Raw genomic sequence first — 144,179 nt, 5'->3', positions numbered from 1 at the left:
TAGACTTAGAGAAAAAGTTTTCAAAAACTGTGTGCTTAGTAACAAAGGAAGAAAATTCCTGGCTATGGCACAGGAGACTTGGTCATGTAAGCATGGACCTCCTGGCCAAACTAGCAAGAAAGCAATTGGTTGAGGGACTGCCTGAACTTAAATTCCAAAAAGATCAATTATGCCACGCTTGCCAAGCTGGAAAACAAACCAAACAATCTTTTCACAGTAAAAACATTGTCTCAACTAAACGTCCGTTAGAATTACTACACTTGGATCTCTTTGGTCCAGTCCAGCCGCTGAGTCTGGGTGGAAGAAGATTTTCCTTGGTCATTGTAGATGATTTCTCTCGGTATACGTGGGTTATCTTGCTGACCAGCAAGGATGAGACCTTTGAGATATTTTCAAATTTGGTTAGAAAAATTGAAAATGAAAAAGACCTAAAATTAGCTCATATCCGTAGTGATAACGGTGGAGAATTCAAAAACCAAAAGTTTGTTGAATTCTGTGAAGCCAGCGGCATTGACCACAATTTTTCTGCTCCTAGAACACCTCAGCAAAATGGGGTTGTAGAAAGGAAGAACAGAACTCTGGTTGAAATAGCTAGGACAATGCTGGATGAGCATAGGCTTCCAAAGTATTTTTGGGGAGAGGCTGTTAACACAGCATGCTACATTCTTAATAGGGCTCTAGTTAGACCTATACTCAAGAAAACCCCCTATGAACTTTGGAAAGGACGAAATCCCAATATTGGATACTTTCGTGCCTTTGGCTGTAGATGTTTTATTTTAAATACCAAAGATAGCTTAGCAAAATTTGATTCAAAAGCTGATGAAGCTATCTTTCTGGGCTACTCAACAAACAGCAAAGCATACAGAATTTTTAATAAGCGAACTCAAGTTTTAGAAGAGTCAATACATGTAGAGTTTGATGAAACTGACCCTGCAGGTAGATACCAGCCGCTGACCGAAGATGATCCAAACTCAGTAACCATCGCTGAGTCAGAACCAGCTACTGAGTCATTCACGAAAAGGCTGACCAAGAGTAAGAGTGAACCTAAGATTACTTTTACTGACCCATCTACTTCTGCAGAGATTGTTGAAACAGGAACAGCACAAGACATGAATCTACCCAAAGAAATAAGGATTCCTAGAGGGCACTCCGAAAGTGCAATCCTTGATTCTGCTGGGAATACCCTGATGACGAGGAATCAACTCAGGAAGTACCTCAGCAATGTTGCTTTCGGCTCAGTACAAGAACCGAAGAATTTCGCTGAAGCTGAGTACGATGAATTCTGGATGAACGCAATGCAAGAGGAGCTTGATCAATTTCGAAGAAATGATGTATGGGAGTTAGTGCCTCATCCAAAGAGTCAAAAGACCATCGGAACAAGATGGGTCTTCAGGAACAAGATGGACGAACAAGGAAACGTAGTCAGGAACAAAGCAAGGCTTGTAGCTCAGGGCTACAGTCAGCAAGAAGGTATAGACTACGGTGAGACCTTTGCCCCAGTGGCAAGGCTGGAGGCAATTAGAATATTATGTGCATATGCATCTTACATGAATTTTAAATTATTCCAAATGGATGTCAAAAGTGCATTTCTTAATGGAGTTATAAACGAGGAGGTTTATGTAAATCAACCTCCAGGTTTTGAGGACCCTAAGTTCCCAAACCATGTTTACAAACTCAAAAAGGCTCTGTACGGGCTCAAGCAAGCACCACGTGCTTGGTACGAGAGGCTGACCAGTTTCCTGCTGACTAGAAATTACGTCAGGGGCAAAGCTGATACAACCTTATTCATTAAGAAAAAGGGTAAAGATACCCTGCTGGCCCAAATTTATGTTGATGATATAATATTTGGTGCAACTAACGAATCAATGTGCAAGGAGTTTAGCAAACAAATGCAGACTGAGTTTGAAATGTCTATGATGGGAGAACTCAACTTCTTCCTCGGTCTTCAAATTAAACAAGGAAACAATGGCATCTTCATCAGTCAAGCAAAATATGCCAAGGAGATCTTAAAGAAATATGACTTGGAAAATTGCAAGCCAATATCCACTCCTATGGGCACTGACACTGTCCTCTGCGCTGATGAGAATGGTAAGTCAGTAGACATCAAGTTATATCGAGGTATGATAGGCTCTCTACTTTACTTAACAGCCAGTAGACCGGACATTCAGTTTTCAGTATGCTACTATGCTAGATATCAATCTAACCCTAAGGAATCTCATTACATTGCTGTAAAAATAATCCTTAGATATTTGCAAAGCTCAGTGAACGCAGGTTTGTGGTATCCAAATACTCATGATTTTACACTTATCGGATACACTGATGCTGACTATGGACGAGATAAGCTGGAACGTAAAAGCACCTCTGGAGGATGCCACTTTTTAGGAAGCTGTCTTGTATCCTGGTTCAGCAAAATGCAGGCGTCAGTAGCCTTGTCCACCACTGAAGCTGAGTACATTGCTGTTGGTCACTGTGTTGCTCAAGTCCTATGGATCAAGCAACAACTTGAAGATTATGGTGTTCAAACAAAGACAATTGAGGTCAAATGTGACAACAAAAGTGCAATTGATCTGTCCAAAAACCCAATACAACACAGCAGAATGAAGCATGTCAGCATCCGACATCACTTCATTAGAGACCATGTACTCAAGGGTGAGATTAAGCTGACCTTTGTCCCAACAGACGAACAGCTTGCGGAAATCTTCACGAAGCCACTGGCACGTGAGCAGTTCAGCATACTGAGAGAAGCAATTGGTATGTTTAATCCTCTTCAGTAAATTCCTGTGCTAAATGAATATTGAATGCTGAGTGAATTACATGCTGAATGATTTATTGTTTGCTGAGTATCTCATTGAAACTGACTGAATATACAATACTGAGTAAACTTGCACACTGAGTAAATTAGTTTAGAACTTGAACTTAAAATCATCATTAAATAATGCACTAACCACTCAGAATATCAAACGCTTGACATTCTAAATACTGAGTGATTAATCCGTTAGCATAAATGCCAAGCACGCGTATAACCTAGGATGACGTATTCGCCGTAATGTGTCATAAATGCCAGGATCCTTATTGGTACATGATCCCAAGGCAAAACTGACACATGGATTTGGTTAAGATCCACACCGTTCAACTTGTCTATAAATTATGGGCATTTCCCCATTTTTTTACTCTTTACGCTTAACAAATTCTTAAGGCTAAGAAATTACTCAAATTTCTCTCTCTCAAATACCTCTATTCTCTCCATCTTAAAAGAATGACTAAGCTATCCTTCAACGTCTTCGGTGCCGGCCACCAAAACTCCAGCTCCGATGAACCTTCACGAAACCCTTCTACACCGAGCAAGGGTAAAACTGGCCAAACCTCTGGCCAAGGGAAAGCTGTTAAGATCAGGACCTACTCAAAGGTCTTCGACAATGTACGAGAATGGAAGGTAGACCCCTCCAGATGGGTTTCGGAGCACTTTGTACAGAACGAACAGCCATTTGCTGAGTGGATTTCCAAGAATGAATGGACTGGGCTGTTCTCGGTCAGGGATGAGACATATCCTGACCTAGTGAGGGAATTTTACCACAACCTCAAGGTTGCCAGTGACTCCGCCGACTACCTGAGCACTGAAGTAAAAGGGAAAACCATCTTCATCAACCCTCTGTACATAGAAAATCTCCTCCAGCTCAAAACTGAGGGAGTAAGGCTGAGAAAGTCAGGAGATCAGGACAAGACCGACTACGTCCATACCTTCTACAAACCTGAGGGTCACTCAGGAGAGATCTCAGCATCTTCGATGGGACAGCATCAGAAGATGGCTCACTACCTGCTGAGCTATTTCATTTACCCAAAGATCAACTGCACTACATCAGCAACCAACTTTGAACAATGCTTCATATGGCACATGCTGACGTACACCCCCATCAACATGCCAGTTTTCTTAGTTGCTGGGTTCCTGCGCAGCACGGGTACAATGAGGTTGGGATCAATCATCACCAGGATCCTCATCGACCACAAGATTGACCTCGAAGGTGAGGAATCTTTCAGAGGAACCGAAATCACAGCTGCCTCGCTAAGGGCACTTAAATTTGGACAGCCCTTGAAGAAAGGAAAAGCTGCTGCTGCTGGCCAAGCTGATCAGATTGAGGAGACTATTGCTGAGCCTAAGAAAGGGCGAAGAACTAAGGCCCCAGTTTCTCGCAAGAGAAAACCTGCTGAGGCACCTAATGCTGTGTCTCCAGCAAAGAGGCAGAGGTCAGCTGGAAAGTCAGCTGAGAAGAGAAGCAGGCAAGATGAGCCTGACACTGAGGAAGCTGCTGGGCTACCTCAGAAGAAGCAGAAGTCTTCAACACTGGCACCTCTCGACGTCATGCCGACAGATTTTATTGTACCGGGTGATTCTCATTTCACTCAATGCCAAGGTACTGATGCTGAGGAACCTGAGGTCCAGTTAGATGACCACTTCATCTCCCAAGTTGAGGAAGAACTTGATGGAGATAATACTGAGGAAGAAGAAGAAGACGATGAAACCAGCGGTCAGGATGACGCTGAGGAGTCTGAAGAGTATGACAGCGAAATTGAAGCTGAGGACGCTAACACTGGGTTAGCTGGTGGAGCTGTGCAGACTGACACTGAGTTAGCTGCTGGAGTTGAGCAAGTGGATCAAGCTGACCAGACCCATACTGAGGAAAAAGAACCTACTCACTCAGAAGAACCTGCTCATCATACCTCTCCACCACGTAGAAGGCGAAAGCTGGTTAAGACCAGTGAGAAAATGGTCAGTGAACCCCCTTTGCAATCACCATCTATTCCTGAACTTGTCCTCTCCAAGCCAACAAAGGATCCTTCTACCGTCCAATTAAAATTTTTCAAACGGCCCTCAACTTCCTCTACTACAACGCCGTTGGAAAAACAAGCCTCTGTTTCTTCTCAACAGGAACATGCCGAGCATCATACTTCCACTACTTCAACCAGTCAGGTTGAACCGACCACTGCTCATGCTGTCGCCTCAAGCATGGTGCTGACTCCCCATCCTTCTGCCGTCAGCACAGACAGTGTTCGAGTTAACACCTCTACAACCAATCTCTCTGTCGATCACACAACAATTCCTCCATCTCAAGTGCAGATTGAGCAAACTCATCCTGTCGCTGACCAGGGTACTCCCTTCACACCCTTCTCTTCTGGTCATATGGATGTACATAGGGATGCCACTGAGTCCGGCAAGAAGCTCATCGACTCAGTGCAAGCTCTCATCCAAGATCTTCAACAGTCTGCTTCACCTGCTGCTGGATCCTCATTCCCAGAGACAACTCAGCTCTCCCAAGTCACTCTACTTCTCAACGAAGTCAAGGGACTCAAGGACCTGCTGAATGTCGTCTTATCATTTCAAGCCCAGCAAGCAAAGCAAGACTCACTTGCCAAGTTGGCAGAGATTCAACTGTCCACAATTCAACATCTGAACTCGCTACATCAGCAAGTCCAGAAGTTATCTGCTGTGAACACTGACTACGCCACTTCCTCAGAACTGAAGATGCTTTTTTGCTCAGCTGCATACTGAGCAACTCAAGACAAATGAGCAAATGGTGTCCTATAGTCAGTGCTCAGTTGAGCAAATCAGTGAGGCTGTCAGGCTACTTAACCTGAACAAGCAAGAAATGGATACTGACGCGTTGAAGCAGAATGAATTGCTGTCCCTCGCACAACAATCCTTCAACCATATCCGTCATAATAATATTCAACGACATCACTATGACTCAGCACTTCTGAAGACATTCCACCAAGTCTCCGCTGGCCTCACTGAAGCTCTCATTTGGCAAGCCAAAGCACAAGCTTTCAGTGTAAATATGCTCAGTGCTGCTGATCTTCATATACCAGTCGAAGTATCAGCTGATGGAGTTGCCATTTTTGATGGCGTCAATGAAAGTGCTGAAAAACTAAAAGAGCTTTCACAAGAACTGACTCGCGTTGTCTTAACCGATGCGTTTAAGCTCCCTGAGGTTGACAAAACGGGGAGAAAGCGCAAGCTGCTAGAGCTCAGCATGAGCAACGTCAGTACGAGAGAAGTTAGTCACAGGGCAAGAAAAAGAAATAGATAGGCTAGGTCTTAACTTTTGTAATATGTGCTATGTTTATTTCTTTTTGCTGTGTAATTGCTGACTTCTATCAATATATCATACTTACTTCTCTTATTCAAATCTTGAGTTATGATATATGCTTTTATGTACTGAGTCCTTATGTATCTTCAATTAAATCAGCTATGTTTAAAACTTGTAATATTAACTAAATTATATGCTGATAACATGTTTGACATGAACCCATATACTTATGAAATATTCTGATAAGAACTCATTGAACAACAAATTACTCAGCACACTCTATATGACTAAACCTTCCGCTTTATACTGAGTAAATAGAATATGTTGAAATAGCTGACCTATATCTGAAAACTGACCTTAGACTTACTCATTTAAATCCTTAAATGTCTTAAGTAAAACTAAGTCAGTAGCTCAACCCTTACGGGGGAGTTTGCTAAATTATACTAGGTTAACTATCATAGGGGAGCTCATACTGAGTTCCTTGCTGAATAGTTTTGCCAACATCAAAATGGGGGAGTTTGTTGAAACATCTTTCCACATAATTTTGATTTGACAAAATTGTTTAAGTATAACTTAAAATACATATTCTAAACACACTAAGTTTAAATGCTTTGATTTATTCTACTAATGTGTTTGTTCAATGTTGAGTTAAAACTGTTATAAGATATAAGGATAAAAAGGCCCAAGCCCAATACGGAAGCCAAGGCCCAAGTCAAACAACTCAGTACACTCGGCTCGCGTATGTCAAGACGTTGCCGTTTTGAACAAAACGCAACTCAGCAAACGGAAGGATCTAGAAGACCTTCGGGAACAACTTCAAGATGAAGCTGCTGAGTAGTCTCGACAAAGCGTACAAGACAGCAGCTGGCAAAGGAAAACTTCCAGACAAAGTGTTTCCTCTTTTGGCAAAGTTCAGACGACACAGTATGTTGTCTAGTTGACTTTACCATAAAAGGAGAGACCATCTGCTGTGCTGACCGAGGACAGAAGATACACGATTATGATTGGCCGAGAGCTCTATGCAAGTCAGGATGACAACGACATATAGCCGTTTCCTTCCAACGGTTATTTCGAAATTCGAAATGACCGAATGACCAGACGTCTCTATAAATAGTGCCATCACAAGCTTCACAACACACAGAACTTGATCAAGCCATTACGCTGACCAAATCTCTACAAGTTCTGCAAGCAAGAAGCAAAGCAAATTTCTTACACTACATTTTCATATTTGTGTAAAAGTCTAGAGTGATTGTAAATCGTCTAAAGTGTCTTAGCACATCTTTGTATTAGGACAAAAACACTTATCATTTCTAGAAATAGAAAGGAGAGGCTGAGTACTCGGGTTTAAGTACTCAGCGGAGAGATTAGGATTGAGTAGAAGTATAGAGGAAGGTACTCTTGTCATACTCAATTGCTGATATTGTAAAAGGTTTGAGGCTCTACCTTTAAAGAGCTCAGTAGAGGATTCGAAATCTCGGAAGTGTTCCGGGGACAGGACGTAGGCTTAGAAGAAGCCGAACCTGGATAAATCTGCTGAGTGAAGTATTTCTAAACCTTAACTCCTAATTTATATTGCTTGCTTTAAATAATCAAAACTGACCAAGTAAAGAGGTCAAGTTGAGTTGTGCGCGTTGAACGTCTGAGTTCAGGAATAGACTCCAAGTGCTATCACCTGACTCAAGCTGAGGAACTGACCTAGTCACCTGTTGACTAAGCCAGTATCTTGCTGTTTACTCAGCGCCGCTGTTCAAACCTTTTTCTTTAGAGAAAGAAGTCTGCCTAAATTGCAAAAAAAGTTTAAATAGTTCCTAACCCCCCCTTGGAACTATACTTGCAACTAAACAAGGGACCAACACTACCTTCATCGTGATTGAAGATAGGAAAAGGCGCCCCATATCGCTTGGATAAGTCTGGGCGTTTATTGCTTGAGGCAGCCTTGTGCCTTGAAGTTTTGTATTTGGTAGGCATGGTGTTGGTTTGAAGGAAACAAAGTTTCTGGTACTAAATAGAAAATGGTGTTTTGAAGAAAGCAGAGGTCTGATAAAGATGAAAAGAATTGTAACAGAACTTGCATCCTCTAGGACTAATTTATAAGAGTTTTAGATGAAAAGAGGTGTTGTTTTAATCATGAAAAGATATAAAATGACACCTTTCGGGAATGAAGAAACTTAAGGTTTCAGTTGTCAAGAGGTTTGTCGAAAGGTTTAGGTTGATTCAGTCCTGAGTGTACAGGAATTTCGCGTGTTGCGACCGAGAATTCTGAATTCACGGTCGTGACACGCTGATTTCCTTGCGGAAATCAGGCGTCGTAAGCCATGTCCTGATTCACGGTAGAGAATTTATGATTCTCGGTAAGTTCAGAGAAAATCTAACCTTTTGGACAAATCTGAAAAATAGAATTCTCGGCAGAGAATTCCAAATTCTCGGCAGAGAATTGCCTGAAACTTCAATTTCACTCTAATTTCCTAAAATTAATTCTAAAATCATGAAATAAACAAATTTTATGCATATAAATCATAACATAAAGGCATCTAATCACAAAAATGGCATGTGGAAAAAAAAATAAAATTAAAAATAAAAATAAAAATAAAATAAAATGAACAAAAATATAAAAAGAAAACAAAATAAACTGTGATCGAAAAACTGAGTGATTTATACGTCAGAAAATCTTGTTACGAACGGAATTTCTATTTGTAAAATATTTTCGTAATAGATTTTAGATCGATTACCATTAACTTTGAAACGAATTCCGTTAGGACCTTCCAGTTCTAGAGAACCATAATCGAATGTTTTGACGACTAAATATGGTCCTATCCATCTGGACTTAAGTTTTCCTGGAAATAAACGAAGTCGTGAATTAAATAACAGCACTTTATCCCCAACATTAAAGTGTTTGACTTTAATTTTTGGCATCGTGCCATTTTTTCACTTTTTCTTTATAAATCTTTGCATTTTCCTAAGATAGATGGCGTAACTCATCTAACTCATTTAAGTCGAGCAAACGTTTCTTACCTGCTTGTCGTAAATCAAAGTTAAGTTCCCTAATAGCCCAATAGGCTTTATGTTCTAATTCGACAGGCAAATGACATGCCTTTCCATACACTAAGCGGTATGGAGTCATTCCTATTGGTGTTTTAAATGCAGTACGGTATGCCCATAACGCATTATTTAGTTTACAAGACCAATCTTTTCTTGAGGATGAAACTGTTTTCTCTAGAATCCATTTGAGTTCTCTATTTGATATCTCCGCCTGACCATTTGACTGAGGATGGTATGGCGTTGATACGCGGTGGCGTACTCCATATTTTTTCATAAGCGTTTCAAAACTTCGGTTTATAAAATGAGCACCACCATCACTAACGATGACTCTTGGACAACCAAATCTACAAAATATATCGTCAAGAAAATTAACGACAACTTTAGAATCGCTCGTCGGGGTTGCAATTGCTTCAACCCACTTTGAAACATAATCAACGGCAACTAATATGTAAGTTTTACCAAAAGAAGGGGGAAAAGGTCCCATGAAATCTATTCCCCACATATCGAAGACTTTAACTTCTAATATGGTTGTGAGGGGCATCTCATATTTCCTTCCTAGATTTCTTGTTCTTTGGCACTTATCACAACGAGTAATAAATGAACAGACGTCTTTAAACATCGTAGGCCAAAAGAAACCACATTCAAATATTCTAGCTGCTGTTTTGGTAGCTCCATTATGTCCTCCATAAGAGCTAGAATGGCATTCCGACATTATGGATTCATATTCATTTTCACCAACGCATCTCCTAATTATCCCGTCACCACAAGTTTTGAACAAAAAAGGATCTTCCCAAAAGTACTGTTTAATGTCGAAGAAAAATTTCTTCTTTTGTTGGAAATTTAATCCTTCCGGAACAATATTGGCTGCAAGATAATTAGCAATATCTGCATACCAGGGTGACATGACGCTTTTCATTTGATAGAGATGTTCATCAGGGAAATCATCTCGTATACCGTTAGTTTCACCTATAGGACCGTTCTCATCTTCAAGTCTCGATAGATGATCGGCGACAAGGTTTTCTACTCCCTTGTTGTCTTTTATTTTTATATCAAATTCTTGTAACAATAAAACCCATCTAATTAGACGTGGTTTTGCATCCTTTTTAGCAAATAAATATCTTAATGCTGCATGATCAGTGTAAATAATAACTTTCGAACCTAACAAGTATGACCTAAACTTATCACATGCAAAAACTACAGCTAACATTTCTTTCTCAGTTGTAGTGTAGTTTAATTGTGCACCGGAAAGTGTGTGACTTGCATAATAAATGACATGAAGTTTCTTATCCTTCCTTTGACCTAAAACACATCCGACAGCTAAATCACTTGCATCACACATAATTTCAAATGGTAAATCCCAATCGGGTTTAGCAATAACAGGTGCACTGACTAAAGCTGTTTTTAATGTTTCGAAAGCTTTAACGCAATCTTCATTAAAATCAAAGGTAGAATCTTTCATGAGTAGATTAGTGAATGGTTTGGAAATCACAGAAAAATTCTTAATAAATCTTCTGTAAAAACCGGCATGTCCTAAAAATGATCTTACTCCCTTAATAGTAGTTGGAGGGGGTAGTTTCTCTATTACTGAGGTTTTTGCTCTATCTACTTCTAATCCTTTTTCAGATATTTTGTGACCTAAAACAATTCCTTCGTCAACCATGAAATGACATTTTTCCCAGTTTAATACTAAATTTGTTTCTTCACACCTAGACAAAACTTTATCCAAGTTTTCTAGGCACGAATCAAAAGAATCTCCATAAACTGAAAAATCGTCCATAAAAACTTCCATGATATCTTCAATGAAATCATTAAAAATTGCAGTCATACAACGTTGAAATGTTGCAGGTGCGTTACATAGACCAAATGGCATTCTCCTATATGCAAATGTTCCGTAAGGACATGTGAAGGTTGTTTTATCTTGGTCATCCGGGTAAATGTATATTTGAAAGAATCCGGAGTAACCATTTAGAAAACAGTAGAAAGCGTGACCAGCTATCCTTTCGATCATTTGATCAATGAAAGGAAGAGGAAAATGATCTTTCCTAGTTGCTTTATTTAAATTTCTATAATCTATACAAACCCTCCAACCAGTGGTGGTTCGTGTAGGTATTAATTCACCTTCTTCATTCCTTACAACTGTTATGCCTCCCTTTTTAGGGACACAATGGATTGGACTAACCCATTCACTATCCGAGATAGGGTAGATGATTCCATTGTCCAGAAGTTTAGTAATCTCATTTTTTACTACTTCCTTCATATTCGGATTTAGGCATCTTTGCCTATCCGCTTTAGGTGGCTTATCTTCTTCTAAGTGAATTCTGTGCATTACAATGCTCGGATTAATACCTTTTAAGTCTGAAATTTTCCAACCCATACTTCCTATCCTATTTCTAACAACTTCTTTCAATTTCTCTTCTTGGACTTGTGTTAATTTGTTAGAGATAATTATAGGTAGAGAATCGCCTTCGCCTAAGAAAGTGTACCTCAAATGACTTGGTAATTCTTTAAGTTCTAATTTAGGTGGAACTATAAGTGAAGGCGGAACTGGTCCATCTTCTCGAATCAAAGGTTCTGGGTCCTTATCTTCTAGTTCCTCACTCATTATAGGTTCTATTATTTCTTCTTTTTGAACAATGTCATTTACACATTCTTCAATTAAATCAAGCTTCATACAAGCGAAATCCTCCATAGGATATTTCATTGCTTGATTCATATCAAACTCAATCTTATCATCGCCTATTCTTAAAACTACTTTCCCTTCCGACACATCAACTAGAGCACGTCCCGTGTTCATGAACGGTCTACCAAAGATTAACGGACAATTTACGTCATAAGCAAAATCTAAAATAACGAAATCGGTAGGAAAAATAAATTTGTCAACTTTAACTAAAACATCCTCAATTATACCGTATGGTCTTTTAGTGGTTTGATCCGCTAATTGCAAAACCATATTGGTACGTTTGATGTCTTCTTCTAAGCCTAACTTATTAAAAATAGATAATGGCATCAAGTTAATGCTTGCTCCTAAATCACAGAGACAACTGGGAAATTCAATATCTCCCAATTTACATGGAATGGTAAAACATCCGGGATCCTTGAGTTTCGTGGGCAAATTACTTGACACAATTGAACTACAATCTTCAGTTAGTGAAATGGATGAAATTCCTTCCCAACTGATTTTCTTTGAAATTAAATCTTTGAGGAATTTACCATAATTGGGAATTTGTGTAATCGCATCCATAAACGTTAAATTAATATGCAAATTCTTAAGTTTGTCTAAAAATGTTAAAAGTTGTTTGTCATAGTCCTTATTACGGACTTTGTGTGGAAAATGTGGTTTGGGTACAAAAGTTTTTGTACTAGAGTCAATTGGTGCATCTTTTTGTTTTAATGTATCTTCTTCTTTGGGCGTCGGTAAATCAGTTCCAGGTAAAGTCGAATTTCCGGAAATTTCCGGGCCTAAGTAATTTTTCCCTGAACGAAGAGTGATAGCCTTAACATGCTCTTTCGGATTTTCTTCCGTATGGCTTGGAAGACTTCCCTCTTTGCAGGATGGAATTGATTTAGCGAGTTGTCCAATTTGAATCTCCAAATTATGGATGCTAGATGATTGGTTTTTAATAAGCTGATCGAATTTATTCTCGATCCGTTTAAAACCATCGTCGTGATTACTTATTTTTCCGCTCATAGCATCAATAAATTTGTCGATTTTAGAAGATAAAGTGCTAATCGTATCTCTTGATTGATTTTGATAATTGGTAGTACGATTTTGATTAGCATTAGCATTATTATTATCTCTCCAGTTAAAGTTATGATGATTTCTCCATCCAGGATTATATGTATTAGAGTAAGGGTTATTATTTTGGTTTTGCCCTTGGACAAAATTTACCTGTTCGATTTCACTCATACCTTCATAATCCACATCTGTTTGGATTGGCTTACCATTAGAATCACACGGTGCCATAAACCTATCAATTTTGTGCGATAAGGCAGAAAATTGGGCTTGCAACATCGCTACTGGATCAAGATTCACTATACCTTTAACTGATGATGTTGTTGAGGATGATGGTTTCGCTAATGGTACGTGTCCACATTCCGCGGGCCACATATAGTTGTTGATTGCCATTTCCTCCAAAAGTTCTCTTGCTTGGGCAGATGTTTTCTTCATGAATAACCCTCCAGACATAGCGTCCAATGAACCTCTAGTCGTAGGATTTAATCCATTATAAAATGTTTGCATTAAAAGTTCAGCGGGCAATTGGTGGTGTGGGCATAAACGTTGAAGTTCTTTAAAACGTTCCCAAGCCTCACAAAGAGTTTCATTATCATTTTGAGAAAAAGATGTTAACTCTTTAATGACTCTTGCGGTTTTTGCTAAAGGAAAAATTTTTGATAAAAATGTTTGGGCTAATTGCTCCCAAGTCTCAATTGATGCGGCTGGCATAGAAGTTAACCATTCTTTGGCTCGATCCTTCAAAGTAAAAGGAAAAAGGCGAAGATTGATTGCTTCTGCAGTCACATTTGGTATTTTAAAAGTGTCACAAATTTCTAAGAAATTTGTCAAATGGGTATTAGGATTTTCGTTAGGTAACCCGTAAAATGTTACGTTATTTTGTAACATATTAAGCAACGCAGGCTTAATTTCAAATTGATTTGCATTAATTTGGGGTCTAACTATACTGTTTGTTACACCGGCCACTCCTGGCCTAGCGTAATCCATAAGTGTGGCCATAACTTCTGGCTCGGTAGTTCTAGTTTTTATTGGAGTTTTGTTTTTCTTTTTCTTTTCTTTCTTGTTCTTTTTAAGAGTTCTTTCAATTTCTGGGTCAATAGGATCTGGTGACGTGCCTGAACTTCGAGAACTGCGCATGAACTTGAAATTTCGCACGAACCGAAACTACCTACAAAACAGAATTTGAAAAATAAATATGTTAGTAATTGAAAATAAATAAAATATAAAAGTTTGAATAAGTATGAATAAACCTAGATTCGTAATAAAACACGAAAAATTTAAAATTTTGTCAAAAATTTTGGCGTTCCCCGGCAACGGCGCCAAAAACTTGTTGAGTGATTTCCGCAAGTGCACGGTATACGCTTGTAGTAATAAAAGATATTGATCCCACATGGAACGTTTTTTAACAAAACTTATTTACAATCGGTTAAATTTACTTTTAGGTTTATGATATGGACAAATCGTTTAATCGGTTTTGGTTTTGAAATTGCTAGAATGAGAATTAGATTAGATTATGAAAACGTTAGAAAATACTCTGATTTAAGAATGAATTTGCAAGATAGGAACTTTTAGTACTTTTTAGAAAAGTAAACAGATGTATTTGTTTGCATTAAGCAAAGAAAACAATTTTAAACTTTGTACGAATTATAAAGATGAAATAAATGACGGAACCTCTAATTAATTAGCTTTGAACATGACAAAACCCTTTCGGGATAGTTGCCCTTAATCAAATTAAAACTCTTTCGAGATAATAATTTGCCTAAGTGTTCAACAAAGTTTCCTTGTAAAGATTTTTGAATTAAATACGTTTTAATGAAAACACCAGCAGTCACTTTAGTGGATTGGTTACCATAAGTGCTGCATAAAAATCTATCGAATAGAACGGACTTTATTAGATGAAATATAAATTGATACAAGTTTACAGAGAACATGGAGCATGGAAACATTCGACGACTTGCAAGTGAACGGGTTGTCAATCCTTTCCTTGGGTTTCGTTAGAGTTTGTCTGGCTCAGGGGCGGATCCTCTACTCAATCTTCTCGTTGAATCTTCGTAATAGAGACTGGGTCGGTCTACTACCAAAATGAAAACTAAACTGGAACAATGTCTAAACGCTACTAAACTTGTTATTATTGAATAAACAATGTGTGTACAGCATATTGCTTTTGAACAAAATAAAACTTCTAACTTCTGAATCACTTGATTCGGAATTTCTGCATAAATTCTATACTAATCTCTTTTTCTACACATCTTTAACTCTCCATCAACTCTTTATTTATAGATGTTGAAGAGCCTTGATTGAAGTTTCGTGTCCGTTGCGAAAGGATGTCTTTATCCACCCGAATGATCACGTTTCGTCGAAAACGAAAGTGTGTAACTATGCCTCTAAAAACTCCTGCTCGTACCGAGAATATTAAATTCTCTACCGAGAATGGGGGAGCATCAATTGGTCTTCAAACGAAGGAAGGAAAAGTTGGGGAACGCGTGTCGCGACCGTGAATTTGGGGGCCGCGGTCGCGACACGGAACGTTTTTTGGTTCTTTTGCTTTTGTTCGCGTCCTCGATTTGGCGTTATTAATTTCTGTCGTCTTCGACTCCTTTTGTAGGGTTTTTCTTCTGTTTTTGAGCTCTTTTCGTTCCTATTTGGATTTTATCAAATATTTATGTACCTTACAAGAAAGAAACATATTCGAGAGTAAAAGCTTCCTAAACAGTTATAAATAGCACAAGTTCGTAGCAATATTGATGTAATTAACGATGATATTTTAGGTATATTTTGGGCTTAACACACACGACGACTCAGCAAAGTCAGCTACAACAAATGCATCCTTATCCTGGCAATGATACGGTCCAGTTTGGAAATGGGCAAGGTTTGAAAATCTCTCATCTTGGTCAATCTCATATCAACCATCTTAAAATTTATGATATTTTATTGGTACCCAAGCTCACTAAATCCTTATTGTCTGTTCAGAATTTCACTCGTGATAATGCTTGTTTCTTTGAATTTTGGCCTAACCATTTTCTTGTGAAGGATCAAACTACTAGGGAAATCCTGTTACGCGGTCCGAGTAAGGATGGGCTCTATGTGCTTCCACCCAACTTGAAAGAGGCGCTAGTCGAAGAGAAGGTTTCCTTTGAGCGGTGGCATGCACGGCTTGGTCATTGTCAGAATCAGACAGTTAGTAGAATTTTAAAAGATAATGATTTATTATCTTCAGCACCTACCAGTAGTTGTTCCTTTTGTCCTTTAGGAAAATTATCTCAGACTTCTTTACCTTCAATTGTTCGTTCTAGTACTTTTTCAATTTGAAAATTTGCATTTGGATGTTTGGGGTCCTGCCCCTATTCCTCCTATCAATGGACATCGCTATTTTTTTATTATCATTGATGAATTTACTCGCTTCAGCTTGTTTTTTTGTCTAAAGAATAAAAGTGAAGTAGCTTTAACATTCCAAAATTTTCTTGCAATGATTAGAAATCAGTATGATGCTAAAGTAAAAAATTTCTACTCCGATTTTGGGGGTGAATTTCAAAAACTTCAGCCTTTTCTCCATGAAAATGGAATTGTGCACAAGATTGCTTGTCCACACACTCATGCTCAGAATGGCATTGCTGAACGGAAAATTCGGCATGTAGTAGACACCTGTCTGACCATGTTAGCTAATGCTAATTTACCTCTAAAATTCTGGAATTATGCCATGATTCATAGCATACGCATGATCAATATCCTTCCTACCAAAACACTTAGGAATCGCTCTCCCTTTTTTATGCTTTATCGCAAGCAACCTGCTTACTCGTTTCTTCGAATATTTGGTAGTGGAATCTATCCGTTACTACGACCTTATAACAAAAACAAGTTTGATTTTCGTTCCAAACTCTGTGTTTATCTTGGACCTTCGTCCAATCATTCGGGCGAGTTATGCTTAGACATATCCACAGGAAGAATTTACATCTGTAAATTTGTCAAGCACGATGACGTAGTCTTCCCGGTAGCTCAACCGGTCATCACGCCTCTCTCTACTAGCGCAGGGTTGGAAGCGACGACACTAGGACTACCTTCAATTCTCGGACCGTATCCAGGTACTCCTCGATCCTCTATCCCTGTTTCTCACTCATTGCCTTCTCATATCCCTGTGGAACCCGTGGCTATTCATGCAAATTCCATTGTTGAGAATGACAGTACAAATCTGGCCTCGTCATTCGCTAATACGCCTATCGCAAATCAGCGATATACGGCGTTGGAGCTGTGAGCCATAAACGGCGTTGCTGCTACAGCAGCCATCCCGGCAACTGCTAGTGAGGATGCACATTATCGAGACGGCACGCTGCGGGTCTCGCTCGTTGACCAAAACAATGGCAGCCAACCCGTCCAGTTGTCTGGCGCAGCGACAGCGGAAGAGTGTCATGGTGCGACACAAGAGTCGTGCTCTGCTGCGGCAGCGCTAAATGCCCCGGTTGTTAACGCGACAATCAACATGACGACGGACAGCAGATCACGTGCAAACAAAAACTCAGATAGCCTCGCAATTGCACCAATGGTGTCTGTGCAAGCTCCCTCCATGCATGAACCTACAGCGGAAATTGAACCCGATACAGCAAGACGTCATGCAATGCAACTTCGGCACACAACATTGCATTCACGTGGTAGATTCGAAGCACTACTAGTGTCGCATGAAAATGGGGTGATTGATCCTACGTGTTTTATCAAAGCACACAAATTACCTGAATGGCGACAAGCTATGTCAGAAGAAATCAAAGCCCTTCTTGATAACGGAACTTGGAGACTAGTTCCACGACCTCAAGGAAGACATGTCATTACCTCTCGCTGGCTCTTTCGCACAAAACAGAAGTCGGATGGATCCATTGACCAATATAAAGCACGGCTTGTGGCACGTGGATTTACTCAAAAATCTGGGATTGATTACAAAGAAACATTCAGTCCTGTGGTAAAGGCAACCACTATACGAACAGTTCTGGCCATTGCTGCGTCCAACCGGTGGTTCATTAATCAGCTTGACGTGTCGAATGCGTTTCTCCATGGAAACCTCACTGAAACAATCTATATGGAACAACCACAAGGGTTCCGTGATCCCGATAAAGCTGATCATGTGTGCTTACTCCAGAAGAGTTTATATGGGTTAAAGCAGGCCCCGCGAGAATGGTTCACTCGCCTACGAAACTTTATTGTCTCCCTTGGATTCAAAATGTCATTGGCTGACAACTCCCTATTTGTTCACACAAACGGAAAACTTCAGACATACATATTATGTTATGTGGATGACATCCTTATCACAGGTAACTCACCGGCTCACATTATTAGTGTAATCTCTTCAATTGAAACTGAATTTCCTATTCGCAATCTGGGACGTGCAGAATATTTCTTGGGCATTGAGATTCAGTATTCAAAAGATGGTATTCACTTGTGTCAAGCAAAATATGTAGCCGACATCCTTGACCGTGTAAACATGGCGGATGCCAAACCAATCACGACACCTATGAGTACCACTCCCACGTTGTCAAAAAATCTTGGCAGTCCGCTTGCATCAGGAGATGAGTATCAGAGTATTGTCGGTGCTCTTCAATATCTTCTTCTCACTCGCCCTGACATTGCCTTCTCGGTCAACAAGCTATGTCAGTTTCTTCACTGTCCCACGGATGAACACTGGAAGAGTGTAAAGAGGGTGCTTCGGTATCTTAAAGGAACTCTCGAGTTTGGCATCCTTATGTCCCCAAAACACATTTCGTATATGCATTGCTACTCGGACAGTGATTTGGGGGGATGCCCGGATGACAGACGATCAACTGGAGCTTTCTGTGTCTACATCGGGAATAGCATTGTTTCCTGGCAAACGCGAAAACAACCCACCATTGCAAGATCGTCCACGAAAAGTGAGTACAAAGCAGTTGCAAATGCAGCAGCGGAATTACTCTGGCTCAAATCATTGTTGAAAGATTTGGGATTTCACATACCACCCCCCGTACAATTATGGTGTGACAATGTAGGTGTGATTTATCTCACTTCAAATCCTGTGTTTCATGCTCGAACAAAACACATTGAGCTGGATTATCACTTTGTCCGTGAACAAGTCACAAATGGTTTTCTCAATGTCAGATTCATTCCCACTGATGATCAAGTAGCAGACATTTTAACCAAGCCGCTACCCAGTCTTCGCTTCACGCAGTTACGCTCTCGACTGTTGGTTTCTCCGCGGCATCGGCTTGAAGGGAGGTGTTAGAGATAATATCAGTATTATCTCTACAGATAATTATCCTCACTCTAAATAGAATTGTAGTCTATACACAAGTCTATTTAGTGTGCAGAGATAAGATTCCATCATATCTAGGATTAAGTCTTAGAGTTGTATCTAAACTATACAACTAATTAGGGTTCAGAAAACCTAATTAGAATAGATTCATATGTCTGTCATATATATACCTGTGATCAATACGAACCCTAATTAAGGGAATTATTATTCGTTCATTATCTCTCTCTCTCTATCTACGTAATTCGGCCTCTCTCTCTCTCTTGAACACCGAATTACTTCAACATATATATCTTCCCTCTTCTTTACTTGAACTAGCCTCATTCGTTCTACAACTCGTGCTATCTTGGACCTCACTCACACCTAACCCGAACAGCCATCCACAGAGATCGTTATTGCCAATATAAATATGGATTTGCATGCACCATTTATGCAGAGAATAGTTTTCGCAAACTAACAATTTTTTATATCAGACAAATCACGCAAAATTGAAGAAAATAAACTCTGATAATTAAGGAATTTTTATTGGTGTAAGTTTACATAAGATCAATTAGTTGATCCTGAAATGAAATCTATCTACCCCTCAATTAACTAATGAAGTTGAAATGAAACCTATAGCTAGAGTACAAATTAAAAAGCAGTGAAGCTAAGCCTAATTATTAATGAATTGAAATCAGATGTTGTCGAGACCACAGGTAGGAGCCTTAAAATCAGGGATGACCGCATATACAACGGAATAAGGAGCAACAGAAATGGGCGACCATGGATCAACGAGCTGTGGATTCATTGTCGGAATCTCAAGTGATTCGGTAAGTTTCAATATTCTGCCGTTGAGTAGCATCACATCGCTCTGAATATTCCCTCCCAATGGTGTCAAATGGTACTCTTCCCTTGGTTTGGTCCCGGCAGTGCTGTACCCAAAACTGAAGCTGCCTGTGTTTGGATTATCATCCTCTGCTACTGTTACAGTGAAGCTGGTCTGGTTGGACATGTTTATTAGAAGCACTGCAATTCCAGGCTGCATTCAAATAAATTTAGCATTATCAGAAAGCCATATATACAATGCAATGTAATTTAATGAATTAGACAGACAGACCTTGTTCTTAGAGCAATGGGAATATGCTCTTAGATAGGGAGAAGTATTGTGAGTAGTTGCTAACACCTCTTTCCCCATTACCCGATGCCATAAAAGTGCACTGTTACATTCATTACATAGATACGCCCAATTTTATCAATTAATCAATACTTATTTACTACGTAAAATTAAACATGGATTAGTATTAGATTTTACCTGTAATAGTCAGGATTAGGTAGGAATGTAGTGGTATTAAGGAGGCCATAGTTTCCACCAATAAGAGTTTGTCTGCAATAAACCTTATGGTTGAATGCTGCTGTCATCCCCAATTGGTCCAAGTACCTATATTTTAACCCATCAAAATTGATGTAAAAATCATTAATTTTTCCAAATAGCTTGTTTAATTAAGAAGAAGGAAAAAGAAATACCAAAAACCATCAGCGAAGGTATGAGAAACATCTTTGCCACCACTGTTATAAGCACCACCAGATTCCCCAACCCAAGGAGAAGCCCAGGCTGCAAACTTAGTTACACTGTCTGACACATCTTTGAATGTTTGTGCTACTTGATCCAGTATATATGGGTCCTGAATCTTCTTTATCAGGTTCTTATCCCTACCTGCCCCAAGATTGTAAATATGGTGGGTGACCCCAGAAAGAACATTTGGTCCAGTGGCCTCAAGGAAAGCATCGAACCATATTTTGTTGTAAAACCCAGCCGGACCCAATACTCCTGGTGTTGAATTCGAATTTCCATACAAATCTGAGACCAATTTCTTTAGTTCCATTATGTCTTTAGCATAATCAATCGCCTCTATTTTTGCGGATACTCCAGTTCCACATAACTCATTCCCTATAGTATTACAGTATTCACATTAATATACATGCATGTGTAACTGAAATTAACTCTATATATGCAGAAAAGTTAATAAATTACCTAGTTCATAGGAATCAATGTTATATCCCTTCGAAATAGTATATCGCATGAGGTCACGAGCATTACTTGGGTTCCATCTGCCTACCCACAACATTGAATCATCTTTCGACTTTCTCTTCCCGTACAGAGCATTCAAGCTGAAAGTAATTTTAGCTCTGCATTCCATATGCCATAAACAACAAAGTATTATTATTATTACTATTGAAATTTCGTATTAAAAAAAGAATAGCTCCGTCTGACAAACATATGCATGCATACATACCCTGTTTGGTTAAAGAATTGATTAAGTTGATCCCATCTATCCATAGTAAGAGTTCCTCTGGTAAACCCAAACAAAAAGCCATTTGTATCTCTTCTTTTAAATTGAGGGAATTTCTTGATGGTATTATTCCCTACTTTATACACCACTTGATCTTGCAACGACCCTCCAATTCTCAGTCTCAATGGATTAAATGCTGCAAAACCCAACAACTTGTTAAGTAAATTATAGAACTTCCATCTAATTAAATTCCAATAACTCTTACTATGTACATACCCTTTATAGCACTGGCCAAGATCTTGTTTTGCAAATCCAAATTAAGAATGCCAGAAAGACCCCATGGACACTGTCCGTAATCACACTTGGTAGGTGGCCACCAATCCAAAGTAGCACATATGAAATTGTCATCTGTGTTTGAGATTGAAGTCAGTCCTCTTACTGTAACTATCGCATCTTCTGCACCTGTTTTATATACACAATAAGAACACAATATTAAAACCATCAAAACAAAGCTCTCTTGTAACCTCAGCTGATTCGCCATCGCTATGAATCTGATTTGATTTCTATTCGATTTTACATTGATCAGATAGATACTCCTCTATATATACAGCGCGGGTTGATTCTAATCTATCCCTAACTCAACTAGGATGCAACAATCCTAAATCTACTGTAATTATATCTTCTGTTTTACTACTACTACTAGGATGTATACTTGACTAAATCTAAACTAATTAAGAATATCTTACCTCCATGTCGTCGATATTTAGTAGTAAGTACAATCCATGTTCAAATCAAAGTTAATCCAGTAAATATCTAGTATATATGTTTCACTAGTAAATAGAAAATATTCTAATAACAATATTTTTTGTTTACTGAGAACTTGTGTAGTATCAAATCTAAGTTATTCTCTACCTGTTGTGCCCTAGAGTGCAACTAGGGTTTTCTTTGCCGTTTTTCGGGTTTCTTCCGGGGACGTTTGTTGCCGGTAAGGGTGCGATGGATGAAGGTCTCGAAGAGTTAGGCTCCAGCATTGAATTGAAACAGACAGAGAATTCGCAGAAACAGAGGAGATAGGAGGTTCAATTGGGTTTATTGAAAGCATGACCAGCTTCTTTGAATGCGAAAAGAAGGAAAATGGAGTTGCCCAAAACTTGTGGAGGCAGAGTGTGGGGGGAGGGAGCTCGGAAAAACTATTTTGGCTGGGTTTTTAATTATTTAATTTTTGGGCCTGGCGGGAGTGGGTTTTTTTTTTTTTTTGAAAGTTTAAATAAAAATTCAGATTTAAAAAATTATTTACAAGAATTAGTTTTTAATATGTTTTGATAACTAGGTTTTATGAATGGGATAAGATATTAAAATAGGTTTAAGATTTTTAAGAAAATATCAATTTAGGTTCAACGTTCAAAATAGCACCAATATAGATTTAATGTTTACAATATAACATCAATTTAGGTTTAACGTTTACAACATAGAATCAATTTAGGAATTACTAACAGCACGTGTCACGTCATCCGTTAAGACTGCCAACTCAGTGTCACGTCATATAAGATATCAAAATAGGTCTAAGTTTTATAGAAAGTATCAATTTAGGCCCACGTACAAAATAGCACCAATATAGGCTTAACATTTATAAATAATACGAATTTAAGTTTCATGTTTACAAAATATATCCAATTTAAGCTGTGTCAAAAAGATAATTTTATTTTTCTAGCATGGTACAAATTAAGGAACTGATATTAGGCACTTTGGATTTTATATGGCTGTATGGTAACATTTTGGATATATTTTGGATAAGTTGTGAGTTGACAATTGATACTTTGTGTGCCAATATGGTCATATCAATATCATTTCAACTAGTGTTAATTTTGTGAATATTTGATTACTTTTAGTTTGCATTTATTACATGAGCCCATGGAATTTAGGAGTCATGGAATCATTGATGAAAAAACAAATATAAGATTTTAATGGACAAGAATAATAATTAATTGTATTATAATAAATAAGAAAATAGAACTAAATAAAAAAATAACATATAAAGTTAATTGGGAAAAAATCTAATATGCTTAATTGTGACGTTTTGTAAACGTTAAGCTTAAATTCATATTATTTTGTAAACGTTAAACCTATATTTGTGCTATTTTGTACGTGAGGCTTAAATTGATACTTTCTACAAATCTTATGCCTATTTTGGTACCTTATGTGACGTGACGCTGAGTTGACATACTTAATGGATGACGTGTCACGTTCTGTTAGTAATTCCTAAATTGATGCTATGTTGTAAACGTTAAGCCTAAATTGATGTTATGTTGTAAACGTTAAGCCTATATTGGTGCTATTTTGAACGTAGAGGCTAAATTAGTACTTTCCTAAAAACCTTAGGTCTATTTTGGTATTCTATTGGGATAGGGACAAGGATAAAGGTTGGGATAAGGATAAAGATAAATGATTGAGATAAGGATAAAAATATGATAGTTAAGAATTATTATTCAATGTTTGGTATGTGGGATAAGGATGGGGATAAAATAGTACATTTTACTATTTTAACCTTATTTAAACTGCATAACATTAATTTGAGGGATAAGATGGACTTTTCCATCCTATTAAAATTGCAGGAGCTTATCTCATCTCCTTATACCACCCCCTCTTGGGTATAGGATTTGAGGGATAAGAGGCTTATTGATGACTTGTGGAGAATTTCCGATTAGCTTCCGTCCCTGTGGGGGCGTCGTTGGGTTCGACGGGGGGAAGCTCTGATGCCAAAGTCAGTATAAGGTATGAAAGAGTAAACTGAATTGACAAAGTAAGGTTTCTAGGATTGTGTGAATGTGTACCTTGATAGCTTGAGATGCAAGCTATATATAGTCATGAAGTTGTAACCTTTGGTAACTAGAAAGTCTCCATTAATGCTTCATTAATGGCGGTTACTGGTTTCCTTTAAGTATGCCCGTTAGCTTATTAATAGCTTTATTAATGATCTTTATTGCGGGATCGGCTCAGCTGTTCCGCTGGCTGATTGAGAGGTTATGGCGGATCGCCACATAGGTTTGACCGCGGATCTCTTGTGGCGAATTCTTGGTGATCCGCCTATCGGATCTCCTTGCTTGATACGCCGTAACATTCCGATATCAGGTGATCAATACGCGGCGGTTCTAGGCGAATATCTCATTTGATCCTTTGGATAATATCCCAATGTTATCAGAAGCCCCCCCTAAAGTTCCTTTAAAGTCCTTTAGGGCTTTTGAGCTTCTTCGCGCGCCATCATGATGACTTGCATTGATGGTCCCAATCGACGGGCAACATGTGTCATGGGCGCGCCGCTCGAGGGGAGAGAAATCGTCTTCTTCCTTCCTCTCTTTCTCTTTCTATTGCATTTGCATTCTTCTCCCATTTTCGTCGAGTTCTTTTGCCCAGAGTTCTTCCAGAGTTCGGAATCTTTCAAAGCTTTTAACTCTCATGTAAGTGAATTTTTGCTTTGATTGCTGAATGTTTAGGAGTTCTTCTTCATCTTCTGGGTCTACTTTTGAGCTTTTTAATTTGACCACTTCTTCCGAAACCGTAGTTAGTTGGACTTCTTCCTCTTTGGAGAATTCTAATTCTTCCGAAGGTACTGTTAGTTGCGATTTAGCTGAGTTGCGTAACTCGGCGTATAATAGCGGTCGAACTCGTTCAGGTAGGATTCGGAACCTCCCCATCATCGTTGCTCATCTTGCTCCGGCAATAGATTCTAGGTGGTTTTCGGGAATGGAGGCATCTTCTTTAGCCCCGCTTAGGAAAAAGGCGTCTCGTGTGGAGTCCACTTCCTCTCGTATGAGCACCGCGGATCTAGCGAATCTGGCGGATCGCTTCCCTTGGATAAAAGAATACGAGACTATGTTGGTGGAAGCTCATCAGCGACCCGTCTGTCCGCCAACGGGTTATTTATCTGTATACAGTTGTCACGTAGAAAGAGGGTTCCGGGTTCCTCTTCCTAAGATGATGGCGGACATCTTAGCTTACTTTGACATCACTGTCAGCCAGCTGCATCCAAATGGCTGGTTAGATGTAGCTCTGGATTGTTATTTAGCTTCCAATTTAGGAGTAGTTTGTAACCCTCGAGTCTTCCGAACTCTTCACAAACCGACGAAACGAAAAGCCGAGTCCTTTTACACCTTTGCTAAGTTTGGAACCTATTCGCCGTTTAGTGGCAAGATGTCCAATGTTCATCTTTGGGATGAAAAATTCTTCTATGTAAAGATAAGGGAGGGCGAGTCTCTAGGCTTTCCGTCGGTTTGGAGTGCCAGACCTTTGCATATGGCTGAAGACATGCGTATATTGACAGACAGTGACGAGGAAGTGGCGAATATCATGAAAAGTGTCAAGGCGGAGGCTTGGACATACGCCGACGCCTTGGACTTCATGATGAATGATATCCCCTTGATCCGCCAGGAAGGGGACGAGATCACTTATGTGAAGTTTACACAACTTGATGAAGGTAACTTTGTTTTTCTTTGAACCTTGATTATTTTATGGTTCTTTTGTCAGGGGTTTGTCTAAGGCCAGTCACGCTCTTGTAGAGATACGCAAGAAACTGAAGGAGGATGAGGCTCGAAAGAAGGGGCAGGCAGTGGATCCCCAGAAGGGTGCAGGAAAGCGTCCCGCTGATACAATGGCTGATCTTCCTCTGCAGAAGAAGAAGAAGCCTACAACTTCCGGTGGATGAAAGTTTATGGCGGATGCCATGAGAGCCGTGATGCCCACTGTGGAGAAAGAACAGGTAAGCTGCTTTGATGTTTCTTTTTTCCGCATTGTGAATCTAAGTTTTGACCTTCCAATCTTTGTGCAGATGGTGAAGCCTGATCTAGGCGGTTACTAGTCCGCCAAATATGGTGACGAGGGATCTTTGAGGAATGAATCCGTCATCAATAACATAGACGAAGCTCTTGGTCAATTAGGCGAGGTGCGGAAGAGTCAAAACCAGATCCCGGGATCAGCCTATGTTCAGATGGGAAAAACGGAGCTTCTCACGGTAAGTTCTTTCTATCCTTTTGCATTTTTGGATGAAAGAATGATCTCCTTTGGGGAGAGTTTTGCTGTTGTTCTTTCGCTTGAATGGGCTTTTGCTTTGATAGGTATACACCCGTATGCATGCTATGGAAGCGGATCTCCTTCAAGGAGTGGCGGATAAGGCAACTATAGAAAGGTTGGAGAAGGAGGTCGCCATCGCCAATGCTAACGCTGCGTCCGCTATTGCCCTAAAGGATGCTGAGATCCTTAAGTTGAAGGCGCAAATTGATGCGGATGCTAAAGAACATGAAGCTGCCTTAGAGGAAACGGAGATCTTGGCAGGGGAGCGAGCTTACTATTATGGCGAGTGGATCATGGCGTATGTTCAACTGGCGCATCCCGAGATTGATTTTACAGATCCTGAGTTCGTGGTTCCTGACGTGGATGTCATCCTTAAGTATCGTAAAATTCCAGAAGTCAAGGACTACATCCGTGATCACATTCGCAAGGTGATGAACGGATCCGCCAAAGAAAGCAAGCCCCTTGTCGACCTTGATCCAGAGGACCCCGATAAAGTGCCTCCGAAGGCGGGTGATCAGAATGAGGAGCTGATAACCGATGGTACCATTCCTCAAGGAGAAATTATTTCGGTAGAGAAGGAAACCCCACTGGAGGGCGCATCTGGTGTGAAGGATGCTAAGGAGGATGCTCCTATAGATGTTGTTTAGTTTTCATTGTAAAACTAAGTACAATTTTTAATCCTTATGATAACCATTTACTTTACTTTATGCCTTATATTATTTCAGCAAGTAAATTTATAGGCTTTAGGATTAATTTGAAGTAGGTGGCTAGCCATACCTCATGGTGTGAACCTTTGTGAAGGTTTGAAGCTTTTATTCCCTTAGAGGAAGTTAAGCTGCCTTGGGTGATCGATTTGCTTCCTATCTTTGAGGTGAATCGATCCGCCCTTAGGACTTTGAACCCTTCTTTGGAAAGGGTGTAAGAGAGTGTAAAGATCTCGCGTCCGAGAAATGTTTTAACTCTATCTCTAATGGTGATCATTTAAGGATTGATCTGCCCAGAAGATTGTTCTCCTATCTTTGAGGAGAAAAAGTAGCTATGTCGTGATAGCATTACTTTTTTTGTGTGGGAAGCGTTGGTGCCCCCCTTCTTTTTTAGGCTGGAATATTTATATTGCTACAAGAAAATACTTAAAAAAGAATTTGACAAGACAAGAATTGCTTTTTATTGAATGGCGATATGCCTTATTACAGCAAGCGGGTCTTATATGTGAGCCTCATTAAAACCTTTAATGAGAAAAACCTCATGGGAAAAAAGCTTACTAAAGGAAAAAGAGTACTCAAGACCTTGATTACATTCTATTTTCTGGCGAAATATTTGCGGAGGTTTTGGAGATTCCATGTACGCGGCAGCGTATTTCCCTCCATGTCTTGAATTTTAAATGTGGCGAATCCAATCTTGTTGATTGTTTTGTATGGACTTGTCCAGGTGAGTCCCAGCTTTCCTTTCCCTTCCTTAGATTGGATTTTGTCCGCTTTGCGGAGCACGAGGTCTCCCACATTCAAGTTTACAAGCTTGACATTTTTATCATGATAAGCTGCGATCCGATGCTTGTAAGCTGCCATGCGTACATATGCCTTTTCTCGCTTTCCCTCCACTTGATCAAGACTTTCTTTCAATCTTTGGCTGTTTTCATCCTTGCAATAGAATGCAACTCTGTCACTTGGGACCTGTATTTCAACTGGGATTACAGCTTCCACACTGTGAGAAAGGGCGAATGGCGTCTCGCCCGTGGCTGTTTTGGGAGTAGTGCGATACGCCCATAGGACGCTCATTAACTGATCCGCCCACTTCTTGTCATGCTCCCCCAACCTCTTCTTTATTCCTTTAACGATCATCCGATTTGTAACTTCGGTCATACCGTTAGATTGAGGATAATAAACTGAGGCGAATCTATTCTGAATGCCCAATTTTTCACAGAAACTTTTGAACTCTTCACAGTTGAATTGCGTTCCATTGTCAGTGATAATCGTGTGGGAAACTCCATACCTTCCTACGATGTTATCCTTAATGAACTCCACCATTCGTTTAGCATTGATAGAGGAGACAGTCTCAGCCTCTACCCATTTGGTGAAATGATCCACAGCCACTACCACATACTTCCTCTGTCTTCGGGTAGGAGGAAATAGTCCAACGATGTCAATTCCCCAGACTGCAAAAGGTCGACCTTCGATGATGGGCCTTTGAAGGTGTTTAGCTGTGTGTGATTCATTTGCATGAATCTGACAATTATGGCAAGCCTCTACTAACTTTTGAGCATCAAGTTCCGTTGTTGGCCAATAAAATCCTGCTAACCTGGATTTCTTCAAAATGGAGGCAGATGCCTCATGGGCTCCACATGTGCCTTCGTGCAACTCTTTGAGGATTTGTTGTCCCTCTTCCGGTACGATGCATTTTAACTAGGGGTGGCTAAAAGACTTTCTGTATAGGCAATCATTTATCACGGAGAAATAGGCCGCCTTTCTTACGATCCGTCGAGCTTCTTCCTTGTCCAAAGGCAATGTTCCATCTATTAGATACTGGCGGATTGGTGATCTCCAATCACTCTCCATAGACATGAGTAAGGATACCATCTCCGAGGCGAATGCCGGCGCTGTCTTGACCTCAAACGGGCATTGCAGATCCGCCCAATGCTCCTTACTTGAAGCCATTTTGGCTAGGTGATCGGCCTCTGTGTTGGATCCTCGGGGCACATGGATCAATTCCCACTTGGTGTCCTTGGCTTCGAGGTGATTTAGCAGTTTCTTAACCTCATCGACATATTTGGCAAGAATGTCATCTTTTACCTCGAAATTTTTGATCACCTGGTTGACCATTAATTTGGAATCGCTGTAGATTACGATCCGCTCGGGAGTGATTTCCTTTAGCAGGCGTAGTCCCAATATTAAGGCCTCATACTCCGCTGCATTGTTGGTTGCGAGGAAATCCAATTTTGCCGCGTAGTGTAGCTTTATATATTGGGGACCTTTGATCACGATGCCAATACTTGCACCTTCTGCCGAAGAAGCCCCATCTGTGTACATCGTCCATTCCTCAACTTTAGATTTGGGGAGATTCATTCCCTCTTCAGTGAATTCATTCACAAAGTCTGCCAAGACTTGACTTTTCAGGGCTGATCGGCTTTCATAACGAACATCGAATTCCCCTAGGCGGATTTCCCATTCCATCAATCTCCCCGAGGTTTCTGGCTTTTGCAACACTTTCCTCATGGGTATGCTTGTGCGAACTATGACTGTATGAGCCTAAAAGTAGGGCCTGAGGCGAATTGACGTGGTGACGACGGCCAGCGCCATCTTATCCAGCTTGGAATATCGGGTTTCAGCATCTTTTAATACTTTGCTCACGTAATAAATCGGATACTGTTGGCCATCTTCTTCCCTTATCATTGTTGAAACACCTTTCCACATGATTTTGATTTGACAAAATTATTTAAGTAATGATAAAAAAATATTCTAACACATTAAATTTAAAATGCTTTTATTTATTACACTAATGTGTTTGTTCAATGTTGAGTTGAATTGTGTATAAGACATTGAGATTAAAAAGCCCAAAGGCCCATAAAGTGGAAGTCAAGCCCAAGTCAACACATCAATACCATTCGGCCCAAGAGTTCAAAACGAAGCCGTATCAACTAAAATGATGACTCAGCAAGAGAAGGATCGAGAAGCCTTCGTGGCAAAAGCTTCAAGTAGAAGCTGCTGAGTTAGACGACAAAGCAGTCTGGACAGCGGCAGGCAATGTTCAACTTCTAGACAAAGTATTTCTACTTTTGGAAAAGTTCAGAAGGCGCAGAAAGCTGTCTCGTGGACTTTTCCTTAAATGTCGAAACATTCTGTCAAAGACGGATGAAGACAGAAGATGCGTGAATCCTATTGGCCAACGACGCTGAGCACGCCCAGAGTGACAACGACAGGAAGCCGTTTCCCTCCAACGGTTATTTCGAAATTCGAAATGACCAGGTGCCTCAAGTGTCACTATATAAAGGCCATCCATTTGCTTCAATCGATACAGAACGTCAAGCAGTCAAAACGCTGACCAAATTCATACTCGAAGATTCTGTGAGAAAAGCAAAGCAAATACCTTACACCAATTTCCATATTATTGTGTAAAAGTCTAGAGTGATTTCCAATCATCTAAAGTGTCTTAACAATCGTTGTTTAGGACAAACACTTTATCATTTCTAGAAGAATAGAAAGGAGAGGTTGAGTACTCGGTTATAGTACTCAGCATAGATATAGGAGTGAGTAGAGGTATAAAGGAAGGTACTTTTGTTATACTCAGCTTCTATTTGTAAAAGGTTTCGTGCTCTACCTTTAAAGAGCTCAGTAGAGAATTCAAAAAGCTCGGAACGAGTTCCGGGGACTAGACGTAGGCGGAGAGGCCGAACCAGGATAAGTCTGCTGAGTAATATCTTTCCAACCCTTAAACTCCTTTAATATATATTGCTTGTTGTGAAAACTGACTAAGTAAAGAGCTCACGCTGAGTTAAGTTTACTAAGAAGCTGAGTTCAGGAATAGACTCTAAGTGCTATTTCCTGACTCAAGTAAAGGAGCAGACTTAGTCACAAGTTGACTAAGCTTGTGTCTTGAATCTACTTAGTGACGCTGTGTAAACCTTTTCATAAGAAAAGAAGTCAGCCTTAATGGACAAAATTTTAAATAGTTCCTATCCCCCCTTGGAACTAACTTGTCACGTTATAAGGGACCAACAAGTGGTATCAGAGCTTAAAAGCTCACTGTGCAAGGTTTAACTACCTTGAGCTGATCCCCACTATGGCTGAGAACAACACTCGGTTTCTCCCAGGAAATCTGACAACTCAGATTCTGCCTGAGGGTCTGTCTATAACTCGGCCTCCTCTATTCTTCGGGTCTAACTATGCATTTTGGAAGAATAGAATGAAAAATTTCATCCAGGCAACAAACATGAGCGCATGGCTATTTATAGTCCAATGCCCATTTGTTCCTGTTGAAACTATTGATAGCCAAACGGTTGTCAAAGCTGAGACTAGATGGACAGAGGATGATCTCAAGAAGCTACAAAATCATGCTTCGGCTATAAACATGCTTCACTGTGCGTTAGATGCTGTAGAATACAACAAGATTTCAGGTTATGGGTCAGCGCAGGAGATCTGGAAGAAGCTTGAGGTTACCTATGAAGGAACCAACAAGGTGAAGGAATCCAAAGTCAACCAGCACATGAGGTTGTACGAGCTGTTCAAAATGAATGATGATGAATGAATCTCTGACATGAACGCAAGGTTCACAAACATCATCAACGAGCTCAAGAGACTTGGAAAGATCTTTACTGAGGAAGAGCAAGTCAATAAGATTCTTAGGAGTCTTCCTAAAAGCTGGCAAGCAAAGAAAACTGTTGTTGAGGAAGCTCAAGACTTAACCACCTACAAGTATGATGAACTCATTGGCTCACTGCTGACCCATGAGATCTCAATGAAGAATTTCGAGGTGAAGGAAAAGTCTGAAGACAAGAAGCAAAAGTCTCTTGTCATGAAAGCTGACTCCACTGATGGGAGCTCAACAGACGATGAAGAAATGGCTATGTTCACTAGAAAGATGAAAAGGCTGTTCAAAAAGAATGACAAATATTCTAAGAAGCCTTACAAGAAGTTTGATAAGTACAAAGCTGACTCTAGCGACAGCAAGTACAAGAAGGACAGCTCAAAGACCATTACATGCTTTGAATGTCATCAAACTGGCCATATCAAGTCAAGCTGTCCCTCACTGAGGAAAGAAAGGAAGAACGGAAAGAATGTAATGGTGGAAACCTGGAGTGATAGTGATGATTCATCATCATCAGAAGCTGATGCCACTGAGTTAGCAAAGATTTGTTTCATGGATGATGAACTTGCTGAGCCATGTGTTTCTGAGCATGCTGACCCCTCCATTGCATCGGACGATGAGGAACATTCAACTGAGGTAATGTCACTACCCTTGCTCAGAAATGAAATGGTTAATGCCCTAAGTGACCTCTACACACTTGTCAAAAAGTGTAATAAAAAGGTTAGAGCACTCAGCAGGCGATGTGACGAGGTTGAGGAGGTCAAACTGAGTGACCTTCGATATATTCTCCAGGACACTTCGATTTTGCATAGTAATGTAGAAATCATGCAAAAGTTTGTCACTAAGGTCCAATCAGATTCTAAGAAACTGAGAAAGGACGTCACATCAATTCAAAACCAACTTAAGGTTCCGAATAAAAGAAACAATCCTCTGAACACTGAGTACCGAAGTACTAGTCAGCAGAGATGGAACCTCAGCAGAATGTCCAGTGTGACTTCTGTGGGAAGAAAGGACACACCATAAAGGTGTGCTGGCACGCTCAGCACTAGGGTGCTGACCAGTCAGTGAGACATCCTAAACAGAAGGTCAGCTGTGACTTCTGTGGAAAGAATGGACACACTGTCCAAGTGTGTCGTCATAAAATGAAATATGATGCTTTACATGTTGAACCTAACAAGCAAGGACCCAAAAAGCAACTAGCTATATTGCAGGTAAGCTTGAGGTGTGCTGAGAAGTCAAAGATGTGGTACATTGACAGCGCATGCTCGAGGCATATGACTGGTGATGAAACTCAGTTCATCACGTTTGTGCGTAAACGAGGAGGAAGTGTAAGTTTTGGAGACAACAAGAAGGGTAAGATAGTAGAGTCAGGAACTATTGGTGGCAATCCTACTATTGAGTCAGTCTCCCTAGTCAGTGGACTCAAATATAACTTACTCAGCGTAGCTCAGCTATGTGACAATGGGAGAAAAGTTATATTTGATGACACTGGATGTAAAATATTTGAGGGTAAAACAAATGAGTTAATTTTAATTGCCCCTCGTATTGATAATGTCTTTATGCTGAACTTGGAAAAGAAGTTTTCAAAAACTGTATGCTTAGTGTCAAAGGAAGAAAATTCCTGGCTATGGCACAGGAGACTTGGTCATGTAAGCATGGACCTCCTGGCCAAATTAGCAAGAAAGCAATTGGTTGAGGGTCTGCCAGAACTTAAATTTGAAAAAAAATCAATTATGCCACGCTTGCCAAGCTAGAAAACAAACCAAACAATCTTTTCATAGTAAAAACATTGTCTCAACTAAGCGTCCATTAGAGTTACTACACTTGGATCTCTTCGGTCCAGTCCAGCCGCTGAGCTTGGGTGGAAGAAGATTTTCCTTGGTCATTGTAGATGACTTTTCTCGGTACACTTGGATCATCTTGCTGAGTAGCAATGATGAAACCTTTGAGACGTTCTCAAATTTAGTAAGAAAACTTGAAAATGATAAAGACCTTAAGTTATCTCACATCCGAAGTGATAATGGTGGAGAATTCAAGAACCAAAAGTTTGTTGAATTCTGTGAAACCAACGACATTGACCATAATTTCTCTGCTCCTAGAACGCCTCAACAAAATGGGGTTGTTGAAAGGAAAAACAGAACCTTGGTTGAAATAGTCAGGACAATGCTGAGTGAGCATAGGCTTCCAAAGTACTTTTGGGGAGAAGCTGTTAACACAGCGTGTTACATTCTTAATAGGGCTCTAGTTAGACCTATATTAAAGAAAACCCCCTATGAACTTTGGAAAGGACGAAAGCCCAACATTGGATACTTTCGTGCCTTTGGTTGTAAATGCTTTATCTTGAACACTAAAAACAGCCTAGATAAATTTGACTCAAAAGCTGATGAGGCTATCTTTTTAGGCTACTAAACAAACAGCAAAGCATACAGAGTTTTCAATAAACGAACTCAAGTCTTAGAAGAGTCAGTACATGTTGAGTTCGATGAAACTAACCCTGCAGGAAGATACCAGCCGCTGACCGAGCATGATCCACACTCAACACCATCACCCGCTGACCAAGAAACTGCCGCTGAGTCATTTTCTCAAGGGCTGACCAAAGGTAAAGGTGAAACTAAAATTACTTTCACTGACCAAACTACACCTGCAGAGATTGTTGAAACACAACCAGCGCAAGACATCAATCTACCAAAGGAGATTAGGATACTAAGAGGTCACTCAGAGAGTGCCATTCTTGATGCCGCTGAGAATACCCTGATGATGAGGAATCAACTCAGGAGATACCTCAGCAACGTAGCGTTCGTCTCTATCCAGGAGCCAAAGAATTTCGCTGAAGTTGAGTATGATCAATTCTGGATGAATGCAATGCAAGAAGAACTTGATCTGTTCAGACGAAATGAAGTATGGGATCTAGTGCCAAAACCAAGAAGTCAGAAGACCATAGGAACAAGATGGGTCTTCCGTAACAAGCTGGATGAACAAGGGAACGTGGTCAGAAACAAAGCAAGATTTGTAGCTCAGGGCTACATTCAGGAATAAGGTAGTGACTACGGTGAGACCTTTGCCCCAGTGGCAAGGCTAGAGGCTATTAGAATTTTATGTGCATATGCAAGCTATATGAACTTTAAACTGTTTCAAATGGATGTTAAAAGTGCATTCCTTAATGGAGTTATAAACGAGGAAGTTTATGTTAATCAGCCTCCAGGGTTTGAGGATCCTAAATTTCCAAACCACGTTTATAAGCTCAAAAAGGCTCTGTATGGCCTCAAGCAAGCACCACGTGCTTGGTATCAGAGGCTGACCAGTTTCCTGCTGACTAGAAATTATGTCAGAGGTAAAGCTGATACAACCTTATTCATTAAGAGAAAGGGTAAAGATACCCTGCTGGCTCAAATATATGTTGATGACATTGTTTTTGGTGCCACTAACGAGTCAATGTGCAAGGAATTTAGTAAGCAGATGCAGACTGAGTTTGAAATGTCAATGATGGGAGAACTCAACTTCTTCCTTGGACTTCAAATCAAACAAGGGAAAAATGACATCTTCATCAGTCAAACTAAGTATGCCAAGGAGATATTGAAGAAGTATGAACTTGAAAACTGTAAGTCAATATCTACACCAATGGGCACTGACAGTGTCCTCTGCGCTGATGAGAATGGTAAGTCAGTAGACAACAGACTGTACCGAGGTATGATTGGTTCTCTACTTTACTTAACTGCTAGTAGGCCGGACATTCAGTTCTCAGTATGTTATTATGCTAGATATCAATCTAACCCTAAGGAATCTCATTACATAGCTGTAAAAAAATCCTTAGATATTTGCAAGGCTCAGTGAATGCAGGTTTGTGGTATCCCAATACTCATGACTTCACACTCATTGGATACACTAACACTGACTACGGACGAGACAAGCTTGAACGAAAAAGCACCTCAGGAGGATGCCACTTCCTTGGGAGCTGTCTTGTGTCCTGGTTCAGCAAGAAGCAGGCGTCGGTAGCCCTGTCAACCACTGAAGCTGAGTACATTGCTGCTAGAAGCTGTGTTGCTCAAGTCCTATGGATTAAGCAACAACTTGAAGATTATGGTGTTCAAACTAAGACAATTGAAGTCAAATGTGACAACAAAAGTGCAATTGATCTATCAAAAAACCCAATCCAGCACAGCAGGATGAAGCATGTCAGCATCAGACATCACTTCATTAGAGACCATGTACTCAAGGGCGAGATCAAGCTGACCTATGTCCCAACGGATGAACAGCTTGCTGATATCTTCACAAAGCCACTGGATCATGAGCAATTCAACATACTTAGAGAAGCCATTGGTATGTTTAATCCTCTTCAATAAATTTCAAGTATAGTATGCATGCTGAGTAAATTACCATGCTGAATGATTTGTGCTATTACATGCTGATTAGATAAATATATATATGCTGAGTATCTATCTCAAGTTGAGTTACTACGCATAAGATCGATTCCTCTGCATAACACTGACTACTCAGAATTTTAAACGCCTGAAATTCTTAACACTGAGTGAAGAGCCGTTGCAAACTTTAATGCAAAGCACGCGAATTAAATAGCCACATAGGATGACGTATAGGCTATAATTAGAAAACACACGCGCCGTATGTGTCATAAATGCCAGAATCTTTATCGATTGAGAATCTCGAGGCAAAACGGACTACTCAACGCCTTGGATTAACTCAACATCTCTATAAATAGTGGATGAATTCCCACTTCTATTTCTTTACGCTTAGAAATCGTTGGCATTCATACTCTCTCCCTCAAAGTTCCCAAACCTCCTAAAAACTTATCTGAGAAAATGACTAAAATTTCTCTGAACATCTCCGATGCCGGTCTCTCCCATAACCGCTCCGATGACAATCCCACTTCTCCTACTCAGCGTAATCACGCTGGAGCTACTACGCCGAGCAAGAAAGCTCAAGCTGTCCAAGCCACCTCTTCCAAACGAAAACAACAGCAAAAGGACAAGGGTAAGAAAGTAGTAGAACGCACCTACACTCAGGTCTTCGAGAGTGTGAGGGGGTGGAAGATTGACCACTCGCGGTGGTTCTCACAAGTATTCGTGGATGCCGAGCAGCCTTTCTGTGAGTGGATCAAGAACAATGGTTGGACCGAGCTGTTCTCAGTTCGGGATCCTACTTACCCTGAGTTGGTACGAGAATTCTACGCAAACCTGAAAGTCGCCAATGATAACAGGAACTACCTAGCGACTCATGTTTGAGGAAAGAACATCTCCATCAACCCAGCATATCTAGCCTCATTGTTCAAACTGAAAAACGAAGGAGCTATACTTCGTAAATCCGGTGACCATGAGAAAACCGACTACGTTCAGACCTTCTGCAAACCTGAGGGTCATGTAGGTGAAATTTCAAGCACTTCCATGGGTCAGCATCAAAAGATGGCCCATTACATACTGACAAATTTCCTCTACCCTAAAATCAACTGCACCAACTCAGCAACCAACTTCGAGCAGTGTTTTATATGGCACATGCTGAACTACACGCCGATAAATATGCCTGTCTTCATAATCGATGGGTTTCTACGAAGTACAGGAACCCTTAGGCTGGGCTCCTTCATCACTCGAATCCTCCAGGATCACAAGGTGGACACGGTTGCGGAAATCCAAGTTCGGGGAACCGAAATTACAGCTGCTGACCTATTTGGTTTGGCATATGACCTACCAATTATGGCGAAAAAAGGAAAAGGAGAAGCTGTCTAGAATGCTGAGGGGGCAAACACTGAGGGGGTTGTGACTCGAAAGGGCAGAGCGCAAAGAAAGAGGAAAACTGTGCAAAGCACCTCTAAAGGAGTTGCTTCTGCTCCAAAGAAGATGAAATTTTTCTGTGGAGGAACTAAGCCTCAGATTCAACCCGGTCAGGGTGGATCTAGGTCAGCTGAGAAAAGACCTAGGCAAGTTGAGCCTGAGACAGAAGAAAGAGAGGTTGCTGACTAACCATTAAGGAAGAGGAAGAAGCTCAACTTTGAGTTAAGACCTATTGAGGCCATGCCAACAGATGTCGTCGTTCCTCCTAACTCACATTATGCACAGAGTCAAGGGATTGACGCTGAGCAACAGGTTGAGGAAGAACAAGACCAAGACCAAGACCAATTAGGTGGTCAGTTTGTTGAAGAAGAGTTGGATGACCAGTTAGAAGAAGAAGAACTGGATGATGAGTCTGAAGAAGAAGAAGAAAGTGGTCAGGATGACACTGAGGAACCAGCAGATGATGAGCATCTTGAACCAATCAACACTGAGTTGGTTGATGAAGAAGAAACTGAGCACATAGTAGATGCTCCTGCTGTTCAAAGGGAAGCCTCACCCACTGACTCCATTGAGTCTATTCCCTGTGACCCTACTCCTCCGAAGCTTAGGAGACTGAGAAAGAAGAAAGCTTTTAGAACACCTGTTATTGATCTCATGGGTGATTCACCGCTGAGAGATGAGATCTCTGACCTTACCGAGGTCCATCTTAAATACTTCTCCAACCTTCCTGAGTCTCAGCCAGAGCAACAAGAAAATCAAGCCTCTGTTTCTCCGAAGGAACATGCCGACTTAAATGCTTCCGCCAACCAAAATAATGCCGAGCAAGTACTCGAAGATTCTGCTCCTCAAACTGTTGAGCAAGCTAAGGAATTTCCTGCTCAGGTGGACACTGAACTTCCTAACATTCCATCACCTAGTCAGCTTCAACCTGACACTGAGCAAGCAACTCTTTCTGCTGATCCTCCACTTCCCCAACTCAATGAGCAGAATCAGATTCAGTCAGTTTCCACTGACAATACTAATTCCAGGCCAGCCGCTGATAATGTTGGGCCTTCCAATGACGAGTAGAACCAAACACTGCCCTTATTCGGTTCTACTCCTCTTCCGGCATTTGGGCCAACACAAGATGGATCCTTTAGCTACCTCATTGCCTCTGAGTCTGGTCGAAGAATTGTTGACTCAGCTCAAGCTCTCATCCAGGACCTCCATCAATCAAGTACCAATGCCGCTGAATCTAACACTGTTGAGACAACTCCATTTTCGTCTGTCACTCAGCTTCTCACTGAGATCAAAGGTATGAAGGATCTTTTGAGTGTCATGACTACGCTACAATCTCAACAGCCCAGGCAGGACTCTATTATAAAGCTGGCCGAACTCCAGCTGACCATGGTCAACCATATAAACTCACTACAAAGGGAGTTTCATCAACTGTCAGCTGCGAACTCAGCATATGCCACTTCTGCCGAAATATATCATCTCTTCATCCAGCTTCACACTGAGCAAGAGAAAACCAATCACCAGCTTTCCACCTCCTCTCAGTGCTCTATTGAGCAAATTAGCGAGGCTGTGCGTTTGCTGAACTTAAACAGACAAGAGATGGCAACTGACGAGCTTAAAACCAACGAGATTCTGAAGTATTCTCGAGCAACTTTCAGCAATGTGCGCCAAATCAACGCTCAACGTGAGTATTATGACTCCTCTTTGCTAAAGATGTTTCATCAAGCCTTTGCCATGCTCACTGAAACCATGCACTGGATTGGCAAGTCTCAAGCCGCTGTTTTGAGTATGCTGAGTGCTGCATCTATCGGAATTCCTCAATCCATTGTGGATGATGGTGTTCCAATCTTTGACGGAATGAATGAAAGCACGAGAAAGCTAAAGGCATTTTCTCAACGCCTAACTCAAGCTGCAATTGAAGCCACCTTCATTCCCAAACCTGATGATGGCAAAACGGGGGAGAAAGAACAAGCCCCAAGAACTCAGCAAGCCTCAGTTAGTCAGCCGCAACACAAGGGCAAGGGCAAACAAAAGTAGCTTAATTTGTACTATCTAGGATAGCTAGCTTTTTGAACCTTTATATCTGTGTTCTTTTTGTGAACCCTGTTGTGCTGACTTTAAATTCAAAACAAATTATATACATCTCTATCATACTGACTACTCTTATGCGATGCTTACTTAAGTGATTGATATAATTTGTTAAAACGCATCTTCATTAAATCAACTGTGCTACACTGTCTATATTAATTGATGATATGTCTGCTGTGTTGATCATGCATGTTGACCACTTCTTATATGTCCACTTAACTAAAACTCATTGAAACAAAGCATACTCAGCGCTCTCTGATATTTAAACCTTCCGCGTAAAACTGAGTTAAATAGAATATGTTCCATGAGCTGACCTATCTCTGAAAACTGACCTTAGACTTACTCAATTAAACCTTGAAAATGTTTTGAGTAAAACTAAGTCAGTAGCTCAACCCTTACGAGGGAGTTATTTGATAAAATAAAGTCAACTATCATGGGGGAGCTCAACACTGAGTTCTTCGACTGAATATTTTTGCCAACATCAAAATGGGGGAGTTTATTGAAACACATTTCCACATGATTTTGATTTGACAAAATTATTTAAGTAATGATAAAAATATTCTAACACATTAAATTTAAAATGCTTTTATTTATTACACTAATGTGTTTGTTCAATGTTGAGTTGAATTGTGTATAAGACATTGAGATTAAAAAGCCCAAAGGCCCATAAAGTGGAAGTCAAGCCCAAGTCAACACATCAATACCATTCGGCCCAAGAGTTCAAAACGAAGCCGTATCAACTAAAACGACGACTCAGCAAGAGAAGGATCGAGAAGCCTTCATGGCAAAAGCTTCAAGTAGAAGCTGCTGAGTTGGACGACAAAGCAGTCTGGACAGCGGCAGGCAATGTTCAACTTCTAGACAAAGTATTTCTACTTTGGGAAAAGTTCAGAAGGCGCAGAAAGCTATCTCGTGGACTTTTCCTTAAATGTTGAAACATTCTGCCAAAGACTGACGAAGACAGAAGATGCGTGAATCCTATTGGCCAACGACGCTGAGCACGCCCAGAGTGACAACGACAGGAAGCTGTTTCCCTCCAACGGTTATTTCGAAATTCGAAATGACCAGGTGCCTCAAGTGTCACTATATAAAGGCCATCCATTTGCTTCAATCGATACAGAACTTCAAGCAGTCGAAACGCTGACCAAATTCATACTCGAAGATTCTGTGAGAAAAGGAAAGCAAATACCTTACACCAATTTCCATATTATTATGTAAAAGTCTAGAGTGATTTCCAATCATCTAAAGTGTCTTAGCAATCGTTGTTTAGGACAAACACTTTATCATTTCTAGAAGAATAGAAAGAAGAGGCTGAGTACTCGGTTATAGTACTCAGCATAGATATAAGAGTGAGTAGAGGTATAGAGGAAGGTACTCTTGTTATACTCAGCTTCTATTTGTAAAAGTTTTCGCGCTCTACCTTTAAAGAGCTCAGTAGAGAATTTAAAAAGCTTGGAACGAGTTCCGGGGACTGGACGTAGGCGGAGAGGCCGAACCAGGATAAGTCTGCTGAGTAATATCTTTCCAACCTTTAAACTCCTTTAATATATATTGCTTGCTGTGAAAACTGACTAAGTAAAGAGCTCATGCTGAGTTAAGTTTACTAAGAAGCTGAGTTCAGGAATAGACTCTAAGTGCTATTTCCTGACTCAAGTAAAGAAGCAGACTTAGTCACAAGTTGACTAAGCTTGTGTCTTGAATCTACTTAGTGACGCTGTGTAAACCTTTTCATAAGAAAAGAAGTCAGCCTTAACGGATAAAATTTTAGATAGTTCCTATCCCCCCCTTGGAACTAACTTGTCACGTTATAAGGGACCAACAATCATGACCGTGCAAATGGCTTTATCTGTAACGGAGACATACATGTAGAGATCCTCACCTTTCAAGGGTCGAATCATCAGGGGTGGTTCCGTGAGAAACCATTTGATCCCTTGGAAGGCCTTTTCACAATCCTCACTCCATTCAAACGCCTTTTGCTTCTTGATCACTTTATAAAAGGGTTGGCATCGTCGAGCTGAACACGAGATAAACCTGCCCAAGGCTACGATACGCCCGTTAAGATGTTGCACTTCTCTAATATTCTGCGGCGTTTTCATTTCCAAGACTGCTTTGATCTTGTCGGGGTTTGGGCTCACTCCCTTCTGGCTGATCATGAATCCTAAGAATTTTCCATATGTCGCTCCAAAGGTACATTTCTCTGGATTCAATTTAATGTTGTGATGTCGGAGTACGCCCAGTACCTCCTTTATATCATCCGCATGCTTCTCTACAGTGGTACTTTTGATGATCATATCGTCCACATAGACAGAAAAGTTATCACCCTTGCTTCCTTCGAATATTTTGTTCATCATCTGTTGATAGGTTGCACCCACGTTCTTAAGCCCAAAGGGCATGACTTTGAAGCAATAGGTGGCTTGGTGTGTCACGAATGAAGTTTTGATTCTATCCGAATGCTCCATCGGGATCTGGTGATAACTCAAATTCACATCAGTGAAGGAGTACATGGCGTGTCCTGCGGTTCCATCTACTAGGATATCAATGCACGGTAGGGGGTAGTTGTCTTTGGGACAAGCTTTGTTGAGATCTGTGAAATCAATACACATGCGGTATGATCTGCCTGCCTTTTTGAAGAGGACTACATTCGCCAACCACTGTGTATAAAGTACCTCCTCGATGGCGTCCGCCCGTTTGAGCTTGGTGATCTCCTCTCCTATCACCTTTTGCGTCTGAGGGCCATGGTTTCTTCGTTTTTGTGCCACCGGGACCGCGTCCTTGTAAATGTTGAGTTTGTGAGTGATCACATCTGGACTAATCCTTGGAAGAATATCATCTTTCCATGCAAAGACATCTTCTGACTCATGGAGAACCTTGGTGATAGCTTCTTTAATCTCTCCCTTTAGCCCTTTAGCCATCCGTACCTGTTTTTCATCCGCCATGAGGTACATCTCTGTTTCACCCAAGGCCATTGTGACAAGTTCTTCCTCGTCTTCATCTTTAGACTGCGGGAGAATCATTAACGATGCCGAATACGTCTCCTGAGCCACTTTTTGGCTTCCTCGGATCATTACACCTCCCTTGACCGTGGGGATGTAAATAGTTAAGTGGCGTATTGAGATGAGAGCTGCGGCTTCGGAGATAAAGGGTCGCCCAAGGATGATATTGTAAGCTAACTGGCCATCCAGGATGGAGAATTCCAGATCTCCTTTCCAGATTTGATCTTCATCGGCTAACTCACAATCTAATGTTACCTGGCCCTTTGTTTGGATGGTGTGCCCTGTTACTCCCAGGATGTCCACTATGGTGGTTTCCACTTGGATTGGGTCGACCATAAGCTTGGCGAATGCTCCTCTTATGATGACATTGCATGAACTTCTGGTGTCAATCATCACTCTTTTCATCTCCCAGCCTTCCACCATCATAGTAATGAGCAGGGCGTCCGCACGAGGAGAGATCTCTGAGCCAGCATCTGCAAAAGGGCGATTAAGTGATGCCCTATCCAGAGCAGTGGTTTTTTCCTTTTTCAACACAGGTTGGTATCCAGGTCCGCCTGCTATGACATTGATGGTCCCTTTTGCCTTCTTTTTCTAATCATCTCTGGATCTGTCACCATCTCCCTTCTTGCTATCATTTTGGACGAACCTGTCCAACTTTCCCCTTTCGATAAGCCTTTCTATCTCTTTGGCTAACTCCCAGCATGCGTCTGTGTCATGGCCATTCTTCCTATGGTATTTGCAATAATTTTTGGGATTTTTCCCGGTGTTGGTGTACTCCCCCCCTTTTGGTTCGGGGTATGAAATGCTCCGGTTGTGCTGGCTGTTCTCAATCCACATTAGCACTTCGCTTTTAGAGGCATTGAGCGGCATAAATGATGACATGTATGCCGATTTGTTCTTAGAGCCCCTCCACCGACCTCTAAAGGACGAATCCGGGTGCTTGTCTTTCTCTTTATCCCGATGGCGAGATTCGCCTTTGTCCTTCTTGGGCGGAGACAATGACTCTCTGCGGATATCATCCACCTCCATGAAGTCCTTGCATCTTTCAATTAATTCTGCCATATCTCTGGGCTTCTTCCGAATTAAATCTTCCTGCAAGCTTTTACACGTGGTGTTTTTCACTAGAGCTTCCACTGCCATGAAGACATCCACATCGACAATTCGTATACACAATTTGTTGAAATTGTCTACATATTCTCGAAGGGGTTCATTCGTCTTCTGCTTTAATTCAAAAAGCTTCCGTGACTTGACCACTAGAGGGATACATCCGGCGAATTTAGCACAAAACTCCCTACTCAACTGATCCCAGCTGTCTATCGATCCGGGATGTAAAGATTGGAACCAATCATAAGCGGGGCCTCCTAATGTGGTGATAAACATCCGGCATAATACCGCCTCACTTGCACGGTTAAGGCTGAGCAACATTCGGTACTTTCTGGCATGGGCCTCGGGGTTGTTTGCACCCATGTAAACCGGGATATTAGGTAACTTTAAATGCCTGTCTGTTTCCTCAACTTCGATCCATGCCGTGAAGGGCGAATCACGATTGGCGAATGGATTATGCCTGGCATTCTCTTTATTTATGCGGAGCACCGCAGCTCTAACACGATCATCAAATTTTTTCGAACCCGCCCTGGGGCGTCCCCTATGCGGCGATCTACTCGGAGGTCTCCTATGGGGAGATCTACTTAGAGAAGATGAGGAGCTAGAGCCGGACGACGGATCTGATGGCGAACGCCCACCTCCACCTGTTTGTCCTCCAGAAGGAGCTTGCACATCCTCCTCTTGGTTCGGTGGTGGTTGTGGCCTATCCGGATGAGGTGTCTCTACTGGCCTCTTACTTGGTCTCCGGCCTGAGGATGTGGGTGACCTACCCCGTCGGGATGACCTCTGCCTTGGAGGTGAAGGCGACTTTGATCGCCTGCTGCTTCCCTTCTTCCTCTTTTTGTGTCTTCGACCTCTTGATCTGCCTTCTGGGAGATTCGACCGTGGGCGACTCGGGGCACCTGATCCGCCCAGACTCACCCTAGGGTTTCCTGGTCCCCCCGGGAGAGTTTGGTCATTCCTTCGACTCCCTTCTACTCCATCAGAAAATAGTTGCCGATTGAGTGGTGGGTTACCAGCTGCGACGGTAGTAATCACCATGGAATCCGTATGTTGAGTTTGGAAGAATGAAGAATTATGGGCGTTCGATCCTATAGCTGCCTGTGGCCATTGAGATGCTGCAGGATTTGGCGCCGTGCGCCGAAGCTCTTGAATTATCATGAACGACCTTAGGCGGCTCTCCATCTCAGGGCCAAACGCTCTTCCTATGGATCCCGCACATGTTTCGATGAATGTATCTGGCGACATACTCCTTCCATCATGCGTTGCGGGGGCATTTATATCAACGCGACCAGCGCTAGTTACAGGTTGGCTTGATGGTGTTACCAACGGTGTTTCAATTCCCGATGAGGGATTCAGCTCTCCATTCGTCATGTCTTTCTGTGAACGAAAAACCCTTTTATTTGGTTAAGGGTCCACGCTCACCGCACCAATTGATGACTTGTGGAGAATTTCCGATTAGCTTCCGTTCCTGTGGGGGCGTCGTTGGGTTCGACGGGGGGAAGCTCCGATGCCAAAGTCAGTATAAGGTATGAAAGAGTAAACTGAATTGACAAAGTAGGGTTTCTAGGATTTGTGTGAATGTGTACCTTGATAGCTTGAGATGCAAGCTATATATAGTCATGAAGTTGTAACCTTTGGTAACTAGAAAGTCTCCATTAATGCTTCATTAATGGCGGTTACTGGTTTCCTTTAAGTATGCCCGTTAGCTTATTAATAGCTTTATTAATGGTCTTTATTGCGGGATCGGCTCAACTGTTCCGCTGGCGGATCGGCACATAGGTTTGACCGCGGATCTCTTGTGGCGAAGTCTTGGTGATCCGCCTATCTGATCTCCTTGCTTGATACGCCGTAACATTCCGATATCAGGTGATCAATACGCGGCGGTTCTAGGCGAATATCTCCTTTGATCCTTTGGATAATATCCCAATGTTATCACTTATCCCTCTTCTGTCTCCTAAACAAACACGGGATGAATTATCTCGTGTTTTTTTATCCCTATCCCACCTCCTATATCCTTCCTAACAAACATCCCGTACGGGTATAAAATATGTTTTTTAAGGTTTAAAATTTATGAATTAGAGTCTAGAATTTATAAATTAGAATACAGAATCATACTTTATTTGTGATATATAAAAAATAGTTACATATTGAGAATTAAGTTCTATAATATAATTTAATTGTAATTTACAATTAAATATGATTTTTATGTAAAAAGGCAATTTTTTTTGCAATGAGATCATGAGTCACAACTATGTTTAATGATGCGGGCATCCAGCCGACTAAATGAGGGGACACGAGTGGTATAAAATCACCTCACTAGATTAATTATATGTAAGCAAGTTAAGTATATTTTTTCGCTTAATTGGACCAATAAACGGATTAATGTGAAAATAGCAAGACTTTTCTGGTTTTATGGAGCAAAAATAATGATAAATATAGAGTAGAGTCTTCTCATTTTACTAAACAAATTAAACCTATATTCTTTGGTCAAATTAGTACTGCTAATTTATTTTTATTTTTTCAATAAAAAGAATACAACTATTTTATTCTCTCACTTTAAATTTTAATTTGCAGTTCATCTTGTCGACGTGGAGACCTGTTATTTGCCAATTATTAAATAACCAAATTAATAGAGGAGTATAAAAGGGAAGAAAAATCCCTACATAATAAAATCCTAAAGGTTCGCGTCCACGATTTCATTTTTTCTGAATCTCGAACCATCATATCATCAACTACCCTAGGAAGTAGGAGAAAATGGGTTGGCTAACTCGATTTCTGGCGGCATCGGCTTTCTTAGCCATCGGAGTGATATTTTCACCGGAAACCTTCGGTTCAAACTCCGTTGGCCAATTAGCCACTTACCTGAAGCTGGCTCACCTCCTTAGCTTCTCAACGGCGTTTGGTGCCGCTCTTTGGGTCACTTTCATCGGCGGCATCATAATGTTCAAGTAAGTTCTCTTCCTCCTTTTCAATCTCAGAAATTTGTCCTTAAAATGTGCTTAATTTTGCTTCCTTTCTAGTCAAAGCTTTGGTTTGTTAACCAAGTCTAATTCCAATATCAGAATTAATTTCTTCAAATTTCCTATGACTTGATTAGGGTGTACTACGCTCACTATGCAATACTTGATTTTCTTTGTTTAATAAAAATGTAGTACTACTAGTTTTAGAGTGATAATTTTAGTTTCTGTTTGGTTACTAGGATTTTGGAGGATCTGTAAAGTCTATAGGGGAAATGTTAGATGCGAGTATATAAATTTACCACCTTCAGAGTGCAGATTAAGTTTTTTTATCGGATGTAGAATGAGTTTTTCCTATAAATAATGCAAGTCTTTTGTTTAGCTATAAGTTTTTTGGTGACTGATTAACAATAAATTCCTATGGATATCAGGAATCTGCCCAGGCATCAGTTTGGTAATTTACAAAGCAAGATGTTTCCTGCATATTTTTGGTTGGTTGGGGTATGCTGTGCAACATCTGTGGCATCTTTTGGTTATCTGCATCCATGGAAATCAGCTACAACTTCAGAGAAGTACCAGCTTGGTTTCCTTCTCTCTTCCTTGGCTTTCAACCTTACTAACTTGTTTGTCTTTACACCCATGACTATCGAGGTAAACATCTTGCAAGTTGCGAGCCTAGGCTCTGATTCAGAAATTTACTTGGTATTTCAGTTCAGAATTCAGTTCTATGTGAACAAAGTATCAACAGAATTCAGTTCCCAATACAAGTTATCCATTGTTGTCAGATTTATTGAATTGTCAGTCATGCATTTTGATTAGAGTTTGTAGTTGCACCTACCTTTTGCTTGTCCTGGTTGTTGAGAAAATTGGGGAAAGAGGGAGAAAATTAGTTGTTATTAATTCTAATATTTTAAGACTCATCTTATCCTTGCAAGGCAGTAGAAAATTTTGTTACATCTGGATCCATCTTGAATTGGATCCCGTTGACTGGAAGTTGTACTCAAGGATGAATGACCATTTTAGCAAGTCCAAAGAAAATTATTAATTTCCTGTGCTAGTTTTATTTTCTTAACCATTGTTCACTTTTTTCCCTGGGAATATACCTGTACCTACTATCCATCAGCGAAGAAACAGTGGCATAAATTTTGGGGAAAATACATTCATGGCCCATGAACTTTAACTCTACAAACTTCATTTCATTTCGTGACATAAAAAATCTTTAAACTTACATTATTGTAACATTAAAATCCTCAAAGAAAAATCATTTAAAAATTTGGCGAAGAAATGACTTGGACAAGTTTGACTACATCAACTCTCTTTTATATCCATGACATCATAGATTATGGCAAATGCCTATTCCAGGTCATCATTTTGTCCATTTTTAACGGGGTTTCTTTGATTTTGACTTTAATGTTACGATATAATGTAAAGTTCAAGGACTGTTACATCACGGATTAAAGTTTAGAGGCTATAATGTTAGTAGAACTATAGTTTAAGGGTCATGGATGTATTTTACCCTTAAATTTCAGTTCTTGTTGTGTGAATATCTCATTAGAAATATATATATATATATTGAGATTTAAAAAAGTTTGAAATTTGCTGCAACTTGATGGTTTAGATGATGAGGCAAAGGCACAAAGTGGAGCGAGAAGAGAAAATTGGGGATGAAATTGGGTGGTCAAAGAACCAGGAGCGTGCAAAGGCTAATCCAAAGCTTGCTGCTATGAACAAGAAATTTGGAATGATCCATGGTTTTTCATCCCTTGCTAATGTTATGGCTTTCGGCAGCCTTGCTATGCATTCATGGTACTTAGCTGGTAAGCTGAATCTGTAACTTAAACCTTCAGTTATTTCTGGTCATTGATTATAAATCACATCACACTGGGAAGTAAGTGTTTTCTTGTGGATATTTTTATATTATTCCCGGTCAATTATGTACCCTTGAACAATTGTGTTGCGTTTAAGAAGTTCATTGTTACCACATACTTTGAAATAAAAGTTCATAGATCTAGATGCATACTTCCCCATTCAGCTTTGTTAACAAAAGAGGCAGTGCTAGAGATTCAATGTAATATGTTGCAAAAGAATTCTAGTTCTTATCATTTAACAATCTATTGGATTTGTTATGCTATGCTGCATGCCCGAAATCATTTGAATAAGTTTCCTAACTGTTTAGCTTTTAGCACAATATAAGAACTTCTCGAATGAAATGGAATTTATTATTGATAGGATAATCAGGGGTAAGAAGTTTATATGTTCATTGAAGTAGGAAATTGTGTTTTTCCCAATTCTCTATCCTTTTTTTTTTATCTTTCTCTCACTCAATGTGTCTCACTCAATTTGTGACGTGTCCTATATATCCTACTTTAACCCAAATTAATAGGGTTAAGAGTTAGAGTTAACTAAAGTTAATAGGATTAAAATAAGATAACTATGTTACTTGTCATAATTTGAGTGGAGGACATGTAAGGGATAAAGAATCAGGGATAACAGATTTTCTTATAGTCTTTGTGTATATTGTGGTCACCGAAGTATTTTATGACACAATAAAATTGCTAAAGTAGCAAATTTGTGTCAATATAGTCACTATGTTCGGATCCAACAATCTGGACCACCGAAAGTCTGTTGTGGCCATCATATCAACAACACCTTATGATATGTCTAACTAGGGGAGGACCGACACTATGGTCAGAGGGGGTCTCCCCTACGCGCCACACAAGGCCGGCTCCAGGGGGAGGCCGCGTATGCGGCCGCCTAGGGCCTCCGACTTACGGGGCCTCCGATCGGAATTTGTTTCAAATTTGATAATTATTAAGATTTCTATGGTTAAAAAGTATAAAGACTTAGATTTATAACAAAAAAAATAGTGTTAGGCTGAATGGTAAAGACATAGAAAAAGTATTTGTAAGGGTGGGAGTTCGATACCTTGTATTGGTATTTTTTTGTTCACATTTTCTCTTATTTTTTCTTTCTTTCTTTTGACAATACTTGTAGTGATTTTTCTTGAACATTTTTTTTATATTTAGAAACAATTTATAAACTACTATTTTGTTATTGTAGTAATTTTAAATTTTTTATTTTTTATAAATTACAAGACGAAATTCATTTATGAATTACAATTTGTAATTTGGTGTAAAATATTTTTTTTTAAGTTGTGTGCAATGCACTTATATTAAACAAATGAAGATTACATTGAAGAGAAAGGAAAACTCTCAACCCACCTCACCCCAATGTGATTTGGCGTAAAATGTTATTTAGACTCTGATTTATTTAAAATTTTAATATTTTTCCATTAATTTATTATTTGGTCACACTTAGACTATAAACTAAACCTTTTTTCATATTTGGAAACAATGTATAAACTATTATTTTGTTATTGTAGTGATTTTTAAATTAAACTAAACATTTTTTCATATTTGGAAACAATGTATAAACTACTATTTTATTATTGTAGTGATTTTTAAATTTTTTATTTTTTTATAAATTACAAGATAAAATGCACTTATGAATTACGATTTGTAATTTGGTGTAAAATGTTATTTAGAATCTGATTTATTTAAAATTTTAATATTCGGCCACTAATTTATTATTTGGTCACATTTAGACCATAAACTATTGAAATTGTTGAAATTGCACTTAATTTTGATGAAGTCTTGGTAAAGTCATTTTCTTATGATATGTGGTGATATTTTGACATATGGACTTGACATGTCGTACGTTTTAAAGTTTTTTTACCTAAATAATTAATGAGATTAAAACAAGAAAACAAATTTCTAAACTAAAATGTATCAAGTCTAGTTGTCAAAATATCATCATATGTCAATAATTCTATTAAGTTTCCATACAAATTAGATGAAATTTCACCAATTGGGATAGTTCAGTGGTCAAATGATAAAATTTTGGATAGATCAAGTGCCAAATGACAAGATTCATTGGATCAATCGATATCCAAATAGTGATTTAAGCCTGTAATTCATAATAAAGACGTGACTCAATCAATCTTTAATCACCAAGATAAATTTTTCTCTTTCTTTCCATAGAATCTTGCGATTAGGTTCGAGTTCAGTCGTCCAAGATTAATAGTAATTAATAATTTTTCGTCTGCTTGCTTCTCTCATAACTGGTGAGAAGAAACTTGATTTTACATATATAAAAGAAAACTCGATTTTACATATACAAAGACAAGAAGAATAATAATTTCTTCTTAGTTTTAGGTTATTATATATGACTTGAATTGTAGTTAATAATATATTGGTTTTACTATTTAATATTTATTATTTATAAAATAATATTAAATTTAAATATGAAAAAAAGTACACAATGTGCTTAAAGGCTCTAAAATGCTGAAGACGGCCCAGGCACCACACTGCCAGTTCAAAAACCTATCTTATAGTATGATCGGTGAAGGAGTTTCCCCCCTAAATATCCTCAACTAGTCCAGTAGTCCTTTTTATTTTGCAAGGTTGACTTCAATTTTATTATTTTTCTGTTATTCTTTTGCTTGCTTCTCATTAAGTTGTTTCTCATATTATTTTATTCTTTTTATTTCTCTTATGGACCTGTTCTCCGACTTCAATGTCATCCTCCCTTCTAAAAAAAATAACTTTTTTATTTTCAATTTGCTATTCATTTTCGAATCTTCAATCTCCTTTTCAATTTATATTCTTTCTAATTATGTCTAAGATATTTCATCTTTTTTCCTTGCAATTTTATAATTATAGATTTATGTTATAATTTTGTATGATCAATTAGATTTTCGAATTGTAGATTCTTGATCATTACAATTTGATATTAGATTATTACTATATACAGTAAAACCTCTATATAGGAATACACTTGGGACCGGACTATTTGTATAACAATTGGGAGGTTATTACTAAATAGAGTTTAATATAATAAAATTTCTCAACATATAAAATTTTAAATTTGCTCGATACTTGGTTAAGATTATCATAGGCATGCATGGTTTATATATAATGCATAACAATAGATATTAATGGAACAAATTAAATATTTAGAATTTCAATTTAGAGTCTAGATTTTCAATATATAGATAATTGGAAGAGTTTTATGGGAAAAATGTAAATATCAATGAGAATACTAAATATTTATAATTTCAAGTTGTAGTTCGTGTTTCCAACTCATAGATAATTTAAATAGTTTTTTTTAATATTTTATAATTTAGTTTGAATTCTTTATATATATATATATATATATATATATATATATATATATATATAAATATATAATTATTACTATATAGGGGTATAGTTTCTAAAGGTGGGACTTAAAAAGTGTATAACAAATAACGTTTGGGAGGTTATTCCTATTTATAACTGGTCCAAGCTGGGACCGAATTTTTTTATAATAAAATAGAGGTTATTCCTATATAGAGTATTCTTATATAGAGGTTTTACTGTAGTTGTTAAATTGAGATTCGACTCGTGACTCGAAATGTCATTTTATGAATTGGGACTTGTGAATCGAATCGAATTGTAAGATTCAGATCAAATTCAAAATATTATAAAAAAATAAAATATTATACATGTTTAACTTTAAATATTAGTCTAAAAATACAATTTTAATATCCAAATAGGAATTATATCAAGTTATCAACCAAACACTTAAGTTAAAATTCAAATTTAATGTAATCCTAATAAAACTAATTGCCATTGAATTCATCCCCATTAAAAGAATCACCATCTTCTTCGTCCATAACCAGGCTTTCCAATTCCTTTTCTCCTCCATCTTTCTCCATTATGTCTGTTTCTATTCCATCTGTTTCTATTCTATTGCATAATTTCTGCATACATTTTTTATTTTATTTTTTATGAAGTGAAGTGTCATCTGAAAAAAACAATAGTACTCCTGCATATGTTTATGAGTTATTAAAAATTGAGAAACAGTTTTTTTATGGCGTCAAGAATCGGTCGAATCGGTCGCTGAGTCACCACCGATTCATGTCTGATTCATGAAGGTTTCGATTCGTACCATAGATACTACTCAAAATCTTCATGAATCGGATCAAATTGTACGAGTCGACTCGCGACTCGTACGATTCTAACAACAGTAAAACCTCTATATAGGAATACGTTTGGGACCGGACAATTTGTATAACAATTGGGAGGTTATTCTTATATAGAGTTTGGTACCCAAAAAAAAAAATCAACACTTAAAGTTTATAAATTTAATAACAATAAGAACTCTCTAATTTTTATTATTCAAAAAGTAATTATGCAACGTTGTTTAATCTCAATAATTTTATGGGAAAATGGTAAGAATTTATAGTTAAAGTTGGAATTTGTGTGCCAACTCATATTTAATCTCAATAATTTTTTAATTTTTTAATAAATTTTGTTTAAATCCTTAATACATATATACATTATTTACATAATTATTCCTATATAGAGGTATAGTTTCTAAAGGTGGGACTTGGATTATGTATAACAATTAACATTTGGGAGGTTATTCTTATTTATAACCGGCCCAAGTTGGGACCGAAATTTTTTATAACAAATTGGAGATTATTATTATATAGAGTATTCCTATATAGAGGTTTTACTGAACTATGATTATTAGACATTTATTTGCTTGTGTACAGAGTGGTGACTCTTATTCTCACTCTTCCTGTTTCTATTGTAATCACAAAGATTGTTTTCAACTATGAGTATAGTGAAAAACAAGATTCAAAACAGAACGGAAAATGAATAACTTTCATATTGTTTAATGTTATATATTGAGCGATAAATCATTGGCAGTTTTAATATAGATTTAATTATAAATGATTTTCGTGACTTAAAAGAGCAGCCATCCCTGATACATTAAATATAATATATTTTTATCTGTGATAAAGAAAGATAATTAAAATTTTGGCCTTACCTTGAGACCTGATCAAACTCAAAACTCTTTTTTCTTTGAAATACCAACTTTAAGCACTATTTAATTATGCTTGGGCCATATGGCCTCTCCTCTGGCATACAATTTTTGTAGCGGAACGCAGTTTATGGCTTTTATGAGGATTTATTGGGAATTATGATTGATGAATCATTTCATTTCAATTCAACTGTATGTGGTTGAATCCCAGTAATGGTATTCTTTTCTTTGGGTCCCTGGAGTTCAACTACCTGTTACAACTTTTCATCTCCCTGTAAATGCATGTTATATTATTACATAGGGCTTCATCTTTTCTATTCTTATTAATTAAGCCACCGTTCTTTTGGTCTGTAGAAAATCTTCTGTCTCCAAAATTTCATTTCTCATCGCTATCCTTCAAAAATAACAACAACAAAGTCTTAGTTCTGAAATGATTCGGGGTCGGCTAACATGAACCATCATACAAAACCGTGAAATCAAGTCGTGTCAGCAACATAAATTCTCTTTCTCCACTCCGTCCTATCCACTACCATATTTTCTTCAATCTCCAATGAACTCATATCGCTCTTAATTACCATCTTCCAAGTTTGCTTAGGTCTTTCCCTACCCCTCACCATTGCATCCCTTTACCACTCTTCAGTCCTCCTAACCGGCGCATCAAGCGCTCTTCGTCTTACATGGCCAAACCACCTTAGTCGGGTTTTCCTCATTTTATTCTCAATAAACGTAACCCCTACTTTTGTCCTAATTATTTCATTACTCGTATGACCACACATCCATCTCAATATACGCATCTCCGCCACTGACATCTTATGAATGTGACAGTGTTTCACTGCCCAACACTTCGTACCATATAGCAATGCATGTCTAATTGTCATGCGGTAGAATTTTTCCTTCAATCTATTAGGCATGCCGGGTCACAAAGGAAACTCGTAGCACTCTTCCACTTCTCCATCGGTTTGAATAATAGACCTTAAATACCGGAAGCAATCCGAACCCTTTTATATGAGTAACAATGATTTGGAAACGCACAAATTTTTTATTTTTTTTAATAAAAATATCATATATCATTCTATTAAATTAAAAAATTAAAAAGTACAAATACAACATGAAATTTAAAAGGAATAAAACCTCATATCCATATAAACTACAACGTACAAGATCCAAGGGACGAAAATAGACTATAAAGAGTAATAAAAAGACTACGCTATTGTAGGTGTCAAGCCTCGCTCGGTGAACCCGAGGGGAAGACACCGTTGACGACAACGATGTGATTAGCGCCGAAAGCAACCAATCTGGGAATCAAGCTACTCGGCAGGACCGAAGCTCAGAGTATGGAAGAGTCGCCACCTACGAATGAGAAATGAACACCGATCCCTTGCGGGAGACCGGTGTAAGTTAGGGAAATTTGGTACGAGCCAAGAATGTTAGCTCCTTTCCGAAGAAAGGCTACTAGGCACCTCGACATCGCCCGGTTCTGGACCACCGACCTCCTACTTAACACCTTAGGCGCTAACGGACTAATCACATATTTCTTTAAGTTTTAAATTCATTTGAAACATTTTCTTTCTCGCTTTGAAAACCGTTTTTTAGCATATTAATGAAAGCCATTTTATTAAAGAATCACTCATTTTTACGAGAATTAATTATGAGGAAGGAGGAGAAGGAAGCAATAAAGCAATAAATTACATTGTAATGTTCATTCAACCTATACATCATATCTAAGTTAAACTCTCCCCAAAAAGAATATTTATTTACATGGTTCGTGCCTTAATCGCCGTTGGAACGATTTAGGCACGTTTTAAAAACCCCGTTAATCTATATGCTTTTCACTCGAATCGTCGTTGGAACGACTTAAGTATTTTAAAACGTGAATTCGAAAACCATTAATGAAGAACGTGGTTAGGCATACAAGTCAATTATTTTACACAAAAATTGTTTTGAAAGAAAATTGACTTAAAACTCCTTTATTTACTTTTAATAAATATTCAAAAAGCTCATTTCTCGAAAACATTTTTAGTTACAATGTTCGCTTAACCCGCCGTTGGAACGGATTAAGGTTTCAAAACGTGACATTTTAAAAAGTCATTTGAAGTGAGAAAAAAGAATTAAAAATCTTTTATTTTCATTTTGAAAACATTTTTAATTTCAAAATTTTTTTTTTTGTGATTTATTTCTCCATTTTTCACTCAATTTAATTCCCACTTTCTACTTAATCAATGCAAATATAACCACAATATTAAGCTCATTAAACCAAAAATCAACCCAACCCAATATATCCCAAATATATAGAAAATGAATATATATATATATATATAGATTTGGTGTGACAAAAATCTTATAGTGTGATAATGACCAATTTTATAATTAAGTAGTGCTGATGTCATTGCATGAGAGAGAGAATTATTTTATTTCTTTTCTTTAAAATGCATTTTTTCGACTTTTTCAACCTCGTTTTTCGAAATTTTTTATACCGTTGCACTTGTCTTAGTTAGACGGTCATTTTAAGATCTCAGAAGCTCAGGTAAAAAAAATTCCGGTGAACGGAATCGGCGATTAGGTGGGCGTTTTCCGACGAGAAAAAAATATCCTAAAATTTCTCAAAACATTCCAGAAAATGTAAAATATTATTCCGAGAAACTTTAATTCTTGGATCGAATCGGGATTTCTTACGGTTTAGTCCCAATAAAACTTTTTCCTTAATTTTATCCATTTTATATGCTTTTACAATTTATTAGATCAAAACTGTAAGAAATCTCGTTTTGAGCCAAGAATTAAAGTTTCTTAAAATGATATTTTACATGTTTTGGATTCTTTTGATAATTTTTTGGGCACATTTTTTGTCCTACCTTTCAGCACTATGTGTTGGAATATTTTGTTGGAACAATATAATAATTCCGTTGGAACAATATAAGTATTTTGTTGGAATAATATAACTATTATGTTAAAAAAAATTGTACACTTTTGAAACAATTAGTACACAGATTTATTCTGTTGGAAGAATATAAGAATTAGAATTATTTTCTAAATAATATAACTAGTATAAATTTGAAGACACTATGTTAAATACTAAAAAACAAAAATGAAATTGAAGACGATAGATAATAAAATTGATTTGGAACAATTGGTAAACTGATTTATTATGTTGGAACAATATAAGTATTATGCTTGAATAATAAAACTATTTTGTTGGAACAATTGGTACGCTGATTTATTCCGTTGCAAAAATATAAGTATTATGTTGGAACAAATGGTACACTGATTTGGAACAATTTCCTACACTGTCGGAACAATGTAAGTATTCTGTTGGAATAATTTAAGAATTATGTTGGAATAATATAATTATTTTATTGGAACAATTGATACACTGATTTGAAACAATTTGTACACTAATTGGAACAATTTGTACACTGATTTAGAACGACGTGCTGGTTTTTTCCCAACACATAGTGCTGAAAGGTAGGCCCAAAAGTATGTCCAGAAAATTATTAAAAAATTCTAAAACATGTAAAACATTATTTTAAGAAACTTTAATTCTTAGCTCAAAGCGAGATTCCGTACGGTTTTGATCCAATAAATTATTGGAGCATATAAAATGGATAAAATTAAAGAAAATTTTTTATTGGGACTAAACTGTAAGAAATTCCGCTTCGACCTAAGAATTAAAGTTTCTCATAATAATTTTTTACATTTTCTCGAATTTTTTGAGAATTTTCTGGACACTTTTTTTTCTCACCGGAAAACCCTACCTAATCGCCGGATTCCGTTCACCGGAATTCTTTTACCTGAGCTTTTGAGACCTCAAAATGACCGTCTAATTTAGACGAGTCTAACAGTATAAATTTTTTTGAAAACGAGATTAGAAAGGTCGGAAAAATGTATTTTAAAGAAAAGAAATAAAACAATTTTCTTTATACTCTCTTTCCTTTTATTTACAAATTTTCCACTTTACCCTTTTCAATTATCATCAAAACTATGTAGTTTTATTATGTCACACTATAAGCTCCTATCCACACTACAAGCCATTGTCTTACTAGATCTCACCCCTATATATATATATATATATATATATATATATATATAGCTAACACTAACAAACTCAACTTGTCTTGCCCATTTGGCTACAACCCATAGGTGATAATATATGTTACTTAGTACGTAGTTAGATGATTCTTTTATTGAAACATCTTGTTTGCTTTCTTTGTTGTATTGAGTAAAAAACAAAAAAAAAAGAGACGAATAAATTATATGTTTGCTTGCGTATATAGAAATATGAATATGATATAACAACTAATGAAAACAAGATATATTTATTTAGGTTGATAATATATATAAAGCATTGACCGTCCTCTCGAAAAGTGAAAATACAAATAGTGTAACTTAATTGACATATTTTTGTTGGAAAATAAAAGTAAAATAAATCCCAAGGAAAGGAAAAGAGTTTAGTGATAATGTTGTGGGTAAAGGTGAAGTGGAAGGCCTTTAGCTGGGATAGGCATAGGATCAACAACAATTTTCTCTTGAGGAATAAGCTTTTCCCACTTGAACCTCTTAGCAATATTGTGCATAAAAACAAGAATTTCCAATCTTGCATATTCTTTTCCTGGACACATTCTTGGACCTCCTCCGAATGGAACAAATGTGTATGGAGCTGGCCCTACTCCTTCAAATCTTGATGGATCAAACTTTTCTGGTGTTGGAAAACATTCTGGGTTCATGTGTGTTGAATGTGCACTCCAATAAAGCTGCAAGAGAATAAATTAATTACTACTTAATTTGAAGCCCCTAAGGTTGGAATTCATTACTACTTACTTTGAAGCCCCTTGGAATAGAGAAACCAGCATACTCAAAGTCATGCAAGGCTTCTCTAAAGGAACCCTGTAGTGGTGGTGCTAATCTCATTACTTCACAAGCAACATTCCATGAGTATTTCATCTTCTGAATATCTTCCCAGTTCAATAATTCCCCTGCTGCTTTTGATTTTGCAATCTCCAATTGTTCTGTTCACATAAAACGTTCATTTTTTTTATTTATGATTCCAATGGTTCAAATGGTTTAATAAAAGTTTTACCTTTGACCACATTTCTGTAGACATCTGGAAGCTCAGCAAGAAATTTGACAATAAAAGTTATGGTAGCACTAGCAGTATCATGACCACCAATCAGCAAAGATATGATCTTATCAGCAATCCCAATATCCCCTAACTTCTGCCCTTCTTCATCAGTTGCAACCAACATATGTGAAAGTATATCTTGTGTTGGAGATGCTTTCTTTTCGGAAAGCTCCTTCCTCCTTTGCCTAATCATCCTTAACATCTCATCTCTAATAATTTTGGATGCCTTCAATCCCCGACGGAATGATGTTCCAGGAAGATTTATAGGAATAGATATGATTCCTGAAGCCATATCATTGAAAGGAACACCAAACTGTTGAACTTCCTTTTCATCTTCCATGCTCAAGAACACTTTGCAGGCAACTGTGAAAGTGTATAGTTTAGCAAGTGGATAGACTGTCACATGTTCCTTCCCCTCCCAACTCGCCTTAAAATGTGTTTGGGCAAGAGAATCCATCACCCCTATGTGTCTTTGCAACGCCTCTGGTTTCAGAAACATCGGTAACATCTTTCTCATCCTCATTCCTTCTGCTAAGATTGTGCTTTGGCTAGAGGAAGGAAAGAGTTTCAGGATGGATTTCGGCCACCAAGCAGTCACTAATTTATTCTCGTTCGAGAATAAGAACTTATGCCCTTGTGCACCGCATACCACTGCTGTATGTTCCCCGAGAATTGAGGTTTTAAAAATTAGAGAAGAGAATTTTGACATCCTGTCATAGATGAACTTTTCAGGCTCTCCTTTCCTGCCTGTGGAAAGAAATTCCAAGCTTTCTCCAATGTAGGGAAGACCTGTCTTGCCTGGTGGAAGATTTACACCATTTGGTTTGAATAAAAGACCCAGAATTGGAAAGGTAACAAGGATCACAAATATGGTTAAGGCAATAAGAAAGAAAAGCTCCATTTTTGGGGTTGCTTTTGTTTGTTTTTCTCTTTTGTAGATGTGGGAATTATATACAAAGGTGGATACGTGGGAACTATTATTATTGATTTTTTTTTGACAAAGTCTAAGATTAACTGGAATTTTAAGTAAAATATAAAGTTGTGTGCATCATGACTTGAATATACAAATTAAGAAATGGTTTTCTTGTCAAATGAACCAAATGATTCTTCAATATGTCATGCATGTTATTCCATCCATATGGAGCCATTAATTTACTCCATCACACGAATATAAAAATATAGAAATAAAATAAAATAATATGTATAAGTATTGCTCCACTATTTTTTTTTTTTTTTTACAACATTGCTCCACTATTTATTCTCACTTGAATAAACACATATTACATATACAAAGTTTCTTTTATATATATATATATAATGTGTCACAATGATAAATTTTGTAATTAAGCGGTGCTGATATCATTGCAGGAAGATAAAATTGTTTTATTTCTTTTCTTTAAAATGTATTTTTCTGACTTTTTCAACCTCGTTTTTCAAAAAAATTTATACCCTTGGACTCGTCTTAATTAGACGGTCATTTTAAGATCCCATAAGCTCAGGTAAAAAACAATTCCGGTGAATAGAATCCGGCGATTAGGTGAGCGTTTTCCGGCGAGAAAAAAAGTGCCTAGAAAATTCTCAAAATATTCCCGAAAATGTAAAACATAATGAGAAACTTTAATTCTTGGATCGAAGCGGGATTTCTTACGTTTTAGTCCCAATAAAATATTTTCCTTAATTTTATCCATTTTACATGCTTCAACAATTTATTGGGTCAAAACCGTAAGGAATATCATTTTGAACGAAGAATTAAAGTTTCTTAAAATAATGTTTTACATATTTTAGAATTTTTTAATAATTTTTTGGGCAAATTTTTTGTCCTACCTTTCAGCACTATGTGTTGCAGGGGTTTCCCCGGTCTTCTGAACTGGAATAAGAATAAGTCTTTCTCGAGTAACTGAGACTCTTAGTTGTGCGGAGTAAGCTATAAAGTTGCTGTCCGAAAAAAACCGATAGAAGAAGCTTACCTTCTTCTTTACTTTCATCCCACCTGGTGAAAGAATACTATTCCATGCTTGAGGATTTCATCTAAACTAAAAAAGTTCAGGATCAACAAACTCTCTTTGCTGGGGCTTCTCATTCAAATCCTGGAAATACACTTCTTCTGGAGTTTCTATCGAAGCACCTTCCTTTTCAATCCGGCAGCAGTCCTTCGCAACTGATTTGACATCTGGAGAAGAGAGTACAGTTAAGGTAGGATCAAAAACGTGTCTAGAAAATTATCAAACAATTTAAAAACATGTAAAACATTATTTTAAGAAACTTTAATTCTTGACTCAAAGTGAGATTCCTTATGGTTTTGGCCCAACAAATTATTGAAGCATGTAAAATGGATAAAATTAAGGAAAAAGTTTTATTGAGACTAAACCGAAATACATCCTGCTTTGGCCCAAGAATTAAAGTTTCTCAGAATAATGTTTTATATTTTCTGAAATTTTTGAGAATTTTCCGGGCACGTTTTTTTCCACCGAAAAACGCCCACCTAATCGCCGGATGCCGTTCACTGGAAATTTTTTTACCTGAGCTTATGGGATCTTAAAATGACCATCTAATTAAGACGAGTCCAACGGTATAAAAAATTTTGAAAAACGAGATTAGAAAGTTCGGGAAATGTATTTTAAATAAAAAAATAAAACAATTTTTTATATCCTCTCTTTCATTTTATTTACAAATTTGTCACATTGTCCTTTTAAATTATCATCAAAACTACGTAGTTTTATTCTGTCACACCATAAGCTCCTTGCCACATCACAAGCCCTTGTCTCACTAGATCTCATCCCTATTCTGTCACACCATAAGCTCCTTGCCACACCATAAACTTTTTGTTCCAACATAATACTTATATTGTTCCAACAGAATAAATCAGTGTACTAATTGTTCCAAATCAATTTTATTATCTACCGTCTTCAATTTCATTTTTGTTTTTTAGTATTTAACATAGTATCTTCAAATTTATATTAGTTATATTATTTAGAAAATAATTCTAATTCTTATATTCTTCCAACAGAATAAATCTGTGTACCAATTGTTCCAACGGAATTGTTATATTGTTCTAACAAAATATTCCAATACATAGTGCTAAAAGGTATGACAAAAAACGTATCCAAAAAAATTATCAAAAAAATTCAAAACATGTAAAATATCATTTTAAGAAACTTTAATTCTTGGCTCAAAATGAGATTCCTTACAGTTTTGACCTAATAAATTGTTGAAGCATGTAAAATGGATAAAATTAAGGAAAATATTTTATTGGGACTAAACCGTAAGAAATCTCACTTCAACCCAAGAATTAAAGTTTCTCAGAGTAACGTTTTACATTTTCTGGAATATTTTAAGAATTTTTGAAGTACTATTTTTTTCTCGACGGAAAACACCCACCTAATCGCCGGATTTCGTTCATCGGATTTTTTTACCTTAGCTTTAAAATGACCATCTAATTAAAACGAGTCCAATGGTATAATTTTTTTCAAAAAACGAGGTTTGAAAAGTCAAAAAAATGCATTTTAAAGAAAAGAAACAAAACAATTCTCTCTACAATGACATCAGCACTACTTAATTATAAAATTGGTCATTATCACATCATGAACTCTGTCACATTATAAGATTTTTATCACACCAGATATCTTCTATATATAATTTCAAATAAAATAAACGAAAAAAATAATAATTATCCTAAACTGATCATAAAAAAAATATAAAGACATTCTATTTGTTTTAAACTGAAAAAAAAAACACTTTAAATTGCTTTGAGCCCTAATTAAATTTTTTAGTTAAAACCCTATATCAATTTTATTTCTGACTTTTTAATCTTTTACAAAAAAAAAAAGTCACTGTTTAAAAAATGTATTTGGTTTCAAAAAAAAAAAATGTATTCAGTTTTATTTTTAACTTTTTAACCTTTTGTTAATTTTATTTTGTATGTTAAAATTATTGTAAATTTAAAATTATATGATTGTAGACTTTACATAAAATTTAAATTTATTAGCGACTATAGTTTTTTAATCTTATAAATTAAATATAATCTTATAAATTGAATGTCAATTGTATATTAAACTTGTTTTAAGTTTGAATTTAGTGTTTCCTTCATTAAAATGCTGAAATTAGATAATAAAATACTAAATCATGTACTATTGAATAAATTAAAACGGAGTCGTTCGAGAGCTTATCTCAAGTCAGAGCCTATCTTGAGCATAAAATTATAGGCACGTCGATAGTGGCGGAGCCAGGAATCGACACCTGAGAGGGCTAATTTTAGTCCGACTATGGGAAGTAATTTTTCGAAGTCCAACCCGTCAGGGTTGAGCAAGTTTTTTTTAAGTTTCCAACACACTGAAACTTTATCGTTTTGATATATTGGCTAAAAATTATAATATTTTCACACTTTTTTTATTTGTAGCTATAAATTTTTATAATTTTCATAAAATTTATTTTAGAAATTAAGTTAATTGATTTTTTTTATAGAAAAGAGATAATAAATTCTTAAAAAAAGAGATATAATAAAAATAAATTCAAATAAAACAATAAAGAGTCAATTGAAAAAATAAAGTTCAAATAATACAAAAAAAAAAAAATTTACTTTAATGTGGTTTGAACCTATATCCTCTCACATTAAAACATGGCTCTTAAAACGACTCATCCATTTTAAACTATTGAAATAATACTACATGGATTAAATATATACTAATATTAGGGGGGCTAGACGGGACAAAATTAACGCTTCTCAAGGGCGGAGCCGGTGGCCGGGGGGCTTCGGCCCCCCCGGGGCTCTGGGCTGGCGCCGATCTCTTCGATTCTTGAGTCAAGTCGAGCCTGTCTAGGTTTGATATCAGTTCGGCTCGTTAACACCCCAATATGGTCCAATAGAATAGAAGTACATATTCTTTATCTTTTATTACCAGTTGAAAACTCATGCGATGCACGGGATATGAAACTTCTGTATAATTTAAAGAAATAAATAAATTAACATATTTTACTTTTGAATAATTTAAATTAATATATATATATATATATATATATTATTGATAATTCAAATCAAATTAAATTAATTTTAAAAATAAAAATTGATCAATTTTTTTATAGAATTTTAACTAGAGGTGAATGATTTATTTATTTTTACAAAAGTCCACAATTTGTACTTTTTAGTAATTTTCATATATATTTTTTCTAATCGGAATTCTTTAAAATAATAATAATAAAATAGAAGATTAATTAAGAAATATATTAGAATACAATGAAAAACCAAAAATTAAATTAAACTATAATTAAAATTCAATATTATATCTACGATACAAAATAATCACAATCTATGTTGAAATGGAAGCAACATCAATTTATCATGGTATAAACTATTACTATTAATACTTTTCTAATGTTGCACACGAAGAGACTTCATGGATTCAATATGGTACATATATACATTTAGTCTTTGTATTACAAAACTTCAATTACGTATAAAAAAATTCGTAAGAATTAGACACAAATTCATCTTGATGATAATCATTTTACTTGATGGAATTTCATAATCACCAAAGTATTCGAATTCAATGATTCATAAGGCTACAATAACCCAATATATCCAATTGAATCATCTTAAGGTAACGAGTTCTCATATTTTCATCTCGTAATATCCTATCAATATATTCAATCAATTTGTTTTTCATTCTTTCACTCAATACAATATCAGTCACGCTCGACAGGTATCACTTCTTTAACTTTATTAATATTTTATAATAATTATATAGTTTTGAATTTTGAAAGCAAGAACATGAAACAAACAGAGAATAGAAAACAAAAATGAAGGGACGAAAAAGAAAATTAGGAGAGAATTGTCTTTGTCTCATTTTTTTATTTACAAAATAAGAGAGAATGTCAATACATAGGCACATTGTAACGCCCATAAAATAGTAATACACATACATTGATTAGTTTCATGCATTTATATACTGAAATTTAAAATATATTGTATTAGCATAGTTTGTATAATTATAACGGTTTTAATTTATTCTCTATTGATAATTGTATTGTTTATTAAATTAATATATTAGGAAGCAGTTATTTACTTGTAGAATACCACCTAAAAGAAAAAGAGAAAAAAAAAGAAAACCTAAGTCCTTACGATAGAAACTACGACTTGCTTAGAACTGGGTTCCTTCGGCGGAGAAAAGAAAATAAGAAAAACGATTAGGTACATATAAGAGGTTTCATTTTCAATTTTTACTGCTTCTTTATTTCAAATCCAAGCTTTTCTTTTCATGGCTACCAATAGAAATTGATTTTAGTATTTTATTATTAATTCTGATTGATTCCAACTACTTTTTCAATTACTTATACTCCATCAACACTTTTGTCGGATGTTATTTTGACAATTGAATATATATTAGATTCTTACCATATAGGACAGATTTTACCTCTTGAGACTTTAAGATATTTTGATTTTTTTTAAAAAAACTAATTATTCCAAAAACTTTCTAGACAGTTTCAAGTTTACTTTCATTTTATTTAACATAATATATGTGTCATAGATTACAAGTTTCAAATTCCAGAATATTAGAATATACATAATATTAGTTTTTCTATATTATTCAGGTATATGAATTAATATATATGTGTAGTTAATTAATTATATATATACAGGACACTAGGATCAAACGGAAGATAGACCAAAAGAATTAGCTGATTAATAAGATTTGTTTTGGGTAACAGAGGTTAGTGGTTAATTAAATATATAGAATGTGTGCTTGTATGTTTGGATGCTATACTTGACTGGGTGTATTAATTGCTTACTGATTTGATTTACATATTTGACATGTATGCTTGATACATTTACGGTGACTTCGGTGACGTGAATGAATTGAATTTGACATCGATGGTTGAGGACATGAATAGATTTTAGACCGAGACTTATTAATGATCGAATGAAATTGATGATGGTACATTTGATAAATTTTGCATAATAGGAAAGACTGGAAAATTATGAGAAAAAACTTATCTAGGATAGTACATTCAATGGTAGCGACTGAATTGAGAAAATTGAATTGTATGATCATGTGAAATATTGACACCGGGTATTTGTTACGATAGAGTGTAAGGTACCGGGTATTTGTTATGATAGGGTACCTAAAGGTATATTATTGGGATACCATATATTTGTTACGATATGGTACGCCCATGATATAGATATTATGGCCATGCAACCATTGAGTATTACTATACTAGGATAAGCATGACCCTTAAATTAAACGACTATTAATTTGCAATTCGTTATACATGTTGTTTGATAACCTATAAATTAAATGCATGAAACTATTGTATGCGCATGTGGTTGAACTTTGTATTTAATTAACTATCTTATTGAGTCGGCAGCTCACTGGTTCCGATCGGTCGGTATGTGAAGTCGTCGTCATTAGGATTTTAATTTTTGCTACCTTGATTAATTACTGGGACTTTATATGTCAATCTATATATTATTAGTTCAATCGTCATCGAGACTATGTTCCTTGTAAGGTGTTAAGTTTACAGATGCAAACTCATATGAATAGTGTTCCGAAATTGATAGTTTTAGTTAACTATTCTTTTTCTTTAATTGAAATGTTACTATTGTTTTTTTTATTTATTTTATCTATTTAATTATCAAGTTTATATTTAAAATGGTTATGACTATTTTCAATTTCCTATTAATGATCTACAGGTATATATTCTAAAAATGATGATTTTTATTCTTGACTTCAATAAATAAAATAGTGTTGTTTTCTGTTTTATGTATATTATATTATAAAACTAAGTCTTTGATTATTATATCTACATAACATGTGTTTTCATCATTGGATGATGGAGCATAAAATTAATCCAATGGTGAATATGAGCATAAAATAACGGTACTTTGTAAAAAACAAAGTAACTATAGCGGACACCTATGTATATGATATCTATAATCATAACATATTTATTTCTGATACTTCATAATTATGTTTATTTCATTTTAATTTATTTTAATTGAAATGGGCATCACACACATAAAAGGGGAATAGAATTTTTTTTACATATTAATTCAAAATTTCATTTTTTCTTTTTTTTTTTGAAAAAAGATATCATTAATGAGCCAATAGGCAAAAAATAGTAATCACACTCTCTAAACAGATTGGAACAGAATCAAAAATCACAGGACTATTAGCAAAACGAGCTTCCCGAGTAAGAATGTGGGCAACCTCGTTAGCTTGTCTCCGCGAAAAAGTGACCGAGAATGAGCCACGAGAAGAAAGAATAGACTGACACCTACCAATAATTTTCATTTTTTCTTAATGAAATATTAAGTCTATAAATTAATTTTAGTTAAATAGAATTAAATTATACTTATAATCACTAAGTAGAAAAAAATGTTTATGATTAATATGTGAAATTAATTCTATTAATTAGAGACATATTAAGCTCAACATTTTCAGAAATCGAAGAGATTCAAATAATAACATTTTTAATTAATATTTTCCAACATCATGTCCTATGATCATATTTCATTTTCATCACAATAAAAAACTCTTGAAATACTAACAATTTTGTACAAACCATAATATAATATATTTTTTTCTATAAAGGTTACTGTTGCAAAAATAATTGTCTCATATCCCATAATTAATGTCCATTTTAGAATTTTGAGCGTCAAAAATTATTTTTATTTACCTTCATTTTGAGTTTATATATAGGATAATCCAAAATTTTTAAGAATAAACATCTTATCTAGCATACCTTCAATCTGATTATAAATCCCTTATAAGGGAAATTCATAATTAATGTGTTCGGGTTGGCAAGAGATTTGCGAATCTAATAAATCATACTTTAGTTAGAGCAGCTGATTCTATGCCAGATTATGGAGATTATGATGATTTACTCTCTCCCTTTCTTGTTTCAGTTTTGAGAAGTGATTAATAAAAATTTCTAAGTCATGCTGAAATGGTTGTTGCATTACAACAGATAAGAGTCTTATAATTATTTCATCTTGAGAAGTGGTGAAAAAGAATGGATCGGTTTCTATACTTGCCACATAACATGTGGAAGTAAAAGGAGGATCAATAGTCAAAGTGTTAGCTCAGGAGACAACAAAGGCGGCTCAACTAATTGAGTTAGTTTTAGGGGAATTCATCTTTCATATCGGTAATCAACTATATAAACTATAACTGATTGTCTCTAAGCAATAAGAAGAAGTATGAAGCTAATTTGCTTCTTTTCGCATTCCATTTTCTTTTTAACAATCAACAACAACCCTTTCACATTCAACCCCCAAAAGTGCAATATTTTTCTAAACTTCGATGCAATGAATTTTACAAGAGGTAAATTTCATCAATGACCATTAAAGTTTGAGGTTAGCTTTATAAAGCCACCGAACTTTATTTTATTTTAATAAAGTCATTGATCTTTTTTCTTCAATAAAGTTATTGCGGTGAATTCAGACAGATAAAATCATCAGAAATATGACAATCATGTTGGAAAGAACTTACCTTTACATATAACATAAAATCATAAAAAAAAAAAGTTATTGGCTGTCATATAATAATTCAAACAATTGAATTAAGTAAATAAAAAAAAACAATTTTTTTATTATCATATGGTTGCCAACCATTTTAAAAAATAGTTGTCACATTACTATTTCTCTTCGATAAAAAAAAAAAGAACCGAATAACTTTATTAAAATAAAAAGGAAAACTTTATTAAAATAAAAAGGAAAAGTTGAGTAAAATAAAATAAAATTCCAGGAACCCTATAAAAACAGGCCCCAAAATAGGATGAGAATGGGTGCAACAAACCCAGTTTATGAGGCATTATTAGTTGGTATGGTTTGAGCTCCACCCTAGCCCACACCCACATGTTTCACATTACTTTCTTTTTTTCAACTTTAAAAGTTAGAACAATATACACGGCCTATTTAATGGGACTGCAATATTGGATTGGAGTGTCCCATTTATGAGTCTAGTGGTCCACCCCCTGCCAAATGGCAAAACTCACTTCAAAGTCAATATAAAATCCTAGATGCTCATAAAAAGAAAAAAAAAAGTGCAATCTTAGACATGTTCAATTTAATCCACTTCAAGCTGAATAGGCCTAGTTGGATACATAACACAGCCACTTTAGACTGGGGACCCTTGCCACACCAGCCAGGCTCATGGCTTGTCCATTTTCTATTTGTCCCATGTATAACTTTCCATGTGTTTTCCCAAAAAACAACAAAACAAAAAAAAGGTTACAATTTGACTAAAAAGAGGCCAAGTTATGAATCTACACTTCCTACCTTTTTCCTACAATTCTGAAGAATAGACATTTCAAATATATCCACTTGGCACAAGTTGTAGGATGGAATTTTTAGTTTCTCTCAATTGGAGATAGTAGGGAATACGAATTGTGTGTATTCCATAATATCCGATTGTAATGATATTGTCTAAACTATATGTAAAAGTGTTTAAGATGGAAATGTAATTTAAAATTACTACCCATGTCGGGCACGGAGTACCTCAATCCGAACGTGATAATGTGTACTAATCGTTATCAAACATAAACATAAAATCAATTGATTTTAATCAATAATTCATCTCAATTTCAATTAGTTTTAACCAATGATTCATCTCAATTTTGTCGTTTATATCTATTGGATGAATATTTGACTTATACCCTAAAATTACATAGGATGTGTATAAGATTTAGAATATATATTCTAGAATTTCCAGAAGAGAAGAGGAAAATTGAAAAAGAAGAAGATGAATAAGAAAAAGTAGAACCGAGAAGAGAGAGAAAAAAATTTGAACAAAAATGTCATTATATCACATTAGTTATTTAACAATATAAGGACTTAATTATGTTAATGGCAACAAACACGATCATAAATACTTATTTGTAAAACAGTATAACCAACTAAATTTTTTTTTTTTTGTAAAACTTTATTTTTTTAGTTTTCCTGTAAAAATAATATTACACTACTGGCACTTACCATTTCTTATTATTAGGTATATTTGGTTGAATTGTTAGTTAATAGTTGTTGTGGTTGTTGTTAGCTATTTGTAGTTATAGTAAGTTATTAGATGTTTATTATTAGCTGTTTAATTATTGATATTTGATAAAATTATATTGAACTGTTGCAGTTCGAATTTAAAATGTTTAATATGGACATGTTTTAAATTAATCAACAAATAAATTATAAAAGGAATAAGGTGAAAAAAGGCCCATAACGTTTACAACTAGGAGTAATTTTACTCTTAACGTCTAAAATGCTGCAATTTTACCCATAACATTGGCAGCTAGGAGCAATTTTACCCTAACATTGACAAGTTGGATCAATTTCAGACATTATTATAAAATATAGATATTTTATTTCTTATTTTACACCAATTGCACATATCAGTTAGTTCTAAACAAAAGATTTCATATTTCTTTTTGCGATTTAATAATAAAATTGAAAATTAATATTTATAAATTCGGTGAAATTTTTAAATTTTTTTTATCCAATTCGTACAAAAAACAATGTATTTTTTTATTTTATTTTTTAAAAAAATTCACGTCTAATCATATGTTTGTGATCTGTTACTAATGACGATAAAATGATTTACATTTGAAGTTTAGATGACAATATTCATGACCAAGAAGACGGTATGATAAATTATTTCTCAAATTGACCAAACTTGTCAATGTTAGGAGTAAAATTGCTATTAGTTGCCAACGTTAAGAGTATAATTGCACCATTTTAGACGTTAAGGATAAAATTACTCCTAACTATAAGCGTTAGTGGTATTTTTGCATCTTATCCTATTATAAAATAAAAAATAGGTTACACAAATTAATAAAATAATCTATATAAAAAATAAAAATTTATTGAACGCATCAAAACCTTCTTCTTCCGGTAATTATGTTTGAGAAATATAAATAATGTTAAAGAAGAAACATATTTTGTGGAAATAAGAGGATAATTTTGTCAATAATAAATAACTACAAAATACAAATAGAAGCGTTTCGTGAAAAGCTCCAAAACACTGCGGTTTCTAGAGAAAATGCTAAACGTTGTGTTTATATAAACTTAATTAAACGCTATATTTCCTGTAATTTAGAGTGAACTCTAAACGCTCCTCCGAAAAACTGAAACAAACGCCCTCATACTTTAATTTCTTGATAAAAAATAGCTTCAAGAATTTGGTGATTTGGGCAAACCCCACTTCAATTATTAATTATGATACTCTGATGAGATATTTTATATGGTTTAACTTCATAACATCCACATATTTGCTATGATTTTAATTTGGGACATGCACACCAAACCAAATCTCACTATCACTACTTTCTTTATATTTTATAACACGCAACATACTACTTCATAGGGTCCCATTACATTATTTAACAATCAATCAAAGACCTTAAAATTGATAATCAAAAACCTCTGATTAAACCCCCAATTCTAACAAAAGTTCCCTTCTCTGAACTACATTTCAACGGTAACATTTTTGAATGGACCAACATGACCACTGTTCTATTCTATAGTTTCCAAACTTACAAGCAAGTAACAGAATCTGAATCTTTTTACTTTCTATGTTTTTTTGTTTCCAATATCCAACCCAATGAATAAAGAATGATCTAAAGATCTTGCTGGCCATGTGATATGCCTACAACCTGTACAATTATTAATCAACCTAATATGGAAATGCTATATGCCCCCACTACTAATAATCGTGCAGGGAACAACATAACCACAAGCAAATGCATATGCTGTGATGCCACTAGCCTACTGAAACGTTTCAATGATTCTTTCCCAGTCTGTAAAACACCTGAGAAATTCATTTGCTTTTCACCTATTTTCACTGATACCAGAGGCCTATCCATAATCACGCTGCCACCCATCCCCCGCGGTGTCAACAGAGACCACCAGAATTTCCGGCGGTGCTCTCTCCTCGCTTTCCTTATCTGGTTCAGCTCTTGGCGGATCACACTGCGCACAGATTTTAAGTAAGAACCTATGTCGTGATCCCTGTGAATGGCTCCTTCCGAACCATATGCTGAGCGGTCACTTAGAATCTCGAGTGGGTGTGGTGAATTTAAGAACACGGTCTGTGCAGCTCGGAGCAACTTCTCGGCATCGTTATTGTCTGACAATGGAATGTTAAGAAAATATAAACCACTTCCGGATGGAAGAAGATGATGGTGAGGGGAGTACTTTTCATCAGGCTGCAGAATAAGAAGCTCTCCCATTGGAGCATATAGTAGCTTCTGTAGCAACAAAACACATCAATTTAGTTGATATTTCATGCCAAAACTTCTTTAGGTTTAATTTTCATTCAGGTGTGTTAAATGTACCTGATTATTGAGACAAGGATGATTCCTGAAGCTCCCATTAACAGCCTTGAGAAGCTCTGCAACATGATTAGGATAATTACAAGAGAAAGCACGGGGCACAATATCCCTGTGCATTGTAATTGCCTGCACATGGTTTCGTGGCAACCCAAGCCTGCGAAGGAGTTTGTCGCCACCGCACATGATTGATGGTGCACCAAATGTTATCACAGGAAGTAAGGAAGAGGCTGGCACTTCTCCTCTTATCAGTAACATAAGATTAACAAGTAAAGACAAGCTCCCACCAAGAGAATGCCCTGTGAACCGAAAGGACGCACTTCTACCACAAGATTTTAGATGAGCACGGACTTCAGGCAACATTTGGTCGTACATACCTTTTGCTGCCTCATAAATACCTCTATGTACAAGCACATCCAATCCCTGGACAAAAGGAGAAATATAACATTTATCTTATTTTGGCATAATAGCTAAATGACTACACTCTTTTGCTAATCTTTTGCAAGATATGGCTGTGTGTAACCATAATCATTGGTAATAATAAATCACATTGTAAATAGACATATATGAATGACTTTAAACATAAACTAAGGAATTTTGGCAACTGTGAAATGAATTTACCTCAAACTGAACAGGCTCAAAAAGCAGATTAGCTTGCCAAGATGCCAATGACTCGGATCCCTGCACAGAAGAAGTATCGAAGCTAAGAATAACGATAGTAAAAAACGCAAGAAAGGGGAATATTTTTCAGGAGTGTTCCTATCGTTGGAACAATGCAATAATGTTGAGAAGCTATAACTACACAATTGGTAAATGTTCTCTAGATCTAAAATAATTACATTAGTTTCCTGACTGTATCCTGAGTTTATCAATCGATCTCACTACCTCACTAAACAAGGAGTTCAGTTTTTTAAAGTATTGACGAATTACCTGAATTACAAAGAATCTTGTATCCTGATCATCATCACATATAAACCATTCACATGGTGAAGAACGTGTTGAACTTAAATCATCTGCAACAGCCTGCTTTACTTCCTCCTTTGCAGCAACCACAGCAGTCACTGAATCAGTTGTTGCCATGAAAGAAGCCACCTCTGAGTTCATTACACTGAGATTTTTATTCCCAACATTGCATCCTTCAGGTGAACCTTTACCACTCTCAGATTTTGAGGAATTGAATGGAAGAATGCTTTTGGTGTGAGAGTGCAGATAGGAAGCAGCAGAGGCAGCAACGTGATAAGCAGCTGCGGGACTAATGTGATATCCATTATTCTTCCTCTGCTCCTTGCCCTCAGTTTCGTGCTTTGAAAGCTCTTTCTCTTTCTCAGCCTCTTCAACTTCATTTGGCACCTGAATTTTCTCTGCTTTTGAAGCCAGTTCCCTTTTGTCTATTGATGAAGTTACATATTGGAGGCCACGATACTTCAAGAGATTTCCTGCCTGAAAATTTACCAGACAACACAGGTTAAGCTAAACTGGGTAGGATTAATAGGAAACACATCCGCAAAGAAGAACAGAGCTCATGAAACAGGTTCTATGATGCACAAACAAGGTTAAGAGTATTTGATCAAGTCATGAACATAAAAAAAATTCGAGTGCGGAACAGATCTCTAACCAAATTTGCAATGTGCACCCCATAATCATAAATTGTCAATGGATCAGCAAAAAGGGCTAAGAAAAAATTTCCCCAATTTTCAAATGCACAAAGGCAGGGGAAAGGTGAGCTGATCCAAGCAAGAAAAGGAGTTTTTTTTTTGGTTCAGAGCAAGAAAAATAGATTTTACCTAGCATGCCCGGATCTAATAACTACTAAATCCATTGATTAAATCTGAAACCTCTTTTTCACTTCTATAATCACAAAACAAAGTAATAGATATATCAAACAGATGAACTAACTAAAATATCTAAAAGGAAAGAAGAAAAATGGTACCTTCATTTTGGGTATGGAATAAGCCAGATGTCCCAGATAAGAAATCTGTGCATAAAGTTTAGCTTCAGCTAAAGACGCCTTCCGTAGCAACCTAGAAAACGAATCCCTATCAAATTCAATTTCTTTTTCGTCATCATCTTGAACTCTACACGAAATGCATTCTTCTTCTTCCTCCTCCTCCTCCTCGGTGTTAATGCCACTTTTGACAGCAACATCATCACATTCTACATTAGATCCTTCATCACCATTTCTATTCTGTCCCTGATCCTCCTTCCACAGGGATCTGACCTGCAAAATCTTCAACACCCAATTCTCATCATTGCCCTCAGATAAACCAATTGATCTCCTCTCCAAGTTTTCCCCACCTCTCTCTCCATTCTCGACTAAAACAGCCTCATCTACAGCCAATCCATTAGACCGATTACTTTTACCTCCACCAGGCCATAAAGATTGCAAAGAATACATAAACGAGAATTTAGACGCAGCTTTCCGAGGCTGAGCGGCAGCCACAGTGGATGTCTCTCGATTCACCTTACTTACATGCAATGTGTTTATACGAGCCTCTAAAGATCCACCGACGGAGATCGGCGGAACAATTCCATGAATCCCTGTTTTTAAACAGAGAGTATCCATTATGATTAATGTTAATTTTCGCTTTGAATGATAATTTATACACGGAAGAATCAGGGAAAGAGGTTGAGCGATTAAGGCGTTTACGTGCACCCACAATCTTTGATCAATCGAGGTTTTGTCGTCGTCGTCTTCTTAAGATTTTCCTGCTTTCTTGTTTGTTCTTGTTTCTTGCTCGATGAAATTGCTATTACTCCGCTTGGTAGATAGAGATGGCAGGAAAAAGATTTTCCAAATGCATTTTGCAACTAACCTCCATACCCCTTTATATGGGGAAATTTTATAAGGGTTTTTCTTTCTTTTTTATTTTTTTAAGTTCCGCCATAAAGGATCAAAATCGGCCGACTTTTTATTTATTAATTTATGAAAGAAACCGCTGGCTTCCTGCAAACGATGTCGTTTACCTGAGCCACATGGGAAATGAGTTAAAAAAGAAAAAGTATTAATGCCTTTATTTTCTTTATTGAAGAAATATCAAAATTATTAAGATTGGTTTGAGGGTTTAAAATCTCTAATTGTTGAAGTTAAATTTTGAGTATATATAAAAAAAACTTTAATTAGAAGAGAAACCATTTATAAAGTGTCTTATAAGCATCGAATCTAAAAAAACAGATAAACTAAAAAAATATGTTATAATCTTAATTAACTTTTTAAATTTCTTGATTTTTTAAACTTTAATTATTCTTTTTTTTTTGAGATCACAATAGATCATTTTGAAATTATATCCAATTTTCAAAATAATGCCATATAAAGAAAGTAAGAATTAGGTATAAGAATCAGAAATATAATTTATCCATAATTATAGATATTAAATTTGTGTTTATCATAAGATTAATTACAAATATACCCCTGCAAAATAGCATATACCTAAAAAGTTTTTTCTTCATCTACTAAAAGAAATTTGTTATTCATTTTATTTTTTTGGAAGGGGAAAATAGAACTAAAATTACTAATATTAAAATTAAGTTACGAAGAAGACTTTATTCCTTTATTTTATTAGTCTTCAATAGCATTAAAAGTTTTTTTTTCATGTATTTGGAGAATAAAATAATGATAAAAATATTATTTCAACCTAAAAAAATATAATACTTATTTATTTTAGGCTTAACATTGATTTGTTCCTAAATTAAAGCTTGAAAGTGAATCAGGAAGTTGGAATATCAAAATCATCAATTAAGTATTAATTTATGAATTAAATAAAAATCATTAATTGGATCATTATTAATTCTAAAATCAGAAATTGTGACTATTTGATATGAATTGTAATGATTTTTTATATTCGTTACAAAATGAGTTTGAGGAAGGAAATATGAAATTGTTCAACCGAATGATTTTCGATAAGCCTTCAATTAATAATTTCTGTTTAAAATAAAAACTCAATTTTCGATTGATCATTTTTACTTAATTTAAAAACGGAATGAATTTAAGGGAAAATTACAAAACTGGGTCAAATGGGACATTCATTTACATATTTAGACCAATTATTCAAGTCATACCTATCTAGACTATATATTTGTGACATTCCCAAAATACTCCAAACCTTTCACTTTCCCCTTATTTTCTATCGGTTTCATCGTTTCATCTCCCCCTTCATATTTATCGTTTCATCTTCCCATTCCTTTATATTGTGCGAATCACCTCCATTTTTTCATCATCCTGTCTTTTCTTTCTCTCTTTGTCTCACTGTTTTTGTGAATGCATGGTTCTTCATCTCCCTGTTTCTTCTCCGTCTCTTTGTTTCTTTCTTTTTATGTAAATCAAAGGCATCATTATTCGACGTTCTTCTACGTTTATCATGTGTTTATTATCGATTTCAATGGTAAATGGTGGAAATAAGGTAAGTATCTAATGTATTTCTCATGTTTTGTCTTCTCTCTTTTCAGAAAATGGCTTCGCAAAATGAGTTTGGGTCACATTTTGCGAAGCCTGCGAAGCAAAACATCCTCTGAAGTAGTATTTTCTCCAGAAAATAACTTCGCAAAATGATTTTATTTCACATTTTGTGAAGCATGCGAAGCAAAATCATCTCTTTTTAGGTGTATTTCTCTTCGTAGACTTCGCATATTCGTTTTTTGCGAAGCAAAATCATCCATTTTCAGGTGTATTTATCTTCGGAGATTCACTCTCTGTGAAGCATTTCTTTCATTATTTCTACAATGAATTAATTTTTATAAATGTTGCATACAAAGACATCAATCACAGTCATCCATTTATCATCAATACAAAGACATCAATCATAGTGAGGGTGATTAAGATGTGATGAAGATGGTGAAGACCAAGGCATCAAATTCAAGTATCCGTTTAGCTTGAATACAAAGACATCAATCACAGTGAGGGGTGACTGGGATGTGATGAAGATGGTGAAGACCAAATGTTCTAGTTCCTTTTACTTCTGAACTTTACCAAATGTTCTAGTTCATTTTGCTTCTGAACTTTTTAACAAATATTCTGGAAGCACACTCACTCTCTCCCGAATGTCCTCGAAGCACACTAGGGAGAAAGTGTGCTTTCATAACATTTTGCTAATCATTCTGTTTTGGAAGCAATGGGGTTTAGAGTTTGAATTATGGTTGCAATCTTGTTGTAAATATTGATAATATTATGATTTTAATGTTATAATTATTATTACAATATTGTTGTTGTTATGCTTTTAATAATGTTATGATTTTAATGTTATATATCATTTCGAAGTTTTTGCAAACTGCGAAGGTAAATACTACTTCGCAGAATGACTTTTTTTTTTTTTGCAGTTTTTGCAAACTACGAAGCAAATTCATGTACTGAAATAGTATTTACCTTCGCAGGCTTCGTAGTTTACGAAAAATGCGAAGTAAAATTGTGTACTGAAAGTATTATCCTGAAAAAACGTACAAAATAATAAACAACAATGTGTCAAGTTCGCAAGAAGAGCGATTATACGTATATATGAATCGATAATTAAAAATAAAGTGTCAAGTTCCCAAACTAAAAAAGAATCGAAGAGAAAAAGAAAAAAAGTAAGAAATTTTCTGAGTGATTAAATATATCCCATTACGTGTTAACCTTGTCCAAAATTCAAAATTTCAATATTTTGAACTTATTAGGTACTACATAAATCCAAATTTCTAATTTTTTTAGGCCTGTTATGTCTGTCTAAATCCAAATTTCTAATTTTTTTTTTTGACTTATTAGGTATTTCTAAATCTAAATTTCTAATTTTTTTGGATTTCTAATTTTTTTTTTTTGCCTCTTAGACCTCCTTAATTTCAAATTATTAATTTTTTTTGGCCTGGTAGGCCATTTGAAATCAAATTTTTTAATTTTTTTACATGTTCAGTTCTCCCTAAATCCATTTTTTTTTTTTGCTATTAGGACTATTAAACGAAATCTATCTTAATTTTGAAAAATTGTACATTAATACTTAAAATTGGTTCTTGACCATTCAAATTATAACACGCATATATATAAAAAAATAATAATAATAAACAAGTTTCATTTAGCAAAAGATTTTTTTTTTCCAAATATACATATAAAACCGGTCCTTCCAACTGAGTAATCCCGTATTCATCACCGTGTATCCATTTGACTCAATTTTAATAGTTTAAGGTATTAATTACTTCACTGGCTTAGATTAGATTGGGAAGGCAAATGTGTATTTTGCCTCTGTTTTAATTTAACTAAATTGAATTGTAGGTTGGGGGCGTGTTGTGTTGTGAATCTAATAACGCATAAAAAACGCGTGAGGAAGGGGGGGAGTGGGACCCAGTGGGGGACAGTAGAGTTTGAATAATTAAGTAGTTTGGAGTTTGGAGTTAGTTTGAATAAGAAGTGATGGGAAGGAGATATGGAGAGGTTGCCACGCAAGGAGGTACAGATAAACTACAAAGTCCAGCGAAGCATACGATCACAGGCACAGCTTTCGTTCTTATACGGCTTACCTTACCAAATAGTACACCATATATGGCTTGGCTTCTACAGTATCCGTACATCCTACGTAACGTAATTGCTCTACTTCCTATCTAATTAACCCACACCCTCACACCTGTCTTTCTATATTTCTCTTTTTTGTATAAAAAATTATAATAATTGAGAATTTAAAGCTTAAATAATTAAAAACATTTATAGTGCAGATAGCAGCTTCAAACACATGTCTAGATATTGGTTGAAGTTTTAAGTAATACGTGATGCACAAATATTTATATATAGAATCCTTTTAGATAGTTGTATGTATATTTTTTTCTTCTAAGCTAGATAGCTGTATATTTATTTTTTAAAATCTTTTAGATTTTATCCCATCCTATTTGCTCGGAGTTCGTCAACCCCATGGTCGGTCCTAACAATTTAAGGGTCATAGGCAAAATAAAGAATAAAGACTCTTTTAATAAGAAAATCGAAAATCAATTTTTAACCAATAAATGTTTTTCCATTCGAATCACTATTCTACTAATTCTTCTAAAAATCATCGTATCATAGGGTTTTATCTGCAAAACAAGATACAAAATTATCATAAGAAGCGGTGTCTTCTAGCATTTTGAGATACAAAATCATTAATGATAGCATCAACATCAATATTTCCTAACATGTCATTTTCAATAACTAAAGTTGCTAAACAATTCAACCTTTCATACGACATTGATCGTCTCAACTCATTAGGTTTTTATTAATTTGAGCTTTGAAAAACTTGTTTTAACTGATACTATTGTAACAAGAACAGTTAATAAAATTATATATGCAATTGAAACATTAGGATAACAATCTACAGATTTGATAAACATAAGAATTTCAGTGGCAGATGACAATTCTGTCGGCAAAGTCATTTGTAAAATTTTCAATTCAGAATAAAGATCCTCCAAATCAACATCTGATAAATTTTCATGAGAAAATGCTTAGTAAAAATGAGCACAACATCCTCTCAACTTACTATCATCCAATAACTTTAACTTTTTCGAATCATGTAAAAATCTAAAAATATTTTCAAATGTCTTCAATTGCTCAAATATTTCATTTACCGATTTAATTGTCATATCCACCACAACCATAAAATAATCAATTCTAAATAACTCTTCAGGTGAGTTAACTATTTTATTCTCATTATTCTCCCCAATTGTTTTTTTTCCTAATTACACAACGCTTGGTGGAAACGATAGGCTCTACATCCATTTCAAGAGCAAGATTTTTAGCAATGTTAATAATATTTGTAAACCCTTCACTTCTATGTTTTTTGAAGTACGATATCACTCCCTCTATTTGTTGTATGATAGTGTCTGTGCACAGATACTTAGATTGCAATTTCTTGCTCACCGCATTAACAACAAATAAAATTTCATACCAAATCATCATACTAAGCAAAAACTCATAACTAGAGAGTGCATTAGTCAAACTTTCTGCTTCACTCTTTGACTTTGCATTATTTTCACAAGAAGCATATAATTCCCACAAAGCTAATTTTATTTGGGGACATTGAAATCTAATAGCTTTGACACGGTTAATTCTACTTACCCAACGAGTATTTGACAAGTATTTCACAGTTAACCCAGAAACATTATCAAGTAAAAATTTTCATCTCTTTGTAGACCCCGAAAATAATGAATAAAGCACAGAGCATGATTAAGAATGTGACCCAACTCTACAAAAGAGAAATAGCTCTAACACAAGAATGTGACATATCACCAAGAGTATGATTAAGACTATGACAAGCACAGAGCATGTATAAAGCTTTTGGATTTATTTCGAGAAATCGTTTTTGGATACCTTGATTTTTTCCTTTCATATTAGAACCATTATCATAACCTTGACCCCTCACGTTATCAACATTAATTACAAAAGATTTCAAAACATCTTGCAGTTCATTAAAAAATCATAATCCTGATGTATCATCCACTTTTTAAAACTCCAAAAAGAACTCTTCAATTTTAATTTGGGTATTGCACATATTCAAACATCGAATTACAAGAGTCATTTGTTCTAGATGACTTATATCAGGGGTACAATCAAGAATTATAGAAAATGATTTTTTCGATCCTCAATGTGTCTGGCATGGTCTTGCATAATCATATCAAATTCAACAATAATTTCAATCAATCCTAGAAAATTACCATTGTTATCTTGATATAATTTTTCATTGGACCCTCAAAATGTAAGATTATATTTAGCAAGACATTTGATAACTGAATATTCTATGTAAAACTTGTCTCCAACAGTCTTTCTCTTTCATGATCTCTTATTGTAAATGTTTATCGATTGTTTGATTTTTATCTAATCTTACTCTCAATTCATTCCAAGTAATCATATTAGCCATGTGCTCCACGCTAAGTTCATGTTGTTTGAGTATTTTGCTAATATGTTTCCAATCATTTAAGCCCCTATTTGCTAACAAAGTTATGTTACTGTTGGCCCAAAATAAAATAAATTTTATTTTATGTATATAGAATGCTTGGGTTTTGATTTTAGGATATAGTTTATATTTTGCCTAGGAAATAATAATAATAAAATAAAAATCAGAAAACAATTCGTAAACTCACCTCAAATACGTGGGGAGTGTATTTCCATACGCGAGGCGTATACCACACATCCGAAGGCGTATCGCTTCAGAGACTCCTTTACGCGGGGCGTGTCTTCCTATACGCCACGCGTAAAGCGCATCAACAAGGTGTTCCAAGATCAGAAGCACAAACACGCAGGGCGTCCTTCTCTTACGCAGGACGTACCTTCCTACGCGGGACGTGACACCAGAGGCGCCACACGTAAACACCATCAACGAAACGCACAAGGCTCAAGACCTCCAACACGCAGGGCGTGCCCAGACATACGCGGGGCGTACTATCTCTCCCGGCAGCAGTTGGAAGCAGTCAACAGCAGTTAGTGGAAGTTGAGGAAGTTAAGTTAGTTGATGATGTGGCAAGGTAGTGGTGAGTTAGTGGATAAATAATTACCAAAATACAACTCAATAATTACCAAAATGCCACTCCAAAAAACTATAAATAGACCTCCTCCCCTTCATAAAAAATCACTCAACTCAATACACAAAACCCCCTCTCAAAGCTCCAATGCTTAATTCTTAGTTTTTGCTCTCTAGTTCTTAGTTCTTAAGTTCTTTTGTTCTTAGTTCTTCAAGTTCTTCTTTTTGTTCTTCAAGTTCTTAGTTTTAATTCCTTCTTTTAGCTTGCTCTAGCTTTAATCCAAGTTCCAATAGCCTTTTTCCAAGTTTTTTCAATTCAATTTAGCATTCCTAAGCTCTTAATTTGCTCAATTCTTAGCTAGAACTCTGTTTCCAAATTAATTTTCCAGATTCGTCCAACTACTTTCAAAACCCGATTTCATCCACTTAAATTCATTTCTTGCTTTCAATCCCTTCAACAAAGTTGTTCCTGACGTCCTGAAGTTCGATCTAGTGTATTTATTTTCCCAATTCCGTGTTCAGAAACTCTATTTACAAGCCGATCTTTCCAGCCCAAATTCTTTTAGATACTCTGTTTCCAGAATTTTCCAGATCCGTCCAGTTATTTTCAACTCATAATTTCGTCTACTTAGCATCCGTTTTAGCCTTCAATCCCTTATAGAAGTTTGTTCCTGACATTCCGAAGTTAAATTTAGACTATTTAATTGTCCAATTCCGAGTTCTTAAGCACCCAATCGAGATTCCCAAAGTTGAAGATTAAATCTGCCCCATTTTGCCTACCATACGTTTAAAATTGCCAAGATCATATACCGTACGGGTCCGACCGGCTGCAGCTCTCCAAGAACCTCGCACCAACACCAAAATTCAACGTCAATCCGAGATAGCTATTGTGGCTCCGAGTTTGTTGTTGAATTTCATTTTATTTTAATTGCATTTCAATTCTTTGTATTGATTTGTTTATTCCAATTCAATTGATTACCTATATGTTTAATATAGAGATTTCTCAATTGTAATTCATTTCATTTTAATGCTTACTTTGAACACATGTATTCAAACACTTATTCATATCAATAAATATCATTTTTCTCAAAATCTCGCGTCAATTTTGCACTTTAATTTCCTTTATTTTTCCGTCTTCAATTCATACGCTTAGCTTAAATAAAAATAATCAATCTAGCAAAGTTTCTATAACGGCGCTAGAGACCCAAGAGGGACTTTTTCAATCCTTGCGTCCCTCGCCAATCGCTTCGATTAGAATTCATGTTTTCGGCGCATAATTTCACAAACGTAACCGTTTTTCATAATTGAGAAATAATTTCTCTGGCACGCCCGCACCCTAACCACACGTGACAAGGTTGAAATTAGCATATTTCGAAAATATCGCTAACAATTTTTGGCACGCCCAGTGGGACCTTTGTTTTTTTTAGCTACCAAAAATTGTGTCTATACTCATTTTTTACGTTCTTAATTTTTTCCACACTCATTATCCCACTTTACTTTACCAAAATTTATTAGCTAACGCTAACAATTTTTGGCACGCCCAGTGGGACCTTTATTTAAGCTTTGCCAAAAAATTTAAAACTCGTTTTTTATCTATTTTCTTCCGTAACTATTTTTCCATATCACATTTATTTTTCATTCAGTTTTTAAACCACTTGTTTTTCATGCTTTGCTTTTATTCCATTAATAAGTATTTATTTATGTTCTTGTTCTTTCTTTTTCAACACTAGATTACTAACTTAATTTCATCATTTTCACCTATAAGTACTCACGGAGGATGCCTCCTAGGAAGAACACCGGGAAAGATCCAATTCCATCGGACTCCGAAGAGAGTCAAAATCAAAACCAAGACCGTAACAATGAGTCCGGAATGCCCGAAGGCTTTGTGGCCGAGACGGTGAGCAATAGCGGGGGTGCAAACCAACAACCACCTCAAGGCCCACCCGTATTCGACATAACACCATTCATAGTAAATATAGAGAAGCAAATCAGCCAATTTCTACATGGGTTTTCACAGACCATGAGAGAGAATCATGAGGCTATGTGCAGCGCGATGCAAGCTAGCAACGAGGCCATGTTCAAAGCCAACGGGGAGGCGATAAACAATTCTAACAAGGTTTCGGCTCTCAAGGAGAGGATTGCCGATTTAACCGGAGAAATCGGCAAAATCCCAGAAAAATGTGCCGAACTTTTCTCACAAAAGTCAAGATCCCAAGGACCGATAGGCAATGGAAAAGGAAAGTCGATCTCAGGCGCCGGTGAGAGGTATACCCCTCCACCAATTCGAGAAGAGAACCTCAGGTTCAATGAGCGCGGTGATAGGATCAGCCCAGAACCCGTTCAAGTCCCACCGCCTCAACAACAGTTTAGGTCTCATACTGGACCTAGTAACCATGCCGAACATTACGAGGAGAGCTATGCTCGTAATGCGGGGGGCAATGGGAGAGGAAGCAACTTTCACCCACAACGGACGACACACACACGCGTGGAACCCACCAACAACGTAGGAGAGGCCCAACGCATAAAGAACATCGTCCAAGAAATTTATGGGCCAGCCGTGAGGGAGGTGTATCGACCCGAATTCCAAAAACCATATCCACGACAGTATGATCAACTATACCCCTTACCTCATAATTTTAGAGTCCCTGATTTCACTTTATTTTCAGGAGAAGAAGGGCAATCCACCGTAGAGCATGTGGCACGCTTCACCTTTCAGTGCAGTGGTTTGAGCATGGACATGAACTTCGACATGTTGCGCTTGCGACTATTCCCAGGATCACTAACGGGACCAGCGTTCTCTTGGTATGCCACTTTGCCATCAGGGTCCATTCATGGATGGGAACAAATGGAAAGACTTTTCCATAACCAATTTTATCGAACGGAGCCCGAGGTTTGCATTGCGGAGCTGTCCCGAATGACGCAACGACATGGGGAACCGGTTGAAAATTTTATCAACCGATTTAAAAAGATGCGACATCGTTGTCGAATCAATATTCCCGAGGTCGAGTTCGTAAAGATTGCTCAACGTGGACTAGAATTCGAAAACCGGAAGAAATTTCAGGGAATCGATTTCCGCGACTACTATGAATTGGTGGCCAAGGTTTCAGAATACGAGGAGTTGATGAGGGAAGATCATCGACGCAAGAAGAACTCTATGGGAAGCTATCAAGGGGATGTCCAAATGCATGAGGTGGCCATCGCCGACTTAACAAACACCGGATCTCGAACATGTCCCGTGTTGTTAAAAAATCCCAAAACCCCAGAGGTAGTCAAAAGGGTTCCAACCACCCAATATACTTTCGACGTCTCAAAGACGGAGGAGATCTTCGATTACTTGCTAAAAGAGCAGTTCATCACATTGCCTCCTAGACATGTGATCCCATCCAAAGATGAAATACGCGGACGAGATTACTGTAAGTATCACGACAACTGGAGCCACAACACTCAAGCTTGTTTTGGTTTTAGAAATGTCATGCAGGATAGGATTAACCGTGGGATACTCCAATTCCCGGAAAAGAAGGAAAGCATGCTGATCGATGAGGACCCATTCCCGATAGCCAACATGATCAATGCCACTTCACTAGTGTGGGGGGGGGGGGGAAAGAAAGCAACATCGCGACCTGAGGTCTCGGCAGATATGGGTACCAAAAGCGACACCATCTAAGTTGGAGGAAAGCTCAAGGCAATCACAAAATACAAAGAAAAAAGACGTACAACAACGACGACCACGTTTCGTGACACCTTCGAGCATGTCGCCCATCGATCAATGGCAATTGAATAGCCACAAGAAGTTCCCAAGGCCTCTCTCCAAAAATGCGAAAAGAAAATTAAGGAAGAGAGAGGCAGAAAAGAGGAATGATCGAAAGGAATCATCCAGTGTCAACTCTAACGACGCGAAAGGAGGAGGAAAAAACCAAGAGAAAAACCTCTAGATCCGGGTGGGAGATTTCATCATATGGATAGATTGTGCAGCTACCTCTTTAATCTTACCTTCGGATTTTAGAGGTGAAGACACCAAGAAAGAAGTCCCCAAACTCGAGCACAAGAAGCAAGAAGACACAGTACCGAAGGCATCGGGTGAAGAGGGCATGAAGAGGGTTTACTTTGACAAGCCCACTCCAAGGATGACTCACCATATTAAACCTCTATACGTCAAGGCTCATGTAAATGGCAAACCGATCTCTAGAGTGCTCATCGACAATGGATCAGCCGTTAACATCATGCCTATGAAGATGGTCGTAGCCTTAGGAAAATCGGAGGAAGATATAATCTCGTCAGAAGTGTCGGTTTCAGCTTTCACGGGAGAAATTGCGAAGACTTACGGTGTCCTACCTTTGGAGCTCACTATTGGCTCTCACACCGCCATGGCTGCTTTCTTTGTGGTAAATTCGACTGTGAGCTATCAGGCGCTTTTGGGGAGAGATTGGATTCATTCCAACTCATGCATCCCTTCATCATTGCACCAACTCCTTCTATTTTGGAAGGGAGACGATGTGGAAATTGTTCGGGCAAACGAGAAGCCGTTCGAAACTTACTCCGATGTGGTCGAAGCCAGACTCTACGAGGAATCTATTGGCCCAATTCGAGTTGGGGCCAATCACAAAGAGCAATCATGTGGCGAAGAGATTAAGAACATCCTGAAGCCAACGGCAATCGTGCCTCATCGAAGGCCATTCCATAATGAACCAATAATTGAAGAAATTCCATGATTAAGACAACATCGAGAAAAGAAGCGGTAAACTTGGATTTCGAATGCACGAACAATCAAGCTGAGTATGAAGCTCTGATCATTGGCTTGGAGATCTTAATCGACCTAGGAGCTAAAGAGGTCAAGATTTTCGGTGATTCACAATTGGTCATCCGGCACCTAACAGGAGAATACAAATGCTCAAGTTTATCTTTGCTACCTTATTTTGCGTTTGCTATTCAACTTCTGGAAATGTTTGATGAGGTCAGTTTGGAGCATATTCCAAGAAATGACAACTGGGAAGCTGACGAGTTAGCCCAAATCGCTTCTGGAATGAAAATCTCCAAAGAGACAGCATACAAAGTCGTTATCATCAGAAGGCAGGGCCATCCTTCCGTGGCGGATAGAGGCATCCAGTTGGAATCATTCGACATCGATATTAACTTATCTCAGGATTGGAGGAAACCATTCATCGATTACCTCAATGATCCTTCCAAAAAAGTAAAATATTCACTAAGCATTCAATCTCAAAATTACATGCTGATGTCAGGTGATTTGTACCGTAAGAGCTACGATAGAATGCTACTTAAATGCCTCGGCTTCCCAAAAGCAATGGAGGTTATGAAGCAAGTCCATGAAGGCACGTGCGGAGCTCACCAGTCAGGAAGGAGAATGCGGTGGCTTATTAATCATCATGGGTACTTCTGGCCCACGATCATACGAGATTGCATCACGTATGCGAAGGGTTGCAAGAAGTGCCAATTGTATGGCCAAGTCCAACGGGTGCCCTCAGAAGAATTACACTCAGTTGTGAAACCATGGCCTTTTAGAGGATGGGCTATCGATCTAATTGGGAAAATATTTCCAGCTTCCTCAAAAGGCCACTGTTTCATCATAGTTGCCACAGATTACTTTTCCAAGTGGGTAGAAGCAGCACCAATGAAGCAAGTTGGCCAAGCACAAGTAATCCAGTTCATCAAAGAGAACCTAATTCATAGATTCGGAATTCCAGAATCCATTACCACGGATCAAGGAACCATGTTCACCGGCGAAGATATGAATGAGTTCGTGGAAGAATACGGGATTAAATTGATTCATTCCACTCCATTTTATGCACAAGTGAGTGGTCAAGCTGAAGCGTCTAACAAGATTCTGATCCAAATCTTGGAGAAGATGCTAGAAGAAAATCCTAGGGAGTGGCACAAAATTCTCTCAGAAACACTTTGGGCTATGCGAACGTCTAAAACACGAGCGACTGGAGTAAGTCCGTTTTTCCTAACGTTTGGTCATGATGCAGTAATACCATTAGAAGTCATCATGCCCTCATTACGAGTGATGCGTCAAAATGATTTGGAGCCGGACAACTATGTGCAAGCCATGACCATGGAACTAGAAGATTTGGACTACGAAAGGCAGAAAGCGCTCGATTGCATGATGATCCAAAAGAAGAAAGTGGAAGACGTGTACAACAAGAAAGTGAAAAAGAAAAGCTTCAGAGAAGGCGAGCTAGTATGGAAGCTAATTCTACCAATCGGGACGAAGGACCGTGAGCTTGGGAAGTGGTCGCCCAACTGGGAAGGACCATTTCAAATCCACAAGGTGCTTCCCGGAAACGCGTATTGGTTGAAGAGCTTGGACGGAGAACCACACAGGAGATACATTAACGACAAATATTTGAAGAAATATTTTCAAAGTATGTGGGACGTAATTAACGTAGGAACCAATGAGAGCGTCTTGCACACCACGGAGCGTAGCTTATAACGCGTGGAGCAGCCAGCCCGCGAGATGTAGAAGAAGCTCAACTACGCGCGGCGTACGCTAGAGACGCCACGCGTAAAACGCATCAATAAGACGCTTTAGGATCAGGAGCACAAACACGCGGGGCGTGCATTCTCATACGCGGGGCGTGCCTTCCTACGCGAAACTTAACATCAGAGACGCCACGCGTAAAACGCATCAATAAGACACTTTAGGATCAGGAGTACAAACACGCGGGGCGTGCATTCTCATACGCGGGGCGTACCTTCCTACGCAAAACTTAACATCAGAGGCGTCACGCGTAAGCGTTAGCGAGAAGGCGTTCCAGGATCAGGAGCACCAACACGCGAGGCGTACATCTCTATACGCGGAGCGTATACCAAACACGCAGGGCGCTCCTCCTACACGCAGGGCGTAAACCAGACGTGCGTAGAAGATGTACTCCAGGAACCTAACTACGCGCGGCGTAAAACCAAAGACGCTACGCGTAGTCATCAGCGAGAAGACGCTTCAGGTTCAGGAGCACAAATACGCGGGGCGTATCCAGGTACACGCAGGGCGTATGCGCTCTTTTTCTGGGCATTCACAATTTTTCAAAGCATTTGTATATTGTTTTCGCAAGTGCTATAATTGTTCATCAATAAAAGAATAAGTGTGCCATGGCCACAAATAATGTCCATTTGTGCTACATAAATAAATAAACGAAAGAATGAGCGTACAAACTCAAAACAAAGAGGAAAAGTACGGGCAACCTGTGAACGCACCTCACGGAAACAAACAAAAATCCGGCTTTGGGTATTTCGCCCAAGATTCACAAAGTTTGGAGGTAGCCTCTTTATGTTGCTCGCTCTGTCGGTGCCATGCCAACATCTTGTCATAATGATTGGCCAATCGATCTTTCTCATGGCCCAGCTCTTCCTCCATCCGCGGGAAACAAGCTCTAAACCCGGAACTGGCTCTAACCATTTCCGCTTTAGACGCTCGAGCTTCAGCCACCTCCTTCTTTAATACCAAAAGACGCTCCTCTACAGCTGCAATTTTGACTAACCGCTGCCTATCCGCTTCTTCAGCATCAACCAAAGCATTAAATTTCTTGCTGTAGGACTCAAGCTCCGCCATGTTTGATCTAACCCGAGCTGCAAGACCCGCTACCACGTTTTTCTCAGTAACATAGGACTAATAGCAAAACAACACATGGTTCTTAGCGGATTTCAATGACCCAGTCTTGAAAGGATGAGCACACGCACCCATCATGAGATCAAAATCAGTCATTGCCCTTTCAATACGGGTGGGAGTCCAGGAGTCAAGAGGAGAAGCGACGAGCTTACTAAGATTGGCACAAGCGTCACTCAATGAGTCATCACTAGGCAAGGATGAATCAGCTGCAGTAGTAGACGGTCCTTTCAAAAATGAAAAATCCAAGCCGACAAAAGGATTATCAGCTTTAAGACCGATAGGGACCAACAAAGGACGCACAAGAGCTGATTCCTGCCATATTTCAGCAATTCAATCAATCAATCTAGACAATTCATCTCAAGCATGGCTCATAAATAACAGATTAGCAAGATCATACAAACCTGAGACAATGGTGCAAGAACCAGTCGGTTCAGGGAAGATGCGGAAGGAAGATGGGTTCGTGCCGGAAGTTGCAATGGAGTCATAGCCACCTCAGTCGAGTCCTCATCAAGGGACAAGGTGCCAAGCGAAGACGTCAAATTCCAACGTTCCCCCAGTTGATCCAGTGTTTCATCCTCAAAACCGAAGTATAGGCCTTCGTCGGAGTCCTCTTCTTCCCTTTGTCTCACGGAAGGCCCTGCAGCAATAGCCACCCACTCTCCCTCATCCATCATGTCTGTCTTTCCTTTTCCCTTGTCGTTGGTGTCAAGCACATTCGGCGCTAGGAAATTCGGATTGTTGTCCTTCCCTGAGCTACCGCTTGAGTCTACAAAAAAAAGTAATATATAATAATAAATAATAAAATAAAACAAAAGAGCCTACCAACAGGTGGGATACAATGCTGAAAAACGGTCTCCCACCAAACATCAAACGAAGGTTGATCCGATCCAAGTAGAAGTGGTCCCTGATCATATCCTGCGTCTAGAACCGCAGCCGCTATATCTTCATCACTAGCCCCACACCGCTGAGAAAGGGTAGGGAATGGGAGTTGCCCCGGGATAGATTGGAAAAAGCCTAACAGACGTGCCCAAAGGCAGGGTGCATATAAGATCAAACCAGGGTTTGATCGGTAGACACGAGTTACCCTTTTCCCAAAAAAGAAACAGCTTGTTATGAGTAGATGGCACCAAAGTACGAAGAAACCTCACAACTACACTAACAGCCAGACTCAAAGAACTGTAGCAAAGGTCCACGCCAAGATGCCCCGAAGTCTCCATTGACGATGCAGTGGCCAGATGAGGAAAATAGGTAAAAAGCCACAGCTGCAACAGCCACAAACCACCTCTAGGTTTTATGAATGGTCTATCCTCAACAGTAAGAGCTAGGCGGTGGAATGTTGAGGCCAACAACATGGTGCCAAGAGCTAAACGACGGCCCGAAGCCAGAGCCTTGGCAATGATCAATATTTCTGCAGTAGGTCTAAGGCCTAACGGCTCAAAGATATAATTGCTAAGCATCATCCATAGAAAATGCACATGATCCTCATCATCCAACTCTCTCTTGTCCAATTTCCATCTGATCATTTGGACATACGTCCCAACATCTTTGGATGAGATAGCCTTCACTTCAGGGAATGCATTTGTCTCGACACAACTCGGGACTTCCTCCCCGATAATAGGCAACCCCGTCAAAGCAACTACATCACGTAAAGTGATAGACATAGGACCCAATGGAAGGATCAACGAGTTACATACAGGCGACCAATAATTCAGCACCCCCTCCAGTACATTCACACAAGGAGTAATTTCATGACGGGTCAAACGAACAAAATCCCTAATGCCAACTTGGTCCCAAACACTCGCATATCTCGGCTCTAAGCGATCTACAAGGTCATTCCATCCAATGTAACAGCGAGGGAATATCAGCCCTTTCTTACTTGCAGGGAATTGATAAGTTTTCCTATAAAGAGCCAATTCGGTAGAACTACTCATGGGATAAGGGGGCAAAGGGGAATTATTCGCAGCAACAGGGCTAATGGTAAAGACACTATCCTGAAAGTGAAGTATAAACACGATAAATTAAAGCCTATGGATGCTACCTTCAAATACATGATCATCAAATTGCAAAGTTCATTGAAAATTACCTCCTGCAAGCCAAGTGTTATGCCTAAGCGAGAATCGGCGCGGATGGTGTCAGAATATGAACACGCAGCTGAGACAGACAGACACAAAATTTCAGCAATACAATTCCATTCACACGTGGTAGCTCTAAAATTCTTATATTTAATTCCAATTCAATTTATCAGCTTTTTCAATGAATAGGATTCTACATACACAAAAGCAAAAGGAAAAAGAAAGAAAAGAAAAATAGTTTGCATACCCATATTTGGAAGATTGAAAGCTTGATTCTGAATGCTTGTTGAGCTTTAGGAAAGAAAATGGCAGAAAAAAAGAGTAACAAAAGAGGAAGAAGAGTTGTAGACAGATTAAGATGGAGAGTTCCAAGGAATTCAAATTCCAAAAATCCTGCAGCATTCTTTTTTCTATTATATTAAAAAGAGAAAAGATTTAATAAAACTTCTTTTATACATAAATTTTATTTTTGCTAATTCATTTATGCATAAAAGAGGGGGGCAATTGTTGGCCCAAAATAAAATAAATTTTATTTTATGTATATAGAATGCTTGGGTTTTGATTTTAGGATATAGTTTATATTTTGCCTAGGAAATAATAATAATAAAATAAAAATCAGAAAACAATTCGTAAACTCACCTCAAATACGCGGGGCGTGTATTTCCATACGCGAGGCATATACCACATATCCGAAGGCGTATCGCTTCAGAGACTCCTTTACGCGGGGCGTGTCTTCCTATACGCCACGCGTAAAGCGCATCAACAAGGTGTTCCAAGATCAGAAGCACAAACACGCAGGGCGTCCTTCTCTTACGCAGGACGTACCTTCCTACGCGGGACGTGACACCAGAGGCGCCACGTGTAAACACCATCAATGAAACGCACAAGGCTCAAGACCTCCAACACGCAAGGCGTGCCCAGACATACGCGGGGCGTACTATCTCTCCCGGCAGCAGTTGGAAGCAGTCAACAGCAGTTAGTGGAAGTTGAGGAAGTTAAGTTAGTTGATGATGTGGCAAGGTAGTGGTGAGTTAGTGGATAAATAATTACCAAAATACCACTCAATAATTACCAAAACGCCACTCCAAAAAACTATAAATAGACCCCCTCCCCTTCATAAAAAATCACTCAACTCAATACACAAAACCCCCTCTCAAAGCTCCAATGTTTAATTCTTAGTTTTTAGTTCTTAAGTTCTTTTGTTCTTAGTTCTTCAAGTTCTTCTTTTTGTTCTTCAAGTTCTTAGTTTTAATTCCTTCTTTTAGCTTGCTCTAGCTTTAATCCAAGTTCTAATAGCCTTTTTCCAAGTTTTTTCAATTCAATTTAGCATTCCTAAGCTCTTAATTTGCTCAATTCTTAGCTAGAACTCTGTTTCCAAATTAATTTTCCAGATTCGTCCAACTACTTTCAAAACCTGATTTCGTCCATTTAAATTCATTTCTTGCTTTCAATCCCTTCAACAAAGTTGTTCCTGACGTCCTGAAGTTCGATCTAGTGTATTTATTTTCCCAATTCCGTGTTCAGAAACTCTATTTACAAGCCGATCTTTCCAGTCCAAATTCTTTTAGATACTCTGTTTCCAGAATTTTCCAGATCCGTCCAGTTATTTTCAACTCCTAATTTCGTCTACTTAGCATCCGTTTTAGCCTTCAATCCCTTATAGAAGTTTGTTCCTGACATTCCGAAGTTAAATTTAGACTATTTAATTGTCCAATTCCGAGTTCTTAAGCACCCAATCGAGATTCCCAAAGTTGAAGATTAAATCTGCCCCATTTTGCCTACCATACGTTTAAAATTGCCAAGATCATATACCATACGGGCCCGACCGGCTGCAGCTCTCCAAGAACCTCGCACCAACACCAAAATTCAACGTCAATCCGAGATAGCTATTGTGGCTCCGAGTTTGTTGTTGAATTTCATTTTATTTTAATTGCATTTCAATTCTTTGTATTGATTTGTTTATTCCAATTCAATTGATTACCTATATGTTTAATATAGAGATTTCTCAATTGTAATTCATTTCATTTTAATGCTTACTTTGAACACATGTATTCAAACACTTATTCATATCAATAAATATCATTTTTCTCAAAATCTCGCGTCAATTTCGCACTTTAATTTCCTTTATTTTTCCGTCTTCAATTCATACGCTTAGCTTAAATAAAAATAATCAATCTAGCAAAGTTTCTATAACGGCGCTAGAGACCCAAGAGGGACTTTTTCAATCCTTGCGTCCCTCGCCAATCGCTTCGATTAGAATTCATGTTTTCGGCGCACAATTTCACAAACGTAACCGTTTTTCATAATTGAGAAATAATTTCTCTGGCACGCCCGCACCCTAACCACACGTGACAAGGTTGAAATTAGCATATTTCGAAAATATCGCTAACAGTTACTAACAGATTTGAACAATTTACAACAAAACAATATACTTTGTCAACATGTTTGGAGTAAACTAACCACTTTCTATCACTAATCTCACAATTGCTCAACTTTCTAGAATAATATGCATATGAGAGGGCCATTTTCAACTAAAATATCTCTCACATTGTTGTCTATACCATCCCAATTTCTAGGATCATATATATCCAAATGAGGAAACATTTGCTCTTCATTATTAATGCCTAAATTTTCAATATTAGATGCAGTTGGCACATTTTTAGGATCAATTGGATCATTGACTTCATTATTTTCATTTTCAGGATTTTCATCCTGCAAATTTTCATATGCTTCATCCAAATTTTTATGAGAATTTGGCTTCTTAAACATAAACTTATCTAGAGCCCATTGTTGTGGTTTCACTAATTATTCTTCTCGTTTTTCCCTTTTTCTTTTCTCACTTCCAGATAAATGTTTTTTAGGTAACATCTCATCAACAAATGTAATATCTAACTAATATAAAAAGAACTATTGCACTTGGAAAACTTTAACTCTGGATTTATGAAGTAGGAAGGCGAAATTTGAAGCCAACTTCCATTATACAAAAAAACCAGTTCACTTGAATGAAACTAAATCAAAATTAATGCATCAAAATAAGTTAAATACCAAATTATGTTACTGTAATTGTTGAAGAATAAACAAATAACAAAATTAATTAAAAAAATTCAAGCAACCTCAATTCAAAGAATCAACAAATAACAAAATCAATTCAAAGAAGTGAGCTGCTATTTACCGCAATATTTTTTCCACCTACCGCACTTTTTTGACAATTTTACCCTTCTCATAATTTAAACTCAAAAAAATCAAAACTCTTAAATCCTCTCTAACTTTTTGGATTTTCAAAAAACCCGACCTAAAACGACATGCCGCCAAAGGCATGAGCGGGTAAAGGCTTCATGAATGCTCCCGTAAGGTTTTTTTTAAAAAAATTACTCCGAAATCACGGGTTCCGCCTCCGAAACGGAGGCGGAATCCGTATGAATTTAGCCTAAATGGACGGGACGTGCCGTTTCCACCACGGGTGGAATGGATGAACTGTCCGTTCCACCCGTGGTGGAAATGGCACGCGCCGTTCGTTCCACCGTACGGTGGAACGGTGCGCGCTGCCCATTTAGGTCAAATCCATTTTAAAAAAAATTCAAAAAGAGAGAAAAAAAAGTTTTGGTTTTTGAGAAAAAACTATGAAAAGGGCATAAATGTCAAAAAGAGTGCGGTAGGTGGAAAAAATATTGCGGTAAATAGCATTACCCTTCAAAGAATGAATAAATTTAATAGTGATTATTTATTTTACAGAGGGATAAGATACTAAAATAGGCCTATGGTTTTTGGGGAAGTATCAATTTAGGCTCCACGTACAAAATAGCATCAATATAGGTTTAACGTTTAAAAAATGGATACCAATTTAGACATCGATAACGGAATGAGACACATCATTGATATTACTCCGTTAAGTTCTGTCAATTGTACGTGGAAGAAGAAATAAGAACTTAATGGAGTAATATGAATAACGTATCCAATCCGTTCTGGAGGGCTAAATTGGTACTCTTTTTTAAACGTTAACCTTATATTGGTGCTACTTTGTACGTGGAGCCTAAATTGATACTTCCTCAAAAACCATAGGCCTATTTTGGTACTTTATCCCTTTTACAAATGACAAGAAAAGGAAAAAACAAATGAACAAATTTAATGGTGATTTTTTCCTTTTCTTATTTTTTCCTTTAATCAGACTGGTTCTGATGTTCAAAAAAATCACATTTTGGACTGAAATTTTCATACAAGACACAATTTGATTCAAAAAATACAATGAAAACTAAAAGCAATAATATAATTAAAACTAAATCATATACTCCATGTATACTCTGGGAAAAAAAATTTGTTCATAATCAATTCGTTCAAAATCACATTTTAAATTAAAATTTTCATAGAGAACACAAATTACAATTTGATTCAAAAAATACAATTAAAACTAAAACTAAAAGTAATAATATAATTAAAACTAAATCAAATACTCAATAATATAATCTGGAAAAAAAATTGTTCATCATCATCAATTTATTCAAAATCACATTTTGGACTTAAATTTTCATAGAGGACACAAATTACAATTTGGTTCAAAAAAATACAATCAAAACTAAAACTGAAAGCAATAATATAATTAAAACTAAATCAAATACTCAATATATAATCTGAAAAAAAAAATGAAATACCGGAGTGCTCTACATGAGCAAGAAAGAAAGGAAAGGAATTTTTGTTTGAATAAATTGATGAACAAACTGAACGAATCGAACGAATTGATAAAGCAGGCGACTCGCGAATTCTGGTGGCCGGAAACGAAAAGGAAGAGTTGGAATAGAAGAGGGAGAAATTGTGGTTCTAGTTGCATGAGTAGGAGGAAGAGCAATTGGAAAGAATTAGAAATCTAAAAGTCTATATAAATGTACTAATTAAAGTCTAAAGGCTGGGTAGATCTTTTAATTTTCTTTTATCAGTGGGCTTTAAAAAAAATAGGCTCTCCTGTATATTTTATCACTCTCGATATTAAAAAAAAAAGAACCTCCATATATACATATAAGGCTAATTTTTTTTGGACCCCTTCCAGGCCTGGGTCTTAGACCGGCGCACCCCGGGCCTAGGCCCTGGGCCGACCCTAGTCAAACCGGAACATGGAGAACCGAGTGTTAATATAAACCCCCACTTTTCATTTATGATGCATTTCACTCGGATTCTTAATAGAATGCAACAGAAATATTTTAGATAGATTGCAGCGAAAGAACGAAACTATGATCGTATATTATTAGTTATGAATTAACTATGTTTAGTGGTGAATATAGAATTGGTCTGTTGGAGGTTTACACGTGACGCGTAAAAAAATTGTTAATTTGAACTCGCTCAATTTTTTTTTTTTGCATATATATACATGTTATTATCTGAGTAGTCGAGAGCCAACTTTTACACATCACTATAAAATTACTCAAAATTAAGCTAGATTTGCATTAAAAGGTAAGCTTGTGTGGTCTTAAACAAACTTACGAAAATTTATCGCCTATCATATACAGGGGCAGCTCCAGTATTTTGGAGGCACTGGGTCTAGCTTTTATACTTTACTTTTATATATATAAATTTCAATTTAATAAATATAAAATTTAATTAATATTTTACTAGGTAAAAAGAATCAAATCAAACTATTAAGACAATTTGCGAAGAACAAGACAGTTAACCACTACTCCCTCCGTTTCATATTACATGTCTTTATAAAGTTTTTTTTGTTTCATATTACATGTCATATTAGATGATCAATACACATTAAATCACATTATGTGTGCTATAAAACATGAGTTTATGAAGATTAATTAAAATAATGGACTTATTATATAATAAATAAAAAATGGAATCAATAAACAAGGGACATTAAAGTCTTTTTCTTAATATTCTTAATTTCTGTGCAATTCTCCAAAAAGACATCTAATATGGAACGGATGGAGTATATTATTGTTAGGATAAAGTAAAACAAATTATGTGGTTTGAACCTTTTTGTAAATGCAATCTCGTAGTTTAAAAAGTTGCAAACAAAGACATACGTTTTATGCAGTTTACAAACTCAGACATTCCGTCAAAAATTGTTATCGTACCTATTTACCCTAAAAGAGGCAAAGAAACTACGAAGTCTTACTTTGCAAATTACCTCATATATAAGGTCTTACTTTTGTAAATTAACTAAACTACGAATATTTTTTGATACAAAAATTGACTCCAAAATCACTTAATTGCAAAATACACAAACAATAGACCTTCGTAGCAAGCTTTTAAACTGTCGGATTGTGTTTGCAATTTGACCAAACCACACAATTTTTTTTTACATTACCCTTATCGTTTAGACTTAAGAGAAGTCGTGAAATCAATTTTGAAGATCTCTATATGTGCTATTATTGTTGAGAGTCGAATTGAAAAAAAAAGAATAGTATGTATTATTATTATCGATTTTCAATTTTATTTTAGTATACTGCATTCTAATTTTCTATATTCGATAACTATTAAATTCTGATAGGGGATAGTAATTATTTATAAATGCAATTTTAGTAATTGATATGTCAATATAGTAAAAGTTATTTTTTTTAAGATAAGGTGAAAGTTATAAAAAACATAAAAAGAAAAAAGAATTAAAGAAAAGAAATAAAAATGTGGGAATAAATTTGCTATTTTTTTAACAAATATGACCAGTCATTTTTGACGAATTATTTGAGACTCAAAATATTGGAGTTTTAGAATACCGGTGAAGAATTTTGAAAGTTCAGGTTGCAAGCTTTCCAAGAACTCTCATGGGTATCAAATGGACCTATAACGAAACAGTTATGAATTTTCAAAGATTGATGAAGGAAAAAAAATGGAAGTAGACCTAAAATCGTGGCCCCTAGTTTTTAGGCCTATTTCATCTATGATCTTCAAGCTTTATCCACGTTTTTGCTTCTCTAAATCTGCAATGGAGTAGTGGGTAAAAGGTTGAGTATTTTCAGGAGCTAATTTGAGTAATAGATGTAAAAATTGGTTATAATTAGGAGCTTGTTTTTTTTTTCCAATCCCCAATCAAATCAACAAACAAACAATCAATCAATCAATTAAACTCAACAAAGTCATTGCTTATTCTTTCAATTTCGAGTTTACTGCCTTCAATTCCAGGTTCAAGTTCGTCTCATTCGATTTCCAATTCTCAATTCCAGCTTAAAAGCTCAATTAAGTTCATATTTTCTGATAATTATTCTTCAATTCCAGTCGATATAATCGATATCCGATCATTCAAACTCTTTAGTTTAATCCTAATATACTATTCCTAATCTTATCAATCATGCTTATTCAGTAATTTGGCATTATCATCTTCAACCTTAGCTTCAAGCTCCAACTCACAAACCGAAACACACAAAACCCCATTTTTCGTGACGTTTTCTGTTTACAACCCTTTTCTAAATCATATTTACAATCTATTCACTGATTTCAATTGACCAAACTACCCAGAACCAAGCTTTTGGCCATTATTGATTCAAAATTAACACAATTTCTATCAAACAACTGTTCTATTAAGCTCTCTTTCAAAAATTATTCTGATCGCCACGAGCCACTGTTCGCTACAAAATTGGTTTTAATCTCTTCAGTGATATCCAAACTATAGATCTTAGATTTTATTTCCTGTAAAATAGTCGTCTATAACTATCGTTTTATTACTCAAAGTTGCCACTGTTATTCGATTTTACATACCAAAAGCTATGCTAAAGAGTTGCTGAAATCAATTTGGTTTTTGAAAAATATCCATTTCGATCCTTCAATTTTTGAAACGATACCATCAAGTCCAATTTCTATAGCAATTTCGACAAATTCCACTCTAATTTGCAAGCATTCTAGTGACATCGACGTCCATTTCAATATCTCAATAACAATTTTGATCATTTATTTAATTGCATATTTATTTCAATTATTGTTATGAACAAGTTATTGCAATTTTGCAACTTCTTTGAATTGTAATTTTCTGTTTATTTCGCACCTATATAATGAAAATAAAAACATAAAATTATAAAATCAATAAAATAAAGAAAAACTGATTTTGTTTATTTTTAGTAAAAAGTTAAACTGGTTGATCTGTCAAGTAAAATCAGATATCTCAGAATCACGTTTTTAGAATTTAGGTCTAGACGCATTCACCGTATTAATTGCAGTTATTTCATTAATTTGTAAAAGTACTTATTATTTTTGAGAAGAAATTTCTTTGGTACACCTGCTTTCATACATTTTTTCTCCACACACGTTAATTTTGAAAATTAGCATATATTTCAAAAATATCTTGTGTATCTTAGAGTTAGGTTATATCTAAACTTATATAGCTAATTTAGTTAGGGCTAACCTAATTAATAATACAACCTAATCATATCGGAATCATTTACGGGTGAATTATTTAGCATATGTCAAATTTCTTAAAACAACAACCTAAAACTATATAAAAAAATAAATATATATATATATATATATTTTTATGAAAAAAATATATTTATTAATGAATATTTCTATTTATTTTTATTAATAAATATATTTATTTTTATTAATAAATATATATATCTTAAGAAACATAAAATATTACCCAGCATTATTCAATGATCCAACAAACCTAGTCTTAAACACATCTAATTCCTTGGTCTAAAAACTATGATGTCTTTTTCTTTAAATTCAAAAGTACCTAGTTTTCAAGTGTCATCGGTAACAACTATCTTGGTAAAATAACATTTCTTTGTTTTCGTCTTCATTCCTAAACTATTCATATTAACAAAAATTCACGACTTTCTGAATATCTACGACCAATTCAGATTCAGTTTGATCTCCCAACTAAATTGGTCCAATTGTTTTTGAAAATATGATTTTTAAAATTTATTTTATTTTAATTCAATTCAATTCAATTATGGAGAGTGATATATAAAAACATTTAATTTTCAATTCAATGGAGATTTTCAATCTCCCAATTCTACCGAAACTGACCAGCTCTTTCAAACGTTTACTTATTATTATTATTATCACTTATATTCCCAGTTTAGTACTGTCGATTTATTGGCTTGAAGTCTAATTAAGTAGTTTGTTTATAGAATCTCTCGCGTTTGACGAGTTGATATTTAAATTGGAGTAAAAATGTCTCGTTTTTGACGAGTTAGTAATCATCGGAATCAATGAATACTCTAAGTTGAAACTGCCGGAGAATGGGTAACCTTCGGACATTTTGTATGCTAGTAAACATTGTCTCGCTATAAATTTGATTGTTTTTTTTATAGAAGTGAAATGTAATAGAAATAAAATTGAGGGAATAAAAAATAAACTTATTTATGCTGGCCTTTTTCTTGTGGAATCAATTAATTATAGGGGTGGACTTGCTCTTTTATGGATGTCCGATTGTACAGCTCAATTATTGGGCTACTCTAGAAATTTTATTGATGTTAAGATGTTTATCTAAGAGACTCAAAATTGGCGTCTTGCAGGTTATTATGGTTTCCCCGAGAGCCATCGTAGGAAAGGTTCTTGGAACCTCTTGAAATATCTTCATCGTTATTCTACCTTTTCATGGCTCATAATAGGAGATTCCAACGATTTGCTATATCAATCTGAGAAAAAAAATGAGGTAATCGACACCCTAATTCTTTGCTAAGAGGCTTCGACGATGCAATTGAGGCTTGCAAACTTCTAAAGTGCAATTAATTGAGAAAGGGAGGAGCTCGAGCTAATTGGTTGAGGAAAAGCTCGATCATGTTATGATTTAATCAGATTGGCTAGCGATTATCACTATGACAAAAGTTTTAAACTTGGAAGTTCATTATTCCGACCACACTACCTCTTCTTAACTCTTGTTCGAAACCCAGATGTGCGAGTTAAGCATTTCTGTTTTGAAAATTCTTGGATTAAAGAGACATATTATATAGATCAAGTGTTATTGGGTTGGAATTCTAATCAGCAAGCGGATGTTAGAGGTCGTATTCACACTTGTGAAGACTCCCTCCTAATTTGGGGTGACTAATTGTGGAATCAATTTAAAGAGAAAATTCAACAGTGCAGAGATTCTATTTATCGGTTGAAGAATAAACATGATATTGATTCATTAGCACACGTGGCGGTGATGCAAGATAAACTAAACACACTTCTGAAGCAGAGGGAACTCTACTGGAAACAAAGCTCTAAACAGTAGTGGTTGGAATCAAGGGACCAAAACTCTAAGTTTTTTCAGCAGGCATCGACGAATAGAAGAAAGAAAAACGTCCTTACTCAATTACATGATGATTTAGGGGTTTTGCGAGACTGGAATACAAGTTTTGACTTAAGTGTTGACGAACGTATCCTTACATTAGTTTAGAGCACAAACATCTAGATCCTCTTAGACACACATCTGTGTCTCTAGATTGGCAGAACTTCATACCATGTTATCAACTTGCATGTTATCTTTGATTGCTTTTGAGAAGTTTATGAATGTGCAGATCTTTGGAAATATAATTTCGATGGTTGTACTTGATGAATTTGTTTTCTTCATTCAGGTGTATTTCTGTGATGTATGAGTATTGCGATTTTTTTCCTTTTTTTTGGAAAAATTATAAAAATGGGTCAAATGGGAGGCCCATTTACATATTTAACCCATTTACTCAACCTACTACATATCTAGACTGATTTTGTGTGACTTTCCCATAATACCCTCAATATTTACGCGCGTCTGTCTCCCTCCTGTCTGACTTCGCAGATTCGATCTTATGCGAAGCCTACGAAGCTAATGTTTGAGTTTACTTGATGAATTTAATTAGCATATGCGAAGCCTGCGAAGCTAATGTTTGGTTTAGTTGATGAATTTAATTAGCATATGCGAAGCCTGAATGTGTTTTGAAGCTAATTCGTGAAGTGGTATATAACAAAAAATGCCAAATAACAACGGATTCTAACATTAAAATTATAACATTATCAAAATTTACAACAAGATTGCCACAATAAACTCCTAACAAATCACTTCATAATACATAGGCTCCTATTCAATACCGATGGATGGATGTGTCTCACGGTACAGAACAAGATTGCCACAATAAACTCTTAACAAATCACTTCATTAACATAGACTTTTATTCACCACCGATGGATGGATGTCTCACGATACATAGGCTCTTATTCACCACAGGGATGGACGTGTCCCACGGTGTAGACTCCTTTCATAACCGATGGTTGGAAGTTCAGGCCTTTTGGAATGGATGTCTCTCATGGCACCCCAGCACGCCGACTTCAAGGAATGAATATTATGTATTCAACCACATTCAGAAAAATTTAATCATGTTAGTCAGAAAAAATGAAGATTTGGCTTCGCGAAATGATGATTCGCTAAGTATTCGAACATAAATGTGCAAGGAAGAGGGTGATTTTACTTAGCGAAACAATGATTTCGCGACGTCTGCGAGGAGGAATGTGACGCTCTGACTTCGCGAAACGATGATTCACGGAGTCTGCGAGAGAAATTTATCGAATTACCTCGCAAACTTCGCGTAATCATCATTTTGCAAAGTGAAATCGATAAACTTCTCCCCACAGACTTCGCGAAAACCGCATATGCTAAGTGGATTTATGGGAAAAACGCAGAAAAAAACAGCATATACTTACATTTTTCGACGAAACCAATATGATAAACTGGGAAAAAAATATGAAAATAACATAGAATCACCATTTCTTCGATGGTTATAAGAAGAAAGAGAACAAGAAACGAGCAAGAAATGGAAGATGAAGAACCATGACTTCGTTTTCTAGGATTAGGAAGTTGCAGAATCAAGAGATGAAGAGAGGAAGAAGAGAAATACTTTGTGATTTGGAGAAATTGTGCAGATTTTGTGCAATTTAAAGAAAGATAGGAAGATCAAAAGTTTTGGAATCATTAATGGAGGAGCTGTCAACCGTTTCGCGCAACCAAGGAGAAAAGGGGAGAGAACGTTCACGTAAGGGGGAAGTGGGAAGATTAGGAGTATTGTGGGAAAGTCACACAAAATTAGGGATGGCAACGGGTAGGGTACCCGTGGATAGTGCCAATCCCAAACCCTTACCCTTTTATTTTTTAACTACCCGTACCCTTCCCATTACCCTAACGGGTATATGTTTTGCATCCCATACCCTTCCCATTTAATTCGCGGGTACCCGCGGGTACCCTTACCCGTTAAGAATCAATAAATAAAATAAAAAATATTTCAAATTTAACAAAGTATAAATTTAATAAATCATCAATTTAAAAATTGAACAATTGAACCTTAATCAATAAAAATAAAATAGTTTAGTGGTATCACTTAATGATTAAAGGACAAAATGTTAATATTCAAATCTCACATCTTACATCTAAAACACAATAATATTTTTTAATATATAAAAATTTTATGACGGGTAATGGATACCGGGTACCCTGGGGGGTCTTCCCATACCCGTCCCATTACCCTAACGGGTAATGGTTTTGATCCCATACCCGTCCATACCCTTTTATACAGGGTACGGGTAGTCCCATTAGGGTCGGGTAGTGCCGGGTACCCGTGGGTAGAGTACCCGTTGTCATCCCTACATAAAATCAATCTAGATATGTAGTAGGTTGAGTAAATGGATTAAATATGTAAATAAGGCTCCCATTTGACCTAGTTTTGTAATTTACCCTTTTTGTCTTTGAACTTCTTTTGAAGTAGTTATTTCTAGAAATATTTATATTTTAAATTGGAATTAAACCGAAGAATGAGGATTGTTGTTGGAATATAGAGATTAAAGTTGGAATGTAAAGATTAGGATTAAAAATATTTTTGCCTGATGTTTATCAAGAGTTTGTATAGAGATGAAATTCTGTTATGTAAAGAATATGAAATTGATTTGCTTAGCAAAAACTTACATAGTATTTGGTTTTTTTTAGAAAAGGATGAAAAACAATACTTTTTAGTAAGTCTGGATATTATTTACCGCTCCTATTTTTTTATTTACCGTCTATTTTTTTTTACCATATTTGTCCTCAATTTTTTAAATTTTTTAGAAAATATTCAAATTTTTTAAAAATTTTCGGAATTTTGTCTTGGCGGGCCACTAGACAAAGGATGGCGGGTCAATGACCCGCCAAGGATGGCGGGTCATTGACCCTCCATCCCTTGTCTACAAATTTCCGAAATTTTGCCCACACATCTAAAAATTTTCAGAATTTTGCCCACACATCAAAAAATTTCCGAAATTTTGCCTTGGCGGGCCAAATGGCCCGCCACTAGACAAGGGATGGTGGGTCAATGACCCGCCATCCCTAAAGGAGTGGCGGATTTGATTTATTTTTTTCAAAATAAAGGGAAGGGACTAATATGTCTTTTTTTTTCGGACGGTAGGTAGGAAAAATGGGAGGGTAAATAGCAATCCACTAAAGAATTAAATAAAAAGGTAAACAATTTTTTTTTATATATTTTTTTTTAGGTAAACAATTATTTAGTGCTTATGGTTCAATCCATTACTTTAGCATTTTCACTTTCAGTTAAGTCATGCACAAAATACAAAATTAACCGTTATTGTATTGTCTGGATTATGTTCCTCCTGTATTTGGTGAGAAAGGAAAGAGTTGCATTTGGATTTCAGCAAATATGAAATTTTGATGAATTTCATTCCTTATATTTCCGTGGATTTCATGCTTTCTAGTATTTCTAATTAGTTGTTGTTTTTAACTATGTCTTTAATGGCTTTTTTTTTTTTAAGACAAACCGGATGAGGGACAATTTTATCTTTCTAAAATTTAATTTAATATTTTTAATTTTATAAAAACAAAATTGTCCAAAACCCGATTTATGGATGGATACAGTGGCGGAATCAGGGGGGTTTGCCGGGGCTGGAGTCCCGGTGGCTGCTGGAAAGTTTAAGTATTATATATTTTTTACCTTTGTTCTGAAAGCCAGAAAACATAGGATTAAACCTCTGTTTGGGACAAAAATAATAAATAATTTCATGGTTGGTCACAGTTAAAAAATTATTCTTCACAAGGGGCTGTTTTCTTTACCATGGTTAGGATTGTACCATTACAGTGAAAAGTACACCATAATGGTAACAAATATTATTTTTTTTTTAAATTAATTACTCATTACGGATAGGAATCCCAAGGGATTCCTGTCAATTAGTGGGCAGTGGCGCCACACAAATATATATATATATAATTTTTTTTATTATTTAATAAAAAATAAAAATAAAGTTTATAAAATAAATAAATATATAAAATAAAATAATTTATTATTTTAGAAAATAAAATTATATATAAATTATATTAATATTGATTTAATTTGTATAATATGTAAGCAAGATCAATTTTAACCGTACACGATCGAAGTTCAGATTTAGCCCTAACGTATGAAATTGTGCAAATTTAACATTAACGTTTCAATATAATAACAAAAAAATGTATGAAACTGATTCAATTTATCGACAAACTGGTTTAAAAGGTATAATGTGGCTAAATAACAGTCAAACAAGTCTTTTCAAATTTTCGATAGCGTATGCTTAAAAGTGATCTTACGTGGAAACGTTAGTGTTAAATTTACACAATTTCATACGTTAGGGGCTAAATCTGTACTTCGCTTAAAACGTTACGGCTAAATCTGCACTTCACTTAAAACATTAAAGTTAAATATTTAGTACATTACTAAAAAAAAATATTTCGTGCATTAATAACACAAACAATTTCAAAAAAAAAAATTGTGATTCATTTATATGTAGCAGGTTTAGTTTTTTTAAACTGTCTAAAATATTTTACTGTGTTATTAGTATAGTTAAAAAATGTATGAAACTAATTCAATTTATCGACAAACTGGTTTAGAAGGTCTGATGTAGCTAAATAACAGTCAAACATGTCTTTTCAAATTTTCGGTAGCGCGTGGTTAAAATTGATTTTACTTAAAAATGTTACGGTTAAATTTGCATAATTTCATATGTTAGGGCTAAATCAGCACTTCGCTTAAACGTTAAGGTTAAATTTATACAATTTCATATGTTAGTAATGCACTAAATATTTAACCGTAACGTTTTAAATGAAGTGCAGATTTAATACTAACGTATAAAATTATACAAATTTAACTCTAACGTTACGATTATAATTTTATTTTTATTTTTATAATATAATAAATTTTAAAATTTTATTATATAATTTTTTAAAAAATTATTACATAAAAAAATTTAAAATTTAGTATATAAATTTTGGGCAGTGACCCAGGAATCCCTTTGTGGGATTCATGTCAACATACCCATTACGACATCTATAGCACCGTAATGGATAAGATAATATTAAAAAAAAATTAATTTATTGAAATAGTCCTTTTAAAAGAATATTTCCCAACTAGTAGAGTATTTTTTTTATTTAAATGGCGCCAAATAAGGGGTTAATCCGAAAACCTAGCCCCCCATTGCAGCTGCTGTTTTTGATTCTTTTTCTTTAAATCAAAACGACGTGGTTTTATTTAATGATCAAAACAGCGTCGTTTTTTGTCAAATGAAAACTGAACAGCCTTCTACACGCACACCTGCAGCCCTGTTCTCCTCCTAATCTAATCCCCAATTGCTGCGAATTGGGGAAATCGCACAAGAGAAAAAGAGTCGGCCAGCCAATCTGCCGGCCGGTCAGTCTCCACCGCCGGCGCTGCTCCTTCCGCCACCGACCGCAACCTTCTCTCTTCTTCAACTGAAACGGAATCAACTTCGGCAGATAACAGGTACCATCCACAATGCAAACTAAATCGGTAGTTCTCATTTTTCTGTTTCCTAGCAAAAGATGCAGAATTATCATATCAAATAGAGCAATTATCTTCAATCCTTACTGAGATGGAATTTAATGAGCTGGTAAATTATTACATAGATATAAAATTGATATCAACACCATCTGACTTTGAAATTTTATATATATGTGTGTTGTACTGTTGGTTTGGTTTGTTTTGCTGTTTTGTTTAAGCATAAAAGCTTAATTGAAGAAGCTACTGTTGGTTTTTTTTTTTTTGTTGTTGGTAACATTTGCTTAAAAGCTTAATTGGATATTTTGGTGTTTTTCTTTACTTCATCAAAAAAAATTTTGTTCAATATTTAAGCCCCGGATCATCTAAGACTCTGGTTCCGCCACTGACTGATGGCCTTAATTTAAGTGACTGAAACGTATATTTTGGATGATAATCTGTTAGTAATTTTGTATTTGTTTTGCATCAGTTGGATTTTTCAAAAATTGCATCTTTTTTTGTGGTCTGGAAGAAATCTGTAAGTAATTAAGTAGTTTTGGAAGAAAATATGAACTTATGGTTCTTTCTAATTTCCTTTTGAATTTCTTTGTCCTTTGTAAGTTTGAATGAGTTTAGAAGATGAAGATGACTTTTAATTTTGAAAACAGAAATTCATATTTTCTTTTTGATACATGATCACATGTTCTTCTATGTTTTCAGTTTCCCAAGTTGTGGAAAAAATATTAGGGTGGAATTCATATTATTGGATGTACTGATAGGACTTTGTTTTGTCCACTAATTATGTGAGGTTTGGCAGAATTACAACCCTTGAGTGATCCGAGGTGGAATTCAGATGTTAGGCATTTGCCTTCCAAACTAAACATTGCTAAATAATTGTTGAATGTGTTTATTAAATTATTGTAATGTTGAATTGTATTTTAGTTTTATTTCAATTTTGAATATTGTATCAAACTGTTTTATTTCAACTTTGCAAGTGTCTCACCAGCTCCTTGAACTTGATTATTCCGTATCACCAACTCCCTGAACTTGTACATAAAAGTAGATTATTGGCTCACTGAACTTTATAAGTGTCTCACTAACTCCCTAAAATTGCTTATTCGGTAACAACTAAATACAAAAACCATAATGCTAACTCTCCATCATCATTCATTCAATCTCTCAAACCTGCAACACGAACTCTTTATAATAGGTTGAAAGGTAGGGTAAGAGAAAAAATTACCTTTCGAATAGATAAAGATGTATTTTTAGAATTTAGGTTTAATAGGTTTTTGTATTTAGTTGTTACGGAAGAAGCATGTTTAGGGAGTTGGTGAGACACTTATAAAGTTTAAGTAGCTAATGTAGCTATATGGACAAGTTCAGGGAGTTGGTGATACGAAATAATCAAGTTTAAGGAGTTGATGAGATACTTACATAGTTTAGGGAGTCAATCTACTATTATGGACAAGTTCAGGGAGTTGGTGATGTATTAGGCCAATTTTAATGAGTCACACTATGAAACTTTGGGAGCGAGTGATCGAACAAAGGCTAAGGAGGACGGTGAAGATCTCGGAAAACCAGTTTGGCTTTATGCCGGGAAGATCAACTATGGAAGCCATCCATCTAATGAGACAATTAATGGAGCACTATCGAAATAAGAGTTGCATATGACTTTCATTGACTTGGAGAAATCATATGATAAGGTACCAAAGGAAGTACTTTGGTGGGCCTTGATAAGGAAAGGCATTTCGCGGAAATATATTGACATCATAAAGGACATGTATGAGGGAGCATGCACGAGTGTACGTACTAGTGTTGGGAAGACTGAAGAGTTTCCTATTGGAGTGCATCAAGGTTCCGCACTAAGCCCATTTCTTTTTGCCATCGTTATGGATGAACTAACAAGTTCACTTCAAGATGTTATACCATGGTGCATGTTGTTTGCAGATGATATTGTGTTGGTTGATTAGAGGAAAGGAGTGGAGAGAAGTTGGAACTATGGAGACAAACTCTAGAATCTAGAGGCTTTAAGTTGAGCCGAAGTAAGACAGAATATTTGGAGTGTAAGTTTAGCGGCCATAGGAGTAGGGAGACAGGGACAATCACCCTAGATGGGAGAGTTGTTCAGGCCTCGGATTGCTTCCGGTATTTAGGATCTATTATCCAAACGGATGGAGAAGTAGATGGAGATATTGCTCATAGGATTAAAGCTGGTTGATCGAAGTGGAAGAGTGCTACGGGTTTCCTTTGTGACCCCGGCATGCCTAATAGATTGAAGGGAAAATTCTACCGGACGACAATTAGACCAGCATTGTTATATGGTACGGAGTGTTGGGCAGTGAAACACTGCCACATCCATAAGATGTCGGTGACGGAGATGCGTATGTTGAGATGGATGTGTGGTCATACGAGAAAGGATCGGGTGAGTAATGAAATAATTAGGACCACTGTTATTAGACTCGTACGAGTCGCGAGTCGACTCGTACGAGTCGATACGAGTCAAGTGGATTTCGAGTCGACTCTATGGTCTGACTCGAAATCCACATGAATCGGCCATGACTCGGCCGAATCGTCGGTGACTCGGCCGAGTCATGGCATTGGCTTAAAAAAAAGAAAAATTTAAATCGTGAATCCAAGGAGTCTAATTTTTATCTGATTCATGAATGGTGTGAGGAAATACTAAATGGCATTAATGATTGTTTTTGTAAATTGAAGTGAATTTAATGCCAACAAACCTACACGTCTGTCTATCTATCTCTATGTGAATTTATTTGTTATTGTTTGTTACACTTTTCAAGAGATAAAAACGTACAGGTTAGGTTTTTTAACAATAAAATAAGGGTTTTGCTATTCGTCGCTCCTATTTTCCTTACCGTCGCCTCTTGTTTGACATTTTTGCCCTTTTCATTTTTCATTCAAAAAAATGGAATTCTCTCAACCCGAAGAACAAAACGAAGAAAAATCATGCCTCCAAAACAATGAAAAATACTTGAACATCTAAGTTTCGTATTAACCAATAATCTGAAATTTAACGAATTTAACTTGAAACGAACTTTTTTTTTCGTTGAATTTACTCTAAACGGGTAGCCCGTACGGTCCGATCAATGGACCGACCGTATGAACTACCAGTTTAGCCTAGGAAAAATCGGGTAGCCTACCCCGTTTTACCTAGACAAAACGGGTAGGCTACCCGATTTTGCCTAGCAAATTCGGGTAGCCTACCCGTTTTGCCTAGGTAAAACGGGGTAGGCTACCCGATTTTGCCTAGGAAAAACTGGTAGGCTACCCGTTTTCCTTTAGAAAAACGGATTTATTTTTTTTTTCCTTAATTATAATAAATATTAAAAATTAATTGGACGCCTCAATACGTATTTTTTATTTTCAATTTATCTATACGTTTTTCTATCCAATCAATACATAATTTATCAATAATTGAATTTACGTTCTAAAAGGTAAATAAATATAATTTACCAAATAAAAATTAATTGGACACTTCAATACCGTATTTTTTATTTCCAATCAATAATTTATCTATACGTTTTTTCTATCAAATCAATACATAATTTATCTATTTTTAATATTTATTATAATTAAAAAAAATCCGTTTTTCTAAAGGAAAACGGGTAGGCTACCCGATTTTGCCTAGGCAAACTGGTAGTTCATACGGTCGGTCTATGGATCGGACCGTATGGACTACCCGTTTAGAGTAAATTCAACGAAAAAAAAAGTTCGTTTCAAGTTAAATTCGTTAAATTTCAGATTATTGGTTAATACGAAACTTAGATGTTCAAGTATTTTTCATTGTTTTGGAGGCATGATTTTTCTTCGTTTTGTTCTCGGGGTTGAGAGAATTTCATTTTTTTGAATGAAAAATGAAAAGGGCAAAAATGTCAAACAGGAGGCGACGGTAAGGAAAATAGGAGCGACGAATAGCAATCCACTAAAATAAACACTTTTCAAGAGATAAAAACGTACAGGTTAGGTTTTTTAACAATTAAAAGAAAATCAAATGACTCTTCAAATAACTAAGACTCTTTAATTAGGATTTAGACTCTTTAATTAGGATTGAATTAAATTTTATTTAAGTATTTAACTTGATCATCAAGGTTTCTATTTAGATATTAATATTTCATTTTTATACTCATATTTAAAGTTAAATATGGTTAATATTTTATTTTTTTATAATATTTTAAAATTGATCCGTATCTTACGATTCGATACGATTCACGAGTCTCGATTCACAAAATGAGATTTCGAGTCACGAGTCGTATCTCGATTTAACAACTATGATTAGGACAAAAGTAGGGGTCACATCTATTGAGAATAAAATGAGAGAAAACCGACTAAGGTGGTTTGGCCATGTGAGACGTAGAGCGCTTGATGCGCCGGTTAGGAGAACCGAAGAGTGGCAAAGGGATGTAATGGCGAGGGGTAGGGGAAGACCTAAGCAAACTTGGAGGAGGGTGATCGATAGTGATATGAGTTTACTGGGAATTGAGGAAAATATGGTAGTGGATAGGACGGAGTGGAGGGAGCGAATTTGTGTCGCTGACACGACTTGATTTCACGGTTTTATATGATGGTTCATGTTAGCCGACCCCGAATCATTTCGGGACTAAGGTTTTGTTGTTGTTGTTTGTATGGATTTTTATGCTTAATTGAATAGAATGTTATTAATATATATTTTTATTTACGATGTGATCCAGTTCAACCAATCTGAGTCAACCCATTGACTCCTGACCCAGTTGTCAATCTGGTTCAACTTCGGGTCTGGTTTTTAAAACAGTATGCATTGCTTTGCATTATTGTGAATTTGATATGTTAATACTGAAATCAGTGAATCTGATTTGTGTTGTTTGAATGCAGCATCTGATTGGCAGTAACGAATAAGCATTAGAAGATGAACAACTCTTCTGCTGGAACCTCATCAAAATCAAAAGTTGGATCCTCACAAGCTTCTGAATCTTCATTTAAGCGAAAACGAGGAGTCTTTCAGAAAGACTGTAAGATAGAGCATATCTTTTGATTGTGCAATTTTTCTCATGGATTATATATTAACTTTTTGATGCTTCAGTGCAGCACATGATGTATGGTTTTGGAGATGATCCAAATGTAAGTTCTGACATTTTTTGAACTAGTTGGCAACTTCGCATTCCCTGTTGTTAAACTTTTACTAGGTTATCTCCTCTAGTTAAATTTTGTCATGCAATCTCAATATCGATTACCAACAATCAATTTAAATTAAGCTTCAGCTGTAAGTACATAACCAGATTTTATCTGTGCTTGAAATAGAAAAACAAGTAAAGACCTCAAATATTATGATCCAGGATAAGATGTTTTGCTTTCAGAATGAACATCAGCTCATCTAGTCTGGATCAAAGACTGTTTGATTATTTTGGCATTGGGGGTTGGGGATTTGAAACCTCAGTTTAAGAAAATAAGTTTACTTTTGAGATTTATATCAATAGGAAAGCATACTGGAGATCCTAAACAAGTTTATAATCGATATTCATTTTGAATTACCAATCTTGTGCTCATTATTGTGTATAGATGTTTGTCTGGTTATACACCGGAGGAAGTACGGGAAAGAGTTATCATACAATCTATGACTATGACTAGGTCTAATGTTATCTCATTAAACATGTTAATGTCAATGTTGCATAATTTCATCATGTTAGATTATGTATTTTCAATGTATTCACAAAAGTTTGTGCTGCATAATCAGCCTCTTCCAGAAAGTGTGGCACTTGTGGAGGACATTGTTGTAGAGTATGTCACAGATATGGTAAGAATTCTTTTAGATTAGCAAGTTTTATAAACTTTAAGCAACATGGTTTGGTTAATGTTATATGTATTTGCAGGCACATAAAGCTCAAGATATAGGATCAAAGAGGGGCAAGTTATTGGTCGAGGATTTTTTGTACTTAATCCGCAAGGTATTTTGACCACTGAATTTTATTTATATATGCCCCTTATCTGATATCGCCAATATGTACACGTCCTTGACTGTATATGCAGATGGTTTGAAAGGATTTGTCAATGCCTAAATACCTCTGGACATTTACAGCTCCATCCTTTCGTCGCCATATCTATCCTGCTGGCTTAATTTTTGTCCTGCAAGGATGTTGCATATACTAATACTAACTGTATTATATATCTTTGACTGTGCAGGACCTGCCAAAACTTAACCGATGTACGGAACTGTTGTCGATGCAAGAGGAGCTCAAACAAGCAAGGAAAGCTTTTGAAGTGGACGAGGAGAAGCTAGCAACAATTGAGTGACATGGGAGGATGCTGTAGTTCTGATGTTCTCAGCTGTTTGTGTAATTAATGAGAATGGAGTATTTGAGTTTTTATGCCTGGCTTAGATGGATTTAACTCATTTTAGTGTCAAGTCTTATTCGAGAGCATACTTCTCTTAGAAGCAACAGAAAACCTTCAATGACATTATCTGGATGGCTATAGAATATTTGACCTTGGCTTTGTTACAAGCAGCATGTTTAGCAAGTAAGCTTAAGGTCTAAGTAGATTAATAACCTATACCTTGAAAAGTCAATTAGGTCTCTAATATTTTAGTTTCATCAATTAGATAAGTCAATTCGGCCTTTAGTTTTTTAAAATCAATATTTTATGTCACTGGTTCAGTTATTTATATTTTTTTATTCAATTCTAATTGTCATTTTATGATAATATTTTCAGTTTTAGTTATTAATTCAATTTGAGTAAAAGTAGTTGCTTAATCTTAACCGAAGTAAATACTCTATATACACATCTAAAAATAATATTTTGGTATATTATATATTAATTTAGGTTCAATTTAATTGATTTTTTTTTACTGAAAATACTGATGCAAATATAAAATGACTAAATTAAATTTTAATTTAATTATGAAAAAAATCCAATTCATGGTTTCAATTTATGTTAAAGATTTAATTGATGATTTTAGAAGATTGAAATTTTAATTGATTTTTTTTTTTATAAAAAAGTTAATATCATTCGATTAGATAAAAAAGTATAACAAGAAAGATAAAAGAACAGCAACAAAGTCTGGTATTAAAAAATACAAAATAATGACAATATATATATTTTGGTAAATCCAAATCTGCAAAAAAAAAAAAAAAATACAAAATAATGACAATATATATACTTTAGGTCATTGTGAATATTTGAATCTGAATCTATTCTTTTATTGCAACCATGTAGATTTATTGATCCAAGAATGATAGGGAGTAGATACAGTTTAGACGGATGAAAAGTTCCAATAAAATATATGAATACCGATAGAAAAGAAAATAATACAAAAAGAACACTTTAAATGTAGAAAATCTAACCCGATGAAGATGAAGAAGGATGATAAGTAGATCTAAAAGTTTAATGCTTTGAGAGCTTACGAAACAGAAAGAAAGAGTAAGAAAACAGGAGAAAAAAAATTAATTTACTTTTAAATGAAAACCCTAATTAATAATGTTAGATGATTAGTGAACTAATTAATTTTTATGGTATAGGTCAGACACGTGGCTTTAAGCCGAAAATATACTGCATCATCCGATTGTTAATTTCTTGTTTTTTTTTTTTATAGAAGTACAATTGTTAATTTACTACTACGTCATTATTTACAAGGAATTTTTCATGGTCACGACTTAATAATAATACACAAGGGTTATTCAGCACTTGGCTAAATAATACTATATATCAGGGGAATTCAGCACTTGACATTTGCAAGTGATACGACTCTAAGTCTTGATGTATCACTTTCTTTAAACAAATTCAAAATATATGTATCAAGTCATTCAGTCAAATTCACAAAGTTTACCTTTCTTTCTTTCTTTTTCAATTACAAAAGAAAAGAAAAGAGAAATCCCATTATTTTATTTTGGTCAGAGAAAGATTTCAAATCCTCCAAAATGAAAGCATACAGTACAGGAGATAAAAGATGTTAACCTAGTCCATTCAAAAGCTCGACCAAACAAATACCAGACTGGCTATGAAGCCTTTACAACTGCAAAGAAAATCTATAAGAACCAAAAATCAGAACATCACCCTTTCGTGTATCTCTGGTAGAATAATATCCCTATCGGACAAAACCATAATATTGTAACTCAAGTAGGCAAAAACTAGTTATTAATCTGTCTGTATGCAAGGGAGGGAATCATACAATAGCCTCACTAACTTCCTGGATTTCTATATAACAACCTAGTGTTACATTGGGAACATTTTACGACCCCAAGAATGCGAAAAAAGGTAAAAAAAAAAATTATATCCTAAACCTAGCCAAGAGTTTCCTTGATCTTTGTCTTTTGGTCCTCAGTTAGTGAGGTGGGGAAAAGAACCTCAAATGTCACATACAGATCTCCTTTCTTCGTGCCAAAATGCAATGGCATTCCTTCCCCTTTAAACTTCTTTACTTCCTTGGGCTTAGTGATTCCCTGCACATACACCATACATCACATCATTTACAAGTCTATATATTGCAGGAAGAAATACTAAATTTACACACTTTACCTTTGTTCCAATATTCACTAAATGTTCATCAAGGTGTTTAAGGGTCTTCTCGAAACCAACAAGCGCTTGAACCTAGGGTTCAGGAAATTATAATCAAGTCCGGTATCAGTGTTACACTAAAACAGAAAGAAAAAGGCAGGTAAGGAAGAAATATGGCCATGATAAAGAAATTTACCAATGTTATAGTCACAGTTGCGTGCAAGTCATTGCCTTCCCTTCTAAAACGGTCATGAGGTGCTGTACGAATTCGGAACTGCAGAGAAGGTGATTGAATACTGGTTGTACTAGTACAAGAAAAAACTGGCAACAAATACGAAATTCACAAATTGATAAGAGAATTCTAACCTTCAAATCTCCAGGTTCACCATCTATTATTGGTTCACCGTCTTCGTAAAAAACGACCTCCTGTAAGATGGAGAACAAGATTACTCCCAATTTTATGATTTGCAATTGACAAAATATATAGACAGTTATCTCATTGTAGTCACCAAGTTTAAATTCAGCCACTTGATACCAAATAATAATTACGGAATAAATTATGATAACAAATTCTCAAGGATGGTGATTAAAACTACAATCTTCCACCCAAATTAGGTGATGAAATTCACATTAAATTTGAAGCCTTAATGCCGGGATAAGGAATTCAATGTAACTGAAAAAGTAGCATAGACTTAGTGATATTTTCCTCGAGGTATACTACTAGTAAAGTAAATATGATGGCAGCATATGAAATGAGCTATTAATGTTCAAAACAGCAATTTTCAAGAGGAACTAGAAGGTATGGACTGCTTATCAACATTCCTAGGAGAGGGATAGTTCTAAATATAATTCATGAGATACAGCCAAAAAACAGAGGTCTCTAAAAATAAAATAGAAAGCAGATAGAATATCAAACCATTTATATCAACCCTATAGGTCCGTGCAACACATTAGCTTAAAACTTCCATCACTAGCATGGATTTTTTTTTTTTTTTTTTTTTTTATCGTTTCGCACTAACAACATTCATAGGACACAGATAACGACTGATACATTTAAACCGGTAAGTAAGAAAGTAAAAATTATAAAAGCTAGCAGTTGTCATACAATGCAGCAACAATGCCAAAATTTCAATCAATATGAAATTAAATCGGAGTATACAGAATGCTTACTTGTCCATCTTGCATGCCTTTCTCAATATCAACTGTTACATGATATCCCTCCCGTACATATTTGACATTTGGGCATTGCTCACAAACCTGAATAATTATTAAAAATGCAATAAGTCTAGGAAGAAGCCTCAGAAGTGACAGTAGCCGGTGCAAAAGAAAGCAATCCAAGCAAAAAAACACAAAATACATCATAGCAAACAAAAACAAGTCAGACTTTCTAGGAGGTAGAGAAGTCTTGCCAATTATGAATTTTCATCATCATTTTTCCTTTTCTTATCATGAGCAGTAAGGATACATGGGTTCATCAGATATTCAACAGGAACTTTTCTGAAGCAGTACATACCTGCTCAGTCATTTGTTGAAACATTCCTGGACCAATTTGCTTATGATAGACTTCATTTCTACAATTGCAGCGTCTTTTACCAGGTGCAGACTTGATGACATTCTTCTCCCTCCAAACCTGATTAAACCACACAAAACATTAATGTCGAAATCAAAACACAAAAAAACTTCATACCCAATCACTTGCTATTTTCCTCATGTTAGATGGTGGAATAACCAATAGAACAGCATGTCAGCATCCATGTCTTCAATTTGAATAATAGTATACCAACCAACAAGGAAAAAAAAAAACACTAACTTGTAATAGCTTAAACTCAAGATAACTCCAAGTCCAAGCTACATTTGATCAGACCGTGAGACAAGTTACACAGGTTGGATTTGTTGGATAAGCTGCTAAAATTTACTGTTCAATTTTCAGTTGAAAGCATACCCATGTTCCAAAGGTAGATAATAGATTTTTCCTCCTTTTCAAACAATTAACTTATTCCTATTTTCAATCTTCTCATTGATTCGTGAGGATGGAGGGAAGTGAAATAACAGATTAAAATTCTCATAAGAAAGGCGATATAAGGGTATTAAAGCCTTTAAAAAGTGTCATCAGTAATCAATATTGTTATCAAAACTATATATATATATAACAAGAACTCTCAATAAATGATATGATAAAGCTCACCTTCAGTGTGCCACCCATGTACAAGTCTTCCAGTGTAGCTTCCAACTCCACAATTACATCATCTCCCTTTATAATTTTCTCTTCCTCTTCCATTGGGCTTCCCCCACCAAAGAAACTGGAAGTAGCTTTTTGTTAGATTAGTAAACTTCCTTAACTTATCACTAAAGTAACACCATCTTAAGCTGATGACGACCTTTATGAACACGATACAAGAATAAAAAATTAAAGCGTTCTATTAATGTTTTGAACTTTTTGTCATTAGAGACACGCAAATAGGAATTTAAAGGCTATGCATGCAACTTAACAAAACAGGATCAAACTCCAAAAATAAAAAACAAATGCAGAGACATGAGCCACTTAAGTTCCATTTTACCATATTGATGTAACCTGAAAGTGGAGTTGGTGAATGAAATCATTTCCAATATTTGGATTCAAATCATTTTAGCGACAGTAATAGCAAATGACAAAACGCAACGATTGTATGAAATGCTTATGAAATCGAATACATGAAGGAAACAAAAATATTGAAATGTAAAAATGACTAACTCTCTGAAAAGGTCTTGGATGTTCATTCCTCCACCACCACCTCTCCCTCCACTAGCCATATGCTGCTTAATCCCCTCTTCTCCGTACCTATCATATATACCCCTCTTTTCACTATCCGATAACACCTCATAAGCTAAGAACCAAAAAATAAAATAAAAAATCAATCAATCAATCAACACTTCATTAAAAACTTCGAAATAACACTAAAAAAATGAAATTAGGCGATGGTTACCATTACTAATCTCAGCAAATTTCTTGCTAGCCTCTTCATTTCCCTGATTCTTATCAGGATGGTACTTCAATGCCAGTTTTCTATATGCTCTCTTGATCTGTTCATCCGATGCGCCTTTCGGCACTTGAAGTATATCGTAGTAGTTCTTCCTGCATTAAAAAAAAAAAAATCATATAAAGCCTCGGTACTCCTCACTCACTCTTCCACTCAAAATTAAATAACAAACATATAAAAATGTAAGCAAAAAGACTCATACCCTGCAATGGCGACGGTAAAGGCGTAGGATAGAACGCATAAGAGAAACAGAAGCTTCGCTCTTCGTTGCGCCATTGGAGATCAATAAACAGGAGAGAGTTGGATCTCTCCAAATCTCAAAACCTAAAGATGCTTTAGTTCTATTAGATCTTTCTCTGCTCCTTTTAATTACCGTTGCACCTATATGGCCAGATTTTGGATTTCTGTCTTTCTAATTTCTACTTTCTCGTTTCCCCTGAAACTGGCCCAGGGCTTGGCGGAATTGGGAGTTATGCACAGAGCTCATACGCAACGTTAGGCATCCGCTGAGTTGACCACTTGACCACCTCTGCTACGTGTTCTTTTTGATAATCAGCCAATCACCGCGTTGCTTGAGGTTGTTCCAACCAATTATAAAAAGCCACGTAGGAAATCTACCAATGAGGTCTTAAAAGACGAGTATAAAAAATTAGTTAAAACTTATTATTGATAAAACGACTTTGGAATCTCGGGTCGAATGCTTTTCAACTGAAATTGGGCTTGGTAGTGGACTAACTGGTTGGGCTTTTGCGGAAGTAAATCCAAAATAATTTGGAGAATTCACCTAAATGACGGATGACATTTTTATTCTTAAAATATGCAGATTATTTGAAAAAACCAATACTATGTTTAGGGGCAGACTATGCTTACTTTGTTTTTGACAAAATTATATTTTAAGCAAAATATTTTTTTCAATACACAAAATATTCTTTAAATAAAAATGCGTAGAAAAAACATTTTCAAATTTAACGAGAACTAATTTTTTTTTATTACAAATACAGAGATTCTATGAAATTTGAAAACAATAAATCTAGTTTAAAATGCTCAAAAAAACAAAAAAACAGAACAAGTGTCATCTTATTTTCATCCAATTAAAAAATAAACAAAAATCCTCTTAATAACATGAAAAAATACTTTAAAATAATTAAAAATAAAAAACCTATGATAATCAAATAAACAAAAACAATAATTTTCATGCAATTTCAGCATTATATTAATTAATGAAAGTTAATAAAATCCAATGGAAGTGGATGAAATCAGTTCTAATCAGGTTTAAGCCATTGAAAAAAATTAATAAAATATAAAAATACAATGTTTAATACATTTTTTCTATAAAAAAATTTCCAAAAGGTAACATACAAAAACTCACACAAATTTGCATCTTTTTAAAATAAATTGAAAGTGGAAGAAATTAATTGCATTCGAAATGAAATAAACTAAAAGAAATATCAAAATGATTCAAAAGATAATAAAATATTAACACCATGTATTAAAAATTCCAATCTGCAAGTAAAAAGTTAAAGTGCATCACTTTCAAAACATTCATGTGCACCAACTATAAAAACATGGTGAATAACATCTAAAAATACACTTAAAAGAAAAAGTAATAACAATACAATTTAAATAATAACTCTGTAAGCATATAAATACAATTACACATAAACTATATTCACTCTCAGTTGATTTGAATGTGACTGTAAAAAGTGATTGAATATAAAGGAATTTGAATGAAAGTGATTGCATCTCAATGAAAGTGACTGAGACAAAAAAAAAAAAAAAACATGTTCAAAATAACTTAAACACGGCTTAAACAACTTTCACATTGTAAAAATTAACTAAAAAATTGCCCAAAAATCAACGTAAAATAAGTATAAAATGGTTAAGCCATTTTCAAAACAAATGAAAGGTAACAAAAAGTGACTAAAAATCAAATAAAATTCAATGTAAGTAACTTCAAACATGTTTAAATGTAGTTCAAGACAAAATACATCGATTAACATAAACAATATTCATTTGCAACCAAATTACAATATTAGTGTTGTTCTCAAATTGTATATAATTAATTTGTATGAAAAACTACATATAAAAACTACTCCTCAATCATATAAGGATCAAAATAAAATTTAACACACTCATCCTTGCTCTCGTACTATTCAACATGATTGACATTCTCATAATGGTAAAATAAAGTTATAAGCATTGTCCTAAAGTTAATTGACTTTTGACATCATTAAGGTTTTTATATTTTATTAGATAAAATATTAAGAGGTTAGCACCTCTTTGAACCCTAGTTGTCTCCTTTGATCACCTCTACACGAGTTCCTTATATTCGCAGTTCGTGTGGATCACTACTTGAGGATCTCCTACACATGGCGACTTAGTTGATTGCTTTGAAGACAACCATTCACAAAGAAGATGTTGTATTAATGAGACTAGAAACGTTTCAAATGATCTATGCTACAAGAGGTAAACAAGAAAAACTAATCAGTTAATTTAGTTTATGATGGGTGTTGAAGAAAAACTAATCAGTTAATTTAGTTTATGATGGGTGTTGAAAGCAAAAAAAAAAAAAAAGATTATTAACCTTGTCTAATGCAAATAAATTGTAAAGAGGATAAGAAAGGGTTGAACCACAAGAGATTACAATTAAAAAATAAAATAAAATAAATGGGGTTTGAATAATCATGATTAAAAAATAAAAATAAATAAATAAAACTGTAAAAATAAAATAAAACCAAATAACAAAAAAAAACTAATATATCTGTTACAATATAAAGCAGTAACCTAACCTGCCACGTGGGAAGCTAATATAAGTGATGACTAGTGGAGAATTTCTGATTAGCTTCCGTCCCTGTGGGGGTGTCGTTGGGTTCGACGGGGGAAAACTCCGATGCCAAAGTCAGTATAGAGAATGGAGGAATAAACTGAATTGACAAAGTAGGGTGCTAGGGCAATGAGAATGTGTACCTTGATAGCTTGAGATGCAAGCTATATATAGTCATGAAGTTGTAACCTTTAGTAACTAGAAAGTCTCCATTAATGCTTCATTAATGGCGGTTACTGGTTTCCTTTAAGTATGTCCGTTAGCTCATTAATAGCTTTGCTTTTCTTTAGAAAGTCGTTTTCAAGCCGATAAGTTCGCTAGTTGAATTAATCATTAATCGCACTTGCGCGACTAATTGAAACAGTTCCCTCGGCTCCTTTTCTTGCTTGATTTCGTGATTCAAAGGAATTGACCAAGCTGACTAACTTTCCTGATTACTTATTTTCTGCGCTATACTTTTCCTGCTTGGAGGAAGAGAATCCGCTGTTACAAGTGAAAGAAGGAAAGTATACTGACTTGGCTCTTTGAAGGACAATTTTCCCTTGTTAATGTACGAGCAGGAGACTAGAAGAAAGATGCCCACAATCAGATGCTATAGGAACTGAACTGCCAATATGTATATCAAGATCTTAAGTATGAAAGGGATCCCCTAATGCCCATATTAGCTAAATCTTACTCAATGGGAACTTCACTCAAAGCGGGGGGAAGGGGATGCCCCAAAAAAGTCCTTTCGGCTAGAACACCATTAACGAAAGAGCGATCTATGCTTTATGAAAACGACGGAAAGTCAACTCTTTTGGGATTACCTTTCACCACGGGTGCTAAAAAAAATAAATTATTTATTCACAATAGCAATAAAGGAAAAAAAAGAGAGATGGGTTCAGGCCTGCCTCAACGGCATAAGATGAATATAAAAAAACCAAGCGCTAACTGGAGCGAGTACGTAGTACTACTGGTTGAACAGTTCCCGCTAAGACTGCTACTACTCCTGTTGGAGCTGCAACCACTGGAATTGGCTAAACTATTACTCGAACTGGTGTCGTGGGGGTACTGGAGTGACTTGTGCTAATGGAAATATACCTATTAACTGGAACTGGTACTTTCACTTGTGTCGGAAAGTATTAACTCAACCGGTACTGGAGAGACTCTTCCCGGGTGAACTCTTCCTGGAGGAAGTCTTCCTGGTGGGAGCGAACTTAGATTCTTATTCTTCTTATATCCATTGCTCCACTCAGAATGTCTACTGGACAAGAGTTGGTTGGCGAGACCCCGGAACATTACTACTCTTTATAAGGCAGATCTGCCGACCATATTTTTATGAGCCCACCAAGCCAATGCTCTTTCTTTCGGAGTCTATTGAAAGGTTCTCTCTTAATTCTGGTTGTCCTCTCATTAATAGCCTTTATTGAGGAATCGGCTCAGCTGTTCAGCTGGCGGATCGAAGGGTGATGGCGAATCTAACGTAGGTTTGACTACGGATCTCGTGTGGCGGAGTCTCGGTGATCCGCCCATCGGATGTCTTTGATTGATACGCCATGGCCTTCTTTGACCGGTTCAATACGCGGTCGTTTGGGTAAATATCTCCTTTGATCCCTTAGATAATATCCCGATGTTATCAGAAGCCCCCCTAAAGTTCCTTTAAAGTCCTTTAGGGCTTTTGAGCTTCTTCGCGCGCCGTCATGATGATTCGCATTGATGGCTACTCTGTTCAATGCCATTCGTTGGGTGACAGGTGTCATAGGCGCGCTGCTCGAGGGAAGAGAAAACACCTTCTTCCCCCTCCCTTTTCTCTTTCGTCTTCCTTTGAGCTTTTTGCAGAGTTTTTTCCAGAGTTCAGAATCCTCAAAGCCTTTAACTCTCATGTAAGTGAATCCTTTCGCTCTGTTTTCTGAATGTTTAGGAGTTCTTCTTCTTCTTCTGAGTCTACCTTCGAACTTTTTAATTTGACCACTTCCTCTGAAACTGTAATTAGCTGGACTACTTCTTCGGAAAATTCTGATTCTTCCGAAGGGACTCCCAGTTGCGACCTTGCCGAGTTGTGTAACTCGGTGTGTAGTAATTATAGAACTCGTTTAGGTAGGACTCAGAATCTTCCCGTCGCCGTTTCTCGCATTGCTCCAGCAATAGGTTCTAGGCAATTTTCTGGGATGGAGGCTTCTTCTTCAGCCCCGTCTAGGAAAAAGGCGCCACGTGCGGAGTCCACTCCGTCTCATATGAGCGCCGCGGATCTAGCGAATCTGGCGGATTGCTTTCTATGGATTAAGAATTACGAGACTAAGTTGGCGGCTGCTTATCAGCGACCCGCCTGTCCGCCAAGTGGATATTTGTCTGTGTACAGTTGTCATATAGAAAGAGGGTTCCGGCTTCCTCTTCCTAAGATGATGGCGGACATCTTGGCATACTTTGGGATCACTGTTTGCCAGCTGCATCCAAATGGCTGGTTAGATCTGGCTCTGGATTGTTATTTGGCTTCGAACTTAGGGATAGTATGTAACCCTCGTGTCTTTCGGTCTCTTCACAAACCAACGAAGCGAAAGGCCGAATCTTTCCTCACTTTTGCTAAATTCAAAACTTATTCGACATTCTGTGGTAAGATGTCAAATGTCCATCTTTGGGACGAAAGATTTTTCTTTGTAAAGATAAGAGAGGGCGAATCTCTAGGATTTCCGTCGGTTTGGAATGCCAAACCTTTACATATGGCTGGAGACATGCGTATATTGACGGACAGTGACGAGGAAGTGGCGGATCTCTTGAAAAGTATCAAGGCGGATGCCTGGACATACGCTGACGCCTTGGACTTTATGATGAATGACATTCCTTTGATCCGCCGGGAAGGGGACAAGATCTCTTACGTGAAGTTTACACAACTTGATGAAGGTAACTTTGTTTTTCCTTGAACCTTGATTATTTTATTGTTCCCTTGTCAGGGGTTTGTCTGAAGCCAGTCGCGCCCTTGTAGAAATACGCAAGAAACAGAAGGAGGAAGAGGCTTGAAAGAAGGGGCAGGTAGCGGATCCCCGTAAAAGTGCTGAGAAACGTCCTGCCGGCGATTTGGTTGATCCTCCTCTCCCAAAGAAGAAGAAGTCTGTGTCTAGCAGTGGAGGGAAGCTACTGGCGGATGCCATAAGAGCCGAGAAACTAATGGCGAGGCTTGAAGAGGTGCGTCTATTTTATCATTTTCTCTATTTTTACTTGGATCTTATTCTCTGCTTTTTAATGCTTGCATAGTTGGTGAAGCCGGACTTAGGAGGTTACTGGTCCGCCAAATATGGTGACAAAGGATCTCTAAGGAATGAATCCGTCATCAATGATCTGGACGAAGCTCTTGGCCAACTTGATGAGGTACGGGAGAGTCAAAATAAGATCCCGGGATCAGCCCATGTCCAGATGGGGAAAACAGAGCTTCTTACGGTAAGTTTCTTTTATCTCTTTTTGCATTTTTGGATGAAAGAGTGATCTCCTTGAGGGAGAGTTTGCGGTTATTCCTTTGCTTGAATTGGCTTTTGCCTTGATAGGTATACACCCGTATGCGTGCTATGGAAGCGGATCTCCTTCAAGGAGTGGCGGATAAGGCAACCATAGAAAGGTTGGAGAAGGAGGTCACTGTTGCCAATGCGAACAGTGCTTCTGCTGTTGCCCTAAATGAGAGTAAGGATGCTGAGATCCTTAGATTGAAGGAGAAGATAGATGCGGATGCTGAAGCGCATAAGGCTGCCTTACTCGACACGGAGATCCTGGCAGGGGAACAGGCTTACTATTATGGCGAGTGGATCATGGCATATGTTTAACTTGCTCACCCTGAGATTGATTTTACAGATCCGGAGTACGTGGTTCCTGACGTGGAAGTTTGTCTTAAGTATCGCAAAATCCCGAACGTCAAAGACTACATCCGTGATCACATTCGCAAAGTGATGAATGGATCCATCGAAGAGAGTAAGCCCCTTGTCGATCTTGAACCAGAGGATCTTGATGAAGTGTCCCAAAAGGCGGGTGACAAGAGTGAGGAGCTGATAATTGATTGTAACATTCCTTAGGAGGGTACTGTTTCTGTAGAGAAGGAAGCCCCACTGGAGGGCGTATCTGGCGTAAAAGATGCTAAGGAGGATGCTCCTTTAGATGTTTAGTTTTTTTGTAAAACTAAGTACAATTTTTAATCCTTGTTATAACCATTTATCTTTGCTTTACGCTTTATGTTTTTCAGCAAGTAAATCTATAGGTTTTAGGATTGAGTTGAAGTAGGTGGCCAGCCATACCTCAGGGTGTGAGCCTTTGTGAAGGCTTGGAGCTTTTATTCCTTTAGAGGAAGTTAAGCTGTCTTAGGCGATCGATTGGCTTCCTGTCTTTGAGGTGAATCGATCCGCCCCTAGGACTTTGGACTCTTTTTTGGAAAGAGTGTACGAGAGTGTAAAGATCTCACGTCTGAGAAATGTTTTAACTCTATCTCTGACGGGGATCAATTTGTTTCCTATCTTTAAGGTAGATAGATCCGCCGTTGAGATTGTTCTCCTATCTTTGAGGAGAAAGCAGTTTATGCCATGATAGCATTATCCTTTGTGTGGGAATGCATTTGTTGGCCCCCCTTCTTTTTTAATCTTGGAATATTTATATTGCTACAAGAAAATACTTTAAAAAGAATTGATAGGACAAAAGTTGATTTTTATTGAATGGCGATGTGCCTTATTACAGCAAGTGGGTCTTACATGTGAGCCTCATTAAAACCTTTAATAAGCAAAACCTCATGGGATAAAAACTTACTAAAGGAAAAAGAGTACTCAAGACCTTGATTACATTCTATTCTCTGGTGAAATATTTGCGGAAGTTCTGGATGTTCCATGTACGTGGCAGTGTGTTCCCCTCCATGCCTTGAATTTTAAACGTGGCGGATCCAATCTTGGTGATTATTCTGTATAGACCTGTCCAGGTGATCCCCAACTTTCCTCTTCCTTCCATAGATTGGATTTTATCCGCCTTTCGGAGCACGAGATCTCCAACATTCAGATTTACAAGCTTTGCATTTTTATCATGATAAGCTGCGATCCGTTGCTTGTAGGCTGCCATGCGTACATACGCCTTCTCTCGTTTCTCCTCCACTTGATCGAGACTTTCTTTCAACCTTCGGCTATTTTCATCCTCGTAATAGAATGCAACTCTGTCACTAGTGACCTGTATTTCAACAGGGATTACAGCTTCCACGCCGTGAGAAAGGGCGAATGGTGTCTCGCCCGTGGCCGTTCGTGGAGTGGTCCGGTACGCCCATAGGACGCTCATTAACTGATCCGCCTATTTTTTTATCATGCTCCCCCAACCTTTTCTTTATTCCTTTAACGATCGTCCGATTTGTAACTTCGGTCATCCCATTAGATTGGGGATAATAAACAGAGGCGAACCTGTTCTGAATGCCCAGCTTTTCACAGAAAGTTTTAAACTCTCCACAATTGAATTGCGTCCCATTATCAGTGATAATCGTGTGGGGAACCCCGTACCTTCCTACGATATTATCTTTGACGAACTCCACCATTCGTTCGGCGTTGATAGAGGAGACAGCTTCGGCCTCTACCCATTTAGTAAAATGATCCACAACCACCACCACATACTTTCTTTGTCTTTTGGTAGGAGGAAAAGGACCAATGATATCAATTCCCCAAACTGCAAAGGGCCGACCTTCGATGATGGGCCTTTGAAGGTGTTTAGCTGTGTGAGATTCATTTGCATGAACCTGACAATTATGACAAGACTCCACTAACTTTTGGACATCAAGTTCCGCCGTGGGCCAATAAAATCCTGCTAACCTGGACTTTTTAAAAATAGAGGCAGACGCCTCATGGGCTCCACACGTGCCTTCATGCAACTCTTTGAGGATCTGTTGTCCCTCTTCCGTCACGATGCATTTTAACCAGGGGTGGCCAAAAGACTTTCTGTATAAGCAATCATTTATCACGGAGAAATAGGCGGCCTTCCTTACCGTCCATCGAGCTTCTTCTTTGTCCTGTGGCAGGGTGCCATCTATCAGGTACTAGTGAATAGGTGACCTCCAATCACTTTCGACGGATGCAAGTAAGGATACCTCTTCTGAGGCGAATGCCGGTGCTGTCTTGACCTCGAATGGGCATTGTAGATCCGCACAATGCTCCTGGCTTGAAGCCATTTTAGCTAGGTGATCGGCCTCAGTGTTAGATCCTCGGGGAACATGGATCAGTTCCCACTTGATTTCTTTGGCTTCGAGGTGGTTCAGCAATTTCTTAACCTCTTCAACATATTTGGCCAGAATGTCATCTTTCACCTCAAAATTTTTGATTACCTGGTTGACCATTAATTTGGAATCACTGTAGATTACGATCCGCTCGGGAGTGATTTCCTTCAACAGGCGTAGTCCCAATATTAAGGCCTCGTACTCCGCCGCATTGTTGGTCGCGAGGAAGTCCAATTTTGCTGCGTAATGCAGTTTTATATATCGGGGACCTTTGATCACGATGCCTATACCTGCGCCTTCCGCCGAAGAAGCCCCATCTGTATACATCGTCCATTCTTCGACCTTAGATTTGGGGAGATTCATACCTTCTTCAGTGAATTCATTCACAAAGTCTGCCAAGACTTGAGTTTTCAGAGCAGATCGACTTTCGTAACGAACATCAAATTCGCCTAAGCGAATCGCCCACTCCATTAATCTCCCCGAGGTTTCTGGCTTTTGTAATAGTTTCCTCATAGGTATGCTAGTACGGACTATGACAGTATGTGCCTGAAAGTAGGGCCTGAGACGTATTGAGGTGGTGACAACGGCCAGTGCCATCTTATCCAATTTGGAGTATCGGGTCTCGGCGTCTTTTAACACTTTACTCACATAATAGATTGGATACTGCTGTCCATCCTCTTCCCTGATCATGACTGTGCAAACAGCTTTATCTGTAACTGAAACATACATGTAGAGATTCTCACCTTTCAGGGGCCGACTCATCAGAGGTGGTTCCGTGAGAAATCGCTTGATCCCTTCGAAGGCTTGCTTACAGTCCTCATTCCACTCGAATGTCTTTTGTTTTTTGATCACCTCATAGAAGGGTTGACATCTGTGAGCCGAACAAGAGATGAACCTGCCCAAGGCCACGATACGCCCATTCAGACGTTGCACCTCTCTAATGTTCTGTGGCGTTTTCATATCCAGGACTGCTTTAACTTTATCCGGATTTGGACTCACTCCTTTCTGGCTGATCATGAATCCCAAGAATTTTCCATATGTCGCCCCAAATGTACATTTCTCTGGATTCAGTTTAATGTTGTGATGTCGGAGTACACCTAGGATCTCTCTTATATCATCTGCGTGCTTTTCCATAGTGGAACTTTTGATGATCATATCATCCACGTAGACAGAAAAGTTATTACCTTTGCTTTCTTCGAATATTTTGTTCATCATCCGTTGATAGGTAGCCCCTGTATTTTTAAGCCCAAAGGGCATGACCTTGAAGCAGTAGGTGGCTTGGTGAGTCACGAACGAAGTCTTGATTCTGTTAGAAGGCTCCATCGGGATCTGGTGATAACTCGACTTCACATCAGTGAAAGAATACATGGCGTGTCCCGCGGCCCCATCTACTAAAATATCAATACATGGCAGAGGGTAGTTGTCTTTGGGACAAGCTTTGTTGAGATCGGTGAAGTCAATACACATGCGGTATGATCCGCCTGCCTTTTTGACTAGCACCACATTCGCCAGCCATTGTGTGTAAAGTACTTCTTCGATGGCGTCCGCCTTCTTAAGCTTAGCAATCTCCTCTTCTATTACTTTCTGTCTTTCAGGACCATGATTCCTTCATTTTTGTGCTATTGGGACAACGTCCTCGGCAATATTGAGCTTATGAGTGATCACATCCGGATTAATCCCTAGGAGGACCTCATCCTTCCAAGCAAAGACATCTTCTGACTCATGGAGAACCTTTGTAATGGCCTCTTTAATCTCACCTTTTAGCCCTTTAGCAATTCGTACCTGCTTTTCATCCGCCATAAGGTACATCTCTGTTTCACCCAGAGCCATTGTGACAAGTTCCTCTTCTTCCTCATCTTTAGACTGTGGGCGAATCATCAAGGATGCCGAATATGTCTCCTGAGCAACTTTTTGATTTCCTCTGACCATTACTCCTCCTTTGGCCGTGGGGATGTAAATGGTGAGATGGTGGATGGAGATGAGAGCCGCTGCTTCGGAGATGAAAGGCCGACCCAAGATGATATTATAGGCCAATTGACCATCTATAATGGAGAACTCCAGATCTCCCTTCCAGGTTTGATCTTCGTCCGCCAACTCGCAATCTAACGTTACCCGTCCCTTCGTTTGGATTGTGTGCCCCGTTACTCCTAGGATGTCCACGATAGTGGGTTCCACTTGGACAAGATCGACCATAAGTTTGGCGAATGCTCCTCTTGTAATGACGTTGCACGAACTTCCAGTGTCAATCATTACTCTTTTCATTTCCCATCCTTCTACCATCATGGTAATGACTAGAGCGTCCGCGTGAGGGGGAACTTCTGGGCCTACGTCCGTAAAAGGGTGATTGAGTGATGCCCTATCCAGAGTGGTGGTCTTTGACTTCTTCAGCACATGTTGATATCCTGGCCCGCCTGCTATGACATTGATGGTCCCCTTCGCCTTCTTTTTCTGATCATCCCTTGACTTATCATTATCTCCTTTCTTGTTATCATTTTGGACGAACCTGTCTAGCTTTCCCCTTTCTATAAGCCTTTCTATCTCCCTGGCCAACTCCCAACATGCGTCAGTATCATGGCCATTCTTCCTGTGGTACTTGCAATAATTTTTGGGATTTTTTGTTGTGTTGGTGTACTCCCCCCCTTTTGGTTCGGGGTATGAAATGCTCCGCTTATGCTGGCTGTTTTCTATCCACATCAGAACTTCGCTTTTGGAGGCGTTTAATGGTGTAAATGATGGTACGTATGCCAATTTGTTCTTAGAGCCTCTGCGCCTTCCTCTGGATGACGAGTCAGGATGTTTGTCCTTTTCTTTATCCCGTCTACGAGATTCGCCCTTGTCCCTCTTAGGCGGAGATACTGACTCCCTACGGATGTCGTCCACCTCCATGAAATCCTTGCATCTTTCGATCAATTCTGCCATATCTCTGGGCTTCTTTCTGATTAGATCTTCCTGCAAGCTTTTACACATGGTGTTTTTCACTAGAGCTTCCACCGACATGGAGACATCCACATCAACAATTCGTATACACAATTTGTTGAAATTGTCAACATATTCTCGAAGGGGTTTATTTGCTTTCTGTTTCAATTCAAAAAGCTTCCGTGATTTGACTACTGGAGGGATGCACTCGGTGAATTTTGCACAAAACTCTCTACTCAACTGATCCCAGCCGTCTATTGATCCTGGAGGTAAAGATTGGAACCAATCATAGGCAGGACCACCAAGTGTGGTGATAAACATCCGACACAACACTGCTTCACTGGCCTGGTTAAGGCTGAGCAACATGCGGTACTTCCTGGCATGGGCTTCAGGGTTGTCCACGCCCGTGTAGACTGGGATATTAGGAATTTTAAAGTGCCTATCCGTTTCTTCAGCTTCGATCCACTCTGTAAAGGGCGAATCCCGATTGGCAAATGGGTTATGTCTCACATTTTCTTCATTTTGGCGGCGCACCTCATCTCTGATTAGATCCTCTATATTCCTGTGATTCTCCCTGGAACGTCCTCTACGTGGGGATCGACTCGGAGATGATGAAGAACTGGAATTAGATGAAGGATCCGATGGCGAACCACTTCCTCCTCGCCCTCCTGGTGGACCACTTCCTCCTCGCCCTCCTGGTGGAGCTTGCCGATTAGCTCCTGGATTAGGAGGCGGATGCTGTCTATCTTGACGAGGTTCCTCAATTGGTCGCTTACTCTTTCTGCGTTCTGGGGGTGGAGGAGACCTTCTGCGTTCTGGGGGTGGAGGAGATCTACCTCTCCGGGAGGATCTATGCTTTGGGCGAGATGGAGATTTAGATCGTCCTCTTCCTGTCGTCTTCCTACGCTTTTTGTGTTTTCGACCCTCCGGTCCACCCTCTAGGGGATTAGACCTAGCGCTATTGAGAGCTCGAGTCCCGCCAATGTTAAGCCTTGGGTTTGCAGGTCCCTCAGGAAAAGCTTGATCATTTCTCCAACTCCCTTCCGCTCCGTCAGAAAACAGTCGCCGATTTAATGGCGGGTCACCGGCTGCCACAGAAGTAATTACCGTGGAATCCGCAGGTTGAGAATGAAAAAACGAGGAATCACGAGCGTTTGGTACTATGGTGACATTTTGCCATTGGGATGCCGTAGGAGTTGGTGTTGTACGTCGAAGCGAGGGAATTAACATGTACGACCTTAAGCGGCTTTCCATCTCAGGGCCAAACTCTTTTCTTATGGAACCCGCACATATTTCAAGAAATGTGTCAGGTGACATACTTCCCTCACCATGTACCGTAGGAGCATCAATCCCTGAGGAGGGATCAACGCGACCAGCGTTCGCAACAGGATTGGCTGATGGGGTTACTAAGGGCGTTTCAATCCCTGAGGAGGGATCAGACCCTCCACTCGTCATGTCTTATAATGTGAACGAAACCCTTATTTGGTTAGGGGTCCACCTTCACCGCACCAATTGATGACTAGTGGAGAATTTCCGATTAGCTTCCGCCCCTGTGGGGGCGTCGTTGGGTTCGACGGGGGAAAGCTCCGATGCCAAAGTCAGTATAGAGAATGGAGGAATAAACTGAATTGACAAAGTAGGGTGCTAGGGCAATGAGAATGTGTACCTTGATAGCTTGAGATGCAAGCTATATATAGTCATGAAGTTGTAACCTTTAGTAACTAGAAAGTCTCCATTAATGCTTCATTAATGGCGGTTACTGGTTTCCTTTAAGTATGTCCGTTAGCTCATTAATAGCTCATTAATAGCCTTTATTGAGGAATCGGCTCAGCTGTTCAGCTGGCGGATCGAAGGGTGATGGCGAATCTAACGTAGGTTTGACTACGGATCTCGTGTGGCAGAGTCTCGGTGATCCGCCCATCGGATGTCTTTGCTTGATACGCCATGGCCTTTTTTGACCGGTTCAATACGCGGTCGTTTGGGTAAATATCTCCTTTGATCCCTTGGATAATATCCCGATGTTATCAATAAGTTTTGTTGATGTGTACTTCAAAGGTCAATTCACAAAAATAAACCAAGATTTCAATCTTCATTTCCACTCTCACCTATTTGCTATATTATCTTATGCTAACATGCGATTTCCAAAGAAATTCAGCAAGATTGCAGCTCTAAAAAACGACGACGTGGTTGAAAATCAGTGAAGCTGCTAAATTATAAAATTGAAAATAAAGCAATCAACACAATTGTTTCTTAATCCAAAAGACAAATTGCATTGAAAAATAAGAAGAACAAAGAAACGCAAATATTTGGGTTTAGCCTAAGAGAGATGAAGACAATTTGAGACAAAATAGTTAAATGGTTTTTACAATTCGAATATTGCACTAAGTGTTTGTTAAAAAAAAAAAAAAATAGTATATTTGAGTTTGCAGGTAAAAGAAGATTAAAAAATCTATAAAAAAATATAAAAATAAACCTTATGGTTTAAGTCGTTTTCAAACATACATTATGTGGTTTAAAAGTTGGTAAAAAGGTACATTGAGATCGATTCCGTTAGCAAACACAGTCAAATTTAACGGTGTTAAAAAAAGTCAAAAGCCAAAGGAAAAAGAGTTGATTTTGTCTTTATACTTATTTATTTTATAAATTAACCTCATTATTATCTAATTGTTACAAAAAAAACTCAAAATTAAAAATAAAAATAAAATATACACTCCATATCTCTCTGATCTTTTCTTTTTCTTCTTCTTTCTCTCTTCTCTCTCCCCTTTCTTAATTTCTCCCTCATCACCACTCCTCACGGATGTCGTCGGAATCCTCATTTTTCTCTCTAATTTATTTTTCTTTTCTCTCTAAACAGGTTATTCCATATGACAAACATGCTTCACAAACATTCCGGCAAGGCTTCGCGGGAGAAATCAAACTTGGCTCAGACTTGCAATCTTTTGAGTCAGTATTTGAAGGAAAGAGGCAACCTTTGTGATATTAGCAGAAAGCTCGAACCTTCGGGTTTTTATCAATGGTTAATACACATATTTGTCCATGTGTTTTCGCGGAAAAACAGATTTACCCTTAAATCAAATAAACCCACAAAACTATCCCTGAATTTTCCATAAACCTGCAATTATACCCTAATCTGACGGAGCTGCTAAACGGCGATGACATTAAACCTTTTTGTCTCCAAAAAAATTGGATGCCGACAATCAAAATTCATTTGGTTTTTTATTGTTTTCTATTGCTATTGCGTTTGAATTAATTAGGAGGTTTAGATGCCATTTTATTAGGTTGATTGAGCTTTTATGAAAATGAATTTTGACCAATCTGTTCTTCTAACTTGCTTTTAATCGAAATTGAATGTGCATATTTTTTTCTGTTTGTGGTTGGTTGTTCTTTTCTGAAGTTTTTCTGGAGATAATAAGGTTTGATGTCATCGCCGTTTAGCAGCTCCGTCAAATTAGGGTATAATTGCAGGTTTATGGAAAATTCAGGGATAGTTTTGTGAGTTTATTTGATTTAAGGGCAAATCTGTTTTTCCGAGAAAACACAATGGCAAATATGTGTATTAACCCTTTTATCAATTCTAATTTCTTCTTATGAATTATTATGATCTAGAAATAATTTAATTTTATTAATCCAACTCAAGAAACACCCAGAACAACATTAAGGGTCTATTTGGTTCAGCTGTTAGCTAATAACTGTTGTTATTGTTGTTAGCTGTTTAATTATTAGTGTTTGGTAAAATTATATTGATCTGTTGCTGTTCGGATTTAAAATGTCTAATATGGACATGTTTTAAATTAATCAACAAAGAAATTATAAAAGGGATGATAAGGTGAAAAAAATGTCCATAACATTTACAACTAGGAGCAATTTTACTCTTAACGTCAAAAATAGTCCAATTTTACCCATAACATAAGAGCAATTTTACCTCTAATATTGACAAGTTGAGTCAATTTCATACATTATTATAAAATACAAATATTTTATTTCTTATTCTACACCAATTACACATATCAGTTAGTTCTAAAAAAAGATTTCATATTTTTTTTATGATTTAATAATAAAATTGAAAATTATTATTTATAAATTCGGCGAAATAGTTGAATTTTTTTTATCCAACTCGTACAAAAGATAATATATATATTTTTTTGAAATTTCACGTCTAATCATATATGTTTGTGATCTGTTACTAACGATGATAAAATGATGCACATGTAAAGTGTAGATGACAATATTCATGACGAAAAAGATAATTTAAAGAATTGTTTCTCAAATTGACACAACTTGTTAATGTTAGAGGTAAAATTGCTATTGGCTGCCAAAATTAGCAGTATAATTGCACAATTTTAGATGTTAAGGGTGAAATTCCTCCTAGCTATAAACGTTAGGAATATTTTTGCACATTATCCTATTATAAAATAAAAAATATGTTATACAAATTAATAAAAATAATCTATATAAAAACTAAAAAAAAATCATTGAACGCAACAAAACCTTGTTCTTCCGGTAATTATGTTGTAGAAATATAAATAATTTTAAAGAAAGAAACATATTTTGTGGAAATAAGAAAAATGATTTTGTAAATAATAAACAATTATTTAACAAAAGCTGCAGTTATATAAATATAACCAAATGCTATATTTCCTGCGGTTTGGAGTGAAACGTTAAACACTTATCCGAAAAGCGGAAACAAACACACTTTAAATCTATTGCCAAACACGGGGATTTTGGATCAGAATAATTCAAAATCCATCGATTTATTTTCTCAGTTTGTGGCCGATGATTTGAGGTTCTGTGTGTACAGTTCCATCTTTTTTTTAGAGTGAAATTACTTAAAACCCACAAAAGGCTTATTTAGTAATGCTAATTAACATTTAAATATTATTATATCAGAAACCATTGGAGTCTGCAACTCCTCCTCAGTTATATGTATCATATCTGCATTTTCATTTTTCTCTTTAAGAACAGGAAAAGTCTTGGAATATGTTTTGAGAGAGAAAAATCTATTTTTATAGATATTTTTAGTGAGAGAAAAATGAGTGTATTTAGAGAGAGAATTATAATAAATTAAAGAGGGATAGAGAAGGAGACGATAAATTTGATATTTTGTTTTTGTTTTAGGATTTGTTTATGATAATTAGATGATAACGTGGGTTAATTTATAAAATGAATAAATATAAAAATAAAAATAACTCTTTACTATTTCTAACAGTATTTACTAACGGAATGAACCACAAGATACTAATTTGTAAATTTTTAAACCACATTTTTTTGAATGAAAATGGGAACCAATGGAAAGAACTGAGACGATTAATCCTAACTAGGTTGGCACCAACCGCGCTTCAGAACAAACCAAAGGACCAAAGATATTATTAAAATAAACTGAAGAATACAGAAAGGAAAGCAAGGAAACAACCCTATTACATGAAACAGAAAACTTCCGTTCGATTAGCGTCTTTAAAAACAAACTGAGAACAGAAACTAGGGTAGGAGTTCCACCAAGTGTCAGAGTTCACACGCAAACTTCGATAAACAATCAGCAGTAGAGTTCCCTTCCCAGTAAATATGCGATATCCGAACTGTATTTTGACGAATGATTTGAAGGCAATATCTCCGATCAACTGCAATACTCCAATGAACTTGTGTTGAACCTTCATTAATCAACTTGACTGCATACGTAGATTCACTTTCGATCCAAAGAGGAAATCAATTGCAACTTTCAGCTTTCTTAATAGCAATTATAATCGCATAAAGCTCGGCTAGATAAGCTTCTTGGCAATTCAAACGGACAGCAAAACAAGCTAAGAGAAAACTCCTGCAATTTCGAAAAATCCCTCCGGCACCAGTACCAATATCCGAAGCCGCACCATCCATATTCACTTTGAACCAGTTCCAGGGAGGAGGCTGGCAACGGAAAGCAAGAAGACGCCTTGGTGGACTGGGGTTACCAGTTAGACCAAAATTGTCCAAAATTATCCATTGTGTTTCTCATGTAACGTTTAGTTAAAAAAGTTACTTCCTTTACACAACGCCAAACCAAACGAACAGCAGAAAGAAGAGAAGGTTTAACATTGTTGAAGACACAATCATTCCGACTTCTCCAAATCACCCAAAAAACTGAGATAACCGTCGAGTTCCATAAAGGAAAAGTTTGAGAGCTCAAATCTACAGCCATAGCCGACTCAACCAGCGCCTGAACTGAAGAAGAACAATTAATTTGGACCCCAAAAGTGCTGCAAACAGCAGCCCAAAGTCTCTTTGCAAAATCACAGGAGATACAAAGATGAACCACTGATTCACCCTCTGCTTCACACAAACAGCACCACGATGGCGTAATCATCCCTCGTCGTCGAAGATTATCAACCGTAGCTAACTTCCCCATCAAAGCTTTCCAAAAAACAATTGATCTGGAAAGAGGCAGAAATTCTTTCCAAAGAAAACGATACCATTTTAAGTTTCGTGCCCGCGAGTCAATATGCATAACACTTTTAATAGTGAAACACCTGTTGCTAGACGGCTTCCAGACACATAAGTCGTCTCCAACTACGTTTAACCGAATTCGTTTAATCTTGTTCTCCACCATCCACCATGGAGTTAACCGGCAAATCATCGGACCAACGACCTTCAAAAATGAAATCTGAAACAGTTGCAGTGCGGGTTGGGAGATTAGTTGGATTGATTGCCATTTGTTCTGCAACCATAGGCGTGATCCAGTTATCCGTCCAAAACCGAAGAGTGTTACCCTCTCCAATGATCTAAGAAGTATAAGCTCGAATCGTATTGAAGCTGACACGCAGTGAATTCCCAATAGAAGACCCGCCTGAAATATTCTTTGGCTCATGATGGTTCAAAAAACGACCTCTCAGTAGGCTAGGAATAAAACTCTCACCTTGAAAAACTCTCCATCCCAATTTGAGAATCATAGTTAAATTGACCTTATCAAAATTTTTTACATTTAAACCCCCAGCTGCTTTAGGAAGACGCACGTTTTTCCAAGAGACTGTGACTGATTTTTTTGTATGAATATCACCCGACCATAAAAAATTCCGCATAGATCGATTAAGCAAAGTAAGGAGTGACCTTGGCCAACGATAAATAGTGAAAGAGTGAAGAAGAGCACTATTAATTACCGAATTAATTAACACTAATCTCCCGGCCATAGAGAGAGTGTTACCTTTCCAAGAAGCAAAGCAGGATCAAATCTTATCCGTCAGAGGTTGGAGCCAGCACCGTTTCGCCACACCAAAGAAAATCGGAACACCCAGGTAACTAATCGGATAGCTTCCTTACTCCATGCCAAGCATTTAAACCACATAGCTCATATTTGAAAATGATCTAAACCATAAAGTTTATTTTTATATTTTTTCCAAAAATCTATTAGCACATAATGACAATAGTTTTAGTGTTGATTGTAGTGCTCTAGATCCCAAATAGGCACTGGTTCGTAATTCTTTCCCATTAAACCTTTAATATATTATTAATAATTAATTATGTTAAAAACATGCCATGGAATAATAATAACTTTTCACGTATATCAACATTAGATTTTTATATGATTAAAATGGTGTGATATACATATCTCAAAGGTAATACTTCATAATCACATGCATGTTTCTCCAACTCAATTTTTGGTTTAACATGTTTTGTATCAGTGGAAAGAATTGATTAAATAAATGAGCCAAGTACATTAGCTTCTTGTTTATATGTTTATGCTTAGAAGTGATGTGAGTGGTGAATATATATATATGGAGGGCCGGCCCTGGGTATAGGCTCGGGGTGCGGCCGCCCAGGGCCCAAGGTTAAAAGGGGCCTAAAACTTTTAATTTTATTGAATATATATATATTTTTTTGTTATAAATTTAGTTATAATACCCATTAGGTCTAAAAATTGATCAAATAATATAATATTTTAGGTCTAAAATGAGTCCAAATTTATATTTTTAGATTTTTTAGTACATTTTTTTTATTAAGGACCTATTATCTCTTATTTCGTTTGGGGCCCTTAAAATGTCAGGACCGGTCCTGTATATATGTAGGTATTATCAGTGACACATCCGATGAGTGGTGAGAGAGTGAAGCCGAAGGGCGATAGAAATGATGATTGTATTATGGGCTACTCAATCCATTCTATTAACTACATATATAGTATGCAGATGATATAGTAGATAATTTGAAATTAGAATCTGAATTTGAGGAAAACCCAAGAGAATTGGAAGGTTCACAATTCGAGAAAAGGGGTACAATTGGAAATGCAAGTAACATGTATAATGGACTTGAGTACCTTTTAATTTTACTTTTTATTTTCATTCGATCTATCGTTTATACTTTTTTTTCATCTAAATATACAATTAAATAATATGACTTGGTATCTTTTCAATTTAAATCTATTAGTTTTATTAATGTTAACCATAAAAATACGAGTTATTATTAAACAAAAAGGAAATCATTTTTTATCTGTATGATGTATGGGCATGTGTCTAGTTTCAATTAAAGGCATTCGTAGGACAAGATTCAACTCTGTTGATCATTGATGGAAAGGTAACTCTAAAAACATGTATTGGATCGGTTATAGTTTTGGCTCAATACTCCAATCTTATTCTTATTAATGGATTAATCAAGTAAGATTGTAATTAACCCTTAATGAACCACACAGTCCTTTCTTATGGAGAGAATTTAACTAGTTTGACAGCTTTATGAATGAGAAGAACCCGACCTAAACCAACCAATATTAACGAGATTGATTTAGACCTAATAATGCATTCACTTAATAAAATAACGAAACAACTTAGTATCGATTCAACTAAACAATTACACAAATTTAGTGTCATCAAATAGTTGTGTATTATTTAATGAACAACTGGTTACATTGAACACAAAACAAATAACAAATGAGATGGAGTTTTTCTAAATCACCATGAACAATATGAAAACACAAAAGTAGAAAGAGCAAAATTGAACCAAACGATCTCACAATACTTGAAGAATATCCCGCTTTTGAATTAAACCTTCAACTTAAATTAATAAAAGTTTAGCCAAACATTTCTATGAACAAAATAAAACTAAAAATTAAACTACAAAACCAAAAGTAAAGAAAAGATTAAAAAAAGACATAATGATAGACGATGGATCATTTCCTAAAAGATGAGAGATATCCCCTATTTATAGGAATTCTCAAACCCTATTTAGTAGATCAATCCTAACTAATTAGGAAAATAATATATATTAAACTTCCAAATGTTAATTGGCTTCTTGCTTCCTTTTTTTTGTGATAACAGGAAGGCTAAACGCCCAAAAAAAACAAAACAAAATCGAACAAAGAGAGAAAACGTCGTTAAGTATCAACTAAGCGAGGCAAGTAAATGCCACACTTATCTTTGAACAAAATATCCTGAAGGCCTGCAGGAGGCATCTCACACTTGTGAAAGCCCAACTCAAATGACCATGCGAAATTCGTCATCCAGTCAGATACACTGTTCCCTTCTCTAAAATAATGTTTGAAGCTTAAGTCCCAGTCTCTTGCCTTGAAATTCCAACATTGGATTAGGATCCAAGCATAGGGGTGATTCCTATCCACATCACCCAACGTATAGTTCAAAACCACTTGAGAATCCAGTTCAATAACTACTCTTCGAAAGCCTCTATCCCAGGCAAATCTAATACCAAAAAAGAGACCCCAAATCCATGCCAAAGTAGAAGTACAGATCCCAAGATTAAGGTAGAAACCACACAACCAATTCTCATTCTCATCCCGAACAAGTCCCGCCGGTCAAAGCGATGCATCAGTTACCCTTGCTAGCGCCATCACAGTTTATTTTAACCCATCCAATGTCAGGCGAGTTCCATTTAATCCAAAGCTCCTTACTAAAAGTGGTTCGGACAGGGCTACCCAGAAGGAAAGCCGTAGTAACATCTTTGCATTGATTAAAGATGAAATCCACTTTATCCCTAACGAAACTACGATCTTGGCCAAACACCCTCTCATTCCTCCAGCGCTAGCACCACCAAATAATAGTACAGAAATTTACAGGCTAAAAATTCCTTAATAGACAACTTGGAACGTGCTGGAATGAAATAGATTCACATGGGATGTATTTAGGAAGATTTCCACTCATCGTCTTCTTAACATTGTGTAAGACTAACTCCCAGTTTTTCTTTAGATCTTTAAATCAGCTTCAGATTTTATCTTTAATCCAAATAGTTATAAGAAGACTGAAAAATATTCAAAGTGACTTTATTGGGAGAAAAGCACACTTAAGTGATTTTATTGAGACAAATTGAACTTTTGTGACCTTTTGAAGATACTGTCCAAAGATGAGTAACTGTCAATACTAATTACCCTCTTTAAAGGTTCAAACTTTATTTTCAAGAATGAGTTTTCTTATATATCTGTAGGGATTCTAATTAATTCCTTCAAGTTTTTATTGGTTTTTCGATTTAAACCTTCAAACCTCTTAACCCCTTTCAATCTTTTATAATAAAAAATTGTGAATTTGAAATCAATTTTCAACAAAAATTCTCAATAAAAACGTAAAAAATAAGAAATATTAGGAAAATATACATGAATATAGGAAAGCAGTAGAGTTGGTGAGGAGAAGAAAAATCTTCCTTTTTTAAAGATAAAATCTTCCTATATGGAGAAAAATATTACGAAAATATGCATGAATATGCAAGTCTTGCATATGGAGAAAAAAAATTCAACCTTAACTTCATGTATCTTATATATGTGTGTCACACAAAATACCATATAAAACAATCCTTTATATTTAGAGCAGAGAGAACTGATGTACAAATACTCGGAGCAGATGAAATAAAAGAGGGAAGGGAGCTTACCGATAATCAGAACATATAGATGCAGTAGAGTAAGACACTAACTAAAGGTTGACAATAACTGGCCGAAGTTATCTAATAAGAGTAAGAGAGAAATTAGGTTTGAATTCATCAAAGAGAGAGGGATGGTGAAATTAGGTTGATGTAAACTTTTGACAGAAATTAGGTTTTAGATGATCAAAGAGAAATGGGCGCGAGAGATGGGAATTGGTTACCTGATTTGGTGATGAACAACAATTCTAGAAGTGGAGACGATTACAATGGAAGTAGTGGAGATGAACTATTCCTATAAGAATATCAGTTTGAGTGAAATTTAGGTCTTGACTGGGCTTCTATTCATATGAGATGAACGAATTGAGCTTCTATTCTCACGAGATGAATTTTTCCACCTTGTGCTTAAGTTTATGTCTCAACTGAGATTTACTGGAGACTAGCTCGAAAGATTGAAATTTAGTCTAAGGATTGAAGTTTAGTATGAAATTTTCATACTAGGCGGAGGCCCAATTTTTCTTTCCCTCCAGCCCAAATATTTGTTCCCCTTTTCCCTCCTTTTACCACCAAGTATAAACGCTTAGCTTTCTTTTTGAATCTTATATTGTTACAATTTAATCATATACATACTGCAACACACATAAATGGTGTAACATTATAACAAAGGTATATTAGTTTAACATATTATTGTAACACTTTATAAACAATGTTATAATATACCAAAATTCATGATAAAATAGTAACGCAATCGAGGTAGCACTTTCATTTTGTATTACAATAGACTATTTATGGTGCAGTGTGCATATCATATATAATACTTCATATTTATTTTAGTTTTATTTAATAAAATTTTAAATTTTTTATTGGTGCAAATTAAGTAATTTTTTTTTAATTTTGTTTTTGGCATAGATGGATAATATATTTAATCATGCATTATGCTTAGTCCTTTTTTTTATACAATATAAGTAATAATATTGATCTAATTTTAAAAAACAATACCATTGTTTCAAAAAAAAAAAAACAATACCTTTAAATTCACAATTTATTGAAGAACGTAATTGAAGAACGGAACAATAATTTTATTAAAATGAAAAACAGAAATAATACAATTACGATAAACTGAATATATAAACATTCAGATGAACTGAATGTACGGAAAAAGAAGATTTTTGAGGCCTGATGAAATCAGTCTTCTTAAGATAGATTTTGCCGCAATCGACAATCGTATACAACAGAAGCGTGAGTCAAACTCTCACCTTGTATGTCGATTATCACAAAAAAAAACTAAGAGATAGGACAATCGAATTGATAAATAAGTTCTAGGAGTTAAAAAAAAATCGGCAGATGAGATGAACTGTTTATCTATTTCGTATGAGCCAAAAATCACTCTTGTAGATAAACTGTTGGAATATTTTTTTCCTCAATTAATTCAAGAATTAATTCAGTTAATGAAGAATTAATCTTAATGAATTAATTCACGTTAGTAACAATTAAAATGCGTTAGTAACAATTAAAATGAGTGTAGCTACTAAAATGTTTTACAGAATTAATAATGAACCTTAATTCCATTTAATTCTATTAATAAGATTTAATTCTCTAGTAACCAGCTGACTTTAAAGCTATAAACTGTAGATTAATAAATAAAATTAACTAAAAACAGTTTTATAATAGAATCGAAAGCTTTTTTTGGAATATTCTATCACAATGACACACCATTCTTTGAGATGATGTAAAAAATTCTTAAATACATGACATTTCAGCTATTATATATTTATAATAGACTAATACGGAAGATAATTAATCATTTATTTAATTAAAATAATCATTAATTTGATTAGGATTTTTTACTAATGAAGGAAACATTATATACCCTCATATGGTTTAGGAATTTTGCTAAAACATAATATTAGAGAAAGAATTATTTTGTGAGACAAAATTGAGAGAGAATAATCTCTAGTCTCCGACCAATTTACAAGGGTGTTTGTACACCTTTGTTTACTTTGTTTTTGTTCATGTGGATCACTGTTAGAGACATCTTACACGTTGATGCTTGAACTTGTTGATTAAAAGATTTTTCAACTCAAAGGATCTGCGTTACCAGAGGTAAACACGAAAAACTACTATGTTCGATTAATTAGTTTTATCAATTAACGGATGTAACGAGATCCATGGAGTTTGAGAATATACAAAATTTAAGTTTCTGTTGTGTTGTCTAGATTGCCAATACATGATCTAATCCCAACAAGGATGAGGAACGTGCATTCCCCTAGCGAATGCTAAGTTGAAAACACGTAAATAACATGTTTTCGAGTCATTAAGAAACAATATTTCGAACTTGAGGTGTTAAGTTTTTTACTTTTCGAGAAGGACTAATTTCCTCAGGATCGCTGATTTCTACAGGCCTGTTTGAAGAAGTACTTTTAGTGTTAGGGTTTGTTCTATTATTTGACTGAGTGACAAATTAGTCAGATGATTCTATAAAGGGCACACTGTTTTTTTAGGGTGATTTTTCCTCTTCTAGATCATGTTGTGGATAGAATAAAGAAGGAAATGATGATGCACAGAGGTAAAATTGTTAGCAATACCAATATAGAAAAGTAACAAGCAGAAACAAAAGAAATTGGACAACATTTTTCTTAAGACAAATTTTGCTGATGACAATTGTCTCCTAAAATACAATAACTTCATTGAACAAACACTACCCGTGTACAGATGTTATCACCGGATATGCAAAGACTATCATACGAACATAAGAGATAAATTCAAGGAGCAAAAACGAAATGTTCATATTATCTTTGTCTGTATGTAATTTCAAATTGATGCCGAAGAAGGCTACAAATAGACAGGTTGCAAGGGAGTAAATACAAAAATGGTTCGAAATTAATCTACAATAACCATTGAATTTCAAAGGAGTTTAGCCGTTGAGAAAAATAAAAATTACAAAAATAGGCCTAAAGGAGGCTTTTTTTCCTAGAGGTTCCATTTCGGTTCGGCATTCACTTTGTCCACAACATTTACGCATATTCTTGTTAGTCTATTTGCTTTATATGTTCTTAACAAAAATACTGACTTAGAAATCAGAGAGTTTTCCGCCAACTACCGACTTCTTCTTTATTTTGTACGAAACAATCGGCTATAGAAAAAGACAAAAACATCGGGCCGTCGGAAATTTT

General features: G+C 36.5%; 6 protein-coding genes, 1 non-coding gene and 1 pseudogene across 9 annotated transcripts; 3 read left to right on the top strand and 5 right to left on the bottom strand.

Annotated features, from left to right (window-relative positions):
• Positions 1–13,378: 13,378 nt before the first annotated feature.
• On the top strand, positions 13,379–13,485 carry LOC136221055 (small nucleolar RNA R71). The gene has a single exon (XR_010684846.1). It is a non-coding gene; the product is annotated as a small nucleolar RNA R71 (small nucleolar RNA).
• A 6,120-nt stretch (positions 13,486–19,605) lies between these two features.
• Positions 19,606–21,928, bottom strand: LOC136216817 (heparanase-like protein 1). Its single transcript, XM_066003369.1, has 7 exons — positions 21,664–21,928; positions 21,391–21,583; positions 21,129–21,283; positions 20,621–21,044; positions 20,409–20,534; positions 20,214–20,313; positions 19,606–20,135 (listed from the first exon to the last, which is right to left on the bottom strand). Exons 1-7 carry the CDS (start codon positions 21,926–21,928, stop codon positions 19,791–19,793), a joined length of 1,608 nt encoding a protein of 535 aa, XP_065859441.1. The 3' UTR covers positions 19,606–19,790.
• A 24,452-nt stretch (positions 21,929–46,380) lies between these two features.
• LOC136217695 (uncharacterized) lies at positions 46,381–48,818 on the top strand. The gene is made up of 3 exons (XM_066004333.1): positions 46,381–46,662; positions 47,103–47,322; positions 48,290–48,818. Exons 1-3 carry the CDS (start codon positions 46,469–46,471, stop codon positions 48,503–48,505), a joined length of 630 nt encoding a protein of 209 aa, XP_065860405.1. The 5' UTR covers positions 46,381–46,468; the 3' UTR covers positions 48,506–48,818.
• A 9,066-nt stretch (positions 48,819–57,884) lies between these two features.
• On the bottom strand, positions 57,885–59,558 carry LOC136220458 (beta-amyrin 28-monooxygenase-like). The gene is made up of 3 exons (XM_066008271.1): positions 58,616–59,558; positions 58,357–58,544; positions 57,885–58,289 (listed from the first exon to the last, which is right to left on the bottom strand). The coding sequence occupies exons 1-3, from the start codon at positions 59,556–59,558 to the stop codon at positions 57,987–57,989; spliced, it is 1,434 nt and encodes a 477-aa protein (XP_065864343.1). The 3' UTR covers positions 57,885–57,986.
• An 11,488-nt stretch (positions 59,559–71,046) lies between these two features.
• Positions 71,047–74,790, bottom strand: LOC136217694 (phospholipase A1 PLIP2, chloroplastic). 3 transcript variants are annotated; one of them, XM_066004331.1, is made up of 6 exons: positions 74,616–74,789; positions 73,899–74,506; positions 72,899–73,408; positions 72,590–72,649; positions 71,975–72,391; positions 71,047–71,887 (listed from the first exon to the last, which is right to left on the bottom strand). In XM_066004331.1, exons 2-6 carry the CDS (start codon positions 74,361–74,363, stop codon positions 71,309–71,311), a joined length of 2,031 nt encoding a protein of 676 aa, XP_065860403.1. In that variant the 5' UTR covers positions 74,364–74,506; positions 74,616–74,789; the 3' UTR covers positions 71,047–71,308. The 3 variants fall into 3 exon arrangements, with proteins under 3 accessions (XP_065860403.1, XP_065860404.1, XP_065860402.1); XM_066004332.1 differs by having other exon boundaries at positions 74,626–74,788; XM_066004330.1 differs by having other exon boundaries at positions 73,899–74,790.
• A 5,714-nt stretch (positions 74,791–80,504) lies between these two features.
• On the bottom strand, positions 80,505–93,966 carry LOC136216816 (uncharacterized; annotated as a pseudogene).
• A 12,587-nt stretch (positions 93,967–106,553) lies between these two features.
• LOC136217693 (transcription initiation factor TFIID subunit 13) lies at positions 106,554–113,387 on the top strand. The gene is made up of 6 exons (XM_066004329.1): positions 106,554–106,769; positions 111,630–111,766; positions 111,838–111,875; positions 112,489–112,548; positions 112,625–112,699; positions 112,935–113,387. The coding sequence occupies exons 2-6, from the start codon at positions 111,664–111,666 to the stop codon at positions 113,043–113,045; spliced, it is 387 nt and encodes a 128-aa protein (XP_065860401.1). The 5' UTR covers positions 106,554–106,769; positions 111,630–111,663; the 3' UTR covers positions 113,046–113,387.
• Positions 113,388–114,610: 1,223 nt separating this feature from the next.
• LOC136217692 (dnaJ protein ERDJ3B) lies at positions 114,611–118,745 on the bottom strand. Its single transcript, XM_066004328.1, has 10 exons — positions 118,464–118,745; positions 118,208–118,356; positions 117,976–118,108; positions 117,430–117,544; positions 116,758–116,874; positions 116,415–116,501; positions 115,611–115,670; positions 115,441–115,518; positions 115,266–115,337; positions 114,611–115,189 (listed from the first exon to the last, which is right to left on the bottom strand). Exons 1-10 carry the CDS (start codon positions 118,535–118,537, stop codon positions 115,031–115,033), a joined length of 1,044 nt encoding a protein of 347 aa, XP_065860400.1. The 5' UTR covers positions 118,538–118,745; the 3' UTR covers positions 114,611–115,030.
• Between the last annotated feature and the right edge of the window lie 25,434 nt (positions 118,746–144,179).

This window comes from Euphorbia lathyris, chromosome 2 (genome assembly GCF_963576675.1).
Source record: "Euphorbia lathyris chromosome 2, ddEupLath1.1, whole genome shotgun sequence".
Lineage (NCBI taxonomy): Eukaryota > Viridiplantae > Streptophyta > Magnoliopsida > Malpighiales > Euphorbiaceae > Euphorbia > Euphorbia lathyris.
The sequence above is the reverse complement of the archived record's forward strand: the minus strand, read 5'-3'. Positions and strand labels throughout refer to the sequence as shown.

What these genes read in the sequence shown, in the direction of transcription:
- LOC136220458 (XM_066008271.1), bottom strand. Translation starts at nt 59,558, where the DNA reads ATGGAGCTTTTCTTTCTTATTGCCTTAACCATATTTGTGATCCTTGTT. An exon ending in CTACAGAAATGTGGTCAAAG is followed by an intron (nt 58,545 to 58,615) that starts GTAAAACTTTTA and finishes TTATGTGAACAG; the next exon opens with AACAATTGGAGATTGCAAAA. An exon ending in CTATTCCAAGGGGCTTCAAA is followed by an intron (nt 58,290 to 58,356) that starts GTAAGTAGTAAT and finishes ATTCTCTTGCAG; the next exon opens with CTTTATTGGAGTGCACATTC.
- LOC136217694 (XM_066004330.1), bottom strand. Translation starts at nt 74,531, where the DNA reads ATGGATACTCTCTGTTTAAAAACAGGGATTCATGGAATTGTTCCGCCG. An exon ending in CAAGATTCTTTGTAATTCAG is followed by an intron (nt 72,650 to 72,898) that starts GTAATTCGTCAA and finishes TCTTCTGTGCAG; the next exon opens with GGATCCGAGTCATTGGCATC. An exon ending in ATCCTTGTCTCAATAATCAG is followed by an intron (nt 71,888 to 71,974) that starts GTACATTTAACA and finishes TTGTTGCTACAG; the next exon opens with AAGCTACTATATGCTCCAAT.
- LOC136217693 (XM_066004329.1), top strand. Translation starts at nt 111,664, where the DNA reads ATGAACAACTCTTCTGCTGGAACCTCATCAAAATCAAAAGTTGGATCC. An exon ending in AGGAGTCTTTCAGAAAGACT is followed by an intron (nt 111,767 to 111,837) that starts GTAAGATAGAGC and finishes TTGATGCTTCAG; the next exon opens with TGCAGCACATGATGTATGGT. An exon ending in GTTTTGGAGATGATCCAAAT is followed by an intron (nt 111,876 to 112,488) that starts GTAAGTTCTGAC and finishes CTGCATAATCAG; the next exon opens with CCTCTTCCAGAAAGTGTGGC.
- LOC136217695 (XM_066004333.1), top strand. Translation starts at nt 46,469, where the DNA reads ATGGGTTGGCTAACTCGATTTCTGGCGGCATCGGCTTTCTTAGCCATC. An exon ending in GGCGGCATCATAATGTTCAA is followed by an intron (nt 46,663 to 47,102) that starts GTAAGTTCTCTT and finishes TATGGATATCAG; the next exon opens with GAATCTGCCCAGGCATCAGT. An exon ending in TTACACCCATGACTATCGAG is followed by an intron (nt 47,323 to 48,289) that starts GTAAACATCTTG and finishes TTGATGGTTTAG; the next exon opens with ATGATGAGGCAAAGGCACAA.
- LOC136216817 (XM_066003369.1), bottom strand. Translation starts at nt 21,928, where the DNA reads ATGGCGAATCAGCTGAGGTTACAAGAGAGCTTTGTTTTGATGGTTTTA. An exon ending in CTTGGCCAGTGCTATAAAGG is followed by an intron (nt 21,584 to 21,663) that starts GTATGTACATAG and finishes TGGGTTTTGCAG; the next exon opens with CATTTAATCCATTGAGACTG. An exon ending in CAATTCTTTAACCAAACAGG is followed by an intron (nt 21,284 to 21,390) that starts GTATGTATGCAT and finishes TATGGAATGCAG; the next exon opens with AGCTAAAATTACTTTCAGCT.
- LOC136217692 (XM_066004328.1), bottom strand. Translation starts at nt 118,537, where the DNA reads ATGGCGCAACGAAGAGCGAAGCTTCTGTTTCTCTTATGCGTTCTATCC. An exon ending in GTGAACCTGGAGATTTGAAG is followed by an intron (nt 115,519 to 115,610) that starts GTTAGAATTCTC and finishes CCTTCTCTGCAG; the next exon opens with TTCCGAATTCGTACAGCACC. An exon ending in TAGTGAATATTGGAACAAAG is followed by an intron (nt 115,190 to 115,265) that starts GTAAAGTGTGTA and finishes GTGTATGTGCAG; the next exon opens with GGAATCACTAAGCCCAAGGA.